The following is a 144,179-nucleotide window of genomic DNA, read 5'->3' on the forward strand; positions in this document are numbered from 1 at the left end:
TGTTCTTTGAGGCCGCAAGTAAGCCCAATAAATAGCTCGCATCATTCGCCCCTACCTAGTTGCCTAATGTCTCCCGCATTATCACTACCACGTGACAATATCATAGACTGCTTGTTTTGATCTTGCTTTGTAATGGAATTAATGACACTATTCAGATAAGAAATTGTCAGCTGGAATTTTTAAATAATTTATGCAGAGCACCAGCCAGAATCCATAACCATACATGGGTGTAAATGAACAACTTCCTCGCATGGTGGTGGTGGAACTATTTCCAGCGAATATAGAGGAGCGACCCGAAGTCGCCCCCCGCTTAAACGGCGGCCGCTATTTTTTGGGCAGCCAGCTGGAGGACCTTGATCTGTGTCCCTTGTTCGGGGCTGAGCAATAGAGCCTGCCAATGGTCAGAGTGGGTAATGAATCGACCCGTGCGTAGCGACTGCGGGCAGCTCCAGATCATATGATTTAGATCGGCTTTCGCATCACAATTTTTGCATTTGTCTGAGTATAGTCGTTCCGAATAGAAGCTACAAAATTGGGGATTTGGATAGGTGTTAGTTAGAAGTATACGCCAGGCTTTCGCCTGTTGCTTGGGGAGCGTTTTATCTGCTGGGGGGAATGTGAGTCTTGCAAGCCTGTAGTGCTTCAAGATTTCTCTGTAAGAAAACAACCTGTCCTTGCCGGAGTATAGGGCGGGTAGGCTGCACGACCCAGCTCGGTGGGACAGTTCTCGAGCTAGGTTATGAGTCGCCTTATTACCAGCAAGGGAGGCATGAGCAGGCGTCCATATTAGGCAAATGCGCCGCGTGGGCTGATAATTTAGCAGAATCCGTGCTGCTTGTGGGGAGATTCCTACAAACGTTTAGTTACGTATCACCAATTTTGAGTCGCTCACAATGAATTATGCCGAGGATCCCGCAATGGCTAGAGCAATGGCTGTTTCTTCTCCAACACGTGTGTGCTGAGTGCGTATAGTGCCCCCAGTTATGAGTGTACCACGTTCCGTGGTGACCACCGCTACCATCTTCTCAGCCGAAGAATCTGCTGCATCAACATATACCACAGAGGTATCATTAAGAAAGCGTTTTCCTAATGATTTGGTTCTCTCTGCATGACGTTCTGCGTGGAAGTCTGGGTGCATGTTCCGAGGCAATGGAGGAATGACCAGAAGCTGGCGTATATGTTTGGGAAGGTCAGTTGTTGGTACGCCTTGTCGTTCGTATGTTATGCCTGGTGTGGACAAAATGTGTCTGCCAGTTGGTGTGGCCGATAGTCGTTCGTACTGCTAGACGGTTACCGCTTCAATAATCTCACTTAGGGTGTTATAAAGACCGACACCTCACACTTTCTCTGTCGCTGTGTGCATAAGAAGCCGAATTGCCTGTTTGACGCATTTTCTGATTATGGCCCCAACTTTCTCTTTTTCAGCTGACTTTAGATGTAGGTAAGGGCATCCGTAACCTATGCGGCTGATCACAAAGGCTTATACTAAACGGAGAGTATTGCTTTCCCTCAAGCCCGAGTGGCGGGTACGAATGCGGCGAATGAGTCGCATAATTTTCTGCGAGATTCCCTGAAGCTTCTGAGTTACATCACCATTGAAGCCGTGTTCTTGTGGAATTAGGCCCAAGATTTCAATTTTGAGTACTCGAGGAATGGGGACTCCGCGAATACTGAGTTCGATGGCCGGGGGGGGGGGGGGGGGTTGCGCAAGGGATCTGATTTTGCGGAATATGAGAACTTCAGATTTGGATGGAGAGCACCGCAGCCTCCTGGAGTCTACATAGTTCCCCACAATATCGATGGCACGCTGGAGCTTGTCCTCGATTTAGCCGTTACTGCCCTCGGCGGTCCACCAGGTGATATCGTCAGCATAGAGGCTGTGGTGGAGTTGCAGGATCTGCGCTAATTGGTGTGGAAGTTTCAACATTGCAACGTTGAAGAAAAAGGGTGACAGGACAGATCCCTGCGGGGTGCCCTTGTTGCCGAGGGGGAAGTCACGCGAGTGGAGACCTCCTAGCTGAAAATGTGCCTTTCTACCTGAGAGAAAGTCGTGGATATAGTTGAAGGTGCGGGCTCCCAGCCCGAGTTCATGAAGGTTCTCCAAGATCGCATCATGTCTGACATTGTCAAAGGCTTTTTCCAGGTCGAGTCCAAGAATTATTCTAGTGTCCCGCGTGTTTGCCTCAATAATCTGATATTTGAGTGGAAGCATTACATCCTGCGTAGAAAGTTTTGTTTGAAATCCAATCATGGTTGTGGGGTACAGCTCGTTCTCCTCCATAAACCGCGTGAAACCTTGGCGGAATCTTCTGAAGATTGCATGCTACTCAACTTCAAGCAACTCACCACACTGGTGGCCACCCCTTCCGCGGCACGAGTGGAACGCTACTTAAGCATCCAGGAGCTCACCTACGGCGAGAACAAGATCGCCATCAACTCGTATGTCGCCACGCCGCACGGCAGTGGTAAAAGAGTGATCCAAGGCGTTCCCAAACAACTATCGGACGCTGCCACCCCAGCGAACCTTCAGCACCCCAGAAATCCTCCAATATGTGGTCCCCGGCGCATGGGTGCGCAGTCGCGGACGGTTCTCATTCTCTTCAAAGGTGAGCGAGTTCCCCGTTGGATCAGCTTCGGCGGTGGCATGATTCGTTGCTGCCTCTACAAAAAAAATACTAAGTGTGTTCTTTGTGCGGACAACTCGGACATCGCAGAGACGTTTGCCCGGATCCGAAAAACGCTCGCTGCCGCGGATGCGGCATGGCCAACCCTCCCGAGACACATACATGTGAGCCTAAGTGTGCCTTATGCGGTAAGGGCCATGAAGTGGGCAGCAACAAATGCCACGAGAACTACCGCACTCCATACATTGTGAGCAAACGCCGCTGGGGACAGGAACGCGAACTTCTGACCCAGCATAGCCAAGAGACGCCGCAGCCTAAAGAGTAACGCAGCCCCTCCAAAAGCGGGGGGCGGATGAACTATAGACATCGATCTTGCTCCTTTCCACGACTGGAACCGAGAGGCCGGCCCTCCTCCAAATCCACGACCCCTTCACACCAGCTACGGAAGTCCGGTTGGAACCAGGACGCCGTCGGTATGTAAAAGGTAGGCTGGGCAGATAAAGCCTCCCAGAAATCTAACTCCAACACCTCTAAGCTAGCAGACCTGAAATTGTTGGCAGGTAAATTACTTCTTGAGGGTTGAGGAACTAAAGAAAGAAAATGCCGCTCTAAAACAGCAACAAATGCAGACTGGGTCACCGCCTACGACCGGTGGCGACAATAACCTTCCCCCCTCAACCTCCGCCGGAGCGGACATGCATGTTGAATCAACGCGGGCACCCCCGCCTAAGCGAAAAGCAGGTGGTTCCCTCTCCGAAGACCAAAAACTAGGCGACAGCATTCACAAAATTGTAGAAGCGCAAACGCAGACTAACAACACCCTCATTCAAATGCAGCTTACAATGACTTCCGTCATGGAAGAATTATGCACTTACCGGCAGGAATTACTTAACTTAGGCAGCTGACAGCAGGAAGCAGAGAGCGGGCTCTTTCCCCTCAAAATTCGCAAGTCCGCTTCTTCTGAAGCGGTATCAGACTAGCATCAATATGGCGCCACAACCAAACTACACCATCTGGCAGTGCAAGTGCCGAGGAGTTAGCCGCAAACGAGCTGTACTCCAACAATTCTTCCAAAATAGGGACGGACCGGACTTAATCGCACTACAAGAGACACAAACCAATAGCAAGCTAGCTGGATATCAATCCTTTTCATCGGGGGGTGAAACGCTTGGAGTCACGACTCTCTTAAAACGAAATATTACGGTTGTCCAGCACGATACCCCAGTCAGTCAAAAATGTCGCACACGTGCTAGTCGAATTAATTCCACCTGGGAAACCCGACCACAGTCTGTTTGTGCTGAATGTCTATAGCAGCCTAAAGTTACGAAAAGCAAGCTTTGGCCCGCTCTTGCAGGCGACCCTGAAACTTGCAGGCCATCACCCCGTCATTTTCACGGGAGACTTTAATGCCCCACACGCGGCTCGGGGGTACCCACAGGAGGACATTAAAGGTCGAAAATTGTGGCCCACCGCACAACAGTGGGGGTTGACTCCTCTTACAGACCCAGTAGTCTCCACCCGCTCGGTGACAGTGTTTCCAGGGATGCGACTCCCGATTTGACTTTTGCTAAAAATTCGGGCACTCCAACATGGATAAACACTCAACAAAATTTCGGCAGCGATCACTACATAAATAGTGGCCTCAACTGGCCCCAAACATCGTAGCGCTCGAGCTCCCACCCTTGTCGATTGGGACACGTTCCGCGCTAAAAGAGCCGCCCGAGAAGCTGATACCCCCAATATACTAGACATAGATGTCTGGGCACAGGATCTTTGTAAAGATGCCAAGTCAGCCACCTTATGTTAGAGCAAGCTGACCACCTGGAGATTGCTGACAGCCGGCTTCTTCACCTATGGGAGGCAAAGAGAGGACTCGAGAACCGACTCAAACGACAGCGGTGGAACCGCAATCTGCGCAGAACAATAGCTAGGCTAAACAATGAGATCGAGTATCATGCAGCCAAACTTACTCAGGAAAACTGGGAGGACATATTCAACTGCATGGATCGAAATATGGGAATCTCTAAGACTTGGAACTTGCTCCGTCATCTACTTGACCCTACAGGTAGCAGAACGACCCGGAGGCAGAACCTGCAAAAGCTTGTGCATGCATACGGGGGCACACCAGAGGACCTTTTCCTTGAACTTAAAGACAGATATATTGGCTATGCTTCTATCCAAGCTTTCCCAGATTATGCTGGTCCGGAAAACACGCAGCTCGACTTCCCAATTACTGTGGATGAGGTTAGGGCAGAGATTGCAAGGCTCAACTGCAAATCCACCCCTGGCCCAGATGCAGTATTCAATTCAATTCAATTCAATTCAAATTTATTTACTAGAATACTGGACGGTCTCCAAGGCTAAAAGTTGCAGCCAGCAACTTGACTGGGCCCTGGAGCCGTTTACAAGGGCAACAACAGACGTCGGTTCCGAGCAGCACAACAAAATATTCACAACGCTATGAACAAAAATGTACGAGGAAATAGAGACATGCTAGAATATTTGTCATTGCAATCATACTCTCATTTACTAATGTGAAAAGTGCATTCGTAGTTGCTTTGGCGATTTGAAGGTTACTTGTTTGAGTTTATTTAGCAAGACCGGTAGGCTGTGTTTTAATGATTGCAGTTTGTACTGAGTGCGAAAAAATGGAACGAACCAGGGTTGGGAAATTCGAGTTAAAGAAGTAGCTCTAGGCTGCAGCAGCGCTAGAGAAAGAAGGAAACTTTGAGTGCCATGTTGAGAAAAATAGAAAACATGCAACAAGCGATGTTCATAGTGATGGTCAAAGCTAACAATATTATATTCTGCAAATAACTGTCTTGTTGTAGACTGACGGTCAATATTAGCTATGTTACGACTGTACCTTTTTTGAAGAACTATTATTTTGTCAGTATTTGCTATTGTCGTGCTTGCCCGCAATAAACTACAGTAGCTCATGTGCGGGGCAAATAATGCATTATATAGTTGAAGTTTAACGTTTTGAGGCAAGAAAGCACAACATCAAGATACAGCTCCAGTCACTGAAGAAATGTTGGTTGCAACATAGTGTATATGAGTGTCCCAACTCAAATGACAAGAAAAATACACACCAAGAATTTTATGAGCTTCCACAAGGTCAATACTTTTGCCACGAATCATTATGCACCTTTCAACAATCAATTTCTTATTACGGGCTCGAAATTATATAGCTTTCGTTTTCTGAGCATTTATTTTCATGCGATTTGACTGGGACCAAACAGACAATTTTTCACGTACATCATTACTATGTAGCACAAGATCATTGGGATCGTTTCCAGAAATAAGGACACTACTATCATCAGCGTATATGATGAACTGAACACTGTTGTCAATATGAATTATGTCATTTATAAACAAGTTGAACAGAAGCGGACCTAATACACTTCCTTCTGGTACTCCACAAAATATTGGATGTAAGGATGACTGTTCGTTCTTAATGCAGACAGACTGGCTTCTATTGCTGAGATACGACTTTAGTAAAGCATGAGGTTTTCCGCGGATGCCATATGAAGTGAGTTTTTCAAGAAGTATGTTATGATCAAGACAGTCGACAGCTTTGCTGAAATCAACAAAAACGCCCAGCGTGTATGCTTCATTGTCAATGCTCTGCAATATACTTTATTTTATCATGAGCAGCGCCGTTTCAGTCGATTTGCCCTTTCTGAAGCCAAATTGACAATCAGTCAAAGCATTAGTCTTGTCTAGAAATTTTATTAGGCGTAGGTAAATGATCTTTTCTAGTCCTTTGGAGAAGACAGGTAATATAGAAATCGGTCGATAGTTACTTCATTTTTGCTTCCATTTTCGTCTGTCGGGTGAAGGAAGATGCTTTCAGAGGTACTGGTACGTATCGCGTTTAATGTTGCTGAGCTGTAATTACCGTAATTTGAGACATTAGTAAAGTGACGATTAAAATGATCAGCAAGAGCTTTACCACTTAGGTCAATGCCATTAACTGTTAGGGGTTCTGGCAATGAGTCACATTTTTCTCTGCCAAGAACATTATTTATGCTTCCACCACGATCCAACAAGATCTTCCGCAACCTGGATGAAGAATCGCTACAATCACTAACTGAGTATATGCAGAAATGCTGGTCGGAGGGCTCAATCCCACAAATATGGAAAACAGCAGAGATCATTCTAATTCCAAAACCAGGGAAGGCACTCAGCCTTGAGAACCTCAGGCTAATTTCGCTCACGTCCTGTGTAGTTAAGCTCAAGGAGCACGTAGTTCATACCCGCCTCAACTTCCTCGCATGACATTTTTAACGCAAAAAAGCATGACCCAATGCATTTTACTCGTGAGCAAGTGCAATTCGTGAGCAAGTGCACGAAGTGCAATTCACGACCGTTTCACTAAGATCTTGCAGCATCCTTTGCTTGCCTTGGGAGCAAATCGGCTGGCACCTAACAGAACAGGCCGTCACAAATGCCCATTTGGGTAATGTTCATAAAGTGACCAAGGGAGCGAAAACCTCAGGATGCTTGCCAGCGTTTTGCCAAGAGGGCTTGTTTTCTTCGAAATGTCGGCAAGCACTCAGCTTTTTCCTCCCTTGTTTGCTTTGTGATTATCAAGAACCATCATGACCAACCTCTCTCTACCATGGACAATGGACTTGACTTCAGTGGGACTGCCGACCAAGATGTTGACGACTGGTTGTCATCGTATGAGCGAGTGAGCAGCTATAATAAGTGGGATGACACTATCAAGCTGAGTAACGTCATCTTTTATCTCACGGACGTGGCGAAACCATGAGGCGGACCTATCCACTTGGCCCGTATTTAAGAAGAGCTTTGCGGAAGTGTTCGGCCGCCCTGCGGTGCGCAAGCTCCGTACCGAACAGTGCTTACGGGACCGCGCTCAACACACCGACGAGACCTTCACAAGTTACATTGAGGACATCGTTGACCTCTGCAAACGTGTCAACGCCGCCATGCCAGACGCGGACAAGATCCACCATATCCTCAAAGGCATCGCTGACGACGCATTTCAGATGCTCCTCGCGAAAAATCCCACCACCGTCAGTGAGGTTATTAAGCTTTGCCAGAGCTACGACGAGCTCCGCAAGCAGCGCGCTTCTACACGGCGTGCCGGTGTCTGCGACGAAGCCCTCTCCACACTGGCCCTGGGCGGTACTACTCCTGAGGACTCCCCTCTTCTCAACCAAATCAAATCCTTCATTCGTGAAGAGGTCGCTCGCCAGCTGTCCGTCATATCCCATTTTCAAGACCCCGCCCGCCAAGTTCCTGACTCCACCCCGTCTTTGGCCCCTACCATTCGCCGTGTCGTGCAAGACCAAGTCGCTGATCTGCTACCGTCCAGCCCTGTGCCCGCGCCTGTGACAGCACCCCTGACGTACGCCCAAGCGGTGGCCAGGCCACGACATACGCCGGCACCCGATTCCTACCAGGCCGCCCCTTCTTTCCGTCCTCCGCCGCCGTCTGAGCCCCCATCCCCCCTTTGTTTCCCCTGATCGCCAAATTTACACCACTCGCCGATCGCCTTCCCCTCGACGCCGTTTCCCTTCCCCGGTGCTGCGACGTTCTAGCTCCGCGCTTGAGGGAAACTAACAGCCGCAGTTCCGGGGGCAAGAACTGCGCTTGTTTCGAACTCCTCAAGTCCTCCGTGTTGTCCCGCTAATGTAATCGTAGTGTTCGTGGAAGGTGCCAAGGTTCTCGCCCTCGTCGACACGGGCGCTGCAGTATCTGTCATAAGTGAAGCTCTCTGCCTCCGACTCCGCAAAGTGACTACCCCACTTTCTGACTTTTCGCTTCGCACCGCCTCATCACAGCGCATTCATCCCTCAGCCGCATGTACGGCCCGTGTCCTCATTCAAGATGTTTTGTACACCATCGAATTTATTGTGCTGTCTCACTGCTCACACGACATCATCCTGGGATGTGACTTCCTTTCGACTCATCGTGCCGTTATTGACTGCGCTCGAGCTGAAATCGCCTTTTCTCCGCTGTGTAACGCTCCCTTTTGCGACGTCCCTACGCAGTCTGCCAAACTTGTGGTCGCGACTGATACCGACATTCTTCCGTTTTCTGCTGCCCTCGTGCCGCTCTCCTGTGTCGGCGTCCCTCATTCAACTGTTTTCTTCACGCCTTCCGAAACCGCTTCCCGCCACCCCTTCCTCCTGCTTCCCTTTGCTGTTCTGACGATCGACCATGGACAAAGTGCAATTTACGTCTCGAACCCATCTTCGTACCCGTCAGCAGTGCTCCGAGGTGAATGCCTCGGACGTGTTGAAGAACTTGATTCCTGCCTTCCCTACCCTATTCTTGATACCACCGCTTCCTTCGATGTCGATGTGCTCAGCTCTCGTGATGTTAAGAATGATCCACCGCCCTCCGACGTCTTCCACCGTGCCATTGACGCCGACCTTCCACCCGCGCTACGTGATCAACTCGTCGCCCTCCTCCAGCGCTTCAGTTCTTTTTTCGATCTTCCTCAGACTGCCTTGGGCCGTACGTCTGTCGTTGCGCACACCATCGACACCGGTACACACGCCCCTCTTCACCAGCGCCCCTATCGTGTCTCGCCTTCTGAGCGCCGCGTCATTTCTGATCACGTGGACGACATGCTCCGTCGGGGTGTCATACAGCCCTCCCACAGTCCCTGTGCGTCTCCTGTTGTGTTGGTAAAAAAGAAAGATGGTTCCATCAGGTTCTGTGTTGATTACCGCCGGCTCAACAACATCACACGCAAGGACGTCTATCCCCTGCCACGAATCGATGACGCCCTGGACTGCTTGCAGGGAGCTGAGTATTTCTCCTCGCTGGATTTGAGGTCAGGCTACTGGCAGGTGCCCATGGCTGACGCTGATCGCTCAAAAACTGCCTTCATAACACCTGACGGCTTATATGAGTTCAACGTCATGCCGTTTGGCCTTTGCAACGCCCCGGAAACTTTCGAACGCCTGATGGACACTATCCTTAGTGGACTCAAGTGGGAGAGTTGTCTTTGCTATCTCGATGACATCGTCATCTTTTCTGCGGACTTTTCTTCTCATCTCATCCGAAGCCCACCTCACTGAAACAGCTCCGTAGCTTCGTTGGCCTTTGCTCTTACTTCCGTCGCTTCATCTTGAATTTCGCCGCGATCATCGCTCCTCTGACCCAGCTACTCGCAGGCAGCTCCAACCTCTCCGCATGGACGCCTGCTTGCGATGACGCCTTCGACACCTTGCGCCGCCTTTTGGTTTCGCCTCCCATCCTGCGCCACTTTGACCCGACTGCGCCTACTGAGATCCACACTGACGCCAGCGGTATTGGACTGGGTGCCGTTCTCACTCAACGCAAACCTGGCTTCCGTGAATATGTGGTCGCCTACGCCAGTCGGACCTTTAGCAAAGCGGAGGCCAACTATTCTGTTACCGAACGAGAATGTTTGGCCATCATTTGGGCCATTGGAAAATTTCGTCCCTATGTCTACGGCCGCCCGTTCTGTATAGTAACCGACCACCATGCCCTGTGCTGGCTGGCCTCTCTCAAAGGCCGGTCAGGCCGCCTAGCTCGCTGAGCTCTGCGATTGCAGGAGTATGACATTCATGTCATTTACCGCTCTGGCCTCAAGCATAATGACGCGGACGCTCTTTCCCGCTCGCCGCTACCTAGTGCTTCATCGCCTGCTCCTGTGTCTGCTTACGACTTGTCCTCGATTGCCACTGCCGACATGTCCACCGAGCAGCGGAAAGACCCTTGGATCGCCACTCTTATTAACTTCCTTTCGAGTCCTACGACTGATAATTCGTCCCGTTCCCTCTTACGTCAAGCCCGTCACTTTTCTATTCGGGACGGTCTCCTTTATCGTCACAATTACCTGTTCGACGGACGCAAATGGCTCCTAGTGATCCCCCGCCATCTACGCACCGACATTTGCGCCGCTTTCCATGCGGACCCCCAGTGTGCCCACGGCGGCGTGTTGAAAACCTATACGCGTCTGCGTCTCCGATTCTACTGGCGTGGCATGTACCGTTTTGTTCGCCACTTTGTGCGATCTTGCCCATCCTGTCAACGGCGTAAATGTCCGCCTCACACCTCGCCTGCTCCACTGCAGCCGTTACCCTGCCCTGCCCGCCCGTTTGACCGCATTGGCATAGACCTCTACGGCCCCGTCCCTCCCACTCCCGCTGGTCACCGCTGGTTTATCGTGGCCGTGGATCATCTCACACGTTATGCTGAAACGTCTCCATTACCATCTGCCTCCGCCTGCGACGTGGCTTCCTTTCTTCTAAAGAACCTGATTCTTCGCCATGGTGCTCCTCAAGAACTGCTCAGCGACCGTGGACGCGTATTCCTGTCTTGCGCTCTTGAGGCCCTCCTCAAGGAATGCCGCATTATCCATCGAACCACTTCGTCTTACCACCCTCAGACCAACGGCCTGACCGAGCGTTTCAACCGAACCCTCAGTGACATGCTGTCCATGTACGTCGACGCCAACCACTCCAACTGGGACCAAGTTCTTCCCTTCGTCACCTACGCATATAACACTGCGACACAAACCACCACTGGATTCTCTCCCTTCTTTCCTCTGTACGGCCGCGAGCCCCCCTGCACGATGGATACTCTTCTTCGCTACCGACCCGACATTTCCGAGTCCACGCCACTGTCCGACGCTGCCAGGTACGCCGAAGAATGCCGCCAGCTTGCTCGCTCGTTTGCCACGCAGACCCAGTGGCAGCAAAAACATGACCGCGACACTTCCGCGGCCTCTACCTCCTACCCTGCGGACTCCCTTGTGTGGCTCTGGGTGCCTCCCACAACTCCCGGCCTTTCGCGGAAACTGCTGCATCGGTATCATGGTCCCTACCGGGTTCTCAAGCAAACATCTCCGGTGAATTATATTGTTGAGCCTGTTGCACCCGCTGCGGACTTGCGTCGCCGTGGCCGCGAAACCGTCCACGTTGACCGACTGAAGCCGTACTACGACCCCTATGTTCTTCCTTCCCCTTAAGACGCCAGGATGGCTGCTTTTCACCCGGGGGAAACTGTAGTGTGCCAACTGTGACAGGTTCCGCTACCGCCATGCGCCGACACTGCGCTGCGCCTGACGACGACGAAGTTATGCGCCGACACTACGCTCCGCCTGACGACGACGAAGTTGCCCCGCTCTCTTGGTGCTGGCTACGCCCGTCTACGCTGCCAGATCCTGCACGGCGGTTCGGTCTCTTGAGGACGCCTAATAAACGCACCCCTACAATATGGCTAATATATAAACTGGGCCAAGAGTCACCAGTAGAAAGGAAAGCATAGTGTAATTCTAGAGCTTTGTTTTTTTTAATTTCTGAGGTCGATCAATAGAAAACTAGGTGTCCGATCATTTTATGCCGGACAAATAATTTATTACACAATATAAAAAGTAGTGAGGCCCCCATTTGCTTCGCCAAACTAAGTGCGGCGTTGTTGCTGTAGCAGAATACCTGAATGCACGGACCCTTCCCTGCGCATTTCTTTATCGTCTGAGTGATAGTGTGAATTAGTGGATAGTATTATTATCGAGAAATTTGGAGAACATAACCAACCCCTATATATAGCATTCATTGATGTCGAAAAAGCATTTGACTCAGTGGACACCTTAGCACTCATGCTAAGGTGTTAAGGTGTAGAAGAGTCTGATGTGAAAATACTGGAAGATATCTACAACTACTGCACAGCTGCTGTAATCCTTCATAAAGTCCATCATTGGGAGACACGATCTCGCAATTTACCTGTTTACAGGAGGTGTTCCGAGGCCTGGATTGGGAACAGTTGGGGATAAGAGTTAATGAAGAACACCTAAGCAATATGCGATTCCCTGATGACATTGTCTTGCTAAGTCACTCAGGAGATGGGCTGAAAAGCACGATCAACGAATTAGACAGGCACAGCAGAACGGTACGTCTTAAAATTAACGTGCAGGAAATTAAAGTAATGTTGAACCATGTCGCAAGGGAGCAGCAGTTCACAATTGGTATCTAGTTGCTGTAAGTGGTAAGGGAATACATCTTCTTAGGGTAGGTAGTGACTCCTGATCCGGATCATGAGAGAGAAATGAACTAGAAGAATAAGAATGAAATTGAGCGCATATGGGACCTATGGAACAGAAACGTGGAGACTAACGAAAAGTGATCAGCTTATGGACAACGTAGTGAGCTATGGAAAGAAAAATGGTGGTCATTAGGTTTAAAGACCGGAAGCGGACAGAGTGGGCGTGGGAACAAACGCGGATTGATGACATTCTAGTCGATATCGAGAGTAAGAAATAGGTTTAGGCGATATGTGTAGGCCTGTACACATACATAGACATCACTGTTAAACCATTATCTGTATACTAACTTTGATTTATTTTTTTGTTCCACTGCTAAGCTTGGATCTATGTTTACTGAGGATGAATAACTGATTTTACTTATCCTTGGATTTCATTTTCGGACCACTCTGTTTTACTTCTGTTCTGCACTGATCAAGTGTTCTCGTTTTCTTTTGTTTGACTGTATGAATTGATTGCTGTTGACCAAACGCTGCTCATTAAGTGGGGCGACGGACTCGTCAAGCCGCCTATTGACGGCTTTTTTCCGTCGTCCTCCATCTGTGTACTGTACATGGTGGAAGTAAAGTTTTCTCTTCTCTTCTCTAATGTCAAGGCGGGATAACCGTGAGTCCTCAAGGGTAACGGAGTGAGTTTTAGAGAAGGGAATCGTAATAGGGGGTAACAGAAAGTTATGTGGGCGGATGAGATTAAGATGTTTGCAGGAATACATTGGCTGCAGTTGGGAAAGGACAGGGTTAACTGGAGGGACATGGGGGAGGCACTTGCCATACAATAGTCAGGCTTATGATGATGATGGATCTTTCGCACAGGTTACTTATTACAGTTCTACATACAATGTAAGCGACAGGTGGGGCGACGTAGCTTCTGCTTTTTCACTCGGGTGCAGCGATCGCGGTCTGAATTTACATTTCCGCTGGGCTACAGCATGTGCGCCACCGTCAGTTCCACTTGGCTGCATCTGGCGTGTGCGAGTTTAGTGCTTTCCACGGGGCTGCAGCTACCGCGATACCGGTTTTCCTGCTTTGCGGTCTTTTCTCTAGTATATAGCGAGTGGTAGTGCAGGAAAAGGAAAGGATGATTTGCTCCCCATATTGAGGCGAAAGCTTTTAATGCCTCATACTGTCGTGACCAAGGCTTGTTAGGAAATGTGTCTGCGTTTCGGATGGATGCCTTATGTGGGCATGTGCCAATCAATTGCCAATCGATACTTAATCGGGTGCAATCGAAATACATCAGAACATAATAAATAGGGATTTCAAAATTATATCATTGTACTTAATGACTAAAAGACTAATTGGTAATTAATAGTAGTTAAGAAGTGGCATGTGGGACTGTGCACTGCACCTCTACCTTAAGTAACACTAATTAATCGGTGTACTGGTTAAGGTCACGTTAAATATGACTAACCATATATTAACTAGTATCACGAAAAGTGCTACTTGTGCTTAACTATCATTAACCAACATTAATAGTTGGACCTTTCTAGAAGTTTCATAGACATTCTAGAGAGTTCCATCACTTGACAGATGAGTGACAGGGCGTGATGCATGACATTAGAAGAATGGTAGAGACCAATTAGCCTAATGAACCTTTCTAGTCACACCACATAAATAAATAACACCGAGTAGGAAATTGGTCGAGTTGCGGAATCGAACCAGGGTCTCCAGAGTGCGAGACGAGCACGCTAACCACTCCGCCATGCCAGCTCGATGGTTTGGAATGAGCAAAGGCGCGTCTAGCTAATGCGGCGTCTTCGTTCACTCCCATCTTTCTTCCTTCCCTTACGGCGACATTAATGTGTTCACCAAGATATGTGAGAGAGGTACATTTTTTTCCCTCAAAAACCAATTTACCGTTGAGCAAGGCGTACAGCCGAACGGGCGATGGTGGTCTGTTGACTCCCTGGCAGCGTTGCAAGACGCTGTAGAGTTCCACTCTTACAGCCAAGCTTAACGTCTTAACCACACATCAGTGACACAAGCAGCAACACTGCGCTTAAGGTTTTCGCCTCACCGCACTTTAGGTCAACAAAGTGCCCCGCTCAATTTTTTTTTCTCACCCGCAATCAATCGCCTGGCACTCCTTCCCTCTACCACTTGCATATCCTCGTCCTCCGAAAAAGGAGAGGTGTGATTCCCTCTCTCCACTTTTGCCAGCCACCATGGCAGGAGGACGCCTCATTTGCAGACAGGACGGCTTTTTCGCTACTGAACAATATAGGGCTAGCGCGCTAAAAAAGAAACAGAAGCTTCCAGTGGGCTACGAACCCACGACCTCCTTACATCGCATGCGCTGCTTTACGAACTCATTTACAGGGACTGCTCTCCAGCCTATTTAAGGTGGTATGTATATTAACGGCGACCTAATCTCAGAGTGTTCGCCAGCGCCACTCTGGCCCATAGGGGCGCGCATAGAATGTCCTGTTATGTCCCGTTAACGCCGAAACAACTACGCCTGCGATATTCGCTGTGAAACCTACGATTTAGTTCTTTCTCTTTATTCGATGATTACTCTCTCTTGCTCAATTGCGCTGCCCTCCGAGTTAGAGCGCCGGTATCCTAAAAATGAATCAATAGCGGCCTGCAGATCGTAGTATATAAGATTAGCCTCTACATAAGGCTTCGGCAACTCCAGACGAATGCAACGTTTGATGAACGCTAAGTTATTGACGTCGCTATCAACTACCCGCTCTTGGCCACCGCACGTGTTCTCTTAGCGGTTAATTGATTTATATTCTTTTCATTGAAATTAGCGCTCACCTTAACTTCATGGCATAAAAAATGATTGCAAGAACATTGGGCAAAAGTGATTGCTATGCCACTAATGCTGTTAAATTGATTGAGTTCTATTATACCAAAAGAGCCGCCATGGTGGCTCAGTGGTTGTGGCACTCGGCTGCTGACTCTAAAGACGCGGGTTCGGTCCCAGTCTCGGTGATCGCATTTCGATGCAGACGAACTCCTGGAGGCTAGTTTACTGTGCGATGTGGGAGCAAGTTAGAGCAGCCCAGGTGGTCGAAATTTCCGGAGCCCTTCAATGCGGTGCCCCACATAGCCTGAGTCGCTTTGAGCCGATAATTAAACCACCATCCTACAATACGTACGATCTTTACGCTCACTTAAATAGTCAGATATTATGCGAAGCATATTGCTAGAGCTACCACTCACGCCGTCGCCGTGGGACCCCCACGTGACACCGTGACGTCACACCACGTGACCCCGTGACGTCACACCACGTGACATCGGATGAGAGAGCCGGCCTCCACCTCTCGCCGTCGCCGTTGGACCCCTAGCCGTCACGCCACGTGACACCGTGACGTCACACCACGTGACATCGGATGAGAGTGCCGGCCTCCACCTCGCGCCGTCGCCGTGGGACCCCTAGCCGTCACACCCGCGCATTCCCGCGCATTTCGAACGCGCGTTCACACTCGGTGTAGGTGAAACGCTCGCTCCACCGGGCAGGCAGACGCGGCTTCCGTGGCTATCCAGGCGCCCACCCAACGCGCGTCTCGGGGTTAGTCGGCGTTCCGCTGTAGCCATGCCCTTGTCTTCCCCCACGACGAAGCCTTCTAGTGGTTGTATTCAGATGACCAAGTATTCAACCAAGGAAAGCCATGTATTACCAAGCCTAGCCACTAATATGCTTCGGATTCCCCAGGCTTAGCCAAGCTGAGCCTCAGCAATTTTTTTCATCTCGTATCAAGTGATATTTTTACTAACACAGTCACATCGTTTGGGCCCCACCAGTTCTATTATAGCCCTTGCCTGAGCATCCGCGTATTTCCAGCAAGAAAACGCATTTGCAACACTGGTCTCTGCAGGACGGCACATTACAATGCAAGTATTGATGGACTGAAATATAGTAGTAGATAAAATTCGTATATATATTCTGTAAGTGCTTCGATTAAGGAAAGAAGCGCACACGGGAACGAAATAAGAGTTTACCTTCTCAAGATGAAGAACATCGACGCTGGGGCGCTAAATAGAAGAGACAGTTGAAACGAATGCGCTTAAATATGATTAGCGCAATGCATCAACGGCGAAATAATGTGCATTGCCCTTTAGTGCGATGTTCTCACTGCATGACCTGTGGAATTCGTAAGTGCACGATTGTCATCAGAATTGGTAATGTACGAAGAATGTATGCTTTTTGGTTTAACGTCCTGAAGCGACACATGAGCTATTCGGGAAGCTCTAGTGGATGAGTTGTGAATAAATTTGATCGCTCGAGCTTCTCTAAGATGCACGTGCATCGCACAGTATGCGAGCACTTTTGTATTGCTCCTGCATCGAAATCCCGCCGCCGCCCAGAACGAGCCCCCGACCTTCGTATCAGCAACTGAACACCAAATCCTCTAAGCCTGCGGCTGGTGTACAAAATATATTACAATCTTTCAAGCATATATCAGTGATCATGACAACAGGGCCGATCTAAGAATGTAGTTCTCATGGAATATAAAACTATGGCGATCTTTACAATTGAGATGAATAAATTTCTGCGTTTACCCCATCACCAATAAGAAGCCAAAGACATGGAGGTGAAAGATGCATGTAAGCTCAGGCAACGGAATTTTATTCAATTTGGGGTGGAAGGGGGAAATTAAACTTGAAAGGGGAGCCGAAAGTAGCTACAAGCAATTTCAATCGCATTTTCGCTGCTATGCATTTGCATATACCAAAATACGAGTAAACAAAGGCATTTTAAACCGGTGAGAGGTTTTTATTTCTCTTATTGTTCCTGTGTTGCAGATGGACACAGTGCACTAAAGCTAATTACATAAGGACAATGTCTACTACTGTCGCTTCAGTACCTTATTGTTACGAAAACAGTGCCTGCGGTGATATTCTACCACGGAATAGCGCTACTTAGTATGTTGCCCAGCAGGGGAGCCAAGCTGGGGTATAATTATATGTACGCAAACGTGAAGACAGGATGCGAAATTTTCAAGAATCGCGGTACGGATAAAAATTGATTATTCAAAGAAGTGGGAGACTAAGCCATGATTTACATTTCGAAGTTTTTTTTTCGTTCCCAACATCTCCAGCCCAACAAAGTTTTTTTTTAGATGTGTTATCTTCAAACGCAATCGTACGGGCAAATCTGCCAAAATGTTTAGTTTTCAATTCAAAGCTCTCAGTTGGATAAGTACAAGTTGCATCACGCGGATTTGGAGGATTTCTGATGTATATTATATGTTGAATACAGACTTGTTCTAAATCTACAGCAGGTTTTCCCGCCGAATTTAGTCCTAGTACCACACAAAATAATCTCAGCGGCAACTGATAAAATTGTCACACAGTGTAATTTAATCAAAATGTCAAGCATTTAACCTAAGCGCCAGTTCATTTAATGAAAACGCCTACTCAGATGAGGACACGGACAAAAATTTATTCGAAGTGCCAAAACAATTGATACAATCGCCAGTTGTTTTAATTCTGCTGCGAACACACTTAATACACATGCTAAAAACAATTGTGGCCGAGGGCGCCAAAGCAGAGAACACAAATGCCAAGAACAAAGTTGACATAATGTTGAGACCCGTAAGCGTCCCACCTGCATGAACAGTTTCGCCTTCTTCACCTAACTTCAGCAACTGAGAGCCGCGCGCAGTTATGAAAACATCATGGCACAAGAAAGAGACCGCGACTGACAGAAAACACATCACAAGGAGCCGTACTTCAACTACATTTCAAATCATAATTGCCTTCATTTATAAAATAGAGCGCATATCCGCGCTCCGAAACAAATTCACAAGCGTTTAGGCAATACGTAGGTATGTTCCTTCATAGCGGCGACGAACAACGTCTTAGATGAAGCAGCTTCACAAAATACTAGTAACGAACTAGTAAACACGTGATTGGGCAGCCTCGGAACCACCGTTACTGAGGCATTATACACAAGAAATGATGCTCCTCCTCACTTAGCAGTAGTGAAGGCGGGATGACCCAATTTTCTTCAAACTTCGCGATTTCCCCAGCGTCAACAGTTTCTCTACGTTACTGATCTTGCCAGGAAAACTACCAGGTTAGTAAGTGGCCTCTTCGGCACCGGATAATCTATGAAAAATGCGCAAGATCAACTGTGCCGAGAGTATAAGATAGGAAATGCACCATTAGGCACCAGCGACGGTTTGTTGTACGCACAGAAAAACGCGATCGACTCATCTCTCTTGCTTTGTGGACGAACCTACGCTGGCCAGAATGGTAGATGTTTGAATAAGAGGCTCAGCGAGCATAAGTACAACGTTCACGATTGCCTCTGCAAACCTAGGCATACATTTCCGTGACTATCACTAAAAGGAACAAGGGCCTTGCTTGGAGCAGACCACAGTTTTGCGCAGGTGTAGAAAAAAGACCACAAGCAAATTCGATTACGCTGGGTAATACTCGATGTTTAAAGAAAATTGCGTCAGCCCGGGTTCAGTACTGTCATGTGAGAAGCAACGTCATTTATTTTGCATGATGCCACCGTAACCGTTCTTCCAGGGCTGCCAAATCGCGTGTTTTATAGTTCGGAGTGTAGCATTGTTTTTGGATTCTTTTATGAAGTTGTGTCATGCAACAGGTTGTTCATCGAAGCTATTAAGGGCGAGTCCGAAATAATAATGCCTGTACGTTTGCGGGTTGTTTCGTGCGCGCGCTTATGCACTGTATTGTATAAGGTTTATGTGGTTTATCGTCCCAAACAGACTCAGGCTATGAGGGACGCTGTAGTGAAGGGCTCCGGAAATTTCGATCACCTGGGGTTCTTAACGTGCACTGAGATCGCACAGAACACGTGCCTCTAGAATTTCGCCTTCGTCGGAATTCAGCCGGCGCGCGAGGGATCGAACCTGCGTCAATCGGGTCAGCAGCCGAGCGCCGTAACCACTAAGCCGCCCCGGCGGGGCAGTATTAAACTGCGTCATTGTGTTTGGCTGTATAACAATATATCGACAATGTTGCCTTTCTCCCGAATGTAAAAATATTAGGTGGTTCTTATTTAAGACGAAAGACATCAAGGCTGACCCCTGATTACTTTCACTTTTCGCCGCCTTTTTTCGCTGAAAAGTGCTAGAAGACGCTGTTTACGTGTAGGTTACCGATATTCGTGAAAGCATTCAATTTTTACATGTGCTTCCTTCTCGGATTAAATTATATGGCGGGCGCATATGAGTCAGCTGTCAGGTTATTTTCGGTGGAAATACAGTTACATTCTGTGGGAAAACCTTTTATGATGAGGAAACAACGGTAGATTACATAAAATGTTGCTAGGTAAGTTCAACCATGAATGGAAAAAGAGTCTAGCATCTGACAATCTGCTATTCATATTTCCTTAATTAGTCAGCCAACATCCTCTAACGTGCTTTTCTTAATGAAATCGCTATGTCGAGAAAAACATAATGCGCTACACAGTTACCGCCAAAAATGATACACAAATATTGTTTTTCGCATATGTGAAAATTGAATGCCTTTCAGAATATCGGTAACCTATACGTAAACAGCGTCCTCTAGCACTTTTCAGAGAAAAAAGGCGGCGAAAAGTGAATGTAATCAGGGGTCAGCTTTAATGTCATTCTTCTGAAATAAGAACCACCTAATATTTCTACATTCCTGGGAAAGGTATCATTGTCCATATATTATTATGCAGCCAAAAACTAGGACGCAGTTTAATATTGCCCCGCCGCGGTGGCTCATTGGTTACGGCGCTCGGCTGCTGATCCGAAAGACGCATGTTCGATCCCGGACGCGGCGGCTGAATTTCTATGAAGGCGAAATTCTAGAGGCCCGTGTGCTGTGCGATCTCCGTGCGCGTTAAAGAACCCCAGGCGGTCGAAATTTCTGGAGTCCTTCACTACGGCGTCCCTCCTAGCCTGAGTTGCTTTGGGAGTTAAACCCCAATAAACCAAACCAGTTTAATACTTTACGATATTTAGGAGTGCCTAGGTAAAGTCAAGTCGTTTACGGAGGGAGTGGTAGCTCTGAAAAGTCATTATTTGTTTTCCCTGCATTAGGTTCAACACCACTGCAACTAATGAAAGGAAATTTATGACAGTACTTGGTGGCATACATTCGAGCAGAGGAGATAATGAAACTACTCCAGGAAACGTTCTGTCAGTGGTAACTGCTGCAGACGATGGTGGAAACCTGCGAAAAATGTCAGCACATGGGGACACCTGCCGGCTGTAGATACGTATCTAGCTACATTGTGGAGTAGCTGGCCAGGGCCATGTTGCCACCGGCCGACCTCTCCACCTTTTCCTCATTAAAATTTCCTTTCTCTCTCTGTAGGTACATTTTTTAGCTTTGCTAACTATGAGTAGGGAATAGGCAACTTTTTATTTCAGTGCATTGGTCAATACAATTTGTAATCCTAAATTCGGTTACATGAATGGGGTAAGGTGGATTGAGGAAAAATTGTTTTCAAATAAAAAAAAAGCCTACCGCACTGTACTGGCTGCCCAGACGTTTATTGAAAATCGCAGTACACTGAGTGAAAACGTCGGTTCAAATACGTTACGTGTCATAATTATTATTTAAAACTAAAAACAATCGATGGTTAGGTGTGATGGAGGAATGCAGCGGTGCGCATATCGACAGCATACATACGGAGTATATACGTACAATTTATAAAATATACATTTCTGGCACGAACGGAAATGAAGACATAACTGGAGACTCGTTTTTTTTTATAGATAGTTCTTCGGCACAGGCTCCACGTTTAATTGAAAGTCCGGGGACTTTATTTAGCGTGTCACAAAAATTAATCAACTTTCGAATGACAGGTTTTAAAGCCATGCTTTTCACCAGTGCCAAGCGAACCGTTCCGGCAAGTTAAGGGGAAAGCTGCTTTCGTATTCGGGTGGGGCACTCTATCAGTTGTAGTCGCATGCCCACACCCTGAACGAAAACTGTGCCTTGCATTTCATGCCAGTTTGTCGTTATGGGTGACGCGCTGTACAAAGACGTTGCGAAACAACTAAAAAGGCTACTCGGTAGGTGCGATATGCATTGATCCATCATCACGTGAGCACCCCTCACACTCCGTGAACATTGCAGTTCGTGCATCCTTTCTCATCATCGGAATGATTGCACGCTAGAAAAACGACGAGATAAAAATCGATACGCCTCTCACACGCGGCGCGTAGCCATCAGGTGTGAGGCCGCAGATATAAGGAGGGTTTAAAACAAAGAAGATGTGTTAGATATGCTGTGCATAAGCTCGCCGCTCTAAAACTTCTGTATGCATATCCACATTGCTCGACATATCGTAACAATTGACATTTTCCATTCGTATTTGAGTATTAAATTGACCATAAGAATCATAAGTCAAATTAAAGAATTCGTTTTCGAGGCCTCAAACGTTATCTCAATTGCCGTCGCGAATGCACACTTTTCCAGTCAACTTTTTTTAATGGCTAGTTGTTTAGAACGGCGCCTCCGTCGGCGAATAAGCGCGCGTACTAGACTGTAAATCTGTTAAGACGACAACGCATAAAATACGACACGCATACGCCCTGTGTCTGGTTGCTTATCCCTATTAACTACTACTAGTTCGAGCACCCGCGGTGGCTATGGTGCTGCAGCAGAAGCGGCGGTAGCACTTCGACGGAGGTGAAATGCTAGAGGCCTGTGTCCATATAAAAGTACCCCAAGTGGTAAAAATAACCCGCAGGCCTACAGCAGGGCGTCTCTCACAGCTTGAGTCGCCTTGGGAGGTTGAACCTTATCAACCAACGTCTCCATCGCCACAGTGCCTTGCACTATGAATTTGATCAACAAGCAGCACTTGCTAGAGATTAAAAGGTCATCTTTCTGACATTTTGAAGAGGTACTGACGCCTTTTTGCATTTCCAAATGCACGAAGCATAACGTCACTCGTCGGCATTTGAATGCACCCTAACGGATGAGGTCGGCAGCGCGGTCGGCACGCGACATTTAGAAGAAATACTGACGAGCTCTTCGGTTTCATTCGGAATAGAAGTCTTCGCCAGCGTTTTCTCGAATTATCACTAAGACGGCAGCTATGGCGGCATTCTGCCTTTATCTTCCGGCTCAGTGCAGCTGCCGTCGCGCGAAAGTTCAACCTTTCCCTTTTTTCACAAAAGATATGCTCGAACATTTCTATTTTTTCTCACAAAAGCATTTGCATGCGAATAATTCGTCGCCACCTTGATCTTTCGAAGGAATGCAGACTAGCTCTTCTTCTCTGTAGTCTAGCACGTCGGGCAGGGTATACAAGAAGCATTGCAAATCTTTACTAAGCCCTAAAGTGATAAAAGGTTTACTATAAACCTTCCGCAAGAAGAAAAACTTCCGTAAAAAACAAAGCTCCAATGTTTTAACTCTGTGTTGGAGCTGCATTTAAAATATTTCTAAAGCGTGACCCGTATCGAACACTTTTCCAGCATTTCGCCACGCGTAACATTCGGCCGGTAAAGCTCTGGCTCCGGCAAGGCCATTTTGCAGAGAAACCTATAACTGCAGAAAATAAAATTTCGTAAATTTTCTGAACAAGCCTGACCATGTGCATAATTTTTGACTTTTAATAGCGAACTGTTTTCTTGAGGGAAGAAAATAAAGAAATGCATTACTAGTGCGACCCAAGGGGTAAAATATTGTTACGTGGCCCGAAGTCTATGTCGGCACAAGGACGACCGGAGCACAGGGTCCAGATCACAGCTAGCCCCGAGCGGCAAGCGCGCACACACTGGGCACTTCCTCTGCGTCGTCTTCACGGAGATTATCCGTTGCATGGCCCCCCGGTCGGAAAAGCACCGTCTCGGTGCTCATCAGGGCAGTGAGGGGGACTGCAAGACGTAGGGCTTGAGGCGAGAGACGTGCACAACATCGGTCTGATGCTGAGAGGACGTGGCACCGGGGAAGGCCGGAGCGATCTCGTAGGTGACTGCGGTGACTTGGCGCAGGACACGGTACGGGCCGATGTAGCGGGACAGAAGTTTTTCAGAGAGCCCCACGCGGCGAGATGGCGACCAAAGCAAGACGAGGGAGCCAGGGGTGAAGGAGACCACACGGTGACGGCGGTTGTAGAATTCCTGCTGAGAGGTCTGGGAAGCGAGGAGCCGGGAGCGTGCGAGTTGGCGAGCGTGGTCAGCGCGGGTAATGGCGTCGTGGGCGTATGCAGACGGCGGAGCAGTAGAAGTGGGAAGCAGCGTGTCCAGAGGCAGCAGGGGCTCGCGGCCATACAAAAGATAAAAAGGGGAGTAACCGGCAGTGTCATGGCGGGAGGAGTTGTAGGCGAAGGTCACATAGGGGAGAGCGGTGTCCCAGTCGCGATGGTCCGGAGAAACGTACATAGCCAGCATATCGGTGAGAGTGCGATTGAAGCGTTCTGTGAGGCCGTTCGTCTGCGGGTGGTAGGCGGTGGTGAGCTTATGTTTCGTAGAGCACGATCGAAGAATGTCAGCGACAACTCTGGACAGAAAACATCGGCCTCGGTCGGTCAGAAGTTGACGGGGAGCTCCATGATGTAGGATAAGGTCGGTCAAAAGAAAGTCGGCAACATCAGTAGCCGTACTGGTGGGCAGTGCGCGTGTGATCGCGTAACGGGTAGCGTAGTCTGTGGCAACAGCTATCCATTTGTTGCCCGAGGCGGATTCCGGAAATGGTCCTAAAAGGTCTAAGCCGACGCGATGGAAAGGTTCGGGTGGGACGTCAATGGGCTGAAGCAGACCGGCTGACAGAGTGGTGGGGCGTTTCCGGCGCTGGCACTCATCGCAGGCAGCAACATAGCGGCGTACACAGCGGTAGAGGCGCGGCCAAAAGAATCGACGACGCACGCGGTCGTAAGTACGGGAGACACCCAAGTGACCAGCAGTGGGAAGATCATGCAGCTCTTGGAGGACAACAGTGCGAAGGTGCTCGGGGACAACGAGAAGGAGGTCTGGGCCATCCTGGCTAAGGCTCCTGCGGTATAAAACTCCATCACGGAGCACAAAGCGGCGCAGCGGAGGGTCGAATGGGGCGGTGTTGAGGCGGTCGATAATGGAGCGCAGCTCGGCATCGCGGCGCTGTTCTTCGGCCATGTTAGCGAGGACAGAGAGGGAGCACAGAGCATCCACGCTGTCAGTGCCAAGATTGTCACACGGGCCAACGGGGTAACGGGAAAGGCAGTCGGCATCGGCGTGCAAGCGGCCAGACTTGTAGAGTACAGAGTAATGGTACTGCTGCAGGCTCAGTGCCCAACGACCAAGCCGTCCTGTAGGGTCTTTCAAGGAAGAGAGCCAGCACAACGCATGGTGGTCAGTGACAACTGTAAAGGGGCGGCCGTATAAATATGGGCGAAATTTCCCAACAGCCCAGACAAGAGCTAAGCACTCGCGTTCGGTAATTGAGTAATTCCGCTCCGGGGCAGAGAGGAGACGGCTGGCGTACGCGATCACACGGTGCTCTCCGGATTGTCTCTGTGAGAGGATAGCGCCGATACCGTAGCCACTGGCGTCGGTGCGAACTTCAGTGGGAGCGGTCACATCGAAGTGGGCGAGAACTGGCGCGGTAGTAAGCTTCGATATCAGGTTGGAAAACGCTTGTGCCTGGTCGGGTCCCCAGATGAAGGTGGTGTCTTTCTTCAGAAGGTTGGTTAGGGGGCGGGCGATGTCGGCGAAGCCTTGAACGAATCGACGAAAGTAGGAGCAGAGCCCCAAGAAGCTTCGGACGTCGTTTGAAGAACGTGGCTGAGGAAAGTCTTTGACGGCTCGGATCTTCTCAGGGTCAGGGTGGACCCCCGTATTGTCGACGACATGACCCAAGATGGTGAGCTGGCGGCGCGCGAAACGGCATTTAGTCGAGTTGAGCTGCAGGCCGGCATGACGAAAGAGGGAAAGGATCTGGGAAAGGTCAGTGATATGAGTGGAAAACGTGGGCGAAAAGACAATGACGTCATCGAGGTAGCACAGGCAGGTGGACCACTTAAAGCCGTGCAAAAGGGCATCCATCATGCGCTCGAATGTGGCTGGCGCGTTGCATAATCCGAAAGGCATAACTTTGAATTGGTAAAGCCCATCAGGTGTCACAAAGGCGGTCTTTTCACGGTCCTGGTCGTCTACAGCAATTTGCCAGTAGCCGGAGCGAAGATCTATGGATGAGAAAAATTTGGCACCATGAAGGCAGTCAAGGGCGTCATCGATACGCGGCAAGGGGTACACGTCCTTTTTGGTGATCTTATTCAAGTGCCGATAATCAATGCAAAAACGCCAGGAGCCATCCTTTTTCTTCACAAGTACGACGGGTGAGGCCCAGGGACTGTGCGAGGGTTCGATAATGTTTTTCGCGAGCATTTTAGTAACTTCCGCATTGATAACTTGACGCTCGGCGTGAGAGACTCGATAGGGGCGGCGGCGGATGGGAGGGGCATCGCCGGTTTCAATGCGGTGCCTGACGGCGAGAGTTTGGCCTAGCGTCGTGTTGTTGACATCAAAAATATCCGAAAAAGATTCGAGAAGGGCACGAAGCTGGGCAGTGTGGTCGGGACTGAGGTCGGTTGCCATCATGGTCGTGAAGGCGTCGGGCGACTGAGGAGACTGCCGGCGCGGGGTGGCAGTGTCTTGAACAGGGGTGTTGGCCAACTGAGAGACGTGGCATGGAGCGAGAGGAGATAGTGTAGCCACGCAGATGCCGGACGGGAGCACTTGAGAAGAGACGCCGAAGTTGAGGAAAGGCAGAGAGAGGGCGTTAGCTTGTATGGTGGCGATGGTATGAGGTAGGGCAACGTTACGGGTCAGCAGGAGGTCAAGGTTGGGCGTAACGAGATAGTCGCCATCAGGAACTGGGCGAGATGGGGTCAGTGGAACGAAAGAGGCGGTTCGGGATGACAGGCGAGCATAATCGGTACTGTACAGCCGCAGGGATATATCGACGGGTTCTGAATCCAGCAGTGGAAGTTCAAGGTGTAGGACGCCATCCGAGCAGTCAATGAGGGCGGAATGGTCAGTCAGAAAATCCAAGCCAAGAATGAGGTCATGGGCACAGGTGGTAAGCACGGTGAATTGAACCGGTATACTGTGGCCGCCAATGGTAACGCGCGCGGTACACGTACCGTCGACAGCAGGCGTGCCACCATCCGCGACACGCACACGGGACATTGCAGGCGTGAGGACTTTGCGTAGGCGACGGCGGAGGGCAGCACTCATCACTGATATTTGAGCACCGGTGTCAATCAGGGCGCGCACAGGAACACGGTCGATAAGGACGTCCAGGAGATTTGGTCGAGAGGTCGAGAGAGGATTTGTGGTCCGGGTCGTTGATGCAGCGTCACCTCCGGGAGCTGCATCATTTAGTTTTCCAAATGGGAGCGGCTGGTTGAAGGCGACTGTGGGGAGCGAGAGCGGCGGCCCTGCGGCGACGGAGAGCGGGAGAATCGGCGTGGAGGGGGAACGGCTGCTTCTGATGGTTCGGACGGGGCTCGGGGCGAGAAGGTGCGGGTCGAGGTAGAACTGTAGAAGGAGGGGCCGACGTTGCGGGCTGGTGAAGACCATGGACTGCGGCAATGTCGGGCGATGTGGCCAATGCGAGAACACCGGAAGCAGATGGGGCGGTCGTCTGCCGTACGCCACTCATTTGGATTGCGATAACGCTGCGGAGAATAATAGGTGCGACGATAAGCAGAGAGAGGTGGCTGGGGGATGTCCGGGCCTCTGATGGTGCACACAGCCGGAGGAAGGTTCAGGTTAGCGAGTTCCTGACGCACGACGGCCTGAATCAGCGACACGGTGGGTAGAGAGTTATCAGGTGTGGTCGGACGGGGCAGAACAGGCGCAAGGGCTTCCAGTTCGCGGCGAACGATGCGGGTCACAGTGCCGGTAACGGGGTCATCATCGGAAGAGGCGCGGGACGGTAATCGGTGTTCCTCACAGGAAGAAGTAGCGGCAGTATTAGGGAGCCGAGAGAACTGCTGTGGAATTCGGCGGCTTTTAACTTGTTCGAAATGACGGCATTCTTTTATGATTGCGTCCACGGTGGTGCAGTCTTTGCAAACCAGTAAGTTAAAAGCATCATCCGCAATCCCTTTCAGAATATGGCTCACTTTGTCGGACTCGGTCATGGCGGCGTCGACCTTGTGGCAAAGCGCCAAGACATCTTGGATATATGCCACATAGCTTTCGGTTGACGACTGGGCGCGCGACGCGAGCTGCTTCTTCGCGGAGAGCTTCCGGTCATCGGGTCTGTCAAACAAAGTACGGAGCTTTTCTTTAAAAGTGTCCCAGCTCGTCAGCTCTTCTTCGTGGGTTTCGTACCAGACCCGGGCCGTGCCACTGAGATAGAAGATCGCATTCGCTAGCATCACGGTGGGATCCCACCGGTTATAGGCGCTCACTCGCTCATATAGGCTGAGCCAGTCGTCGACATCGGTGCCGTCGTTCCCAGAAAAGGTACCAGGATCACGAGGAGGAGCCATGACCACGAAGGGAGCCGAGGGAGCAGAGGGAGCAGAGGGATTGGTTCGTGACTCGCCGGGTGGAGCCATGATGGTAGTAGCCCCGGCCTGACGACCGCTTCGGAGCTGCGTGGCGTGGAGATCGTTTACCCGGCACGTCCACCAAAGATGTTACGTGGCCCGAAGTCTATGTCGGCACAAGGACGACCGGAGCACAGGGTCCAGATCACAGCTAGCCCCGAGCGGCAAGCGCGCACACACTGGGCACTTCCTCTGCGTCGTCTTCACGGAGATTATCCGTTGCAATATCACCGAGGTTCAAATCAAATGTAGGGTGAAAAAACCCGTATAGATTTGGTCTATACGCAAAAAACGCTGTGCGTAGTCATTCGTCGGCGTGGACGTAGATAAGATGCATGCAAACAATTCGAAAAAGAGGTTCGAATGAAATGGCACAGGGAAAAAAAAGAGCTAGCCCATGAAATTCCTACCAATAGCAAGCTGATAGTAACCACCATATTGAAAGCGGGCAGGCAGCAAGCAGGGGACAAAGCGGCGGGGTGGGGCAAGCGGGGGAGGCGCAAGAAAAGCAGCCCTCTACTGCCGGCCCAATAGGAAGCGAGTTCGGTTGCACGCGCATGAGTTTCACGAAAGAAGCATTTGGTACTTCAGAAAATACTCCGGGCGGGGCGCGTTGAACAATATTGTTACGGAAAATAGGGCGACAGGTCGCTAACCGGCAGAATACAGCAAGCAGCCAGCCAGCCAGCGCGAGACACTTGAACGTGTTCGAAGACACTTCAGCGCCACCTGAGAACACCAGGTGGCATTACTCCCCCTCCCAAAAAAAGAAAAACGTAAAAGCGGGGTTGCAGTACGGGCAGTGGAAAGAGAAAAAAAAACAGCACAAGCACATAAAAATGTACAAGGGAGGTGGGCGAAGGTGTCCCACGCGAAAACTAGCGGAACACTGAGCGTACTATCCATTACCGCGTGAAGTAGGGTTTCATGCGGACAACGTGCACAACCTCAGAGCGGGGTGGACGACGCTGAGGCTGCACAGTCCCGTCAGGAAGAACTTCGTAGGTCACTTCGGTGACGCGGCGCAAAACTCGGTACGGTCCGAAGTAACGGCACATCAGTTTTTCAGACAAGCCTGGGCGGCGTACCGGAGTCCACACCCAAACTTGGTCACCCGGATGGTATTCGACGTGCCGATGACGGAGGTTGTAGCGGCGCGCATCCGTGCTCTGCTGCCGCTGAATGTGAATACGGGCAAGTTGACGTGCTTCCTCGGCGCGCTGAGCGAACTGCTCGGCGTCTGGAGTGAGTGGGTGGTCATCAGTGCAGCATGGAAGCATTGCATCCAGCATCGTCTGAACGTCACGTCCGTAGACCAGACGAAATGGTGTAAATCGGGTCGTCTCCTGGGTGGCCGTGTTGTAAGCGTATGTGACGTACGGGAGAATCTCGTCCCAGGTTTTGTGCTGCGAGTCTATGTACATTGCGATCATGTCGGCGATCGTTCTGTTGAGTCTCTCTGTGAGCCCGTTCGTCTGTGGGTGATAGGCAGTGTTTTGCGATGGTTCGTGTGACTGAGCTCGAACACGTCGCGCGTGAGCTGTGCCGTAAACGCCGTACCTCGATCAGTTATTACGTGGGACGGTGCGCCATGACGCAGCACGATTTGTTGCATAAAAAACTGGGCGATCTCAGATGACGTACCGCGCTGCACCGCCTTAGTTTCCGCATACCTTGTTAAATAGTCGGTCGCGACTATGATCCATTTATGACCGGCCGATGACACAGGGAATGGGCCCAGAAGATCGATGCCGACTTGATCAAAAGGCGTCCGAGACGGTTCAATAGGTTGGAGGAAGCCCGCTGACTTGAGAGGAGGCGCCTTACGACGTTGGCAATCGCGGCAGCCTCTGACGTAACGCTGGACGGCGTGAGAAAGTTTGGGCCAATAATACGCCTGGCGCACGCGTGCAAGTGTGCGGGCAAATCCCAAGTGGCCGGAGGTCGGCTCATCATGACAAGCAAGAAGGATATCGGCGCGGAGATCTGCCGGAACGACGAGGAGGTGCGCTCGGTCAATAGTGCTGGAGTTTTTCTTAAGAAAAATGCCGTTCCGGAGACAGAAGGCCGGCAGGTTTCTACAAAATTGTCGGGGTACGACAGAAGCTCGGCCATCCAGATAATCAATGATAGGTGGCAGGTCTGGGTCAGCTCGCTGTCGGGTCACTAAGTCTAAGTCGCTGACAACTTCAATAAAACCACTCTCGTCCTCTGTGCTATCATCCGCTAACCCAGAGAGAGTGCGCGAGAGAGTGCGTCAGCGTCTTCGTGCGTCTGGCCAGATTTGTGCACAATGGTGTAGTCGAATTCTTGGAGGCGGAGGCTCCATCGGGCTAGGCGCCCCGATGGGTCGCGAAGATTGGCAAGCCAGCACAACGAATGGTGGTCGGTAACTACTTTGAACGGGCGGCCGTAGAGGTACGGACGAAATTTCATGGTTGCCCACACAACCGCAAGGCATTCTTTTTCTGTGGTCGAATAGTTTGTTTCAGCGTGAGAAAGCGTGCGGTTTGCATACGCGATGACCCTTTCAACGCCACCTTGGTGTTGGACGAGTACGGCGCCGAGGCCAACGTTGCTCGCGTCGGTGTGGACTTAGGTTTCAGCCTCTTCATCAAAGTGCGCAAGAACAGGGGTTGTTAGCAGTCGTCTGCGCAGCTCGGCAAAAGCCTCCTGCTGCTCGGCAGCCCACACGAACTGTGTATCATTGCGCGTGAGGTGGTACAGGGGTGCGGCAATCTTTGAAAAGTCGGCGATGAAGCGGCGGTAATATGCGCACAGACCCCCCCCCCCCCCCCTCTCTCTGCTTCGTCCCCGTTTGCGCTGTTTTTTAGCCTGAGATCATGCACCAACCAGCCCAAATTTCCACCCAAAAAACGTTGCACACTTTTCTTTGTTGCCGAAACAGGAAAGTTGGCGACGGCAGCAGTTTTCTCGGGGTCGGGCTTAACGCCATCGGCACTCACGAGGTGACCGAGAAACTTCAACTCTTTGTACCCAAAGTGGCACTTCTCTGGCTTTAGCGTTAAGTCGGCCGATCGGAGGGCATCTAATACTGTCCTCAGGCGTTCAAGGTGTTCGGCAAAGGTTTCGGAAAATACGACGACATCATCGAGATAAACCAAACAAGTTTGCCATTTTAGTCCAGCGAGAACGGTATCCATCATCCGCTGGAAAGTTGCCGGCGCTGAACATAGCCCAAAAGGTAGCACTTTAAATTCCTACAGACCGTCGGGTGTAACGAACGCCGTTTTTTCGCGGTCCCGCTCGTCGACTTCTATCTGCCAGTACCCACTCTTTAAATCAATGGAGGAGAAGTACTGGGCGCGACGAAGTCTGTCGAGCGAGTCGTCGATACGAGGCAGCGGGCAGACGTCTTTTTTAGTGATGTTGTTCAGTTTTCGATAATCCACGCAGAAGCGGAGTGTCCCATCCTTTTTCTTCACCAGCACGACAGGTGAAGACCAGGGGCTGCTGGAAGGTTGAATGATTCCATCTGAAAGCTTCTCCTTAACCTGCGTTTGGATCGCCTCACGCTCCTTCGGTGAGATACGGTACGGCTGCTGATGGATGGGGCGGGCATCGTCGGGCGTAATGAAGCGGTGCTTGAGAAGAGCCGTTTGCCGGACTTTCGACGAAGAAGCGAAACAGGTAGGGTATTCGAGTAGGAGGGCACGTAGTTCTCGCTGTTGAGTCACCGAAAGGTCCGGGCTGATGTCAAGGGATGGGCGCACAGGTCTAACAGCTTCGAACGCGAAACATTCAGAAACCTCCGCTAAGGGGTCGGCGAATGCGATGGCAGTAGCACGAAAAAGGTGCCGGGGCTCGTTAGAGAAGTTAGTCACCAGGAGCTCAGAGCAGCCGTCGCGGAGATGGATGAGACTTCGTGCTGAGCAGATGCCGTAGGTGAGCAAAAGGGACAGGTTGCCCTCTGCGACCGCTGTCCCTTCACGTAGTCCGTCGCAGTGAACACTCACAAAAACACTGGCGCGTGGCGGAATCCAAACGCTCTCGGCGGATATTCGAAGGGCGGCGCGGCTTGGACAGTCCTCGGAGTAAACATCAGCTTTCTCGGTAGAAAAGTGACAGTGCGCTTTCGGAGGTCAATAATAGCTCCATACTCTCGGATAAAATCAACGCCAAGGATACAGTCACGGGAGCATCAGGTAGAACTAGGCAGCTGACAACAAATGTGGAGCTGCGAATTTGGACTCTTGCTGTGCATAGGCCAAGCGGAGTTACGACATGTCCGCCAGCCGTGAGAATCTGCGTGCCGGACCATGGCGTCATTACTTTTTTAAGAAGCGCTGCTAGCTTTCCGCTTAAAATCGAGAAATCAGCGCCAGTGTCCACCAAAGCACTAACCTTATAGTAATCGAGAAGCACGGGTATATCCAATGAGAATCGATCTCTGAGTTCAGGTACTGCAGTCGTTGCCTTTAAATCACGGTCGGTCGCTGTTCGCGTTGTCGGGGGGTCTTGTTCGCATCGATTGCCAGCGGCCTCGCCCCCTGAGGTCGCTCTCTTTAGTTTTGTTGAAGATTTTGCGGGGTCGCAGCGGAGCACCAGACAGAGACGACCAGCGTGGCAGGCTTCTAGTTCCGGACTGCCCGTGCCGGGCGTGCGCCACGAGCACGCGCTGTCCGTCTTTATTTTCCTCTAGCGCGCGCTGTAACGCCGATCTCAGCGCCGGCGCTTTATAGCGTCGCCGGGCGCTACAGGGCCCCCCGCCTAGACGGAACGGCGAAATGTACGCGCCGACGGGGTACGGATGGAGGTCACGCGATGGAGGGAGGGTCCGGTAAGTTCATGTCAGGGTCCGGGAAGAGCCGTCGGGTGGAGGGCGCGGATTCAGGTGGACGAGCCTGGCTGCTGCGCAATGGGCGAATGATGCAGGGTGCCGAGCTGACAAAGCATATTAGGGCAATGGAGGCCATGGTGGGGCCGTCACCGACTGTAGTGCTGCCCGCTGGCACAAGTGTCATTGGTGCTGGACCGTTGCAGCTGATGTCGGCGGGAAGCTGGCACACAGAGTACGCCGTCACAAGGAAGGGAGCGGTCGAAACGGCTCCGTGGACAGATGGGGTCTTTAGCGTGGTGTCGTGTCGCTGCTGTAGCGCCAGCTTCAAGTCGTCCAAATAGGTGGAAATGGCTGGCGTACATGGCTCAGGTGCCCCTGATGTAGGGCGCGAGCAGTGCGGTCCGGCCACTAGGGTTGGCACAGGTGTGACCGACGAGACAACGGTGACAGCTGTGGTGATGACGGAGGAAGTTGCTGGGTTCAATTCCAGGTGCTGGGGTAAAGCGGGAGTGGCCGTCCGGAGCGACTGGCCAGTGCTGATGCGCGTGAGGGCATGGTCGGGCGTGAGAGCAAGCGCTGACACTGGGTCAGGAACTGTTTCAGGCAAAGTGGGGCTGGAGGCGATCGCCGTGCTTGTTACTGCTGTCATAGGGTTGGGTTTCTCATCCTGCTCCTGATGACTAGTAGTGCTCTGCGGACCTTCTGAGGGGCTGGGAGTGTGACAAGCAGGCTTGGTCGTTGTCGAGGGCTCTTTAGCATCAGCGGGCGACGGCTTCAACCTCACAGAAGAGGCCTGCAGAGCTGTTGGCGGTAGTGACGAGGTAGATGGAGATGCCGGAAGCCTCGGCACGGCTGCTGCCGCAGAGTCGTCCTTGGCTGCAGGAGGCTCTGGCGACAACGCCACTGAAGCGCAAGGAGGCAGAGCCAGAGACGCGGGTCGGATAGTAGTGGGAGCAGGACGCGAGGCGGAGCTCGTGCGGATCCCACCTGGTGTGGCGTCGAGAGAGACAGCCGGGCTGGAGACGCTGGACGGGAGTGGCGGCGAGGCGGCGAGGGGCTGCTGAGGCGGGCCGGGTTCTGATGAAGGCTGCGTGGGCGTGAGCGAGGCCGGTGCAGGGCCAGAGGCTGGCGGCGGCGAAAACGGGTCCGCTGCGTCGTAGAGCGGCGGCGGAACGTAGTAGGCGCCGAAGTACGCCAAGACGGCCGCACGCAGCTCATCGTATGGCCGGCCGCCGAAAGCAGAGTAGGTGAGCCGACGCAGGAGGTCGGCCGGGAGGTTGTCACAAAGGACTTCGTGTTTGAACGGCTGGATGGTGATGCCGTTCAGGTACATCGCAGCCTCCAGTTGGGCGAACCACCCGACGACGCCTGCAGGCCGGAACGCCGGGAGCGGCGGGTCGAAACTTGGGTGCTGCCAGTACGCCATGCTGGAACGCCGCTGAGATGGAAGGCACGGTTCGCCAGGTCACCACTGTTGAGGTATTTGCTGGGTCGGTCATGTCTTAGGCCGGAGTCACCACTGTTGAAGATTTTGCGGGGTCGCAGCGGAGCACCAGAGAGAGACGACCAGCGTGGCAGGCTTCTAGTTCCGGACTGCCCGTGCCGGGCGTGCGCCACGAGCACGCGCTGTCCGTCTTTATTTTCCTCTAGCGCGCGCTGTAACGCCGATCTCAGCGCCGGCGCTTTATAGCGTCGCCGGGCGCTACAGTTTTCCCGGCGGGGACTTGGCGGCCGCCTCTGCGCCATCCAGGAGGAGCTTTGGGGCTGTGGCGAAGGTCGGCGTGGTGGTGGAGACCGCGACTGCCGCTGGGGAATTGTCGCCATGCGCTGCTGGGCTACGTAGTCCTCGATCTCCCGGGGTCGTTGACCTCATGGTGGACGGGGATGTCGATAGGGCACCCCTGCAGCCCAAGCTGTCGATACGGGCACTGGCGATACAGATGACCGGGTTCCCCGCAGGGAAAGCAGAGACGCCGCCGATCTGGAGCACGCCACAGGTCCGTCTTCCGCTGGGGTGATCGTCGATTGTCGATGTAGTACGTGTCGGGGTGTGCGGAAAACAGCGAGCCTTGATTGGACGGAGGAAACTGCGCCGAAGAGGGCGCAGGACGTTGCAAGGCTTCAGCATACGGTGGACGACTGCACTCCGTGGGTAAAGGCGGCGGGTCAACGGACGGGAACGAAGGCCTCAAGGCTTGAACATCTTCGCGGACGAGCCTAGCGAGAGAGCCGGCCGTCGGCAGGGGAGCCCCGAAAAGAGCCTGGAGCTCTTCGCGCACAACGGAACGGATCAGGTCGCGGAGAAGACCAGGGTTAGCCCCGAAGGTAGGAAGCGGCTCTGTAAGTGGAACGGCGAGTACCGGCCGGTCGTTGGTGGTAGACCGCCGCAAGAGCATCTTCTCCATCGTGACCGCTTCCGTGAGAAACTCAGCAAGAGTCCCAGGTGGACTGCGCACGAGGCCAGCGAAAAGTTGCTTCTTAACGCCGCGCATGAGTTGGCGCACCTTTTTATCTTCGGGCATGGCCGGGTCAGCTCGCCGGAAGAGCCGAGTCATATCCTCCACGTACATGCTTATAGTCTCATTCGGCATCTGAATGCGAGACTGCAAAGCCCGTTCAGCACGTTCTCGACGATCCGTGCTGGTGTAGGTCTCCAGCAGGCGTCGGCGGAACTCGTGCCATGATGTTAGGGCGTCTTCTCGGTTTTCGTACAAGGTACGCGCAGCATCCTCGAGACTAAAGAAGACGTTTCGAAGCTTGGCGGCGTCGTCCCACTGGTTGAATGAGGCCACGCGTTCAAACTCGAGAAGCCAGTCTTCTACGTCTTCGAGCTGACTGCCGTGCAATGGTTTGGGCAGTCGCGGATTCTGCACGATGTAGTAGGCTGCAGCTGGCGTGGCAGGTCGATGGGTGGTGCTCTGGCATACTCCAAAAGCCCGTGTTCGGGAGGTAGGCCTTGGTTTCTCCGGCTAGCACGGTGCACGGGGGTGTCCACTAGCGAAGGACTGGAGCCCAGGGTATCCGAAGGAGTATGAGACATATACGGGGATCTTTATCCAGCACCTCCACCAAAATATGTAACGGAAAATAGGGCGACAGGTCGCTAACCGGCAGAATACAGCAAGCAGCCAGCCAGCCAGCGCGAGACAGTTCAACGTCTTCGAAGACACTTCAGCGCCACCTGAGAACACCAGGTGGCAATATAAATGCCTGTTTACGAAAAGGTAATGCTACCAGGAAATTGCTACAAGTGAAAGCAACACTACAAATCTACAGAACATTCCGTATGGTTCCCTCAACGTGCGATCAACCCTTTTTTTCGGAACCTAAACTTACATTAACGCCATGACAGCCATTGAATGAAAAGGTATATAGATCGTTATTTCAAAATAACGCAATCTATGCCACCCTGTAATTCGAAAAAGGCCGGCCTCAAAACAACGCTCTCTAAACCACGCAGTGGACCCCAGTAGTGAGAGCTATTTAGGGCCCTCGCGTTTCCACCGACCATTAGAGACGTCGTCTACGCGTGCTGCATACTGCGTTGATTATTCCGCCGCCAAGCATCGCTACCATCCTTACAGGGATACTGAGGCGGTTTTCGAATCAGCTAATTTTTTAGGGTTTTGAAGTAGTGTCATTGCTGATCACGTCTATGAAATAATTTTTCGATGTTGGCTAGAACAGTGGCGCAATCACCAATTAAAAACGCTATGTTTAAATCTCCCGCGCCCCGCGCGAGTGCTGGGGCGGAGAACAGCGGAAAGGGAAACCTCGTGCATGTCGGCCAACGTGACGTCACGTTGAGGAGCCGGGGATACTTCGGCGCACCCGAGCGAGCTTTCAGCGCGCGTTGTTTCTTGTGCTGCATGCGTTGTTCCTCGTACTGCGTGCGTTGTGACGTACAAAGCGTGTCAGTCGACCTTGAAAACCAGATTCAACACGAGGCACTACTCTGCAGTCGTGTCCACGAACAACTACGGCCTCGACTGTGTCGTTTTCCACTGTTTTCCGCAAGATAATAAGCTCGCAGCGCAAGCGCTCGCTGCTGCGACAAATGAATTCAAGCCGACCCAAGCAAGCCTACTCTGCTCGAAGCACTTTTGTAAGAGCGGCTACATGCATAGCTTGTCCCTAATGTGATCTCTGGAGATTTCTGTCGAAAAGGCGCGGCTGAACTATGACACAGTTACTTTGATTTTCTCGCGCATGAGAGGCGTGTCACCATTCCCAAGAAGCACCTCTTCTAAAAGTAGAAACATGCTCACTTAGCCCCTGCAGAAACCTTATAAGGCTCAAGCATGTGTCGCTCTCCTCAGCTTATGTGCGGCCAGACCACCTTAGGCGTGCTCAGCAAGGCTTGGTTAGTGATTTTATACTCGGTTCGACGTGTTCAAGCAAGCGAGCAAGCAAGCAATGAAAAGCACAATAAAGCAAAGCAAGCAAGCATCGAAGTTTTTCATATGCGGCATCTCGTTTAATCGTAGCTAAGCGATTAAAATGAAAGCGTTCTACGTTCTGATTTCTGATGCAAATTTAAGAGAGAAATGAATGCCAACCAAGTTTTGGCTAAAAAAAAAACATGTTTCGCAATCTTATTCGGTACCGTCATCAAGTTATGGCAGCGGGCGAGATGCAGCTAGCCTGGCTTTTAAACACACATTTAGTTGGCCACTACTTCACTGAACCTAATCTGCAAATCTAGGAAGGGCGAACGTTTCCGAAGCAGCGATTAATATTTTCTGGCATCTGCTGAACGCGCCACGAGTGAAGCAGCAGCCTTGTGCGCGTATTTGGCTTGGTTTCCAGCGCACAATGATTGCGTCACTATCCTCAGGTCACATTCCTCGCTGCACTTGGCCACTGCGCGTCGCTAATTTCGACATCAACTTTGTGCTGCTTCATCGTTTCCTCGAAATACTTTCTTGCCCCAACCTACTACGCTGGGTACTGAGAACAGGATTTTTTGTACACAGTGCTTTGGGTCTTTCTTTAGGATGACGCTCTTTCGGGCGAGCCAGGAGGCGTCCGGTGGTGGTAATTGACTTGAGTATTGTTCGCACCTCTTTCTTTCCGAGAATACGAGACGAGGGCGGGCACCTACATTAAAATAGCAAAAGTGCGACGAACCACATTTCCTACCCAATACAATCTAATATCGAGGTAATGCTGAATTTTTGTCATGACGCCCTTAAATACCGTCCATTTGGGACAACAGTAGAGAAAATGGCGTCGTACCTTGTTGTTGGCAGTAGGCACAAAATATTTTCGAGGAATCGCACTCAGCCACTCCTTGAGGAGCTCTTCATCTTTTGATAACGGAAACATTTGAACCTCGGTCCCCGTCTTGTAGCCGCTTGAGCACATGGGCACAAAACACTTGTTAGCCATGGCGAGGCCTGCATGATGCAGAACGAGCGCGAGAAAATAGCCCTGAAGCGACTGGCTCTACGAACTGGCTGCGTGCACAAAGAAGAGAAAAATGTCCTGGGAGGCGGCGGGATGGACAGGCCGGTACGGCGAACTGGAGGCAGCGGCAGGGGTAGGTCAATGGCCAGGTGGGATGGCGGGTACTGACGTTATGACACAGGGCGCAGGTCTTGAAATTTTGAGAGGTGTTAGCAGAACCTTCTCGACTGAGGTTTTTCTTAATATATTCTGCCCGGCTGTGCATTACCACCGGGCATGAAAGTAAAATACATTACCTGCAAAATCATGAGGCGATGCATAGAGTTTTTTTTTTCTGTTAAGCACATCTATGGGTCATTGTTTGTTTTCCACAGGCCACATTAATATATATTTCTTATCGCAGAATATGTCCACACACTGCAGCGCTTCTTTACAAAGGCCTTGTTCACTAAAAGCTTAAAAAATTTATTTGAAGTGCTTTGAACATTATCTTTGAAGTCTCAACGTGGGCATCCTCTTCGGTTACGTTTTCAATACAGAACATGGACACCAATGTTATTCTATTGGGTTCTGCGCCTTTGTGCATTGCTAAAGATGTTTTCAAGCTGAGAACTCTGTACCTACAAGCTACCTGTCTCTTCTGAAATCCGGCGAGCTGAAATGGCTTTCTTGTATTGAGAGCAGTACCCAAAGAGGAGAGATATTGAAGTTAGTTAAGCAAACACTCATTAACATCCAGCTGAGCGCAGCAATACACCAGCTGAGGAAAGCTATGAAGCTTCATAAAAAAATTGCAGTTCTGAAAATTTCTTTCTATAAGGTGATTATGTGAACTTTCTATATCAAGGCTTAAATACAACACCAGTGCGTGTCCTGGACCATTGTTTTAAAGTATTCTACGCAAAAAAGCCAATATGAGACTTACTTTTAGCCCTTTTGGAGAAGCCCAATCCAGTACATAGAAGTGAAATTGGTGACAGCGCTGTGCTCTGGGTGAAATAAATGAAGCCAAAGTCGATTTCAAGCAAGAAGATAATTATTGCTTAGTATCCATATAAGCGCAGGCATGCTGTACATCAAGTTCCAGGTCTAGGAGAAACTTTATTCAACTTAAAAGCTATTGAGAAGGATAAATACCTCTTTTATAAGTCATTTCCCAGTTTTGAGGAGAAGGTTAATGAATAATTACTCGTTTTATTGACTTGGTTCTTACATCCCCGAAATAGAAAGACAGCTGCCGCTGACGCGTCACCATAAAGCATTACGTGCTCGTCTTTTTGAGGCCAAAACTATTTCCACAAAAAAACTCAAGCACGCACTCAAGACAAAGTACGTGCGGTAATACGATAGCTTTTGTGCCTGCATTATGGCGCCTTCTGCCGTGGCAATGTCGTACATTGCAAAGAGAGGGGGCGGGGGGTCAGCGGTTGATGCATAATGTCGCTACGACAAGCCAAGGAAGGGGTATTTTTATTGAAAACGTAATTTTCCACTCGGTTAATTGCGGCCTCTGTAACTGATACCCTCATAATTTCTCATGTATGCTTCTAAGACAATTCTGCATTCACTAGATGCGCCTTATTCAGCTGAAAACGTCGAAGTGTACATAGAATTTCGCTTCAAAGTAACAAGTGCCATGTTTGAAAACAAAAACCGTCATGGCGCAGTTGAATCGTCACGGTCTATATTTATTAATTCACAATTCGTGCCTTTTTGGATTATAGATTGGATTATGGGTAGAATTCCGGTATATGGTTTTACTTATTGAAATATATATTAGAGTACGGATTGGCTTTTTGGATGTTTATGGATTAGATTGTGGATTAACTATTAATTGGTGAATGCCTGACACATCGTGTTCACGAGACTCATGAGCCAAAAAAGGGAAGGGTTTCGCCTTAATGTAAGATGGCAAAAGAGCTTCACCAAACGAGGGATGCACACAAATGCTTAGCATAGTCTGTGTTCTCGCTCATTTCTTCCTCTTCTTTTCTTCGTAGGCATCGCTTATGACATTCTAAATACGGCTATAATCTTGGGTGTCAGCGCCATTTTAAGGGAATGCAGCGATCGAAAGAAATATTTGTCTTAGCTTTTCTTTTTTGACAGTCACACGCACGCCATATTTACAGAAAATGCTGCCGCGTGCCCTATCAAATAAAGCAGTCGTAAGCATTACGAAAAAAAGAAAGGCCCACAGTGCATGCTAATGCACAGTCTTACCCTTAATATATTTGAATAATGCACCTTGTATTTTACGCCTGTACAAAGAAAATCGCGCACACCATTTCTTCGAGTTTGCAGAGCTCGCCACGAATGGGAATACTTTTCGTTCGGGCAAAAACATCACTGCGAAGAAAATTTAATCCCCAATGCGTCACTCCTTATATGTCATGTTCTACTACTGCGCGTTCAATCGCAGCTAAAGCATCAAGGTTCATGCATGTTATGCGACGACAAGATGTAAAAAAGCAGGCTTCGACCAAAACGCACCGCGTGAAACCTGTCACTAAACGCCTTTCTAGTAGAAAGACGCTGCGTCACTTGGGTTGTTGGAATTTCGCCCACTAGAATCCACATGTTTTTGGCAGCTGAAGAAGAGAGATGCTACGTGCAGTTACGCGCCTCTGACACCCTCGTTTGAAGGACTACAAAAATCAACACTATGCCTTCATAAGCGACGTTTCATTTCCGTCAGCGCGGTGCTAGAGGGACGTTGTTAATAACGACGAAGTACTTCCGTCCTCTTTACCATCAGATGCATAGCCTCTAATTCTTGCAGTCAGGAACAAAATCACGTGACCAGTTTTCTTTCTTATTTCTGCTATTACTGTACTTTACTATTCCTACGGTGACACAGCAGACAAATACTGTGTGAAGAATTAAGGGCAAGTAGTAAAAAATCCCAAAGTACTTCTCAGCTTTACTACTTATAACATTTACGTGTACTTGATTTGCTGGTATGAAACGCTTCCGTATGAAACAAAGTGAACAGTGCTGAATGGGGAACCTCAACCCATTAGTCAAAGTTTGGACTAATGGGCCTGTTTTTGTCTGTGCAATGGTTTCATTGTTGACAGGGGAAAATAACGCCTTCGCCTCGAGGAGGAAGAGAGGGAAGAGCAAGAATGACGCGATGCGAGACGGTTGGCGGTCAGCTGCGAGAGGTGGAATTCCGAAGATGATTAGTTCTGTTAGCATAAAAAAAGTGCAAGGAAGAAACACGCCAGCATGGCACAAAAACGCTAAGGAAGTGGACAAAAGCCGAACATGAACTTTAAAAAACTGTTTCTTCAGGCAAGACGTCTGCAACAGATAGGACAGCAAGAAAAAGTCTTGTTGCCCTGAAAAAAAAACGCTGATAAAAAGACCGAGCAGCACAGCAGAAATAAACACGGAGCATTAAAAGAAAACAAGGCCACGAACAACACAACCTGAGAGGAGCAACGCCATAAAAAGACTGCCTAATGCTAGAGAGTTCCAGAAGGAGAATGAAGGACGGAAACAAAAAAGACGATAAAGAAGAAAACAAAATAAAATTCCAAAGGATATCAGCCGGAAGGTACGGGAGCCATGTGCACTGAGAAATGCTTACAGGAGAATCAAAGCTAAAGGCAAGAGAAGATAGAAGAAAAAGAAAAAAATATTTAGTACAAATATTCCCGTATCCAATGACGAGTTTTGCAAACCGCAAGGGCGAGTATGCGCGGTTTCTGGTGTAGTTTTGTGAAATACACGATGCATTTTCCACAACTGGTGTGCATAGAAAGGCAGCACATAAGCATTCACTGTGGACATCCCTTTCTCGGTAATTCTAGCGACAATATCATTTTATACGGCGTGTGGAAGCGTTTTCTGCGATCATGATGTGCGCGTGACTGCCACCGACTAAAAAGTAACATCAAGTTCGGTTTTCAGCGGTCATTGCCCAACCTTAAAATGGTGCTGACCCTGCAGCGTTAAGCAATGATTAAAGCATGTACCTTGGTTCATAGCATGGTTGAAGAAGAAAAAAACCACAGGGAAGGCGCCGAGTATGCTGAGCATTTTCATGTTTACCTGCTGAGCTTATGACCTTTTGGCATCTTATTTATTTTTATTTGAAAATACTGCAGCCCCATTCTAGGTCCTATAGCAGGAGTGGGTACAAAATGTGGAAGAATTCCACGCATACAAGGGTACATTACAACCATTAGAAATATAAACGCTGAGAGCAACAATATACAATGTGCTATGACTCAGTCGCCGACGCAAAATATTTTTTTTAATTTACCACTCGTAGGAATACATTAGGCGTTAAAATTATCAGCACACAACGCATTAAGGTAATGCTTCGAGATGTGGTCTCTTTTTATCTCAGAGGAGCTGGAACCAAGCCTATGAAGCGATTAATTACGGATTATCCTTCAATTGAAAGGAGTTAGCAGGTTAAAAGCAGAGGTAAATCATGTTCTAATCAATATCCACGCCACGTTCAATAACTTTATCCAGTTACCTGGGCATCTGACGCAGCCGCATGCATGCGTTGAGGTCCTTACAAGGAATAATTACTGCGTTGTTTGAAATCGACTTAGGGATATCTGATTCAGCGACAGTACTGTGCGCTCTCAGCTTTTCTACTCGTAGGTACTGGATTTGGCTTCGCTCAGACAAAGAACAGTTCGTCAACTCCTGGCTTTTTCTGCATAGACGCATTCTTACAGTTGCCCACGTCACACACAGGTCCCTTTGAGCTTCGATGTAGGAAGAAGCTTTATATAAAGTGGTCCAGCTTCTGTAGCTGTATAGCTGCCTTCAGGTGGCTGCTTTGGAGCGTTCAATCTATTAATTGAAAAAAACCTTACTTTGGGCAACTCCCCTGAATACATTCTGATGTGCTGATGTGGCATTCAAGCCACATCAGCGCTTTGGATTTCAGAAGATCAGGAGTGTTTAGATTCAGTTCTAAGCTAAAGAGCGGTAGTATTACTGTCCAGTGATGCATTGGAAGAACATAGGTATCCGTGGTCAGTGTAACAATCCAAAATATTGCATACTAACAGCTACACCCACGTGCGAGTTTCAATAGTGTCGTTTGTAGCACTGCATTGAAGTATGAGTAGCTGTATGTTAACAAGCTCCTTGTCACATGGATACTTTGTTGTGTTTCGTGAAAGCAAACGGTGTCTCGAAGCTGAGTTATGCCTTATGGATTGAGAATAATCCATGGGCCTCTGGTTTTTCCGGGAACACTTCGTTGTCTTATCCTGGTTAGTAATTTCTGGGTGGTAGTTTTTTAACAGGAGAAGTGTTCTAGGAAGTTTACACGAATAATAGACATAGCATAGTGGCATAAATGGCTCAATAATCACGTCCACTTCGGTTTTCCCCAATGGTTAATGATATTTAGGTTTGATTGTAAAACATTTTATTCGCCGGGAAGAGCTTGGCAAGAGGTCGCGTTAAGTGGTCGAGAGTACATAGCCCTCGACGACTTTGTCAGCCCACTCCACCGCCAAAACTTGCGTTCTGGGGTCAGAGCTAGCCAGCACTGTCTCCCACCGCTCGAGAGAAGGAGCTGTAACTAGATCACCCGGAGGTGGCTCTATTTTGCAGTCCCACAGGATGTGATCGTAGGTAGCACGTTGGCCACAGTGTTTGCAGTTTGGGTTGTAAAGATCTGGATAAATGTGCGCGAGGAGTGATGGGGTGCGTATCGATCTCGTCTGTAGACGACGCCACGTAACCTCTTGTTCTTTAGTAAGTCTTTTGTCTGGAGGGGGGAAAATTCTCCTCTCGAATTTAAAATGATTGGTGAGATCATGATATGTGATCATTTGGTCCTTCGTGAAATTCAGGGAGCCAGACTCATCCACTGCCCGGTCGACGAAACCTCGGGCTTTATTGTGGGCTGCCTCGTTCCCCGGATTCCCTGAATGGGCTGGGACCCATATCAATTCGGAATAATTTGGTGAGAATTTGGTTGCGTTAAGGATTCTAAGGGATGTGTTTGTAATTCGCCCTTTAGCGAAATTATTGATACCCATTTTGGAATCGCTGAGGATGATGCTCCCTTGGGTATGTGCTAGGGCGAGGGCTATAGCCGCCTCTTCTGCCGTTTCAGAGGATTTCGTTTTGATTGTCGCCGAGACGATGTGGTCACCATTCTCGTTCACAACCACAATTGCAAAGGCATTGGTATTTTTGTATTCTGCCGCATCTACATAAAGTGTTGCAGCGCACTGTCTGTATTTCTTATGTAAGGCTTTGGCTCGTGCTTGTCTTCTACCCTCATGGTGTAAGGGGTGCATGTTTTTGGGGAGTGGTTTGATTAGTAGGGCCGTCCTATAGTCGCGGGGTAAGTCTACTTTAGCATCGTTATTCGTAGGTTTAAAGTTAATTCCGAGCCTGGTAAGAATACTCCTGCCAGTTCTGGAATTGACTAATCGCGCTGTTTGAGCCATTAAATGGGCTTCTTTCAGTTCATTGTAGGTGTTATGTATTCCTAACCTCATAAGCCTTTCGGTTGAGGCATTTAGTGGGAGTCCTAACGCAGCCTCATAGGCCTGCCGTATCATGCTATCCATTTGTCCTTTTCTGCTTTCGAAAATTTGAGATAAGGGGTGGCATAGAGTATCCTGCTTAGCGCAAAGGCCTGCACTAGGCGGCATAAATCTCTTTCCCTCACCCCTTGTCTGCGGTTAGCTATGCGGCGGATTAATCGCGCCGTCGCTTCTACCGTGCGTTTTAGCTTAGTGAGTGTGTCAGTATTCTTTCCATTTGTTTGTAAATACAACCCCAGTATTCTCATGGTCTGTACCTCTTTGACAGCTCGTCCATTAACATAGACGTTTATTTGCGGGGGGGATGTCGTGGTACGCCTACCTCTTTGTTTACGACGGATCACGAAGAGTTCAGATTTTTGCTCAGAACAAGTGAGGCCGGATTCCCATGCGCATGCCTCAATGATGTCCACTGCTGCTTGGAGTGTGTCTTCTATGTAGCCTTCGCATCCTTTGGTTACCCAAAGTGTGATGTCATCTGCATAGAACGTGTGATGTAGGTCTGGTATTTGTGCCAGTTTGGGGGGAATTTTGATGAGGGAGAGGTTAAAAAGGAAAGGGGACAGGACGGAGCCCTGTGGCGTTCCTTTACTTCCTAGTGTGATTGGGGCAGACTCTATTGTTCCGACCGTTATCACTGCTGTTAGTGAGGAAGGATCGGATGTAGTTGTCGTCCTTTCTCCGTGGTTGATTTCTGACAAGCTTGTCAAAATGGCTTTGTGGGTGACGTTGTCGAAAGCTTTAACAAGGTCTAAACCCAATATTGCTTTAGTTCCTGTTCCCTCGTCAGCTTCAATTATGTCCTTGTTAAGCTGCAAGAGTATGTCCTGGGTAGATAGTTGGGCCCTGAATCCTAACATTGTTTCAGGTAGGAGGTTCATGTCCTCTGCATAGTTTTGGAGCCTATTGAGGATGACATGCTCCATGAGTGTGCCTAGGCATGATGTTAATGAAATTGGGCGTAGATTCTCAGTGCTGAGTTTCTTACCCGCTCTAGGAATAAAAGTGATTTTCGCGTGTGTCCACTCTGGTGGTATGTTGCCTGCATGCCAGTATTTGTTCATAAGGTCTGTAACCGCCGCGATCGACGTTGCGTCTAAGTTCCTGAGAGTCTTATTTGTTACTTTGTCTGGTCCTGCCGCAGATGTTGTCCGCAGTTTTCCAATTGCGTACCAGACCTCTTCGTCTGTGATGTCTGCGTCTAAATTTGGATTAGGAGTCCCCCGGTAGTCTGGTTGTGTGGTACCATCATCCGTGTTTAGATAACGTTCTGCTAGCTCTTTGATTAGGTCTTCAGTTGTACCCTCATATTTATGTATGAGTCTGTACAGTTGACTTTGTTGCACGGGACGTGTTTGTTCTGGGTCGCGCAGGTGTCTTAGAAGATGCCATGTTTTCTTATTTATGAGCTGTCCATTGACGCTTTCACATATTTGGTTCCATTGTTGTGTTTGGAGAGTAAGTGTATGTTCCTCGATTCGCCTCTCGATTTCAGCGATCTTTTTGCGTAGTCGCTTGTTGTGTTTTTGCTTCTTCCAGCGTTTTTGGAGGCCTTTTTGTGCCTGCCACAGGTGTAACAGCTTTGAGTCTGCAATCTGCTCCTCCTTCTCAACTGGCACCACAACGCTAGTGGAGCTGACATCCTCATTCAGGGAGATAACCCAGTCGCTAAGGTTAGAGATCTCCTTTGGAGCTGTTTTGTCGCGAAGTTGCCTGAACTTGTCCCAATCCGTGGTTCGTACTTCTTTTGCTTTGTTTTTAAGTTTTGTCATGGGGAAGGTGATGCTAACGATGAAGTGATCACTACCAAGGTTTTGCCCGGTGTTCACCCACTTTGCGTCCTTGACGTTTTTAGAGAGGGATAAGTCTGGAGATGTGTCTACACATACACTGTTACCCATGCGTGTGTGGTCACTCGGGTTGTTTAGCGTTGTGAGCCCTAGTGACTGTATGATTTGCCAGAGCAGGTTCCCTTTCGGAGTTGCTTTGGTATATCCCCATGCTGGGTGTTGAGCGTTGAAGTCTCCCACAATTATTAGTTGAGCCCCAGCAGCCAGCTTTACTGTGTTTATCAACAAGTGTGGGAGTCCATTGCCTTTGTTTCTGGGCGGGTTGTATACATTAAGGATGAAGAGATTTGAGTCTCCTTTTTGCCTTGGTACTATTTCAAGTAGGGTGTAATCTTCTTCCGAATCATTTATAAAATGTTGAATTGCGGTGATATTTCTATGCACCAGAGTGGCTGTGAAGGAGCCGGCTGCGTTACTAGTATCATAATGAGGTGGCAGATATGCTTTATAGCCTGGCAGTGTAGCCCTGCCGCTAGCTTCTTGCAATGCAATCACGTCTGGGGTTGGAACAGACGGTGCTTGTTGGATGTGGAGCTGCAAGTGGGCCCGCTTGCGGCGGAAGCCTCTGCAGTTCCATTGCCAAATTTCAAATTTTTGGCGTGGCGCCATGTTGGGTTATAGATGGTTGTGGCGTCGTGGACAGATCCAAGATGGGGGGTAGGCGGGCCTCGATAGTTGTAAGCCTATCCATTATTTGCTGCATGCAGGTGGCTATTTGGTATACCTGTCCCTCTAGTGTTGCAAAGCGAATATCTATCTCTGCAAATTTGGTAGTAACGAGGCCTTGGAAGGTTGCTTGTTCTGTTGATATAGCGCTAGTTCTCTCTGACAGAGTATTGATGTCTGCCCTGAGTTCGGTAGGCGCTTTCGACGGCTGCGGGGTGTCGGCTTCCGAAGCCTCGGCCTTTCTTTTGGATTCCGCGCCTTCTTTTGTAGGAAGCGGTCTTTTAGTTGCTATTCTGGCGTCTGTGTCCGTCGCGTTATGGGCCGAAGACTGGGACGCGGTGGAGGGCGTGTGGCAAATAGCGTCTGTTTCCATCGCATTATTGGTCGAAGCCTGGGACGCGGTGGGTGGCGTTCTAGCCGCAGTGGCATTCTGTACCTGATGCGCTTGTAAAAGGCGTTTAATGTCAGCCAACTCTTTTTTAAGGCTGGCAATTTCTCTGTCTCGGGATTGTAGTTGGATCTGAAACTCCTTCTCTCGAGCATCAATAGATTGGGAGGCCTCTGCTGGCCAGCTCACCTTTTTGTTGGAGCGGCTATCGCTGCGTCCGCGGCTCGAGCTTCGCTTGTCGTTCCCTGCAGGGTTCCCCAGGGGCGGGAAGGAGCTGGAGTTGTTCCGGCTGTGGCTTCCTCCTTTTCCGGTAGCACCGTGTTATTTCTTCCTGGACCTAGACTGGTGTCCGTGTAGTGATGAGTCGTTGTCCCCTTGCTTGGGTGCCTGGTTGCCATGGGGCGTTCCTTGTTTGTTCTTGTTGATAAGCCGGAACTTGCAGTTCCGGCTGCCTGTGTTGTGGCCCCCGTTGCAGACGATGCAGACGGGTTGGCAGGTTGGCTGTTCTCCCTCAGGTGGAGGCGAGTGATTTTCTCCGCAGCGGAGGCAAAGGTTCATTGTAGGTTTGTAGCAGACATCGGCCCGGTGTCCTACCCTCCTGCAGTTGTAGCATACTTCATGTTGCTCCCTGAAGGGGTGGACCCGAAAGCCGCCGCACTGATAGATTACTTGGCTGGGTAGTTTCTTTCCAAAAAAGGTGATTTGTATTGTTCTGGATTTCCCGATCCTTCGGACATCCACAACTTCTATTCCTTCGTTTCTATTTCTGAAGCGTTGGCGAACCGCGATATTTAGGTATTGTTATTTTAAAAATCTTCGTAAGCAGCGCATCTGCAGCGGGCTTTCAAAGCGTCTTCGTTTCATACCTACTTCTTGCGCTGCGTCGATATACGCCCACGCGATATCATTAGTACCTTCAAAATTCTCGCATGGAGGTCGCAATTTATTTGAATAGGGAATCATAATATCTTAGAAGACCTCAAATGCGATGTGCAGAAATTGACGAAGGCAGCGAAGCAGCATAAGGAAACTCCTTTTTAAGGTATTGATGAACTGAAATGCACTCAACCGAGCGCGAAATTTTCTCACAAGTCTTGTGAGAGCCGATTAATTTAAATGCTTTTTTATCATTAACGCTACTGCTGCGCCACGTCCACCGTCCAAGTCCAATAAACACCGGCGTGCATTGCAGCAACACAGAAAATTTTAAAGTGAGTGTATGTTTTCATTTCCTCATTTTCAAAGTATCAGAGCTGTAAAGTACATAAAATATGCATATATCATAGGTCACGGCTTCAAGTGATGACAGTCAGAAACAACAAAATTATTTGACACCGCAAACAGAGTTTTGCGTCAAACACGGCATATGAGGTAGTGGCTGAAAAACAATCATCGTAAACTGCAATTTTTGTGTGCGTGTGTGTGGATCCGTACCGCCCTTCTAAAGAACACAGATTTCGAATTGTTTGTTTGTCGTCGTAGATAATAATTACCATCTCGACTGCCCATTGCAGGGCCATCGTATTTTCTGGCCGTTTAACCGGCGTCAGCGACGAGGAGCTTCCCGACGGCAAAGCTCTCTCGCGGCGGTATCGTCACCGCTTTGCACTGACAGTCGCAGATCCGATGAGAACATTAACGATAGAGTGAACGCAAGCATGATGTGGTTGTCCGAAAGCATGAAGGTTCCAAATTCCACCTTATAGCTAATGTGAGGCGCTTTTCATAACTGGGTTGTAGGGCATGAAACCGAAACCAAATCCGTATGTTTGCCAGGAACCGGATTTTGTCGAACTCAGTGTTTTCCATCTTGGAAGAAAGAGAGCCGGAAGTTGAGCGAATTGGCTATACTGTTCCAAGCTTTGCTTTAACATAGTTTCCTTCAATTTTGCACGCAACAAGCGAAGTACTCATTTTTTGTAGGAAAAAAATCATCTTTTAAGCGCAGGATAGGCCACTGCGAGTTGTGTCAGTGAGCGTAAAAGTGGCACTGAAACTGTGAGAAGAAAAACAAGGGTAAAGTTGTGTCTGTGCAGCGAGGTTCGCGCTTCTGCGGAGTGGTTTCGGTAATTTCAAAATGTTTTCCACCTGAGCCGAAAAAAGTATTGCTTTCATTAAAGTCTGGCCCTTCAATTCGTTGCGGACGAATTGTTATACTAATTCTTAGAACTGCGGTATTGCGTAAAGCATCGAGTGAAAACTGCTGGCCAATTTTTGTGCTAACAATAGTCCATGCGTAAAACATGTGCATATGACAGAACTGTGCTGCGCAACATTTCCCTTCAAATGTACTCGTTGTCTTAGGATGAACCCGCAAAATCATGGTACTACAAATTGCAGCAGTTTAAATTCATACACGATACATGCTTTTCCAGGTGATTAGATAGGCAAGTAAAGTCCTAAACTATTGACAGCAGTAGAGGAAATGAGATCAAAAGGCTTGCCGCGTGCCGCGGAGCGGGGAGACCAGTTAGGTGCGCCCGGCTTGGTCACGTGGGAGCGTCTGTGTCGCCACCCCTTGGCTCCTACTAAAATTACATGCCAGCGGCGGCGGCGGTGCCGCGCGTGCTCCTGCAGGGCCACGGACCTCGCCCGGTTTGGCATGGGGGCAGCTTTGCGCGGTGGCGCTTACCCGCATTCTCTTTGCCGCCGAATGTGGACGTCCCTGTCGCGGCGGGAGTGGCGCCGCCAGCGGCATGCCGCGCGTTTTGCCCCTAGTGTGTTCGTACCTTTGGAGAAGCCGAATTGTGTACATAGAAGTAAAATTGTTGAGAGCGCTGTGCTCTGGGTGAAATCAATAAAGCCAAAGTGGATTTCAAGTAAGAAAATAATTATTGCTTAGTGTCCACCTTAGTGCAAGCATGCTGTACGTCAGGTTCCAAGTCCATGAGAAATTTTATTCAAATTAAAAGCTATTGAGAAGAATGAATACCTCTTTTTGATGCCATTTGCCAGTTTTCAAGAGACGGTTAAGGAATAATTACTCGCTTCATTGACTTGGTTCTTATATCTCCGAAATAAACCGAGAGCTGCCGCTGACGCGTTAGAATAAAGCATTGTTGCTCATACTTTTCTGGCCAAATGTATTTCCATGAAAATAATTCAAACAGGCACTAGAGGCATAATTTCTCGACGACAAGCCAAGCAAGAGGTACATTTACCAGAAATGTATAATTGCACTCGGTAAATTGCGGCATCTGTACCTTATACCCTGTTAATTACTCATGTACGCTTCTAACGCAATTCTGCATTCACTAGATGTGCTTTATTCAGCTGCAAACGTCGAAGTGTACATAGAAATTTGCTTCAGTGCAATTCAATGCTTAATGCAATGCAATGTTTAAAAACGAAAACCATCGTGGCCCAGTGGAATTGTCCCCGTGTATTTTTCTTCATTTACTATTCGTGCCTTTGTGGATTATCGATTGGATTATGGGTTCAAGTTCGGTCTATGATTTGACTTATTGAATTATATATTGGAGTAGGGTTCGGCTTGTTGGACGGCTATGAATTAGATTGTGGATTAGCTATTAATTGGTGAATGCCTGACACATCGTGTTTACGAGACTCATGTGCCATAAAAGGCAAGGCTTTCGCCTTAATATAAGATGGCAAAAGAGCTTCACCAAAACAGGGATGCACACAAATGCTTAGCATAGTCTGTGTTTTTGCTTACTTTTTCATCTTGAGCCTTCGTAGGCATCGCGTAACGACAAGTTCTAAATACGGCAATGATCTTGGGTGTCAGCGCCTTTTTAAGGGATTGCAGCGATCGCAAGAAATATTTGCCTTTGCTTCTCATTTTTGGCAGTCACACGCACGCCATATTTCCAGAAAATGCTGCCGCGCACCCTATCAAATAAAGCAGTCGTAAGCATTACGAAAAAAAGAAAGGCCCACAGTGAATGCTAATCCACAGTCTTACCCTTAATATATTTCAATGATGCACCGTGTATTTTGCACCTGTACTAAGGAAATCGCGCACACCATTTCTTCGAGTTTGCAGAGCTCGTCGCGAATGGGAATACTTCTCGTTCGGGCAAAAACATCACTGCGAAGAATATTTTAGCCCCAATGCGTTACTCCTTATATGTCATGTTCTACTACTGCTCGTTCAATTGCTGCTAAAGCATCAAGTTTCATGCATGTTATGAGACGGTAAGATGTAAAAAAGGAGGCTTTGACCAAAACGCGCCTTGTGAAACCTGTCATGAAACGCCTTTCTAGTAGAAAGACGCTGCGTCACTTCGGTTGTTGGAGTTTCGTTAGCATGAAAAAAAGTTCGAGGAAGAAACACGGCAGCTTGGCACAAAAACGCTAAGGAAGTGGACAAAAGCCGAACATGAACTTTAAAAAATTGTGTCTTCAGGCATGACGTCTGCAACAGATAGAACCGCAAGAAAAAGTAGTGTTGACCTGAAAAAAAAACGCTGAAAAAAATACCGAGCAGAACAGCAGAAATAAAAGCGTAGAAGTGAAAAAAAGGAAGGCAAAGAACAACAAAACCAGAGAGGAGCAACGCCATCAAAAGATTGCTTAATGCTGGAGAATTCCAGAAGGAGAATGAAAGACGGAACGAACAAAGGTGATAAAGAAGGAAACAAAAGAAAATTCCAAAGGATACTGCAGGCGGGGGCTCCGAGAGCCATGTGTCACTGAGAAATGCTTGCAGGAGGGGCAAAGCAGAAGGCAAGAGAAGATAGAACAAAAAGAAAAAATATCCACTAAAATTATTCCCGTATGCAGTGACGAGTTTCGCTAACTAGAAGAGCGAGCGTGTGCGGTTTCTGGTCTACTTTTGCGAAATACGCGATGAATTTTTCACAACTGGTGTGCATAGAAAGGGACCACATTAGCATTCACTAAGGAGATCCCTTGCCCGGCAATGCTAGCGACCGTTTTATTCGATACGGCGTGTGGAATGGTTTTCTGCGATCATGATGTGCGTGTGACCGCCGCCGCCTTAGAGTAACATCAAGTTCGGATTTCAGCGGTCATTGCCCTCCCTTAAAATGGTGCTGACCCTAAAGCGTTCAGCAATGATTAAAGCATGTACCTTGGCTCATAGCATGGTTGAAGAAGAAAAAAACCACACTGAAGGCGCCGAGTATGCTCAGCATTTTCATGTTCACCCGCTGGGCTTATTATCTTTTGGCATCTTATTTATTTTTATTTGAAAATACTGCAGCCCCATTCTAGAGGCTATAGCAGGAGTGGGTACAAAAATGTGGAACAATTCCACGCATACAAGGGTACATTACAAGCATTACAAATATCAACGCTGAGAACAACAATATACAATGTGTTACAACGCAATTTCTGACTCAAAATATTTTTTAATTTACCACTCGTAGGAATACATTAGGCTTTAAAATTATAAGCACACAACGCTTTAGGCTAATGCGTCGAGAGGTGGTCTCTTTTTATCTCAGAGGTGCTGGAACCAAGCCTATGAAGCGAGTAATTACGGATTATCCTTCACTTGAAAGGAGTTAACAGGTTAAAAGCAGAGGTAAATCATGTTCTAATCAATATCCACGGCACGTTCAATAAATTCATCCAGTTACCTGGGCATCTGACGCAGCCGCATGCATGCGTTGAGGTCCTTACAAGGAATAATTACTGCGTTCTTTGAAATCGGCTTAGGGATATCTGATTCAGCGACAGCACTGTGCGCTCTCAGCTTTACTACTTGTAGCTACTGGATTTGGCTTCGCTCAGACAAGGAACAGTTCGTCAACTGATGGGTTTTTCTGCATAGACACATTCTAAGAGTTGCCCACGTCACACACCCTTACCTTGGGCCACTTCCCTGAATGCATTCTGAGGTGCTGATGTGGCATTCAATCCACATCAGCGCCTGGGATTTCAGAAGATCAGGAGCTTTTAGATTGAGTTCTAAGCTAAAAAACGGTAGTATTACTGTGCAGTGATGCATTGGAAGAACATAGGTATCCGTGGTGAGTGTAACAATCCAAAATATTGGATACTAACAGCGACACCCACGTGCAAGCTTCAATGGTGTCGTTCGTAGCACTGCAATGAAGTATGATTAGCTGTAAGTTAACAAGATCCTTGTCACATGGATACTTTGTTGTGTTGCGTGAAAGCAAATGGTGTCTCGAAGCCGAGTTATGCCTAATGGATTGAGAATAATCCATGGGCCTCTGGTTTTGCCGCGAACACCTCGTTGTCTTATCCTGGTTAGTAATTGCTGGGTGGTAGTTTCTTAACAGGGGAAGTGTTCGAGGAAGTTTACACGAATAATAGATATAGCATAGTGGCATAAATACCTGAATAATCACGTCCACTTCGGTTTTCCCGGATGGTTAATGATATTTGGGTATTGTTACTTTAAAAATCTTCTTAAGCAGCGCATCTGCGGCGGGCTTTCCAAGCATCTTCGTTTCATACCTACTTCTTGCGCTGCGTCGACGTACGCCCACGCGACATCATTAGAACCTTCAAAATTCTCGTATGGAGGTCGCAATTTAATTGAATAGCGAATCATAATATCTTAGAAGACCTCAAATGCGATGTGCAGAAATTGGCGAAGGCAGCGAAGCAGCACAAGGAAACTCCTTGTTAATGTATTGATGAACTGAAATGCACTCAACCGACCGCGAACTTTTCTCACAAGTCTTGTGAGAGCCGATTAATTTAAATGCTTTTTTTATCATTAACGCTACTGCTGCGCCACATCCACCGTCCAAGTACAATAAACACCGGCATGCATTGCAGCAACACAGAAAATTTTAAAGTGAGTGTATGTTTTCATTTCCTCTTTTTGAAAGTGTCAGAGCTGTAAAGTACATAAAATATGCATATATCATAGGTCACGGCTTCAAGTGACGACAGTCAGAAACAACAAAATTATTTGACACCGCAAACAGAGTTTTGCGTCAAACAGGGCATATCAGGTAGTGCTTGAAAAACAATCATCGTAAACTGCAATTTGTGTGTGTGTGTGTGTGTGTGTGGATCCGTACCGCCCTTCTAAAGAACACAGATTTCGAATTGTTTGTTTGTCGTCGTAGATAATAATTAGCATCTCGACTGCCCATTGCTGGGGCACCGTGTTTTCGGGCCGTTTAACCGGCGTCAGCGACGAGGAGCTTCCCGACGGCAAAGCTCTCTCGCGGCGGTATCGTCACCGCTTTGCACTGACAGTCGCAGATCTGATGAGAACATTAACGATGGAGTGAACGCAAGCATGATGGGGTTGTCCGAAAGCATCAAGGTTCCAAATTCCACCTTATAGCTAATGTGAGGCGCTTTTCATATCTGGGTAGTAGGGCATCAAACCGAAACCAAATCCTTATGTTTGCTAGGAACAGGAATTTGTCGAACTCAGTATTTTCGATCTGGGAAGAAAGAGAGCCGGAAGTTGAGCGAATTGGATATACCGTTCCAAGCCTTGGTTTAACATAGTTTCGTTCAAGTTTGCACGTAACAAGCCAAGTACTCATTTTTTGTTGGAAAAAAGTTATGTTTTAAGCGCAGGTTAGGCCACTGCGAGTTGTGTCAGTGAGCGTAAAAGTGGCACTTAAACTGTGAGAAGAAAAACAAGGGTAAAGTTGTGTCTGTGCAGCGAGGTTCGCGTTTCTGCGGAGTGGTTTCGGTAATTTCAAAATGTTTTCCACCTGAGCCGAAAAAAATACTGCTTTCATTAAAGTCTGGCCCTTCAATTCGTTACGGACGAATTGTTATACTAATTCTTACAACTGCAGTATTGCGTAAAGCATCGAGTGAAAACTGCTCGCCAATTTTTGTGCTAAGAATAGTCCATGCGTAAAACATGTGCATATGACACAACTGTGCTGTGCAACATTTTCCTTCAAATGTACTCGTTGTCTTAGGCTGAACCCGCAAAAGCAAGGTGCTACAAATTGCAGCAGTTTAAATTCATACACGATACATGCTTTTCCAGGTGATTAGATTGGCATGTAAAGTCCCAAGCTATTGACAGCAGTAGAGGAAATGAGATCAAAGGGCTTGCCGCGTGCCGCGCAGCGGGGAGACCAATTAGGTGCGCCCGGCTTTGTCACGTGGGGATCGTCTCTGTCGCCACCCCTTGGCTCCTACTAAAATTACATGCCAGCGGCGGCGGCGGTTCTGCGCGCGCTCCTGCAGGGCCACGGACCTCGACCGGTTTGGCATGGGGGCAGCCTTGCGCGGCGGCGCTTACCCGCATTCTCTTTGCCGCCGAATGTGGCCGTCCCTTTCGCGGCGGGAGTGGCGCCGCCAGTGGCATGCCGCGCGTTTTGCCCCTAGTGTGTTCGTACCTTTGGAGAAGCCGAATTCAGTACATCGAAGTAAAATTGTTGAGAGCGCAGTGCTCTGGGTAAAATCAATAAAGCCAAAGTCGATTTCAAGTAAGAAAATAATTATTGCTTAGTGTCCACCTTAGTGCAGTCATGCTGTATATCAGGTTTCAAGTCCATGAGAAATTTTATTGAAATTAAAAGCTATTGAGAAGAATGAATACCTCTCTTTTTATGCGTTTGCCAGTTTTCAAGACACGGTTAAGGAACAATTACTCGTTTCATTGACTTGGTTCTTACATCTCCGAAATAAACAGAGAGCTGCCGCTGACGCGTCAGAATAAAGCATTGTTGCTCATATTTTTCAGACCAAATGTAATTCCATGAAAATAATTCAAGCAGGCACTCAAGGCATAATTTCTCGACGACAAGCCAAGCAAGAGGTACATTTACCGGAAATGTACAATTCCACTCGGTAAATTGCGGCACTGTAACTTATACGCTGTTAATTACTCATGTACGCTTCTAACGCAATTCTGCATTCACTAGATGTGCTTTATTCAGGTGCAAACGTCGAAGTGTACTTAGAAATTTGCTTCAGTGCAATTCAATGCTTAATGCAATGCAATGTTTAAAAACGAAAACCATCGTGACCCAGTGGAATTGTCCCCGTCTATTTTTCTTCGTTTACAATTTGTGCCTTTGTGGATTATAGATTAGATTATGGGTTGAAGTTCGGTCTATGATTTGACTTATTGAATTATATATTGGAGTAGGGTTCGGCTTGTTGGATGGCTATGAATTAGACTGTGGATTAGCTATTAATTGGTGAATGCCTGACACATCGTGTTTACGAGACTCATGTGCCATAAAAGGCAAGGCTTTCGCCTTAATATAAGATGGAAAAACACCTTCACCAAAACAGGGATGCACACAAATGCTTAGCATAGTCTGTGTTTTTGCTTATTTTTTCATCTTCAGCCTTCGTAGGCATCGCGTATCGACATGTTGTAAATACGGCGGTGATCTTGGGTGCCAGCGCCATTTTAAGGGAATGCAGCGATCGCAAGAAATATTTGCCTTTGATTTTCCTCTTTGACAATCACACGCACGCCATATTTGCAGAAAATGCTGCCGCGCACCCTATCAAATAAAGCGTTCGTAAGCGTTACCAAGAAAGGAAGGCGCTCAGTGAATGCTAATGCACAGTTTTACCCTTAATATATTTAATAATGCAGAGTGTATTTTGCGCCTGTACAAAGGAAATCGCGCACAGCATTTCTTCGAGTTTGCAGAGCTCGTCGCGAATGGGAATACTTCTCGTTCGGGCAAAAACAGCTATGCGAAGAAAATTTTAGCCCCAATGCGTCACTTCTTATATGTCATGTTCTACTACTATTTCTCGTTCAATCGCAGCTAAAGCATCAAGGTTCATGCATGTTATGCGAAGGTAAGATGTAAAAAAGGAGGCTTTGACCAAAACGCGCCGTGTGAAACCTCTCACGAAACGCCTTTCTGGTTGAAAGACCCCGCGACATTTGGGTTGTTGGAATTTCGCCCACTAGAATCCACATGTTTTTAGCAGCTGAAGAAGAGAGATGCTACGCGCAGTTAGGCGCCCCTGACACCCTCCTTTGAAGGACTACAAAAATCAACACGATGCCTTCATAAGCGACGTTTCATTTCCGTCACCGCGGTGCTAGAGGGACGTTGTGAATAACGACGTACTACTTCCGTCCTCTTTACCATCAGATGCATAGCCTCTAATTCTTGCAGTCAGGAGCAAAGTCACGTCATCAGTTTATTTCTTATTTCTGCTATTACTGTACTTTACTATTCCTACGGCGACACAACAGACAAATACTGTGTGAACAATTAAGGGCAAGTAGTAAAAAATCCCAAAGTACTCGTCAGCTTTACTACTTATAACATTTACGTGTACTTGATTTGCTGGTATGAAACGCTTCGGTATGAAACAAAGTGAACAGTGCTGGATGGGGAACCTCAACCCATAAGTCAAAGTTTGGACAAATGGGCCTGTTTTCGTCTGGGCAATGGTTTCATTGTTGACAGGGGAAAATAACGCCTTCGCCTCGAGGAGGAAGAGAGGGAAGAGCAAGAATGACGCGATGCGAGACGGTGGGCGGTCAGCTGCGAGAGGTGGAATTCCGAAGATGATTAGTTCTGTTAGCATGAAAAAAAGTGCAAGGAAGAAACACGCCAGTATGGCACGAAAACGCCAAGTACAGAGAAGCCGTACATGAACTTTAAAAGAACTGTTTCTTCAGGCTAGACGTCTGCCACAGATGGAACAGCAAGAAGAAGTCGTGTTGATCTGAAAAAAAAACTGATAAAAATAACGAGCAGCACAGCAGAAATAAACACGGAGAAGTAAAAGAAAGGAAAAAAGAACGACAACACCGGAGAGGAGCAATGCCATAGGAAGGTTGCTTAATGCAAGAGAATTCCAAAAGGAGAATGAAAGACGGAAAGAAAAATGGCGATAAAGAAGGGGAAGAAAAATTGCAACGTGTACTGCGGGCTGCGGGTCCGGGAGTCAAGCGTCACTGAGAAATGATTGCAAGAGGGGCAAGGCAGTAAGCAAAACAATATATAACAAAAAAGGAAAAATATTCAGTACAAATTTTTCCAGATGCCATGACGAGTTCTACAAACTACAGGGGAGAGCATACGCCGTTCCCGGTGTACTTTTGCGAAATACGTGATGCGTTTCTCACATTTGGTGTTCAGATAAAGGCAGCACATTAGCATTCACTATGTACATCCTTTGCTCGTCAATGGTAGCGACCGTTTTTATTTGATACGGCGCGCGGGAGCCTTTTCTGCGATCATGATGTGTATGTGACTGCCAACGACGTAAAGTAACACCAAGTTCGATTTTCAGTGGTCATTGCCCTCCTTTATAATGGTGCTGACCCTGCTGCGTTAAGAAATGACTAAAGCATGTACCTTGGTTCATAGCTTGGTTGAAGAAGAAAAAAACCACATGGAAGCCGCCGAGAATGCTCAGCATTTTCATGTTTACCCGCTGGGCTTATTATCGTTTGGCATCTTATACCACTCGTAGGCGTTACAATTATCAGCACATAACGCTTTAGGCTAATTCGTCTAGAGGTGGTCTCTTTTTATCTCAGAGGTGCTGGAACCAAGCCTATGAAGCGATTAATTACGGATAATCCTTCAATTGAAAGGAGTTAAATGGTTAAAAGCAGAGGTAAATCATGTTCTAATCAGTATCCACGCCACGTTCAATAACTTTGTTTAGTTACCTGGGCATCTGACGCCGCCGCATGCATGCGTTGAGGTCCTTACAAGAAATAATTACTGCGTTGTTTGAAATCGACTTAGGGATATCTGATTCACCGACAGCACTGTGCGCTCTCAGCTTTTCTACGTGTAGGAACTGGCTTTGGCTTCGCTCAGACAAAGAACAGTTCGTCAACTGCTGGCTTTTTCTGCATAGACACATTCTAACAGTTGCCCATGTCACACACAGGCGCCTTTGAGCTTCGATGTAGGAAGAAGCTTCCTATAAAGTGGCCGAGCTTTCCTCTGTAGCTGTATAGCTGCCCTCACGTGGCTGCTTTGGAGCGTTCAATCTATTAATTGAAAAAAAAAACCTTACTTTGGGCCACTCCCCTGAATAAATTCTGATGTGCTGATGTGGCATTCAAGCCACATCAGCGCCTTGGATTTCAGAAGATCAGGAGTGTTTAGATTCAGTTCTAAGCTAAAGACGGTAGTATTACTGTGCAGTGATGCATTGGAAGAACATAGGTATCTGTGGTCAGTGTAACAATCCAAAAATTGGATACTAACAGCTACACCCACGTGCAAGCTTCAGTGGTGTCGTTTGTAGCACTGCAATGAAGCATGATTAGCTGTAACTTAATAAGCTCCTTGTCACATGGATACGTTGTTTTTTTGCGTGAAATGAAACGGTGTCTCGAAGGCGAATTATGCCTAATGGATTGAGAATAATCCATGAGTTTGCGGTCTTGCCGCGAACACCTCGTTGTCTTATCCTGGTTAGTAATTGCTGGGTGGTAGTTTCTTAACAGGGGAAGTGTTCGAGGAAGTTTACACGAATAATAGATATAGCTTAGTGGCATAAATTGCTGAATAATCACGTCCACTTCGGTTTTCCCCGATGGTTAACGATATTTGGGTATTGTTATTATAAATATCTTCTTAAGGAGCGCAACTGCGGCGAGCTTTCAAAGCGTCTTCGTCTCATACCTACTTCTTGCGCTGCGTCGATATACGCCCACGCGACATTACTAAAACCGTCAAAATTTTCGTATGGAGGTTACAATTTAATTGAATAGGGGAATCATGATATCTTAGAAGACCTCAAATGCGATGTGCAGAAATTGGCGAAGGCTGCGAAGCATCATAAGGAAACTCCTTTTTAATGTATTGATGAACTGAAATGCAGTCAATGCAGTCAAATGCAGTCTGGGCTCGACAGAGATTCAAAACTAGGTGGCCAAAATATATTCCTTTTTGCGGACATTGAGCCTATGAAATCACCTGCTCCTTCTTCCGTATTTACGCAGCAGGTTTTATGAGTTTCAAAAGATGTCTTCATATTTTTCGCTGCAAGAACTCATCTACGCATTGCAGCGCACTGTCCACAATGAGGGCACCGCTGCTGCAGTGTCCCTCATTCGCAGGGTAAATTTAGCTACACACAGAGGGCGAATTTCAGCTGGAATATATAGGCTACTTGGAGCTAGGCAAAAGTTCATCTCGTGAACGTTAATACAAATACATGTTTCAAGCCTCGGCGATCCCGTGAATGCATGCACAAAATCTAGCGGCCGTGAGTCCAACCGTGCTTCCCGTATGAGTTTAGGCATCCTTTCTGCTAAAGGTCGCTGGGTCCAGATATACTGAAGCCACGTTTTATATCATTTATTTACCTAGCTCCATGCACGACACTGTGCGCATTGAACTACAAAATACAAAAATGGCATGGAGGAGAAGGAGAAAAGTGGGAGCTTTGGCCCTCTGGGAACAGAAGTCTGGTTTAGGCAAATAAACAAAATTGGGCGGCTGCTCGGCCCGCGCCGATAGTTTCACACCTGTTCAAATGTTGGCTAGGTGGAAGCACACTGCGCTCTAAATACCAGTGCCACTGGGGCTGCGGTAGCTACACGTTTGTAAATGCTCTGAAAAAGGCAAATGTGCAATAGAATGTGCCGAATAGATTTCCGAGTTCTCATCGGCTAATTTATTTAAAAAGTGTTCCAGTCGACAAAAGTACAGGCTAGAAATTGAAAAACAGGCACCTGCACCAACGGCTGGTTTTGCAGTTAAATTGGAGTGCCATCACGAAAAATTCGCACTGACGGTCTTTACGTGTCTGAATTTACAGGCGCCAATAATTGTACCTCAGATCAAATGTTCTTGTAATAAATGCCCCTTTAGTTTACTAAAAAAATTGGCAACGTGGCCCCAGCGGCCAAAAATCGATTTTTAGACAACAAATATGTCGAGCTGGCCTTAGTCTACCGGTAAAACGTAAAATTGCTTACCACAAACAGTTTTCACAAAACAAAGTCAAACAATGTTTGACCAACACAGTTCTTTCCCGTGTATTTCCATAAGAAATGTTCCCCATATCATTACTAACATTTTCCATCGCCGAAACGATTAAGTGTTATACCTGCAGAAGGTTTTACTTGTCACAGAGTGTGTCGGATGGCTAACAGTATCTTATGTTGCCTTCCCTACACTTTGCGGGCCACTCCTCTCTTCGGCACTCTACATTTAGTCTAAGTTTAAGTGTGTTTTTCTCCTTCTGCACTGTGTGACCCACTGTTAAACTGAACAAGCGGACCTACCATTTTTGCTTGAGGCTATCTACGAATGGCCTCTGCATTTGTCCGCATGTTGGTTTCCCCACTTGACACGGCAGTTGTACGCGTGCAGTGTAAAGGAACGAACACACTGGCGGCAAGCCACTTGCCGCGAAACCTGCCGCGGCGGCAAGTTGATCTGCCGCGCAGCGAATGGGTGGAGGAGTCATTGTCGGCGGCTTGCCGCGTGCTGCGGAGCGGGGAGACCAATGAGGGGCGCCCTGCTTTGTCACGTGGGGAGCGTCTGTGTCGCCACCCCTTGGCTCCTACTAAAGTTACATGGAAGCGGCGGCGGCGATGCCGCGCGCTCTCCTTCAGAATCGCGGGCCTCGACCGGTTTGTCACGAAGGAAGCTTCGCGCGGCGGCGACTCTTTGCCGCCGAGTGTGGCCTTCCCTTTCGCGGCGGGTGTGGCGCCGCCAGCGGCGTGCCGCGCGTTTTGCCGCTGGTGTGTTCGTACCTTAAGAGAGAACGACACTCTTTGAACGCTCGGCCGATGAAACTATCCGCATTGTAGAACTTCGTCATGGCCTGACAAAAGGAGGTCCTCTTCACCATAGGTGCAGTGAGATGTTACGTATTGCTTATTTCAGAGGCTCCCATTCTCTGTTCGTATATAAGGTTCGTTGAGGTTCTAACGTTCTCTGCTGGATAGAGACTAGGACCCAATAATTAACACAGCATCGTTGTTTCCGGACTTCGTGTTTGTGAAATTATATGCCCTTTCTTCCTTCTTAAGGTGGAAAGTTTACTATGTTTTCAAAAGATAGCGGCAAATGTTGCAAATAAAAACCCTCTTCCGTATTGCAGCGCTTTGTCCGAAACGTCGGCGCTCAGAGGTAGTCTCCTCGTTTACAGGCTGACTTTAAAGAGTACCTCGGAACCAATTGAATTGGTCTATACTGATATACTGCGGTTAATTTCGCCAAAAAGAGAGGTCTCCTGAATGAGAAAGGGCCAGATATTTCACCACAGAACCGGGTACCATCAAGAATATTTTTTTTTGTCTCATGGTTAGATCACGGAGAAATTCGTTTGGAAATGGGGAACACCGACTAGTTTTGGTCCTTTTGAATTAATTTTGATTCAACAAATGGTAAATTCTCATGTCTGTGAATGAATATTAGCACACCCACGTAGAGGCCAAACAAACCGATTTTTAACCAGAAAACATTTGGAGTTGGCAGCAATCTCTCAATGAGTGGCAAAGCGGCTTTCAGAAAATTTTGTAGAGCATTTTTTTCTGAACTTTACGGCTATCATGAATAAATGACAACCCAGCTGCCTTGACAAAATGCCGGTAAACAATGAATATTCACCCGATGTGCTAAGGCTATTGCTCAGAGTGCGATGCGCAGGGTTGTTTTTTTTTTGCAGAACAAATGTTTACTTCAGAATTCCTGCCACGCTTTTTTCGCACACTTGTGTAGACTGAGAACAGAAATTTCACAAAAAATCTATGCTTCACAAAAGTGAAAATAGAAGAATGCTGTGTGCTGCAGTTTTGTTTCATAAGTGCAGTTTTGTTTCATAAGTTTCATAAAGAATTCAAACAGCCGCGAATAAATTTGTTCACAAAGGCCACCGACAAACGTAAACAGTAATGACGTAAAAGAATTGAATGCTGACCGCCACATTCACTGCTCTAAGTGGCGCAAAGATTTTATTACTTGGTGTCATTTTAAATGAAGTGTTTCTCAGCACTTCTTTTCACGATCTCTCAGACACCTTTTCTGGCAGGCAAAGTTTGTGTTATAGTAGGGACCGTGAGTGGAAGGGGCCAACGATTGCACCCTGGAGAGTTTCGCTGTAGGGACCGCCAGTTCCCGCAGAACAGCCCGCATGGCCACGGCAGGCGAAATGTACAATTCAGCTGGTAGCTATTATGTAATGCGGAAAAAATTTCAATTTATCTGCACTGGGAAGTGTAGCACCGCGAACCGACAAAAAAAGTTCCCAGCTCCTCGATGGATATTCGATTTCTGCTAGGCCCTCATAGACCGACACTTTCACAGACACAGTCCCCATTTGGTAAAGTAATGTTTGCTCCGGTTCATGTTGTTTGGAATGATTAAAAAGGCCGCATATTTTATGTAGTTTCAAGCACTTATGCTACCAAACTCACAAATACAAAACGCACACTAACTGAATCTTTACCTGACCTAATGGAGATCAAGGAGATGTCAATGTTATAACGTTGAGGTTTATTTAAGGAGCTCCCACGGCGACGAATAGCGGCGAAAACAGTTGGAGGAATAGCGGCGAAAACGAACCCACTCGACGATTCCAATGCGGCTGAAGCGCATGTTCTTTGTCTTCACCACGAATTTTGACCCTTTTTTACGTGTTTAAAACACTTTTCCACTTTTTTTCGAACGCCTCCATTCATACGTGCCTACTTTATTCATTCAGGCCATCCGACATTTTAATGCGGCCACAATAATGGAAATTATGCCCTGTATTCGGGGAACTGGATGCTCATTATTCGCGACACAGGGCGAAACGCCTAGAACCCTCGCCGGGAACGCACTCCTGGAGAAGATTCTATACATACCAAGACCCAATCTATATTGGCATTGCAATCGAGGAAAGCCGGAGTAGACGGGGATATTCAGCCCAGTGTGCCGACTATGCTATACCTAGCACTCGTGCAACAACTCTTCGTCTTTTTGTTAACAAACATCAGTGCATAACTTCAGTGTGCACAACCAACGCCTCCTGGGGCCGTATTACAGAACTGTCAAATCAAAAACTTGTCAAAAACGCGTCAAAAACTCGTCAAAAAGCCCCGCCGTAGCCGCGCTCCTATTGGTCGGCCGTGGCCGGCGGCCATGTTGCTTTCTTGAGTCATGGGAGACTGGCGTTTACGTCACGGACATGACAGAAGTGGTGACGTTGCACACCTAATTATGCAGGCGCATTTTGACGTTATTTTTTGACGGCTTCGAGGCGGTCAAAATTGGACCGGTGCGTTTTTGACAGAAAATGGCGGCGGCGGCAGCGGCGCCGTATGTGGCTGAGACTGAGGCGGCTGCGGCGACGCGAGCAACGGCGAAGGAGGGCGCACGAAGACGCGTTTGACTTGCCGGACGAGCTGTTCCGACGCCTTTTTTGAATGGAGAAGCAGACTGCGGTGTGGCTGTGCGACGAACTCGCCGATGAATTGAGAGGTGTGCGTGCGAGCGCGCTGTCGATGAAGCGGCAGGTGCTGTGTGCACAGCGGTTTGTTGCGACCGGCGGCTTTCATGCAAGCTTCGGCAGCCGACGTCGCCTCTGTGCCACAGCTACACAGAAATAAAACGTGCTTATGCTGGCGAAGAACTTTATTTTCCCCTGCAAATCGCACTTCGTGGTCGTTTTCTGTTTCCCGGTCGAGGAAAAAAACAGACGACCACACATCACATACTGCAACGCTTCACTCTCTGACACTTTTGTCATCGATCGTAAGAGCCGAATAATACAGACCTTAACGAGTTGGCTTCGTCGATTTTTCCGCACTTTGACTAACCGCACAGTACCTTGATTTTCGACGCCGCGTAAGAAAACAGTATCAAGGCGTTGAACAGCTTCCGTGCAAAGCGGCTTGTTGACGTTTTACCGCCGTCTGCGCACCCCCGCGGCAGCAAAAGTTACCCATTAGCAAATTTAATAGCCTAACTTCTTGCGATTCTTATTTTCCTTGATATTTTTCAACTTCAAACATGATTTTTTCGCAAAATAAAATAATAATTATTTTTTTCGTTGTGCATTTCGTTACTCTTTTAGCAAAATTTTAGCAGACGGTCCGTCGTCGTGCAGACAAATGCTTCGGGGCGCCGCTCTGCTGTAATTGGCTGATTCCTCGTTGCGTCAATTTTACGTCAGGCGTCGACGTCACATCGTTTCGTCATTTTGACGTCACTGTCAACAACTTTTGACAAATTTTTGACAAAGTTCCGTAATACGGGCCCTGAACTGGTTTCAGGCCTGCGCGCCACTTGTCATGACGTCAGAGAGGTCACGAAGAGCCGTCGGACACCGCCGCGCCGTTTCGAATGTGTTTTCTACCCAGGAAGTCTGTATGCTGTGTCGAAAGCTTGCGCGTCGGTTAAGTAAGTCTACGTAGAAATAATTATCTTTATTAGCACTCCTCATTGGCCTGATGCAGGCACTGCTTAGTGAGGAAACACGCTTTGATTCCGGTAGAGCGTCGCCCCATACATCTGATGGCGTGAGTTTATTTACATTTGTAGAAGGACAATAAGCGCAAAAAAAGAAACGAACAATACATAAATAACAATGGAGGCTACACTTCACTTCGAAGTTAATGTCTTCAATTTTCGCGCTTCGGCGTAGGCTTTTGCAACACCAGCCGAGTCATTGCGATAGTTTCAGTAGTTGTTCAACGTTATACGAGGGGGTACCCAAAAGAAACCGGACTAAATTTTTTGGCCGGCAAAGCTTCTGTGGTACCGCGTTTTGCCACTAGGAGCGCATATAACGAACATTCCAGAGTCAGTAAGCCGAGTGCCGTCGTTGAAGGAGGTCAGACTAGTTTAGGAAGAGTTTTAGAGTGACGACTGTTTTGTGTGAACGTCGTTTTTGCAATGGCTGATTTTCGTGAACAGCATGCGCCGGTGAAATTCTGATTTTTGCTCGGAAAAAATGGAAACTCTTGAAATATTAAGAAAGACGTATAAGGACGATGCTATGGGGACAACTCAAGTGTTCCTGAATCGAATCCTGAATCAAAGCAACAATCATGCCAATGGAAAACTTCAAATTCACCTCGCCTCAAGAAAGCTCGTCAGGTGAAACCAAACCTCAAAACAATGCTGATTTGTTTTTTCGACGTGAGAGGAGTCGTCCATTGAGAATTTGTTCCGCAGGGTCAGACAGTTAGCCAGGCTTTCTACTTGGATGTTTTGAAAAGATTGGGCAACAGTGTGCGGTGGAAGGGGCCAGATTTGTGGCGGTCGAGTGACTGCTTTTTCCATCATGGCAATGCCCCTGCTCACACAGCCCTGTCTCTACGACAATTTTGGACCAAAAATGGCATGACCCCTATTCCTCAACCCTCATACTCTCCCGATCTTGCCCCGTGCTACTTTCTTTGTTTCCTAGAATGAAAAAACAGGTGAACGGAAAGCGTTTCGCTGATGTTGCTGAAGTGAAGAAAAAAACGACGGAGGCGCTGTCAAGCATCACAAAAGATGAATTTAAACAATGTTTTTAAAAATGGAATGAAAGATTCGACAAGCGTATCATTGCAAGTGGGGAATACTTTGAAGGAGATTGAAGGTCTGTGCTTAAAATGTGAACAAATAAGTTCAAACAAAAATAAGTCCGGTTTCTTTTCGGTACCCCCTCGTATTTGTCCAGCTCTTCGAAATCATATTTTCACCAAATCTGGGTCCGGCTCACTGAAGCAAGCCACAAGGTCGTCGAACTCAGGCAGCGATTCGATAACCAGTTGTCTAACAACATTCCTGTGGTTTTGCTGTTAAAGAAACAGTGTGGTATTCTCTGGTTGCAATATCTTTTTTACAGTTACCTCAGTGTGCATCACTACAGTGACAACGCATTCCCTTGGGAGTTTCAGCCGGCCTTGATGCAGGCTAGCTATCAGAGTGACCATCAGCATCATCATTTTTTGCTCTTTCGCAGTCCACAACAGGCTGCTCTCGGCAGAAACAACACTTGAGGGCTTTAGTTTGAGAATTACCACAAAAGCCGAATCCATAGCCAAACGCAGGTGCGCATGAAATCAAACTGTCCATATCTTCCGAAAACACAGCAATTTTGGAATAATGTGCAACACTTGACAAAAAAACCGTCCTGCTCGTCGTTGAGGTCATCGGCGCACGTCACAGGAAGTGTGTTTTATAGGCTAATTTTTCCTTCGCACTCGTAAAGCTGCCGTACACTAATGGGGCAGTTGCCTCCAGCTATTTCTCAGTACTGACCAAACCTGTTCTTCAGGCCGTCTGTTCGTACTTTTTCTGGTAGCACGTACTTAAAACCAAGCTCACAGATGCAATTCTTTAAGATTTCAAGCCGAGCATATGCTGAATGCCTCAAAACATTCAAAGTTTGCTTTGTGAGCGCGCCGTTGTCATGTTGTGGCGTTGTGTGGCCATTGTGTGGCGTTTTCATATTAACTACCTTCCCCCAACGAATAATTATTCTGATGAAGTTGGCAGTTTCAATCGCAGGTGAAAGTACAGGCAAATCGCAGTGCGCGTCCAAGGTCTCAGCCACAAAAGTGTAGAAAACCTGTAAGGCTAGCTTAGCATCTTGCCTTTCTAAACTGTTTGGGTTTAAGGACTTCGAAGACAGCCGATAGGAGTACTTCAATTCCTGAGAAGCTTCTTGTTTGTGAAGCTGCCTAGATCCTCGAATGATGCCCACTGTCTAATGTCAGGGTGAACGGAAATTTAGGATAAACATGGGAAGTAAAAGTTTCTTCGACAATTTTTGGGGGTAAGCCAATTAATTCGAACAACATTTAACAGATCCAATGCGTCCACGATGCAAAGCATGGGCCGCGGTGCATCAGCTGAATGCGGGTATACAATCCTCACCTGATGCGGATTCGTAAACATGCTAAAAGCCTTCCTGTTGATTGAATTATTATCTGTTTGAACAGCTAAAATTTTCAAACCAATTCTTTCCAGCCCAAGGATTAGTTTTTTCAAGACAGCATGAAGCGACTTAGGACTTAACGTTCTCACAGGGAGAATGCGCATCAACTCTCAAAAAACCATAGCCTACTTTGCGCCATGAATACATCTTCCGTAGTTGCAGCTTCATCTGAGTTCACTGCTGCCCCATCAGTTCATTGCTGCCTCTGCTTTGTAGTCCATAAATAACTGAATGTTAATGTCGTTTACCATTAAAATAACAGCACTCTTATGCGATTTCATTTTTTCAAATCTCTAGCGAATGGATCTAAGAAATTTTTGATCACCTGATTCGTTCTCAAGTGATATGTCGAAAGAAGATGAGACGTTCTTGATGGTCCTCGAATGTGGCCAAGTAAAGAAAGCAGAGCTCTTCACGCATAAGGAGCTATAGTGTGCACTATGCAAGCAAGCACCATTGTTTGAGATAAATACTGAAAGCGCTCTTTATGAAGCAACAGAACTTGTTCCTCAAAACTTTAACGGTGTCCTTTCTGCTCTCGCACACCCTTTGCTCAGTCTTCTACAAGACGTTTCCTATCAGGTTAGTAAGGCCATCAGATGAACCTTAGTCGTCAGGAATCTGCTGCAACTTTTTTAATATATCAAGCAGGACACTGATGTCACCGATTTTGTCAGGCACAACAGAATCGCCTAAATGTTTCACTAATTTGCCGTGAAAACACGCAGTGATACAACGGCGTGCGAAAACAGCAACAGAGGAGTAACAGTCCATTCAGCTGGAAAACACGACTTTTGAACGCTCCATCATTTCATGCAGTGACGAAACTTTGCAGTGGATTTGTTCTTGTCGACAGCAGACTGCGAACGCTTCAATAGCACGAACAAGATATGTTGCTTCCAGACGCATTTTTTTGGCATCCGGCACTCCCTTGCTGGTAAGACATCTTCCTTCGACATATACGAGGGGCAGCCAGGGAATTGGGATGGCACTGATCCAAGACGCAGACGTGGCATTTTCAGTGGCACATCGAGCACCTTTCCTGTCCGGAGATGGGTGTACGATGAGATATGTTCGAAATAGCATGCCTGGAAGTGTAAGGCGCGCACATACATTAAAATAGCAAAAGTGCGACGCGCCACATTTCCAACGCAATACAATCTAATATCGAGGTAAAGCTGAATTTTTGTTATGACGCCCTTAAATACTGTACATTTAGGGCAACAGTAGAGAAAATGACGTCGTACCTTGTTGTTGGCAGTAGGCACAAAAACGTTTCTAGGAATCGCACTCAGCCACTCCTTGAGGAGCTCCCTCTTTTGATAACGAAAACATTTGAGCCTTGGTCTCCGTCTTGTAGCCGCTTGAGCCCATGGGCACAAAACAGTTGTTAGGCATGGCGAGGCCTGCGTGCCGCTTGAACGAGCGCGAGAAAACAGCCCTGAAGCGACTGGCTCTACAAACTAGTTGCGTGCACAAAGAAGGGAAAAATGTCCCGGGAGGCGACGGGACGGACAGGCCGGTACGGGGAACCGGAGGCAGCGGCAGGGTAGGTCAATGGGCAGGTAGGACGGCGGGTGCTGACGTCATCAGACAGGGCGCAAGTCTTGAAATTTTGGGAGGTGTTAACAGAACCCTCCCGACTGAGTTTTTTCTTAATATATTCTGCCCGGTTGTGGATTACCACCTGGCATAAAAGTAAAATACATTACCTGCAAAATCATCAGGCGGTGCATAGAGTTTTTTTTCCGTTAAGCTCATCTCGGGGATATTGTTTGTTTTCCACAGATCACATTGAAATATTTGTTATCGCAGAATATGTCCACACACTGCCGCGCTGCTTTACAAAGGCCTTGTTCACTAAAAGCTTAACAAATTTATTTGAAGTGCTTCCAACATTATCTTTGAAGCTTCAAACGTGGGCATCGTCCTCGGTTGCGTTTTCAATACAGGATATGGACGCCAATGTTCTTCTATTGGGTCTTTGTGCCTTTGTGCATTGCTTAAGATGTTTTCAAGCTGCGAACTCTGTACCTACAAGCTACCTGTCTCTTATGAAACCCCGTGAGCTGAAATAGCTTGCTTGTATTAAGAGCAAAGCGGAGAGATATTGAAGTTAGTCAAGCAAACACTCATTAATATCCAGCTGAGCGCAGCTATACACCTGCTGAGGAAAGCTATGAAGCTTCATAAAAAAATTGCAATTCTTTAAATTTCTTTCTATAAGGTTATTATGGGAACTTTTTATATCAAGGCTTAAATACAACACCAGTGTGTGTCCTGAACCACTGTTTTAAATTATTGTACGCAAAAAAAGCCAATATGAAACGAACTTTTAGCTCTCTTAGAGAAGCCCAATCCCGTACATAGAAGTGAAATTGTTGACAGCGCTGTGCTCTGGGTGAAATCAATAAAGCCAAAGTCGATTTCAAGTAAGAAAATAATTATTGCTTAGTATCCGTATAAGCGCAGGCATGCTGTACATCAGGTTCCAGGTCCAGGAGAAATTTCATTCAACTTAAAAGCTCCTGAGAAGGATAAATACCTCTTTTATCAGCCATTTGCCAGTTCTTATGAGAAGGTTAATAAATAATTACGAGTTACATTGACTTGGTTCTTACATCTCCGAAATAGAAAGATAGCTGCCGCTGACGCGTAAGCATAAAGCATTACGTGCTCGTATTTTTGGAAGCCAAAAGTATTTCCACAAAAAAAAAATTCAAGCAGGAACTCAAGACAAATTACGTGCAGTAATTCGAGAGCATTTGTGCCTGCATTATGGCGCCATCTGCCGTGGCAGTGTCGTACATTGCAAAGAGGCGGGGGGGGGGGGTTCAGCGGGTGATGCAAGATGTCGCTACGACAAGCCAAGTAAGAGGTACATTTACTGGAAACGTACTTTTCCACTCGGTAAATTGCGGCATGTGTAACTGATACCCTCATAATTACTCATGTACGCTTCTAAGACGATTCCGCATTCACCACATGCGCTTTATTCAGCTTCAAACGTCGAAGTGTACATAGAATTTCGCTTCAATGTAACAAATGTCATGTTTAAAAACGAAAACCGTCATGGCGCAGTTGAATAGTCCCCGTCTATTTTTATTAATTTACAATTCGTGCCTTTTTGGATTATAGATTGGATTATGGGTTGAATTGCGGCATATATTTTTACTTATTGAAATATAGATTGGAGTACGGATTGCCTTGTTGGATGGTTATGGATTAGATTGTAGATTAGCTATTCTTTGGTGAAAGCGTGACACATCGTGTTTACACCACTCATGAGACATAGAAGGGAAGGGTTTCGCATTAATATAAGATGGCAAAAGAGCTTCAGCGAAACAGGGATGCACACAAATGCTTAGCATAGTCTGTGTTTTCGCTCATTTTTTCTTCTTCAGCGTTCGTAGGCATCGCTTATGACATTATAAATACGGCGATGATCTTGGGTGTCAGCGCCATTTTAAGGGAAGGCAGCGATCGCAAGAAATATTTGCTTTTGATTTTCCTCTTTGACAGGCACACGCAGGCCATATTTGCAGAAAATGCTGCCGTGCGCCCTACCAAATAAAGAAGTCGTAAGCATTACCAACAAAGGAAGGTCCAAAGTAAATGCTAATGCACTGCCTTACCCTTAACATATTTGAATAATGCACCGTGTATTCTGCGTGTGTAGAAAGGAAATCCCGCATACCATTTCTTCGAGTTTGCAGAGCTCGTCGCGAATGGGAATACTTCTCGTTCGGGAAAAAACATCAATGCGAAGAATATTTTAGCCCCATTGCTTCGCTCCTTATACGTCACGTTCGACTACTGCTCATTGAATCGGAGCTAAAGCAGAATGGTTGATGCATGTTATGCAACAACAAGACGTAAAAAAGGAGGCTTTGACCAAAACGCGCCTAGTGAAACCTCATAAAACACCCTTCTAGTAGAAAGACGCAGCCGCTTGGGTTGTAGTTTCGCCCACTAGAATACGCATGTTTGTATTAGCCGAAGAATAGAGATGTTAGGTGCAATTAGGTGCATCTGAGATCCTCTTTTGAAGCAGCCAAAAAATAAACACTATGCCTTCATAAGCGGCGTTTTATTTCCGTCACCGTGTTGCAAAACGGACGTTGTTAATAACGACGAAGTACTTCCGTCCTCTTTGCCATCAGATGCATAGCCTCCAATTCTGGCAGTTAGGAGCAAAGTCACGTCAACAGTTTTCTTTCTTATTTCCGCTATTATTGTACTTTAATATCCCTACGGGGCCACAACAGACAAACATTGTCTGAAGAATAAAGGGCAAGAAGTAAAAATTCCAAAGTACTTTTCAGCTTAACTACTTTTTATAACAGTTAGGTGTACTTGATTTGTTAGCATGAAACAAAGTGAACAGTGTTCGAGGGGTGACTCAGCCCATTAATCAAAGTTTCAACAAATTGCCTGTCTTCGTCTGGGCAATGGTTTCATTGTTGACAGGGTAAAATAAGGCCTCCGCCTCAAGGAGGAAGAGAGGGAAGAGCAAGAATGGCGCGATGCGAGACGGTTGGCGGTGAGCTGGAGACATCGAATACCGAAGATGATTAGTTCGGTTAGCATGAAAAAAAAAGTCCAAGGAAGAAATACGCCAGCGTGGCACAAATAGGCTAAGGAAGTGGAGAGAAGCCGAACATGAACTTCAAAAAACTGTTCCTTCAGGCATGACGTCTGCAACAGATAGAACAGCGAGAAAAAGTCGTGTTGACCTGAAAAAAAAAAACGCTGCTAAAAAGACCGAGCAGCACAGCAGAAATAAAAGCGTAGAAGTGAACAAAATGAAGGCAAAAAACAACAAAACCAGAGAGGAGCAACGCCATCAAAAGATTGCTTAATGCTGGAGAATTCCAGAAGGAGAATGAAAGACGGAAAGACAAAAGGTGATAAAGAAGGAAACAAAATAAAATTCCAAACGATACTGTAGGCGGAGGGTCCGAGAGCCATGTGTCACTGAGAAATGCTTGCAGGAGGGGCAAAGCAGAAGGCAAGAGAAGATAGAACAAAAAGAAAAAATATCCAGTAAAAATATTCCTGTATGCAATGACGAGTTTCGCAAACTACAGGGGCGAGCATGCGCGGTTTCTAGTCAACCTTTGCGAAATACGCGATGCATTTTTCGCAACTGGTGTGCATAGAAAGGCAGAACAATTGCATTCACTATGGAGATCCCTTGCCCGGCAATGCTAGCGACCGTTTTATTCGATACGGCGTGTGGAATGGTTTTCTGCGATCATGATGTGCGTGTGACTGCCGCCGCCTTAGAGTAACATCAAGTTCGGATTTCAGCGGTCATTACCCTCCCTTAAAATGGTGCTGACCCTGCAGCGTTAAGCAATGACTAAAGCATGTACCTTGGCTCATAGCATGGTTGAAGAAGAACAAAAAATATAGGGAAGGCGTTGAGTATGCTCAGCATTTTCATGCTTACCCGCTGGGCTTATGATCGTTTTGCATCTTATCCCACTCGTAGGAATACATTAGGCGTTAAAATTATTAGCACACAACGCTTTAGGCTAATGCGTCGAGAGCTGGTCTCTTTTTATCTCAGAGGTGCTGGAACCAAGGCTATGAAGCGAGTAATTACGGATTATCCTTCAATTGAAAGGAGTTAAAAGGTTAAAAGCAGAGTTAAATCATGTTCTAATCAATATCCACGCCACTTTAAATAAATTTATCCAGTTACCTTGGCATCTGACGCAGCCGCATGCATGCGTTGAGGTCCGTACAAGGAATAATTACTGCGTTGTTTGAAATTGATTTAGGGATATCTGATTCACCGACAGCACTGTGCGCTCTCAGCTTTTCTACTTGTAGGTACTGTAGTTGGCTTCGCTCAGACAAAGAACAGTTCGTCAACTGCTGGCTTTTTCTCATAGACACATTCTAACAGTTGCCCACGTCACACACAGGTCCCTTTGAGCTTCGATGTAGGAAGAAGCTTCATATAAAGTGGCCTAGCTTTCCTCTGTAGCTGTATAACTGCCCTCAGGTGGCTGCTTTGGAGTGTTCACTCCATTAATTGAAATATACCTTACCTTGGGCCACTCCCCTTAATACATTCCGATGTGCTGATGTGGCATTCAAGCCACATCAGCGCCTGGGATTTCAGAACATCAGGAGCTTTTAGATTCAGTTCTAAGCTAAATCACGGTAGTATTACTCTGCAGTGATGCATTGGAAGAACATAGGTATCCGTGGTCAGCGTAACAACCCAAAAAATTGGATACTAACAGCGACACCCACGTGCAAGCTTCAATGGTGACGTTCGTAGCACTGCAATGAAGTATGATTAGCTGTAAGTTAACAAGCTCCTTGTCACATGGATACTTTGTTGTGTTGCGTGAAAGCAAACGGTGTCTCGAAGGCGAGTTATGCCTAATGGATTGAGAATAATCCATGGGCCTATGGTTTTGCCGCGAACACCTCGTTGTCTTATCCTGGTTAGTAATTGCTGGGTAGTAGTTTCTTAACAGTGGAAGCGTTCGAGGAAGCTTACACGAATAATAGATATAGCATAGTGGCATCTTCTTAAGCAGCGCATCTGCGGCGGGCTTTCAAAGCGTCTTCGTCTCATACCTACTTCTTGCGCTGCGTCGATATACGTCCACGCGACATAATTGAAACCTTCAAAATTCTCGTACGGAGGTCACAATTTCATTGAATAGGCAAATCATATTATCTTAGAAGACCTCGAATGCGATGTGCAGAAATTGGCGAAGGCAGCGAAGAAGCATAAGGAAACTCCTTTTTAATGTATTGATAAACTGAAATGCAGTCAACCGCCCGCGAAATTTTCTCACAAGTCTTGGGAGAGTCGATTGATTTAAATGCTTTTTTATAATTAACGCTACTGCTGCGCCACGTCCACCGTCCAAATCCAATAAACAGTTGCCTGCATTGCAGCAGCACAGAAAATTTTAAAGTGAGTGTATGTTTTCATTTGCTCATTTTCAAAGTATCAGAGCTGTAAAGTACATAAGATATGCATATATCAGAGGTCAAGGCTTCAAATGACGCCAGTGAGAAAGATCAAAATTATTTGACAGCGCAAACAGAGTTTTGCGTCTAACAGGGCATATGAGGTAGTGGCTGAAAAACAATCATAGTAAGCTGCAATTTTTTTTTGTGTGTATGTGGATCCGTACCGCTCTTCTAAGGAACACAGATTTCGAATTGTTTGTTTGTCGTCGTAGATAATAATTACTATCTCGACTGCCCATTGCACGGTCACCGTGTTTTCGGGCCGTTTAAGCGGCGTCAGCGACGAGGAGCTTCCCGACGACGAAGCTCTCTCGCGGCGGTATCATCACCACTTTGCACTGACAGTCGCAGATCCGATGCAAACATTAACGATGCACTGAACGCAAGCATGATGTGGTTGTCCGAAAGCATGAAGGTTCCAAATTCCATCTTATAGCTAATGTGAGGCGCTTTTCATAGCTGGGTAGTAGGGCATCAAACGGAAAACCAAATCCGTATGTTTGCCAGGAACCAGAATTTGTCGAACTCAGTGTTTTCGATCTGGGAAGAAAGACAGCCCGAAGTTGAGCGAATTGGCTATAACGTTCCAAGCCTTGCTTTAACATAGTTTCTTTCAACTTTGCACGCAACAAACCAAGTACTCATGTTTTGTAGGGAAAAAAATGTTTTAAGCGCAGGATAGGCCACTGCAAGTTGTGTCAGTGAGCGTAAAAGTGGCACTTTAACTGTGAGAAGAAAAACAAGGGTAATGTTGTGTCTGTGCAGTGAGGTTCGCGCTTCTGCGGAGTGGTTTCGGTAATTTCAGAATGTTTTCCACCTAAGCCGAAAAAAATACTGCTTTCATTAAAGTCTGGCCCTTCAATTCGTTGCGGACGAATTGTTATACTAATTCTTAGAACTGCGGTATTGCGTAAAGCATCGAGTGAAAACTGCTCGCCAATTTTTTTCCTAAAAATAGTCAATGCGTAAAACATGTGCATATGACACAACTGTGCTGTGCAACATTTGCCTTCAAATGTACTCGTTGTCTTAGGCTGAACCCGCCAAATCAAGGTGCTACAAATTGCAGCAGTTTAAATTCATACACAATACATGCTTTTCCAGGTGATTAGATAGGCATGTAAAGTCCTAAACTATTGACAGCAGTATAGGAAATCAGATCAAAAGGCTTGCCGCGTGCCGCGGAGCGGGGAGACGAATTAGGTGCGCCCGGCTTGGTCACGTGGGGAACGTCTGTGTCGCCACCCCTTGGCTCCTACTAAAATTACATGCCAGCGGCGGCGGCGGTGCCGCGCTCTCCTGCAGGGCCACGGACCTCGACCGGTTTGGCATTGGGGCAGCTTTGCGCCGCGGCGCTTACCCTCATACTCTTTGCCGCCGAGTGTGGCCGTCCCTTTCGCGGCGGGAGTGGCGCCGCCAGCGGCATGCCGCGCGTTTGGCCGCAAGTGTGTTCGTAGCTTTGGAGAAGCCGAATTCTGTACATAGAAGTAAACTTTTGAGAGCGCTGTGCTGTGGGTGAAATCAATAAAGCCAAAGTGGATTTCAAGTAAGAAAATAATTATTGCTTACTGTCCACCTTAGTGCAGGCAAGCTGTACATTAGGTTCCAAGTCAATGAGAAATTTTATTCAAATTAAAAGCTATTGATAAGAATGAATACCTCTTTTTTATGCCATTTGCCAGTTTTCAAGAGACGGTTAAGGAATAATTACTCGTTTCATTGACTTGGTTCTTATATCTCCGAAATAAACCGAGAGCTGCCGCTGACGCGTCAGAATAAAGCATTGTCGCTCATATTTTTCTGGTCAAATGTAATTCTATGAAAATAATTCAAGCAGGCACTCAAGGCATAATTTCTCGACGACAAGCGAAGCAAGATGTACATTTACCGGAAATGTATAATTGCACTCGGTAAAATGCGGCATCTGTAAATTATACCCTGTTAATTACTCATGTACGCTTCTAACGCAATTCTGCATTCACTAGATGTGCTATATTCAGCTGCAAACGTCGAAGTGTGCATAGAAATTTTCTTCAGTGCAATTCAATGTTTAATGCAATGCAATGTATAAAAACGAAAACCATCGTGGCCCAGTGGAATTGTCCCCGTCTATTTTTCTTCGTTTACAATTTGTGCCTTTGTGGATTATAGATAGGATTATGGGTTGAATTTCGGTCTATGATTTGACTTATTGAATTATATATTGGAGTATGGATCGGCTTGTTGGATGGCTATTGAATTAGATTGTGGATTAACTATTAATTGGTGAATACCTGACACATCGTGGTTACGAGACTCATGTGCCATAAAAGTCAAGGCTTTCGCCTTAATATAAGATGGAAAAACAGCTTCACCAAAACAGGGATGCACACAAAATTTAGCATAGTATGTGTTTTTGCTTATTTTTTCATCTTCAGCCTTCGTAGGGATCGCGTAACGACATGTTGTAGATACGGCGGTGATATTGGGTGTCTGCGCCATTTTAAGGGAATGCAGCGATCACAAGAAATATTTGCCTTTGATTTTCCTCTTTGACACTCACACGCACGCCATATTTGCAGAAAATGCTGCCGCACGCCATATCAAATAAAGCGTTCGTAAGCATTACCAAGAAAGGAAGGCCCACAGTGAATGCTAATGCACACTCTTACTCTTAATATATTTGAATAAATCACCGTGTATTTTGCGCCTGTACAAAGGAAATCGCGCATACCATTTCTTCGAGTTTGCAGACCTCGTCGCGAATGGGGATACTTCTCGTTCGGGAAAAAACATCACTGCGAAGACAATTTTAGCCCCAATGCCACACTCCTTATATGTCATGTCCTACTACTGCTCGTTCAATCGCAGCTAAAGCATCAAGGTTCATGCATGTTATGCGACGGCAAGATGTAAAAAAGGAGGCTTTGACCAAAACGCGCCGTGTGAAACCTGTCACGAAACGCCTTTCTAGTAGAAAGACGCTGCGTCACTTCGGTTGTTGGAATTTCGCCCACTAGAATCCACATGTTTTTAGCAGCTGAAGAAGAGAGATGCTATGTGCAGTTAGGCGCCCCTGACACCCTCCTCTGAAGGACTAGAAAAATCAACACTATGCCTTCATAAGCGACGTTTCATTTCCGTCACCGCGGTGCTAGAGGGACGTTTTTAACAACGACGAAGTACTTCCGTCCTCTTTACCATCAGATGCATGGCCTCTAATTCTTGCAGTCAGGAGCAAAGTCACGTCATCAGTTTTCTTTCTTATTTCCGCTATTACTGTACTTTACTATTCCTACGGCGACACAACAGACAAATACTGTGTGAAGAATTAAGGGCAAGTAGTAAAAAATCCCAAACTACTGCTCAGCTTTACTATTTATAACATTTACGTGTACTTGATTTGCTGGTAAGAAACGCTTCGGTCTGAAACAAAGTGAACAGTGTTGGAGGGGGAACCTAAACCCATTAGTCAAAGTTTAGACAAATGGGCCTGTTTTCGTCTGGGCAATGGTTTCATTGTTGACAAGGGAAAATAAGGCCTTTGCCTCGAGGAGGAAGAGAGGAAAGAGCAAGAATGACGCGATGCGAGACGGTGGGCGGTCAGCTGCGAGAGGTGGAATTTCCGAAGATGATTAGTTCTGTTAGCATGAAAAAAAGTGCAAGGAAGAAACACGCCAGTATGGCACGAAAACGCCAAGTACAGAGAAGCCGTACATGAACTTTAAAAGAACTGTTTCTTCAGGCATGACGTCTGCCACAGATGGAACTGCAAGAAGAAGTCGTGTTGATCTGAAAAAAAAAACTGATAAAAATAACGAGCAGCACAGCAGAAATAAACACGGAGAAGTAAAAGAAAGGAAAAAAGAACGACAACACCGGAGAGGAGCAATGCCATAGGAAGGTTGCTTAATGCAAGAGAATTACAAAAGGAGAATGAAAGACGGAAAGAAAAATGGCGGTAAAGAAGGGGAAGAAAAATTGCAACGTGTACTGCGGGCTGCGGGTCCGGGAGTCAAGCGTCACTGAGAAATGATTGCAAGAGGGGCAAGGGCAGTAAGCAAAAGAATATATAACAAAAAAGGAAAAATATTCAGTACAAATATTTCCAGATGCCATCACGAATTCTACAAACTACAGGGGAGAGCATACGCGGTTCCCGGTGTACTTTTGCGAAATACGTGATGCGTTTCTCACATTTGGTGTTCAGATAAAGTCAGCACATTAGCATTCACTATGTACATCCTTGGCTCGTAAATGATAGCGACCGTTTTTATTTGATACGGCGCGCGGGAGCCTTTTCTGCGATCATGATGTGTATGTGACTGCCAACGACGTAAAGTAACACCAAGTTCGATTTTCAGTGGTCATTGCCCTCCTTTAAAATGGTGCTGACCCTGCTGCGTTAAGCAATGACTAAAGCATGTACCTTGGTTCATAGCATGGTTGAAGAAGAAAAATACCACAGGGAAGGCGCCGACAATGCTCAGCATTTTCATGTTTATCCGCTGGGCTTATGATCTTTTGGCATCTTATACCACTCGTAGGCGTTACAATTATCAGCACATAACGCTTTAGGCTAATGCGTCTAGAGGTGGTCTCTTTTTATCTCAGAGGTGCTGGAACCAAGCCTATGAAGCGATTAATTACGGATTATCCTTCAACTGAAAGGAGTTAAATGGTTAAAAGCACAGGTAAATCATGTTCTAATCAGTATCCACGCCGTGTTCAATAAATTTATCCTGTTACCTGGGCATCTGACGCAGCCGCATGCATGCGTTGAGGTCCTTACAAAGAATAATTACTGCGTTGTTTGAAATTGACTTAGGGATATCTGATTCACCGACAGCACTGTGCGCTCTCAGCTTTTCTACTTGTAGGTACTGGATTTGGCTTCGCTCAGACAAAGAACAGTTCGTCAACTCCTGGCTTTTTCTGCATAGACAAATTCTAACAGTTTCCCACGTCACACACAGGTCCCTTTGAGCTTCGATGTAGGAAGAAGCTTCATATAAGGTTGCCTAGCTTTCCTCTGTAGCTGTATAGCAGCCCTCAGGTGGCTGCTTTGGAGCGTTCACTCTATTAATTGAAATAAACCTTACCTTGGGCCACTCCCCTGAATACATTCTGATGTGCTGATGTGGCATTCAAGCCACATCAGCGCCTGGTATTTCAGAAGATCAGGAGCTTTTAGATTCAGTTCTAAGCTAAAGAACGGTAGTATTACTGTGCAGTGATGCATTGGAAGAACATAGGTATCCGTGGTCATTGTAGCAGTCCAAAAAAATTGGATACTAACAGCGACACCAACGTGCAAGCTTCAATGGTGTCGTTCGTAGCACTGCAATGAAGTATGATTAGCTGTAAGCTAACAAGCTCCTTGTCACATGGATACTTTGTTGTGTTGCGTGAGAGCGAACGGTGTCTCGAAGCCGAGTTATGCCTAATGGATTGAGAATAATCCATGGGCCTCTGGTTTTGCCGCTGACACCTGGTTGTCTTATACTTTTTTAGTAATTGCTGGATGGTAGTTTCTAAACAGGGGAAGTGTTCGAGGAAGTTTACACGAATAATAGATATAGGATAGTGACATCAAAGGCTGAATAACCACGTCAACTTCGGTTTTCCTCGATGGTTAGTGATATTTGGGTATTGTTATTTTAAAAATCTTCTGAAGCAGCGTATCTACGGCGGGCTTTCAAAGCGTCTTCGTTTCATACCTACTTCTTGCGCTACGTCGGGATACGCCCACGCGACATCATTAAAACCTTCAAAATTCTCGTATGGAGGTCACAATTTCATTGAATAGGCAAATCATATTATCTTAGAAGACCTCAAATGCGGTGTGCAGAAATTGGCGAAGGCAGCGAAGCAGCATAAGAAAATTCATTTTTAATGTATTGATGAACTGAAATGCAGTCAACCGACCGCGAAATTTTCTCACAAGTCTTGTGAGAGCCGATTGATTTAAATGTTTTTTTTTTATCATTAACGCACTGATGCGCCACGTCCAGCGTCCAAGTCCAATAAACAGCTGCCTGCATTGCAGCAACACAGAAAATTTTAAAGTGAGTGTATGTTTTCATTTGCTCATTTTCAAAGTATCAGAGCTGTAAAGTACATAAAATATGTATATATCAGAGGTCACGGCTTCAAATGACGACAGTCAGAAAGAACAAAATTATTTGACACCGCAAAGAGAGTTTTGCGTCAAACAGGGCGTATGAGGTAGTGGCTGAAAAACAATCATCGTAAGCTGCAATTTTTTTTGTGTGTGTGGGTGGATCCATGCCACCCTTCTAAGGAACACAGGTTTCGAATTGTTTGTATGTCGTCGTAGATAATAATTACCATCTCGACTGCCCATTGCAGGGTCAGCGTGTTTTCGGGCCGTTTAACCGGCGTCAGCGACGAGGAGCTTCCCGACGACGAAGCTCTCTCGCTGCTGCATCGTCACCGCTTTGCACTGGCTGTCGCAGATCTGATGCAAACATTAACGATGCACTGAACGCAAGCATGATGTGGTTGTCCGAAAGCATGAAGGTTCCAAATTCTACCTTCTAGCTAATGTGAGGCGCTTTTCATAGCTGGGTAGTAGGGCATCAAATGGAAACCAAATCCGTATGTCTGCCAGGAACCGGAATTTGTCCAACTCAGTGTTTTCGATCTGGGAGGAAAGAGAGCCCGAAATTGAGCGAATTGGCTATACCGTTCCAAGCCTTGCTTTAACATAGTTTCGTTCAGCTTTGCACGCAACAAGCCAAGTGCTCATTTTTTGTAGGAACAAATTTATGTTTTAAGCGCAGGATAGGCCACTGCGAGTTGTGTCAGTGAGCGTGAAAGTGGCACTCAAACTGTGAGAAGAAAAACAAGGGTAAACTTGTGTCTGTGCATCGAGGTTCGCGCTTCTGCGGAGTGGTTTGGGTAATTTCAAAATGTTTTCCACCTGAGCCGAAAAAAATACTGTTTTCTATAAAGTCTGGCCCTTCAATTCGTTGCGGACGAATTGTTATACTAATTCTTAGAACTGCGGTATTGCTGTAAGCATCGAGTGAAAACTGCTCGCCAATTTTTGTCCTAAGAATAGTCCATGCGTAAAACATGTGCATATGACACAACTGTGCTGTGCAACATTTGCCTTCAAATGTACTCGTTGTCTTAGGCTGAACCCGCAAAATAAAGCTGCTACAAAATGCAGCAGTTTAAATTCATACACGATACATGCTTTTCCACGTGATTAGATAGGCATGTAAATTCCTAAACTATTGACAGCAGTAGTGGAAATGAGATCAAAAGCATAAACGCCTCTTCACTTGTGTTATATGCCCCAAGACGCCGCGGGAAGCACGCAGTGTTTTAATTTACCTTCCTTAAACTTCGCGCTACAAAGCGTGACTCCACCTGTCGTTTTAGGTTGAAGTGTGTCTGATACCCACAACGAACCTGATCTAAATGGCGGACCTAACGTGGCTCCTTCAGACAGTTATATACCAATAGCCTCCGTGTTGCATCCTCACATAGAACACATCTTGTTGGTGACCTGGTTTTCTGTGTGCAAGGTAAGAGATAGCGACACTTCGCTATCGGGACCAGCAAGTGCTCGCCGAACCTTGACAACACTACGATTGTGTACAAGAATGACAACGTGTTGTGTAGGGAAATTTACGAGGCATATAGTATCGCCAAGGCTCATAACACGTGCGTGGCCAAACCGTCCGTTACTATACGGGAAAAAGAGGTAGCTTATCTGGACAAGTGCTTTGCGTCTTGATAGCAGGAGCTGGCGGTGACTGTTGAGTTTAGTTTTCTTCTTTTGGTTTTTGACCAACGATTTTATCGCACTTTCTTCCTTTATAATTCTACGTGTTTTCGAATAAACTTCCAGTTGTTAGTCAGCGCTCGTGTCGTCTACTCTTTCAGTCCTTGTGTGTCGCGCTAAATTTTTCAAGGTGTATGTTAACCAACTCGCCCAATCTGCAGTATTGTTAAATAGCGACACTGTTTTAAAGGCCACATGCTGAAGGCATTCGCATTGTAGAACTTCATCCATAACAGCAGTGGCTCCTAGGCTACGGAAGTACCGTTCGGAAGTGGGCTCGGAACGGAACGGGCTCGGTACGGAAGTGGGCTCGGCAGCACAACTGCGATGCGGTCGTCTTACACCGGCAATCTTCTCACCTTTCAGGTGCTTTTTCTGGCCCTATCGCCAGCACCGAGCGATACCGGCGGTTTCGGTGTTGCTGCTTCTGCGCCATGGTCTGATCGGTGCGCTGCCCGTGCGGAAGTTCCTGCCTCGTCATGCTGTCCGTCATTCGAACCCTCCAGCGGACAGAGTTCCTTGCATCGCTGCGCCGTGGCGCTCTTGGACACATCGACGCCGAGCTTGTCGCCATCCGCCTGTCACAACCCGGCCTCTGCATCGAGAGCGACATCACCCAGACCCTTTAAAAACGCCCCCCATTCCATCGCGCCCTTCAGTGGGCTCGGCAGCACAACTGCGATGCGGTCGTCTTACACCGGCAATCTTCTCACCTTTCAGGTAATTAACCATTATTCTCTGTACGCACGGCGTACCCGCTATTCTGCTTTGTTAGTGCTGCCGAGCCCCTGTTGTTGCATTGATATTGTTCGCGACTGTGCACATGTATTGTTCGAATTGCTAGCACTAGCTGGCGACGTAGAACTGAATCCCGGCCCTAACACGCGTACATCCTCAAATGAAGCGTCTGATGACATAATGGCGGCATTCAATCAAATCCGAGAAGGGCAAACCTCTATACTAAAGGAAATGAAATCGATGAAAACTAAACTCGTCCGGAACGATGAAGTACTTGACGAAATCAGGCAGAGGCTATCCAAAATTGAAAGCGAGTTTTCTTCAATACCAGCACTAAAATCTCAAGTTGAAAACATCCAGGCGCTCGTTGAGGAGAACGTGCATGAAATAACATCCATAACAAGCAGGCTTGACGATCAGGAGGACAGGGCACGTCGTTCTAACCTTTTGTTCTTTGGACTAACCGATGAAGAACGAGAAACGTGGTCGGAGTCTGAGGACTCAGTCGTAAATTTCTGTAGTACTAAACTGAACATTGAAATTACACCTACGGACATCGAACGGGTGCACCGGCTGGGAAAATTTGATTCTAACAAAACTAGGCCTATTGTAGTAAAATTAGCACGCTTCAAGATTAAAGAACAGATACTTTCTAACGCAAGCAATCTGAAGAACATGGACTACCGCATAAGCCAGGACTACTCACTGAAAACCCGTACCGCACGGAAACACCTTGTCGAGTATGGAAAGGCACAACCGAAAACATTTAAGCTGCGTCATAACAAACTCATTGTCAACAACAAAGCGTACATATTTAATCATAATATGCAAAAAGTCGTCCCAATAACCCCGTAGCTAGACTGCAACACCAGCACGATTCATAATACGAATGCCGTATCATTTCTGTACTCTAACATGAGAAGTTTACTACCCAAGCTTGACACACTTCGTAGCCTAATCGGCACGACGGAAAGCAAGCTTATCATATTAACTGAAACATGGTTAAACTCAACCATCCACGACACAGAAATTCTTTCATTTCTTCCTGAATTCAATATCTTCCGGCGTGATCGCGAAAATCGGCGCGGAGGTGGTGTACTCACAGCTACCCACCACTCCCTCCACTGCACTCTAATCAACATCACTTCTTTAGAAGCCGTATTTCTAATATGCAACATCTCATACCCACCCATTATTACCGGAACCTTCTATCGAGCCCCAGACGCAGATCCCTCGTTTCCTGAACACTTCTACAACGCCGTTCATTTTTTAACATCGTCATACTGCCAAGCCTCCATTTTCCTGTTTGGTGATTTTAACTTTCCTGCCATCACATGGTCTGACGTCACATTAATAACAGCTAAAAATAACGCCGAAAGCGATTTCGTCAATGCATGCCTTACATTCGGGTTATCCCAACTTGTTTCCATCCCTACTAGAGAAGATAACCATTCCGCGAACATACTAGACTTAGTGCTCACTTCCCACCCCGACAACATATCTTCCCTTACGTATCTACGTGGCATTAGTGCTCACAAAATAATACAAGCCTCGATCTACTGCCAGCTACCTCATACCAAAAAAGCTAAGAAGAAACTAACACTTTATCGTAAAGGGGATTTACGCAAAATTAAATGATAAGTTATCTGAGTTTAGCACGTCGTATCTAGCAGATTTCACCACTCATTCCATTGAAACCAACTGGTCACTTTTCAAGCACAAAATGCACGAACTCATCGATGCACATGTTCCCACTATAACCGTAACCGAAAGATCAATGTCCCCCTGGTTCAACACTACATTAAAGCGCCTAAGCAACAAAAAGAAAAGACAATATCGAACAGCTAAACGCTTAAACACCCCTTCCTCTTGGGAAAAATACTACACCACTGACAAAACACTTCAATCACTGATCACTAGAACTAAGCGCGGCTTCTATTCAAATACATTGCCTAATATGCTACTCACAAATCCTAGACAATTCTGGAAAATTATTAACCCAACCCAATCCAATCCCTTATCTCTTCTCGACGAACACAACAATCCTATTCCTCATCCGGCAGTGCCTCAAGCTCTAAATTCCGTATTTTCATCCGTATTTACTAATGAGCCTCATGATAACCTCCCAGATTTCCCGCAATACAATCACCCAGTCATGCCTGCCGTTACCTTTGACGCTATTGGCATCGAGAATTTAATAGACAACCTTAAGGTCTCATCCTCAGCCGGTGTCGACGGGATCAACTCCAAACTACTCAAGAACACAAAAAATATTACAAGCCTAATACTCTCGTACATATTTCAGCAATCATTATCATCTGGAGTGGTGCAGCAGGACTGGAAGGTAGGCAAGGTGATTCCAGTACCAAAAAAAGGTTTGCCATCTTTATGCAAGAGCTATCGTCCTATATCCCTCACAAGCATTTGTTCGAAGTTAATGGAACATGTAATTTACTCTCACATCGTCAATTTCCTTATATCAGTAAATTTCTTTCATCCGTGTCAGCACGGTTTCCGAAAAGGTATGTCATGTGACACTCAACTAGCTCTCTTCATTAATGACGTTAGTACTAACCTAGACCTTAACATACCAGTGGATGCATTATTTTTGGATTTTGAGAAAGCTTTCGACAAAGTTCCCTATAGACGGCTTTTTCTTAAACTTTCACGACTGAACCTTAACCCTCTCATTCTTGATTGGATACGAAGCTTCCTCACTAACCGTCAACAGTTCGTACATGCTAATGGACACTCCTCCCCCATGCACCCCGTTATTTCTGGTGTGCCACAAGGCACAGTACTCGGCCCTTTGCTTTTCTTAATCTACATTAATGACTTGCCTATTGGTATCACTTCTAACATGCGATTGTTTGCCGATGACTTCGTAATCTACCGGCCTATCACTAACAGCAGCGATCCCGAAATATTGCAAGCAGACCTGGACTACATCGAATCTTCGTGCAGCAAATGGCGGCTCATGTCTTTAAACACTAATAAAACATCGTTAATTACATTTCATCGCAGGCAGTCCTTTGTTTCACCAAATTACTATATCTCTGGCTCCGTAATTTCCGCTGTTGAATCTTGTAAAAACCTTGGTGTCACCATTTCTAATTCCCTGAACGGGGCGTCCCACATTTCTAACATTACTAAAGACGCCAACCGCGTGCTCGGTTTTTTACGTCGTAACCTGCGTCTAGCACTTCCTTCTATAAAACAGCTTACCTACATAACACTCGTCCGTCCCAAATTGGAGTACGCATGTGCAGTTTGGGACCCTCATCAGTCAAATCTTTCTCTCCCCCTCGAATCTATTCAAAATCGTGCAGCAAGATTCATTCATTCGAACTACTCCTATCATTCAAGTGTCACTAATATGAAGTTGCAATCTCATCTTCCATCCCTCGATTCGCGACGTAAAATAGCCCCACTATGCCTTTTTCACAAGTTTTACCACTCATCACTTGGAAGCTGTGTCATCGTCCCTGCACATCGAGCCTCTCACCGCCTTAACCACGGCAAAGCAGTCTACCCGCCATCAGCACATGCCACTGCGCATCTGAACGTTTTTTTCGTTCAGACAGCAAAGGACTGGAATCACCTTCCTGCCGAAGCAGTTCGCCACATTCATCCAGACCGCTTCAAGTCATTCATCGAAAGAATAACATAACGCCTGTAATAAGCCCACCCCTCATGTAATACCCCAACTGGGGCATTTGAGGTATAATAAATAAATAAATAAATAAATAAATAAATATGAAACCCCTCTTCCTGACCTCATAGTGTGCACAGTGACAGACCCTTACAATGTTCAAGTATGTTTTGATTCGTAGATGTTTAAGCGCTCTGGGCTCCACAGAGATTCAAAACTAGATGGCCAAAATATATCCATATTTGCGGACATTGAGCCTATGAAATCACCTGCTCCTTCTTCCGTATTTACGCAGCAGGTTTTATGAGTTTCAAAAGATGTCTTCATATTTTTCGCTACAAGAACTCATCTCTGCATTGCAGTATACTGTCCACAATGAGGGCACCGCTGGTGCAGTGTCCCTCATTCGCAGGGTAAATTTAGCTACACACAGAGGGTCAATTTCAGCTGACCTATATAGGCTCCTTGGAGCTAGGCAAAAGTTCATCTCGTGAACGTTAATACAAATACATGTTTCAAGCCTCGCCGATCCCGTGAATGCATGCACAAAATCTGGCGGCCGTGAGTCCAACCGTGCTTCCCGTATGAGTTTAGGCATCCTTTCTGCTAAGGGTCGCTGGGCCTAGATATACTGCAGCCACGTTTTATATCATTTATTTACCTAGCTCCATGCACGACACAGTGTGCATTGAACTACAAAATACAAAAATCGCATGGAGGAGCAGGAGAAAAGTGGGACCTGTTGGCCCTCTGGGAACAGAAGTCTGGTTTAGGCAAATCAACAAAATTGGGCGGCTGTTCGGCCCGCGCCGACAGTTTCACATTTCTTCAAATGTTGGCCAGGTGCAAGCACATTAACTGCGCTCTAAATACCAATGTCACTTGGGCTGCGGTAGATGCACGTTTTTAAATGCTCCGAAAAAGGCAAATGTGCAATAGAATGTGCCGATAGATTTCCGAGTTCTCATCGGCTAATTTCTTTAAAAAGTGTTCCAGTCTACAAAAGTACAGGCTAGAAATTGAAAAACAGGCACCTGCATCAACGGCTGGTATTGCAGTTAAATTGGAGTGCCATCACGAGAAATTTGTGCCGACGCTCTTTACGTGTCTGAATTTACAGGCGCCAAGACTTTTACCTCAAATCAAATGTTCTTGTAGTAAATGCCTTTTTAGTTTACTAAAAAATTGTCAACGTGGCCCCAGGGGCCAAAAATCGATTTTTAGGCAACAAATATGTCGAGCTGGCCTTAGTCTGCTGGTAAAACGTAAAGTGGCTTACCGCAAGCAGTTTTCATAAAACGAAGTCAAACAATGTTTGACCGACACAGTTCTTTCCCGTCTATTTCGATAAGAAATGTTCCTCATATCAATACTAACTTTTCTCCATCGCTGAGGGGCACCACGCAGGGCCGGGACAAGGTCACCGTCAAACGTTTGGCGAACCTTCCTGATTCAGCGTACCAATGCCTTCTAGAATACATCAATGCGATATGGACGGGGGAAACCCCGCTCCCTATTGACTGGAAAACGGCCCTTGTCACCTTCATCCCGAAGGCCGGGAAACCGATCGACACGGACAACCTCCGCCCCATCTCTATCACCTCGTGTGTGGGCAAATTGATGGAGACGATGGTGCGGGATCGGCTGTCCGAGTACCTCGAACAACACACCTTCGCAGACACAATGTTCGGATTTCGCCCACATAGATCCGCACAGGATGTCCTGCTCCAACTCGATCGCGAAATCTTGAACCCCATTACACACCCCAAAAACGATAAAATAGTCCTTGCGCTCGATCTGAAAGGAGCGTTCGATAATGTAACTCACGAGATCATACTCACACATTTGAGTCAAACTCACTGCGGCACCAATACCTTCAATTACCTTAAACAATTTCTCACGGACAGACTGTCCTACATCAGAATACAGGACGAAGAGCACGGACCTTTCGTGCTCGGCACGAGGGGGACTCCACAAGGCGCAGTGCTGTCCCCTCCGATATTCAACATTGCCATGATGCGCCTACCCGCCCTACTGGGTGCGCTCGAAGGGGTCCAGCACGCGCTGTACGCCGACGACACCACCATCTGGGCTACGCAAGGACGCCTGGGGGATATGGAGATCAGCCTGCAAACGGACGCCAGCATAGTGGACCGCTATGCTCAAGACTGTGGTCTGCAATGCTCCCCGCAGAAATCGGAATTTGTGCATTTGCGTCCCTTGCGCACATGCTCGACCCAAATCAATCTCTCGTTGCAAAGCGGTCCCATTCGCGAATCCAAGGAAATCAGAGTCCTCGGACTTTTCATATACAACCAGCGACGCTGCGACACAACACTCGCCAAGCTCCGGCAGGTGGGGGACCAGGTGGGCCGCATGGTCCGCCGGGTTTCCAACAAGCGCGGTGGGTTACGATGCAAAGACGCCTTGCGGCTGGCGAATGCATTCGTGACCAGTCGAATCTTGCATTCGACTCCCTACCTCCACCTGCGGAAACAGGAGGAGGATGCCCACGAGGTCATCCTCCGCAAAATCATGAAACGAGCGCTGGACCTCCCGGTCTCTCCCTCTACCAGCCGCCTTTTGGCACTGGGGATGGTGAACACTTTTAGGGAGCTTCGGGAGGCCCACCTCAACAACCAATACACTCGTCTCACAAAGACAGGGTCGGGTCGCCGCCTTTTAGCCCGACTTCACATCCAGCACACTCAATTCACAGAGGAGAGATGCCGCCTTCCCGTACACTGGAGACGCGCCCTCCACGTGCGGCCTCTCCCCACCAATATGTCCAAAGAGGATCATAATGGCAGGCGCCTGGCGCGGGCGGAAGCCTTGGACCGCCATTTTCGGAGCAAACCAGGAGTCTACTACGTGGACGCGTCCGGCCCGGACCCCAGGGGATGGTACACGGCCGCGGTCGTCCACGAGGGTAAAACAGTAGACGCTCTTACTTTCAAGGCCCAGTCAGCAATTCACGCAGAAGAGGTTGCCATAGCTTTGGCAGCCTCTCACACCTCCTCCGAATACATAATCACCGACTCGCGAGGGGCTTTCCGTAACGTCACGCAAGGATGGGTTACTCCCCTAGCTTATCGCATTTACCAAAATTGTAGCCGAGACTCGGATCCCGCGCACCGATCTCTAGTTTGGGCTCCAGGTCACCAAGGCGTCCACGGAAATGAGGCAGCCGACGCCGCCGCCCGCGCGCTCTCTCTCCGGGCATTTCCCACGGTACCCGACGCCGACCAGGACACTGATTTCAATCCGATTTATACTTTTAAATAAATATGCGAGTATTACAAACCCACGCACCAAACTCTTCCCAGGTAGTTAAGAAGAACTTCTTGTTGGGCGAGTTGGTGCATACTGTTGTAGGTACGAATTGCGCACAAAAGACACACACAGGAAAACACACGAGAGAGACTGAAAGAGCGGCACTCTCGCTCTGTCTGTAATCGGCGAAAACGCAGCCCCGTAGCTGCTCAGGAGGTCGCATGCAGTAATTCTTCCCATGAGGCTGAAGTCTTGCACATTCTGTACGTGGGTAGCCCCCGTCGGGCCGGTGTTCTTGTTGATGTTTCTGTTGCTCAGACATCTTTGAAGCTGCTCCTTGACTCTGGCTCATCTTTGTCTATCTTAGCCGACAGTATTTTTTTCAGTCTCTCTCGTGTGTTTTCCTGTGTGTGTCTTTTGCGCGCAATTCGTACCTACAAACTCTTCCCACCCCGTGCAAAGGGCTGGGGAAGGTCAACGAGCGGGTACTCCTGCGCCTACTCACCAACACGATGTTGCGCACGGCAACTCTACATTTCGATCCTCAATTCGACGGGCGGTGCTCACACTGTGGGGAGGTGTCTGACACTTACCACATGGTGTGGGCCTGCCAGCAGAACGCATCCCTACCCCCTATCCCAAACCCCACCCGAGAGGACTGGGAGGCGACCCTGTGCGGTTGCTGCACCCTCGAGGCCCAACGGGCCTTAACGCAGCGCGCCCGGGCTGCGGAAAACGCCAATGGGGTACCTGACTAGGCATCCCACCTAGTGGTTGTAAGGGCGTGACCCTTCAAGTCACGACCCCCAACACCTCTCCCTATGATTTAATAAATGTTTTCACCACCACCACCACCCATTACGAGAGCTCGCAGCGCTTTGTTCTTTTGTTGATGTGGAGGATTCACTGCGTGATCAATTCTTGGAAGGCGTCGCCTCACAACACATCCGCGAACGCCTTCTCGAAATTTCCCCACTCTCTTTCTCTCGCGCCGTGCAGCTCGCGCTTCAGATTGAACAAGCCGCGCAATAGCTACACGAGTTCTCTTCTGCAAACGTTAGTAGAGTGACATTACGCGGAGCTCGGGACTCCGTAATGTCGACCCGTTCCAATACCCAGCCCGAACGACGCGGCTCGGTTTCCTCACGTGCCTCCCATTCCGACGGCCAGGCCCATCCTGATCGCCCCCCAAAAGGTTCTCAAGTTTTGCGTGGCTCCACGTAGTTTTGTTTTCGCTGTAGTTCTTTGCAGCATCTGGCTTCGTACCCGCGCTGCCCCGCAAAAGACCACCGTTTCCATTGCGGCCGCCTGGGGCACTCTCGCTATGTCTGTAATCGGCGAAAACGCAGCCCCGTAGCTGCTCAGGAGGTCGCATGCAGTAATTCTTCCCATGAGGCTGAAGTCTTGCACATTCTTTACGTGGGTAGCCCCCGTCGGGCCGGTGTTCTTGTTGATGTTTCTGTTGCTCAGACACCTTTGAAGCTGCTCGTTGACTCTGGCTCATCTTTGTCTATCTTAGCCGACAGTATTTTTTAACATTTCGAACTAACGTCACTCTCCTAAGGTGAAGTTGCTCGATTATTCGCAACAGCCCATTCCAGTGCGTGGTTGCTTTTACTCAGAAGTCAAATACAAAGACCGTTCCGCCTCTATTATTTTCTAGGTTGTATTACAAGGCACGTCTCTCCTTGGTGTTGACGCCATAAAAGCTTTGGACCTGCACATTGACGGTTCCTCTCTGAGTTGTCTTCAGACTTCAACAACTTCTGCCATCGGAGGAAATGAGCAGAATAAACACCTTCCGGAATGTCTGTCTGCAGAGTTCGGAACCATTTTTGACAAAGGCCTTGGCATGGCCAAAGGATTCATTCTTCACGTCAAAGTTAGATCCAACATTTCACCTGTAACATCGAAGCTCCGTCGACTTCCGTTCACATTTAGACCTCAGGTAACGGAGGAACTGCGCCGTTTGGAAAAACTTGACGTTATCGAGCGTATCAACGCTTCTGAGTGGGTATCTCCCATTGTCGTGGTACGAAAAAAAGACGGTACCATCCGATTATGTGTGGATCTTAGAGAACCTAACAAAGCCGTCGTCACGGACATCTTTCCCCTTCTCCACACAGAAGAGCTCCTGCACAGACTCGTAGGAGCAACCCACTTCTCGAAGTTGGACTTGGCATCAGCCTACCATCACGCTTCACCCCGACAGCCGTGATTTAACCGTCTTCATAAGCCATGAAGGGCTTTTCCGATTCAAACGAATCTGCTGTGGATTGGCGGCGGCCCCTGCCGCTTTTCAGCAAATGATGTCGCGAATTCTTCAGGGGTGTTCAGGTGTTCTTTTCGAGTAGTAGTAGTAGTAGTAGTAGTAGTAGTAGTAGTAGTAGTAGTAGTAGTAAAAGACTTTTATTCGACCATAATTTATAGGCCGAGCATGTCGACCGCCTGGGCGACCAGAAGCCGCTGTTCTTCTTCCCCTTCAGCGCCAAGCCAGTCGAGCCAGGTGGTGATGGATAGAGAGGGTGGGGGGAAGGAACCCTACTGCTGAGCAGCCGGGCAATAGAAGAGGCAATGGGCCAGGTCCGCATAGATACAGGGGCAGTTGGGACAGGAAGGGTCCGATCGATAGCGATAGAGGAAGAGGCGGGACGGGGTGATAACTGCATTCACCTGAATGTGCCAAAGAAGGTGAGACTCCGGCACCGTGAGTGATGGATGAGGGGGAGGGTAAAGGCGTTTGTCGAGGCGGAGCTCAAGGTAGACCTCTTTTATGGTGCGGCGAAGGGTGAGTCTCCCACCGTCCTCCGAGGGCTTGGGCCAGGGGATCAACGGTGCCCGGAAAAGTGTGTCGCGGGCGAGCTGATGGGCCAGCTCATTGCCGTCAATCCCTGAATGCCCAGGCACCCAGCGGAGGAAAACGATGGAAGGCTGCAGTGCGGAGACCGCTCGTTCGACCTCCTGTTGGAGAGAAGGGGTCAGGATGCGTAACATCGTATGTGGTGTATAGCATCGTAACGTATGTGGTGTATAGCGGCTTGTGAGTCTGAATAGTCTGTGTACTCTTGGAGAGAGGGAAGGAGGGAAAATGACTGGAGGGCATGCGCAATGGCGAGAACTTCGAGGGACAATGCGTCTGGAGGGTGTAGATACGGCCCGCTGGTGTGGGTTTCAGGAGCAGGGAGGTGTGGATGGTACAGGGCGTAGCCGCAGGAACCTCGAGGAGCCACGAAAGAGGCATCCGTGTAAGCTATACCCTGGGTATCAAAGAGAGGGAAATGGTGCTGTGCGGCCGCATGACGACGTCCGGCGTGCAGGACGGGGGACATGTTGGTCGGGAGGGGAAGGTTACGAAGATTGGGAGCGGGGGTGGGAATAGGAGAGGTAAACGGGGAGATTGGAATGGGCGAGATACCCGCTTGAGTCAATAACCACTGACCCTGACGGGTAAGGGAAAGTCGGGCAAGCTGCGAGTCACGATAGAGACTGAGAAGAGAACGAAGAGGATGGAAGAGGCCTGTGGCAAAGAGCTTAGTGCTAGAGGTAGTGATAGGGAGGTTGAGAGCTGCCTTGTAGAGGCCCACAATGGCAGTCTCGAGAGCGTTAAGTTGAGTCTGAGTGAAGGAAGCGTAGGGTGCAAAGTACAAGACCTTGTTGAGGGCCAGCGCGTGGGCAACTAGGCACGCGTGAGCCTCGTGGAGACCTGAGCGTCGAGCGACCACGCGCCGCAGGAGGTGAGTTACAGAGTGGCAGGTGGTGACAGCGCGGTGGAGGTCTTGCACATTCTTAGCCGCATGCAAAGGGAAGCCAACAACTTTGCACTGTGTCACGACAGGAATGGGAGAGCCAGAAAGGTGGAGAGAGACGAAGTGGTTGTGTGAGCGCTGGTAGGAGGAATGGTTGAGAAGGAGAAGCTCGGATTTCTCAGGAGCAGGAGAGAGGCCAGCGGTGGTGAGAAAGGAGTCGATGAGATCTAGGCCACGTTGCAGGGTGTCCTGTACGTGACCGGGAGAGCCAGATGAACACCAGAGTGTGATGTCATCGGCGTAAAATATATGATGCAGGTCGGGAATTTCAGCTAGCTGGGAAGCGAGAGGGGCCATAGCGAAATTGAAAAGGGTAGGAGAGAGAACAGCACCTTGAGGAGTGCCACGGGTGAGGTCGTGTGGGTTGGACAAGTGGGTATCTACTCGAAAGCGAGCCACACGTTTAGAGAGGAATGAGCGGATATAGCCACAATCCAAAGAGGCGAGTTGAGAAAGGATGTGATCGTGGCAAACACCGTCAAAGGCCTTGCGAACATCGACGGTCACAAGTGCGTAAATTTGAGTGGGTGTAGGGGACAGAAACGTTTCCTGTGTAGGACGGGGGTTTATTAAAGGTACTGGGACCTTATTAAAGGAGCAGGGCGGCAACAGTCTGCGGTCAGCCAAAGCGAGCCCAAAGCACGCGCAGCGATGGCACTGCCGCCATTGCACAGAATGTTCGTCTTCGTCTTTACAATTGCCCCCGGGGAGAAAAGGAGCCAACCTGGCGACTCAGGGCGCAGGCAGGACGGCTGGGTCGTAGAATGGCTTGAGGCGCTGGACGTGAACAGTCTCGCGTCCACGGCGGCGGCGATCAGAAGATGGGTTGAGAGGTTCGACAGTGTAATTAACTGGAGATGTGCGCTCCAGTACGCGGTATGGGCCATGATACTTGGCAAGAAATTTTGATGACAAACCCGGAGTATTCGTAGGAATCCAGAGCCACACAAGGGAGCCGTTGGCGAAGTGTGGTGTTGTTTGGCTGAGGTCGTGGCGGGATTTCTCTCTGCACTGGGTGTCAGTCGTGAGAGCACGGGCGATGCGGCGACAGTCTTCGGCGTGCTGGGCGGCTTCAGATAGAGGCGTATACTCGGAAGCATCGGGTTGGTACAGGAGAATGGTGTCGATGGTAGCAGAAGGGTGACGGCCGTAAAGGAGAAAGAAAGGAGAAAATCCGGTAGTGGACTGCGTTGCGGTATTGTACGCGTAGGTTACGTACGGAAGGACAAGATCCCAGTTTGACTGATCTGAAGAGACATACATAGACAACATGTCACCGAGAGTACGATTAAAGCGCTCGGTGAGACCGTTGGTTTGCGGATGATATGCGGAGGTGGTTCGATGAATTATATTGCGCTTGGTGAGCAGTGCTTTCACAACATCCGACAGAAAGGCGCGGCCTCTGTCGCTCAGCAGCTCGCGAGGGGCGCCGTGACGAAGGATGAATCGGTTTAAAATAAACGAGGCCACCTCTGAGGCTGTGGCGGCAGTAAAGGGCTGCGGTTTCGGCATACCTTGTCAAATGGTCAACCGCGACGATAGCCCAACGGTTGCCGGCCGAAGTGTACGGGAGGGGACCGTATAAGTCGATGCCGACGCGGTCAAATGGGCGTGGCGGGCAAGGTAGCGGCTGCAATTCTCCAGCAGAACGATGAGGAGGTGGCTTGCGACGTTGACAGGTAAGGCATGACCGCACGTATTTGCGGATGAATGTGTACATGCCACGCCAATAATATCGTAGTCGGATGCGATCGTAGGTCTTGAACACTCCGACATGACCACACTCCGGGTCAGCATGAAAATGGGCGCAGATTTCCGAGCGAAGGTGACGGGGAATAACTAGCAACCACTTGCGGCCGTCTGAGGTGTAGTTGCGCCGATAAAGGAGGTTATCACGTATTGAGAAATGGGAAGCATGGCGGCGAAGAGCGCGCGAAGGCGAACCAGCCGTAGGGTTGGTGAGGAAGTCAATAAGAGAAGAGATCCATGGGTCGGCACGCTGCGCCGAAGGCATGGCGCTGATGTGAAGCAGCGGTGAGGAGGCGTTGAAGGCGGAAAGGCTGGAAATATTGGCTGGAAGTGGGCAGCGGGATAGAGCATCGGCGTCTTGATGTTTGCGGCCAGTACGATACACGATGCGGATATCGTACTCCTGGAGGCGAAGGGCCCACCTCGCGAGGCGACCGGATGGATCTTTCAGAGAGGAAAGCCAGCATAGCGCATGGTGGTCGGTCACGACTTCAAACGGGCGTCCGTAGAGGTAAGGGCGGAACTTGGTAAGGGCCCAAACTATCGCCAGACACTCTTTTTCAGTGACCGAGTAGTTAGATTCAGCCTTTGTTATCGTGCGGCTGGCATAGGCAACGACGTATTCGATGAAGCCAGATTTGCGTTGTGCAGTACGGCGCCGATGCCTACCCCACTGGCGTCAGTATGGACCTCGGTAGGTGCGTTTGGGTCGAAATGGCGAGTATCGGCGGTGCGGTGAGGATACGGCGCAAAGAATCGAAAGCTTCGTCACAAACTTGGGACCACTGAGAAAGATCGGAACTGCCCGACAGAAGTTGTGTCAAAGGTGCAGCAATTGAGGCAAAGTTGCGTACAAACCTACGGAAGTAGGAGCACAGACCCAGGAAGCTGCGCAGATCTTTGATAGAAGTAGGTCGAGGAAACGCAGCCACAGCACGAAGTTTAGCCGGGTCCGGACGGACACCGTCCTTAGAGACAACATGGCCTAAAATGGTAAGTTGGCGGGCGGCAAAATGACACTTCTTTAAGTTGAGTTGAAGGCCGGCGTCAGAGAGGCAGGTCAAAACGTGCTTCAGTCGGGAGAGGTGAGTGTCAAAGTCAGGCGAAAACACGACGATGTCGTCGAGGTAACAGAGGCAGGTCTTCCACTTCAGCCCACGCAGAATGGTATCCATCATCCGCTCAAAGGTGGCAGGAGCATTACAAAGGCCGAAAGGCATCACAGTAAATTCATAATGGCCGTCAGGGGTTACAAAGGCTGTTTTGGGGCGATCGGCCTCTTCCATGGGTACCTGCCAGTACCCGGAGCGTAGATCCAAAGAAGAAAATATTTCGGCACCTTGCAAGCAGTCTAGCGCATCATCGATGCGTGGCAGGGGATATACGTCCTTGCGCGTGATCTTGTTAAGGCGGCGGTAGTCTACACAGAAACGGATGGAGCCGTCTTTCTTTTTGACAAGCACAACTGGCGAAGCCCAAGGACTGCTTGAGGGCTGAATGACGCCGCTCTTGAGCATTTGGTCGACTTGATCTTCAATGACTTGGCGCTCGGTTGTCGACACACGATAGGGGCGCTGCCGTAGAGGAGCGTGGGCACCTGTGTCGATGCGATGTGTGACAGTCGAGGTTTGGCCAAGGGAGCTGTGATGGCAGTCGAAGGAGGCGCTGAACTGGTGGAGCAAGTGGAGAAGCTGCTTGCGCTGCGGCGGAGGAAGATCTGCTTCGATGGAGAGGAGAAACAGTTTTGTAGAGGAAGGAGTGGGCGTAGAAGATGGTGGGCTGAGCGCTGTGAGATTGATGTGCGATGTTTCGTCAATCTCCTCACGGGTTATAATAGACGCGATGGGTTGGACACTGCCGACACATTCGCCACGGCGCAAAGCACTAGGGCAGGAGAACGGGTTACAGACCCACAGCACGGATAGGCCAGCAGAGATAGTCAGAACGGCGTAAGGCAGGGGAAGACACTTTCGGCGGAGAAAAGTATGAGCGGGCGTGAAAAGTACAGTGTCATCACGGAGAGGGTCACAACAGAGGCGCACAAGGACGGAAGAGCACGGAGGCAGGTCGATGTCTTCGGCGACGAGGGCTTTAATACATGGCGACGAGAGAGCAGCGTCCGGCAGCGATTGGGGCAAGGCAGAGAATCCGACTTCAGCGCGAGCGCAATCTATGACCGCAGCATGACGAGACAGGAAATCCCAGCCCAAAATAACATCGTGGGAACAAAACGGCAGGACGACGAACTCGATTGTATATAGGACGTCCTGAATCAAAACTCGTGCTGTGCAAGCTGCTGACGGCTTGATGTACTGAGCGCTGGCCGTGCGCAGCGAGAGACCGGCAATTGGCGTCTTAACTTTCTTCAAGCGGCGACAAAGTTGTGCGTCTATTACTGAAATTGCGGCGCCAGTGTCGACAAGGGCCATGACAGAAATTCCCTCGACAGAAACGTCAATCAGGTTCGCAGGTGACAGCTGAGGTCTTTGGTAGTTCGATGGGGACGCAGTTCTTGCCTCAGGAACTGCGGCATCTAGTTTTCCTCCTCTTGAGAACTATTAGGTCGGCGACGCATCGGAGAGATGGATCGGCGTCGCGGCGAAGGGGAACGGCGATCGGCAAGTTGTGAGCGTTCGGGGGAGAACGGACGAGTCGACGGACGGGGCTCAGCAGACGCAGAGTACTGACGCGCTGGAGGCCAGTACCCGGCCGGCGGTGTCGAGACTGGGAGACGGCGACGACAATAGCGGGCTACGTGTCCAGGCAATCCGCAGGTGTAGCAAATAGGCCGGTTATCCGTCGTGCGCCAGGGATCTCGGCCTCGTGGATAGGGTCGCATATAAGGTGCCGGCGCTGGTACGGGCACTGACACCGTAGGGTACATAGTCCGCTGAGTTTGAGCAACGACCTCGGCGTAAGTCAGTGGACGGGCGGCAGGTCTTGGGACGACGTTGGCATAACTCAGAGGCGTGGCGACAGGTCTGGGAGCGGCGTCAGCGTACGTCAGTGGAGCAGCGACACGTGATGGTGAATGGGCGGACGGAAGCGCCTCAGCAACCTGCTCGCGAATAGCATGTTGGAGAGCCGGGGCCAAGTATGGTGGCGACCCCTGAGGGCTAGGCAAAAGAGAAAGCTGACGGGCCACCTCCTCACGCACAAAGTCTTTGACTTGCTGCAGCAGAGAGGAGTTATCAGCTGCGGGTGTCAGTCCAGCAAGTGACTCTACATGAGCTGAATGCTGACGAGTCAGGACCCGCTGCTTCCGCAGCTCCTCGAAGCTCTGGCACTGCGTGATGACTTCTGAAACGGTGCGCAAGTCCCGCGCTAGCAGCATTTGAAAGGCGTCATCATCAATACCTTTCAGGATCTGCTTTATCTTGTCAGCTTCAGGCATGCTGACGTTCACTCGGTTGCAGAGGGCGATTACGTCTTCTATGTAGCTAGTGAAGCTTTCGCCGACCTGCTGCGACCGTTCACGCAAGCGCTGTTCGGCGCGGAGTTTTCTGACGGCTGGGCGACCAAACACTTCGGGGAACTTCGTCTTGAGGGCCGACCAAGTTCCAACGTCGCCTTCATGGTTGCGGTACCATAAATTGGCGACACCGGTAAGATAAAAAATGACATTGTTTAGCTTAGTCTCGTCGTCCCATTTGTTATAGAGACTCACACGTTCGTAAGACGCGATCCAATCTTCCACGTCCTGCTCATCTGTTCCGCTGAAGACAGCCGGGTCCCGCTGGCGAAGGGAGCCGGCACAGATGACAGTCGGCGGGCCTGCTTGCACGGCTTGATTTTGGGTGTCCACAGGCATAGCAGGTGGTGGAAGAGTGCGGTTACGGAGCTCCAGAGCCGATATCGTTACCCGGCGACTCCACCAAATGTAGGACGGGGGTTTATTAAAGGTACTGGGAGCTTATTAAAGGAGCAGGGCGGCAACAGTCTGCGGTCAGCCAAAGCGAGCCCAAAGCACGCGCAGCGATGGCACTGCCGCCGCTGCACAGAATGTTCGTCTTCGTCTTTACACCTGGAGAATCAGAAACATGTCCTGTGCACAGACGCGGCGTCGGAAGCCAATGAGAGAATGGGGGAAGAACTCCCGTGCCTCAAGAAAATCAGAGAGGCGAGTCAGAGCCATTCGCTCAAATGTCTTACCAACGCACGACGTCAGGGAGATTGGGCGGAGGTTAGAGAGAGAGGGAGGTTTGCCCGGCTTTGGAATCATAGAAATAAGGGAGGATGTCCAGGAGCTCGGCAAGTAGCCGCTCTCCCAGGCCTCATTGTAGGTTTGAAGGAGGAATTCTTTGGCGCAGTCAGGAAGGTTACGAAGTGTGGTGTATGTAATGGCATCCTCACCGGGAGCCGAGCGTGTAGCATTAGCAGCCAGAGCAGATTCGAGCTCCCGGAGAGTGAAGCATTGGTCCAGATCAGGGTTAGGTCCACCTGAGTACACCGGGTAGGAGGGTGCCAGAGGGGGCGGGAGGTAGAGAGAGGCGAGTTGATCAAAAACTTCGGAGGGAGTCCCCTGAGTGAGGGCTTTAGCTGAGTGGGAGCAAGGGCAGGCTTAGTGCCAAGGAGGGATTTAAAGAGAGACCATGCGGATCGCGAGTGCAATGCAGAATCAAGGCCATCACAAAGAGCACTCCAACGAGAGTGCTCGAGGGAGGCGCAGTGGGCGACGATCTCAGCCCGCAGAGCAGTGATCCGGGAGGAAAGTTGGGCATTGTGTGGTTGGGAGCGAAAGGAGCGTTGAAGACGTTTACGGCGACGCCATAAACGGAGAAGGTGAGGATCTGGGACTTGGATTGGGTAACGAGAGCGAACGCGACGGCTACTGGACGTGAGCGCTGCAGAGATGCGCGACGTCCAGTCGTCGTAGGATTGAAAGGAGTCGGAGGCGAGATTAGTGCGAAAAGCATGCCAGTCAGTGTGAATAACCGGATGACAGCGAGGGACGTGGGAAAGAGAGGTGGTGATGTGGATGAGAAAGTGGTCACTTAGAAGAGTTTCGGCTGTCACCTGCCAGTGAAAGGAAAGTGAATCCCGAGAGAAAGTGAGGTCGGGTGTCGTGGGGCGTTGTGAGGCAGTGCCCGCTCGAGTAGGAGAGCCAGGAGTATTAAGAAGTGTGAGGTGGCGTTCCTGGGACAGACAATAGAGGAGGCGGCCGGGTTTGAGGGTTTGTGGGTAGCCCCAGAGTGTGTGAGGGGCATTAAAGTCACCACCAAAGAGGAGATGGGAGGTAGAAGGAAGAGAGTGAAGGAATTTGCCCAGAGCACAGAATAAAGAGGAAGTGACAGGGGGGTTGTAAAAAGACAAAAGGACGAGTGAGATGCGGGAAGATGGGTGGTAATAAACCACACCAACTAAATATTTAGGGAGGGTGGAGGGGATGTCAATTTGCTCTACGAGCACGTCACTGCGTACATAAATAGACGCAAGTGGTGTGGCCGTAGTGGCATGGTAGGGGCGGTAGCCTGGGACACTGCGGGCCGTCCGGGTCCCCTGGAGAAGGAGAAAATGAGGCAGAGAGGGGCGGGTGAGTAGATACTGGTGGAGGGGGGTCTTATTGTGGGAAAGATTTTGGCAGTTCCACTGCACAATTTTGAGGTCCTCGGCAAACGCCATTATGAAAGTGGAGAGGAACGCCATGGTACGCGTTCCTTCTTTTTTGCCGGGGGAAGTGACTCATGGACGGATTGGAGCATAGATATGAAGGATTCCAATTGCTTTGATTGTGCTTGGAGGGTGGTAAGAATCTGGAGAACCGAAGTTTCCAGCTTAACCAAGCGAGTGTGATGTGCCTGTGTGGTGGTTTCGACAAGGTCAGCCAAAGGGGCGACCTGGGCGCTGGAGGAGGGAGTGGTGAACGCGGCAAGGTGCTCATTTAGCTTGGTAAGCTGGGAGGTAAGAGAGGAGGTGGTTGTCTGGAGGGTTTGAGTCAAGGCATGTATCTGCTGTTGTAGATCGTGGGAAATGCGCTGCTGCTCTCGCTGCTGGCGTTCCAGCATTGCCAGCCGGAGGTCGAAGGAGCGGCTCTCATCAATCAAGGATGGAGAGGGTGGTGTAGTGGAAGAGAGGGACGCTGGCACCGAGGATCCTTTAACTATGGCGGCGTAGGAGCCTGGTGGTGACGTGATCGGAGCTGATGGAGATTCATGATTAGAGGAGGAGGGAGTGGTGGGTTGAGTGGCCCGGCGCAAAGCTAGGCGTCGGAGGTATGCAGTTTTAGCACACTCGCGTTGTTTAGCAAGGAGGAAGGGGCAAGCGGGGTCGAGGGAGGGGTGGGTGTTCACCTTGCAATAAACGCACCAGGGCTGGGCACACACATGAGCGGAAGGGTCAACGGGTAGAAGAGCAGCACAGCGACGGCACTTGGCCGGAACGCTGTTCTGGGGGCATTGGTGGGCGCGGTGGCCTAGAGTGAGGCAACGGGTGCAGGTGGGAGGCTTAGGTTTATGAGGACGGCACCGGAAGGCAACGCGTTTGAAATAAACAAAGTGGGGGATGACGGTACCAGCGAATGTAATGAGCACTGATTGAGTGGATCCCATCATGCGAGCAACGAGAATATCTGTTTTGAAAGTCTCTAGATCATGCATGAGCTTATCAGGAGTGAAGTGGCCACCGACGTTATGGATGACGCGCGAGGCATGAGATGGGAGGATGGGGGGAATAAGTTTTGATGTTGACAGGCTTACCGTGAAGGTGAAGGTGCGTGATAGAAAGTAGGAGGTGGGCGGTGAGAGGAGAATGAGTTTTTAAAAACACAAGGCTTTGGGCTGGCTTGGCCTGAAGGGTGATGTCTCCACTGGTCTTGGAGGAAAGTTGTGCAGCGGAGGTGACTGCGGCGAGCACGTTGTAGAGAGGCAGCTTGGGGTATCTCGCCAATGCCGGAAAAAGTGAATTCAATAATTAACACTCCTGCTCCCACTGATGCAACTGCACTCCGCTATTTCCTTGGCTTAGTCGAATACTACGCGAAGTTTCTCCCGAGTCTCGCGGACATTGTTGAACCAATGCGAGTCCTCCTTCGCAAGAACCAGCCTTTCAGTTGGACTGCCGCTGCAGACGCCAGTTTCCGAAGTATCAAGTCCTTCCTTCAATCCAGCCGAGTACTTCATATGTTTGACGAGACTCTTCGTGTGATTGTTTCCACGGACGCATCTGACTGCGGACTTGGCGCTGTTCTCCAGCAACTGGACGGGCACAAGCTACATACAACTGCATTTGCGTCTCGTACTCTGTCTCCGGCGGAAAGGAAGTATGCGGTTGGAGAGCGCGAGGTACTTCAATGCATTTGGGCCTGCGGGCACTGGCATACGTACTTGTGGGGTCATCCTTTCACAGTCCGCACGGACCATCAAGCCTTAGTTTCCCTCCTGTCCTCTCAGGGAACGGGCAGGCGGCCTCTTCGCATTGCACGGTGGTCCGAACGCCTTCTTCGCTACAGTTACACAGTAGAGTACCGTAAGGGATCAGAGAACGGTGTTGCGGATGCCCTTTCTCGTCTTCCTGCCTCTGTTTCACATGAAGATGTTTCCGTTGAGGAGGGGATTATATTAAATCTTATTACACCCCTTTGCGTCACAAAGGAGCAGTTCAAGAAGGCTTTTAGCGAGGACCCTATTTTGAAAGACGTCAAGGCGTATGTTGAGTCGACTTGGCCTTTCCGTAAGTTCATTTCAAGCGAACTGCAGCCCTACTTCACTGTGCGCGAAGAACTTTCCGTGGTCAGCGACTTGATAATGCGTGGAGAACGAGTGGTTGTTCCCCTCTCGTTGACACCGCAGCTAATAGCTACGGCTCATGAAGCGCACCCAGGAATAGTTCGTACCAAGGCGCGACTACGGGAACGCTTCTGGTGGCCAGGCATGGACAAACAAGTCGAGCTTGCCGTCCATAACTGCAGCGTCTGTCAGGCAGCGGACAAAAGCGCCAAGACTGCGGTTTCTCCTCTTCAGCCGGTACCGCTGCCTGAGCGTCCATGGCAAAAGCTGGCCATCGACATCGTCGGCCCCATGGAAAGATCCCCGCAAGACTGTAGGTTCGCTATTACATTAGTGGACTATTTCTCAAAATGGCCGGAAGTACACTTCTGTAGCGAAGTGTCAACAAGCACGGTGACTAATTTCTTAGTGTCCATTTTCGGCCGCGAAGGCTACCCCGACGAAATTGTTAGCGACAATGGAGCTCAGTTTTCGTCGCAAGAATTCACACAGTTCTTGAACGAGCGCGCCATTCGTCTCACGCACTCGTCTCTCTATTATCCACAGGCAAATGGGCCAGTCGAGCGGTTTAACCGCGTCTTCAAGAAATTCGTTCAGCTAGCTTTGCTCGAACATCGTTCTATTCGTCAAGCAGCCATTGACTACCTCGGCATCTACCGGTGCACGCCTCATGCTACTACAGGGATAGCTCCCGCTCTGCTACTGCACGGAAGATTGCCTAGAACACGGCTTGACATTCTAGGACGTCCATCACCGTCCTTCTTTACTGACCCGGCTACAGAACTTCGTCGGATGCGCCAACGCGTGGTGGAGATGCAACAAAACAGCAAGAAATACGCGGATGCTCGCCGGGCGGCAAGACAGACAACGGTGACAGTAGATGACTTCGTCCGTGTGAAGAAGCCCGAACACTGCAGGTAACACTGTCCTATATTAAACATTTCAGTTGCGAGACAGCGCCGTAGTTTTCCTCTAGTGTTTTGGTCCGTATTTTTTTTTGTTTGAGGGGGGGGGGGGGAGCTGTTTTTCTTTCAATATGAATCTATTCCAACTATCCCAGTTTTCCGTCCAAAATAATTTGGTGGCTTGAATATTTTTTGCTTTAACGCAAACATTTTTCATTGCTTTTCTAAGCCAGACATCAGCTGTATGCGAGTGACGGACGCACTTTAAACGGAATATTTTTCGGCGCACCAAAAAAATGGAACATTACTTCAACACTTTTACTACAGCCCATTACAATATTCCACAGTTGCTTCAGAATTAAAATTGATGTCCAAGACTTCTGGAGTGGGATGGCACGAGGAGAGCCTAGAGGTTGCCTTTCATGTCACCGACATCACCTCTACTCGCATTCAGATTCTGTTTCTTTCCATGTACTTCAACGTTCGCCACATGTCTTGGTAAGTTCACGTTCGCACCCCGTGGTGTTTTCAATGGCTGTGGGGATGTAATATATGGTTCGGTTAGATTTAACATCCCCGCACAGGACTTCCGTTATGAGGGATGCGCAATAATTTACACCACTTAGGTTTTTTTTCAAGCGCACTGGCACGGCCTTTGTTTTTTAAAGCACGTGGGGTTTGCTGCATGTCCGCTGCATGGAAAAGCTACCGACGTGGTTGGCATTTGATCCCGCACTATTCTGCTTAGCAGCTAAATGCCACAGCCATTGAGCTGCTGCGCCTGGTAGTGAAACGGACGCAACTGTTGATGTTAAGCGTTGGAGTCGCATTAAATTACTCAAATTATGGCGCTCTAGGAATAAACCAATGGTGGCTTCTCGTCGGTGGCAATTGGTTTCTGCCCCCAAAAGAGACAGTTTGATTCCAATATTGGCAGCAGCTTCGCAGATGCCGTACCAATCAAAATTCTGGATGCATTGCTAGGATCCTCAGGCGGTGGTCTTAACTGTTGTGGATAGTTATACTATGGCGAGCGTTAGAGATAAGAGCGTTTTTATTGTGTTTAAAAATCGCTAGTGAATCCAGCTCAAAAAGCGCTCGCAGCACCCTTCGGAATCGATGTAGCAGTAATCTTATAATGTGAAGCATAGCGTCGAATTCAATCTACATTTCAGGCTATTGAACTCTTCCTAAAGTTTCAGTTTTCATTAATGTCGCGTACGCTCGTGATGTACTTTTCTCTTTTCAAGGACAAAGCGCAGAGACATGCTTGTTTTACTCAAAAGAACATCACATTTATTTCTTCACACTGAGTACTAATAATGCCTTCTGCTGGCCTCGAAAGGAATAATTCGGAAAAAAATACTCACCGCATTGATGCCCATAAGATAGAGAAAACTAATATCGCAGAAAACAAAAAAAATTGAAATGTTGCAGTAGTACCAAGCTGTGCTAGGCGAAAACAAGTCGTTGGCATTTCATTATAAGCTATACAAGCTATGTATGATAATGCAGTGTCCCGCCATTGTGGTATGTTTAGAAGACATCATTTTAATTTTTCCCGCTTCAAATGTCAGCATCTAATTTACTCTTACTAGTGCCAGCAACCCTCGTGTTTACAGATTCCATCACGCCTAACCTGTTTTTGATGCATTCAGTTCCGCTGCGAATGGCCTTTGTTGATTTCAGGAATTGGTTTGGGCTCAACAGGAGAAAAAGTTTTTTATGGGAATAAAATTTTGTTTCTGTCGGCGTTTAAGCTCTGAGGGACGCCGTCTGCGCTCTTAAGCATGACGAAAGAAAGGGACTAATGGTGGTTGAGATTCAAGCAGCGGAGGCAGCGAGACGGCATGAGCGCGCTACACGACTCAATGTAAAGAAGGCAGCAAAGCAAGCGCAATGTTTAAGCACTCAGGACCTCAGCTCAGGCTCATTGAGAATGCGGGGTTGTAGTAGTTGCGGTCGATCCTAATGGCGTGGCCCTGATTTCTTGAAACATGATTATTTTTTTACGTGCGCCCGCTTTGGACGCTGTGGGCGATTCATCTGCGCGGGGACGCGCAGGCAGTGACTCGAGGCAGGTCTTTGTATGAAAAGGTTTAATCTCACATCAGGGGGGGCCGGTCGTCGTCGTGGGGCAGCGGAGTCAGGTGGTCCTCTGGCAGGGCTGGTCCAAGAGAGAGAGAGAGCGCCAGCCTTCGCTGTCGCGCCTTAAGAAGGCTTCCTCCTAGCCTCGCTCCCCCCCGCCCCGCCACTCGGGAAGAAGGGGTCCAAGGCTACCACTGCAAAGACGCCATTTTATTTCGGGATGTGTTGTAGAGAACGCCACAGAAAGATTTTCGAAAATTCCTACAGTGTGCGCTACCTTGTTTCCCAACCTGAATGTAAACCCTATGATATGATTCTTCTGATTAGACATCTTATTGTTTGGAAAACGCGCATACAAGACCTCAACACTGAGCCTGTTGCTTCACCCAGAATTCATTTTAGCTGAATGTTGCTGCAGGTAACTGACATTTACGAAGAATTCGACTTTTTACCGGATTGGTTTCCTCTCTTGATGTGCATTATATCCTTGCCGGCCACTTAGTTCTGTTCTCTTTTCTATCATGTTTGTGCCACGCAGCGCCTACGTATGTGCTCAGTAAATAATATTTTTTGTGGTCAGTGGCCGACAGAAAGGATATTATATATATATATATATATATATATATATATATATATATATATATATATATATATATATATATATATATATATATATATATATATATATTGTCACGGGTCGTTCAAACGACGCGGGTCGTGGGGACACTGGAGACCACAGGAGAGCAGGCAGGCGCCAGGTACAGTCCAAGCGGTCGCGGCCGGGCTCACGAGCGATTTTCCACCGAGCCTCTTCCTCTTTACCGGCGATCGGCTCCCCGCTCGTTGAAGATGATGTTAAGTGGAAAATAACACACATGACATTGCTCTCCTCCCGAAAGGCGCATCGTCCCGATGCGCAGAGAAGCAAAATTAGCGCTGAAAAACGCGTAAGGCGCGAAGAGTTAGGCCACGTGCTCCGAGCGGTCACAGTACGGTTTGAGGCGTGCGACGTGAACAACCTCGGAGGCAGGCGGGCGGCGGGACGCACGCGTTACTATCGGCAACACTTCGTAATTTAACTCGCCTATACGGCGAATCACTTCGTACGGGCCAAAGTATCTTTTGAGCAGCTTTTCGCTAAGGCCACGGCGTCGAATTGGAGTCCACACCCACACGCGATCACCAGGATTGAATTGAAGATCCCGATGGCCTTGGTTGTATTGCCGAGCATCGACTTGCTGGCGGGCTTGGATGCGGAGGCGGGCCAGCTGTCGGGCTTCTTCCGCATGTTGGGCGACGAGTTGAGCATCGGCGTGAGTGTAGACGTCAGGCTGGTGGGGCAGCATAGCGTCGAGCATGGTAGTGACTTCCCTGCCGTGCACCAGGCGAAATGGTGAAAATCCGGTAGTTTCTTGAACTGCGGTGTTATACGCAAAAGTGACGTAAGGTAACACTTCGTCCCAGGTTCGGTGCTCGATGTCTACATACATTGAGAGCATGTCAGCCAAGGTCTTGTTAAGGCGCTCGGTCAGCCCGTTTGTTTGCGGGTGGTATGCGGTAGTTTTGCGGTGAGCGGTATGGCTTAAGCTCAGTATCTGGGAAAGAAGTTCGGACACAAACGCGGCACCACGATCAGTGATAAGGACCTCTGGGGCACCGTGCCGAAGAACAACGGACTCGACGAAAAACTTTGCCACATCCGAAGCCGTTGATGACGGCAGAGCACGTGATTCGGCATACCTCGTAAGGTAGTCCGTCGCAACTGCGATCCAGCGGTTCCCCGATCGCGACTGAGGAAAAGGTCCGAGTAGGTCCATACCAATTTGCTGGAACGGACTGAGCGGTGGCGTGATGGGGTGAAGGAGTCCCGCAGGCTTCATGGGTGGGGTCTTGCGCCGTTGACACTCGCGGCAGGTTCTTGTGTAATGGCGAACTGTCTTGTCAAGTTGTGGCCAATAATACTTCGACCGTATTCGCGCGAGCGTTCGACTGAACCCCAAATGTCCTGAGGAGGGGTCATCATGACACGCTTCCATAATTTCGTCGCGTAGATTAGTGGGCACAACCAAAAGCCATGACCTCGGGCTCTCGGCAAAGTTCTTCTTATAAAGAATGTTGTCTCGGAGGCATAAATGAGGCAGTACGCGCACAAAAGGACGTGGAACTACGCCTCCTTGACCCTCCAAATGTGAGATCACGGCGCGAAGGTCGGGGTCGAGTCGCTGCCGCGCAGCCATATCTACAGGACCTAGAGTACCTAGGAAGATGTCAAAGTCGTCCGTATCAGTAGGCGCAGATTCGACGGGAGCGCGGGACAGGCAGTCAGCATCAGTGTGTCGGCGACCAGATTTGTAGACGATCGTAACGTCGAATTCTTGCAGTCTGAGAGCCCACCGCGCAAGTCGGCCTGCAGGGTCCCTTAGATTGGTCAACCAACACAGGGAGTGATGGTCTGTGACCACCTGGAATGGGCGTCCGTACAGATAGGGTCGGAACTTTGTGATCGCCCAAATTACTGCGAGGCATTCTTTTTCGGTTGTCGAGTAATTGATTTCTGCCTTCGATAAAACACGACTGGCGTATGCGATGACACGCTCGGCGCCATTCTGATGCTGGATCAAGACGGCCCCGAGACCCGTGTTACTAGCGTCAGTGTGGACCTCAGTCGCGGCGTCCTGATCAAAATGGCCTAGTACAGGGGAAGCCTGCAGGCGCCGTTTCAGATGGTCAAATGCAATCTGCTCTTCATCAGACCACTGGAAGTGGACGGACTCTTTCGTGAGGCGAGTAAGCGGCGCGGCGATATCTGAAAAGTTGGGAACAAAGCGTCTGTAGTAAGCGCAGAGGCCCAGGAATCTCCGCACGGCGTTCTTGTCTGACGGCGTCGGGAAGGAAGCGACGGCCACTGTTTTATCTGGATCAGGACGGACGCCCTCGTGACTGACGACGTGACCGAGAAACTTCAGTTCGTCATAGCCAAACTGGCACTTCGTACGCTTCAGGGTGAGGCCGGCGTTTCTGATAGCTTGAAGGACGGCTTTTAGGCGAACCAGATGTTCATGAAACGTGCTTGAAAAAATTACGACGTCATCAAGGTAGACAAGGCATGTTTGCCATTTGAGGCCGGTGAGCACGGTGTCCATAACGCGCTGGAAGGTCGCTGGAGCTGTACAGAGTCCGAAGGGCATCACCTTGAACTCATAAAGTCCATCTGGAGTGACGAAAGCAGTTTTCTCTCTGTCGCGCTCATCCACTTCTATTTGCCAATACCCGCTCTTAAGGTCGATGGACGAAAAGTAACGGGCATGGCGCAGGCGATCAAGAGCGTCATCGATGCGTGGAAGTGGATATACGTCCTTCTTCGTGACTCTGTTGAGGCGCCGGTAGTCAACACAGAAGCGAAGGGTGCCGTCTTTTTTCTTCACTAGCACCACCGGAGCAGCCCACGGGCTGTGAGATGGTTGGATAATGTCATCAGCCAACATTTCGCGCACTTGATGTTGTATGGTTTCACGTTCTTTCAACGAAACTCGGTAAGGTGACTGACGAACAGGATGGACAGCGTCGTCGGTAATTATTCTGTGCTTGGCTATTGGCGTCTGGCGAACCCCAGGTGACGTAGAAAAGCAGTCGTGGAACTCACCCAGCAGAGCGACGAGCTCGTCTCTCTCCTGAGCAGAGAGCTGCGGTGCAATGCTGACACCTAAAGGCGGCACCGAGTGTTGGGGAGAGGGCGGACAGGAAGGAGCCGCAGACAGGGTCGCAGCGTCGACAGGGGCGCTGAGGCGCTCGATAAGGCCGATTACTGTGCCCTTGGTGAGGTGTTGCGGAGCGCTGCGAAAGTTCGTGACGAGGACTTGGGTGCAACCAGAGTGAAGACGCGTGACACCTCTAGCAACACCAACACCCCTGTCAAGAAGCAGCTGCACACTACCCTCAAGAACTTCGCCAGAGGCAACCGGTGCGGACTCGACCAGCAGAAACACGCTCGAGTCAGGCGGCAAAGTCACGTGGTCCGCTAAGATGCGCGCCTCGGAGAACGTCGGCTCGGAGCTCGGCGGGTCAAGGAAAGGTCGTTGAAGGGTGAGGCGGCAGTCAGCGAGGTCGATAACAGCGCCGAACTCGGTCAGAAAATACATACCGAGAATAATATCTCTCGAGCAGCGCTGCAAGACGACGAAGGTAACGGGGCACGTGAGACCGTTAATCTCAACGCGAGAAGTGCAGCGGCCTACCGGGGTGACGAGGTGGCCTCCGGCGGTTCGGATTTGTGGGCCATCCCACTGCGTTAGTACCTTGCGAAGGCGGCGGGTCAGCTCCCCACTCACAACGGAGTAGTCGGCGCCGGTGTCGACGAGGGCGGTCGTGGCGTGGCCGTCGATAAGGACGTCAAGATTATTGTACACTGGGCGATCAGAGGCGGCTATAGGATCGGCGGAAAGGTCGTCGGTCGGTGAGGGGGAGCGGGACGTCGTACGTGGAGGCTCTTTTACAGATTCTCGGTCGGCAACGCCACCTCCAGCAGGTGGCGGGGAATGGCGCAGAAATTCCTCAATTTCCCGAGGCTGTTCGCCGTACCGGGGGCGGGGCGCATCTCGTCGGAATCCGCGAAGACCGAGCTCCCGATAAGGGCAGCGGCGATAGACGTGACCGGCTTCCCCGCAGTGGAAGCATAGCGGACGGTCATTGGGGGTCCTCCACGCGTCGGCCTTGCTTGGTCCACGCTGTGGGAGACGAGTGGATGACATAGGCGCAGGAGGTGACAATGGCTGCAGAGGGGGGGACGGGTGGTCGAGCGGTGGCGGCGACGAGCGACGGACGACGGAGGCGTACGTCACGGCGGGCTGTGCCGGAGGAGGGGTGACGGTGCAGCGAGGAGAAAGTGCACGTTGCACTTCTTCTCGGACGACCTCCGTGAAGGGGGACGAAGAGGAGGAAGCGGTGGGTGGCAGACACTTCTGGAGTTCCTCCCTAACAACTGCGCGGATGACCTCGCGTAGGTTCATGGCGTCGACGGGTAAGCCACCCGGGTGGTCAGCGCAAAGACTGGAAGCGGTAGAAACTCCAGCAAGCCGACGATAATGATCTGCTCTGGCTGCCAGGGCGCGCTCGATGTTAGTCGCCTCGGATATAAAGCCGGCCACGGTTGTGGGAGGGTCCCGAATGAGACCGCCGAAAATGTCTGACTTCACTCCTCGCATAAGAATGCGCACCTTCTTATCCTCCGTGGCGCGGGGATCGGCTCGGGCACTAAGGCGCAACACGTCTTCGACGAAGCTTGTGACGGTTTCATCGGGTCCCTGGAACCTGGTTTGCAGGAGGTCCTCTGCGCGTTGGCGGCGATGCTGGTTAGCAAAAGTGAGTCGCAGTTGTGCCTTGCAAGTATCCCACGACGTAAGGGTGTGCTCGTGGTTCTCAAACCAGTGACGGGCAGTGCCCTCAAGGCAAAAGTACAAGTTTTGCAGGCAATGGTCCGCAGACCAGCCGTTGTAGCGGGCCACGCGTTCATAGTGCTGAAGCCAATCGTCGATGTCTTCAGAGGCTTCACCACGGAACGGGAGAGCTGAACGAGGAGCGACAGGGACGTAAACCACGGCAGGCACGGGCGAAGAATCCGTCTGCTGGCCTTGGCTCACGGTAGACCGAGCCATGTGCACTGCCGGAACGGACCTTGTTGTAAGGTGCGGCAAGAGGCCGAATTCGGGGCCGAGTCCTTGAATTCGCCTGCTGGCACGTATCTCGGCCTCCTCAGCGGAGGGGCGGCGGCCCGGGCTGGGAATGGGACTCTGCGAAGCGGGAGGTAGGGGATGGCGTCGCATAAGACAGCGCCTCCACCAGAATGTCACGGGTCGTTCAAACGACGCGGGTCGTGGGGACACTGGAGACCACAGGAGAGCAGGCAGGCGCCAGGTACAGTCCAAGCGGTCGCGGCCGGGCTCACGAGCGATTTTCCACCGAGCCTCTTCCTCTTTACCGGCGATCGGCTCCCCGCTCGTTGAAGATGATGTTAAGTGGAAAATAACACACATGACAATATATATATATATATAATGTAAGATGGGTACTGGGATGGTTAGAGGTGCTGGGCGCCGGCGGTAGACACAGAGACACTGGCCTCGTAGACACAGAGCTCGAGCACCGACAGCACATGCACAAAGCGATGGCAATGCCGCTCACCACAACAGTCAGAAGTTCGTCCTCCTCTTCGGCTGAACAGGAACTTCGTCGTTACAACTGCCCCCCGGGGAGGAGAGGAGCCATCCTGGCGACTTACGGCGTAGGTGAGATGGCCGGGTCATAATACGGCTTTAGGCGCTGCGCGTGAACAATCTCGCGTCCGCGCCGGCGAAGATCAAGAGACGGCATCAGCGGTTCCACCACGTAATTAACAGGCGAGGTGCGTTCCACAACTCGGTAGCGGCCGTGAAACTTTGCAAGAAGTTTCGAGGAGAGGCCCGGAGTACTGGATGGAATCCATAACCACACGAGGCTACCAGAGAAAAGTGCGGGGACGTGTGATGGCTGTCGTGGCGGGATTTCCGACGGGATTGGGCCTCATTTTTGAGAGAACGGGCGATTTGGCGACACTCTTCGGCGTGTCGTGCAGCTTGCGAAATAGGAGCACACTACGATGCGTCAGGCTGGTATGGGAGAATGGTATCGAGTGGAGCAGAAGGGTGACGGCCGTAAAGAAGATAGAACGGGGAGAATCCGGTAGTCAGCTGCGTTGCTGTGTTGTAGGCGTACGTCACATACGGAAGGACGAGATCCCAATTGGAATGGTCTGATGAGACGTATATAGAGAGCATGTCGGCGAGGGTACGGTTAAATCTTTCTGTAAGGCCGTTAGTTTGCGGGTGATAGGCAGAGCTTGTTCGGTGAATGATGTTGCACTTGCGGAGCAAGGCTTTGACAACTTCCGATAACAAAACGCGTCCTCTGTCACTCAGCAGTTCGCGCGGTGCGCCGTGGCGAAGAATGAACCGTCGCAAAATGAAGGAGGCTACGTCAGACGCTGAGGCGGATGGAAGGGCGGCGGTTTCTGCATACCTCGTCAAGTGGCCAACTGAGACGATAGCCCAACGATTACCGGCTGCAGTGTAGGGAAGAGGTTCATACAAATCAATGCCTACGCGGTCGAATGGGTGCGGTGGGGAAGGTAGCGGCTGCAACTCGCCTGCAGAACGGTGAGCAGGGGGCTTGCGACGTTGGCAGGGCAGGCATGAGCGGATGCGCTTAAGGATGAAGTTATACATTCCGCGCCAGTAGTAACGCAGCCGGATCCGATTGTATGTTTTCAAGACTCCTGCGTGTCCGCATTGTGGGTCAGCGTGGAAATAATCACAGACTTTCGAGCGGAGATGGCGAGGAACAACTAATAACCACTTGCGACCATCTGCGCTGTAGTTGCGGCGGTAAAGGAGATTGTCACGAATGGCGAAGTAAGGAACTTGCCGACGGAGAGCGTGATGAAGAAGCCGCCGTATTGTTAGAGAGGAAATCAAGCAGCGACGCAATCCAAGGGTCCATGCGCTGCGCTGATGTCATGTCGTTGATGTGAAGCAACGGAGGGGAGTCTTCGAGTGTTGAGAGGCCGGCGAGCTCAACCGGAAGGGTGCAGCGAGAAAGGGCGTCGGCATCTTGGTGCTTGCATCCGGTGCGATAAACTACGCGGGCGCCGTATTCCTGCATACGAAGAGCCCATCTTGCGAGGCGGGCGGCGGGGCCTTTCAGGGAGGATAACCAGCAAAGCCCATGGTGGTCCGTCACGACGTCAAAGGGACGACCATAGAGATAAGGGCGGAATTTGGTAAGAGCCCAAACGATAGCCAAACACTCTTTTTCCGTTACTGAGTAACTGGGCTCTACATTCGTCATGGTGCGGCTTGCATAGGCGACAACGTACTCAGCAAAGCCAGGTTTGCGCTGCGCGAGTACAGCTCCGAGACCAACACCACTGGCGTCGGTGTGGACCTCGGTAGGGCCCGTTGGGTCGAAATGGCGCAGGATAGGTGGTGCGGTCAGGATGCGACGTAAGGTATAAAACGCGTTGTCGCATGCGGGTGACCAATGTGAAAAGTCGGAGCTGCTGGATAGGAGTTGTGTTAAAGGGGCAGCAATCAATGGAAAGTTTCGAATAAACCTACGAAAGTAGAAACACAGGAAAAGTTAGCTGCGCAGTTCTTTCACAGATGTAGGCTTGGGAAAAGCAGCGACCGCACAAAGTTTGGCTGGGTCTGGAGAAACGCCTTCCTTGGAGACAACGAACCCTAAGATAGTGAGTTTACGAACGGCAAAACGGCATTTCTTCAAGCTTAGCTGCAAACCGGCGTCAGAAAGGCAGTTCAAGCCGTGCCTCAGGCGATGGAGGTGGGTGTCAAAATCCGCAGAAAAGACGACAATGTCGTTGAGGTAGCAGAGGCATACCTTCCATTTTAATCCCCACAAAATGGTGTCCATCATCCTCTCAAATGTTGCAGACGCATTACAAAGGCCGAATGGCATAACTGTAAATTCGTATAACCCGTCGGGGGTTACAAAAGCGGTTTTGGGGCGATCGGCCGCTTCCATGGTGTCCTGCCAATATCCGGAACGAAGGTCGAGGGAGGAAAATAGTTCGGCCCCTTGCAAACAGTCCAAAGCGTCATCGATGCGCGGAAGAGGGTAGACATCCTTCCACGTAATCGTATTAAGGCGGCGGTAGTCGACACAAAATCGGATGGAGCCGTCTTTCTTCTTGACCAGCTCAACAGGCGAAGCCCAAGGGCTACTGGAGGGCTGGATCACGCCGTCTTGGAGCATTTTATCAACTTGCTCTTCGATAGCATGGCGATCGGTGGCAGATACACGATAGGGGCGCTGCCGCACGGGTGCGTGGTTGCCGGTGTCGACACGATGGGTGACCGTGGAAGTTTGGCCCAAGGAACGCCGATGACAATCGAAGGAGGAGCGGAACTGGTGAAGGAGGTTAAGAAGCTGCGTCCGTTGCAAGGAAGGAAGATCGGTGTCTATAGAGCGAAGGAAGAGGTCTGTAGCGGAGGAATGAGGCGCAGAAGATGGAGGGCTGAGCGCAGTCATGGCTAGATGAGGCGAATCGGCAGGGTCCTCACAGGTGAGAATGGACGCAATTGACTGTATACTGCCGAGACATTCGCCATGGCGCAAAGCAGTAGAGAAGGAAAACGGGTTTGAGACCCATAGCAGGGAAAGGCCAGCATAAATAGTGAACACCGCGTAGGGCAGCGGGAGGGACTTGCGGCGCAGGAAAGTGCCGGCCGGAGTGAAGAGAACAACGTCATCACAAACAGAGTCACAAGAGATACTTACAAGCGCAGTGGAGCTGGGAGGAAGGACGATGTCTTCAGTGACGATGGCTTTAGCGCAGGGAACAGAATGAGCAGCGCCTGGCGAGACATTAGGCAAAGCGGAGAACCCAATTTGTGTGCGAGCGCAGTCGATGACAGCTTCGTGACGCGACAGGAAATTCCACCCTAAAATTAAAGAATGTGAGCAAGAAGGCAGCACGACGAACTCGATGGAGTATAGTGTGTCCTGGATTCGAACTCGAGCGGTGCATGCTGCTAACGGCGTAATCAGCTGTGCGCTGGCCGTGCGCAGCGTGAGTCCCGAAACTGGCGTCTTAACTTTCTTTAAGAAGTACATAACTTTTCGTCCATTACCGAAATCGCTGCACCGGTGTCTATCAGAGCCATCTCAGACACTCCCTCAACAAAAACATCAATAAGGTTCGCAGGTGATCGATGAGGTCTTTGAAATTTCGACGGGGGCGCAGTTCTTGCCTCCGGAACTGCGGCGCCTAGTTTTCCTGCTGAGGAGAAATAGGGCGACGTCGCATGGGGTCTGAGATAGAGCGGCATCGTGGCGAAGGGGAGCGGCGGCTGGAGAGGGCTAACGATCAGGGGAGAAATGACGACTTGGCGTTTGGTCGACAGGCTCAGAATATTGACGGGTTGGAGGCCAGTACCCCGAAGATTGCGCACGTGGTGCTGGTGCTTGGAGATGGCGACGGCAGTAGCGCGCGACGTGGCCAGGCACTCCTCAAGTGTGGCATACAGGACGGTTGTCACTCGTGCGCCACGGATTGCTTGCTCTTCGAGCTGGTCGCAGAGCAGGTGCCGACACTTGCACAGGCATGTACATTGTAGGATGGGACGACGGCGGGGGCTGTACTAGAACATCGGCGTAAGTCCGAGGACCGGCTACAGGGCTTGGGGCGACGTTGGCGCAAGGCATGGGACTGGTGACCGACCTTGGAGCAGCATCGGTGTAAATCAAGGGTGTGGCGACAGGTGGCGGAGGATGGAAGGATGGAAGCGCCTCAGTAACCTGGTCTTGTATAGCCTGTCGAAGAGCCGGGGCCAAGTAAGGCGGCGCCTGTTGAGGGCTAGGCAGAAGAGAAAGTTGCCGAGCTACCTCTTCATGGACGAAAGCTTTGATTTGCTGCAGCATAGAGGGGTTGTCAGCTGCAGGCGCCAGTCCAGAAAGCGATTCAACCTGGGCTTGGTGTTGCCGAGTCAATAACCGCTGTTTGCGCAGCTCCTCGAAGCTCTGGCAGAGCGTGAACACTTCCTTGACGGTGCGCAAGTCGCGGGCTAATAGCATCTGAAATGCATCATCGTCGATACCTTTCAAGATGTGTTTTATCTTTTTCGGCTTCGGACATGTTCGCATTGACACGTTTGCATAAGTCAATGACTTCTTCTATATAAGATGGTGAAGCTTTCGCCGACGTGCTCCGAGCGTTCACGCAAACGCTGTTCAGCCCGAAGTTTCCGGACAGTGGGGCGACCAAAGACTTCAGCAAGCTTCGTTTTGAAGGCTGTCCATGTTCGGATGTCTCCCTCATGGTTCCGATACCAGAGGTTAGCGACCCCCGTTAGATAAAACATTGCGTTGTTTAGCTTCGTATCGTCGTCCCATCAATTGTACAGGCTCACCCTTTCGTATGACGCGACAAGTCTTCCACGTCATTCTCATCGACACCGCTGAAGATTGTCGGATCTCGCTGGCGAAGGGAGCCGGAGCAGATGAGAGCTGGTCCCGTTTGCACAGATTGATTTTGGGCGTCTTCTGGCATTTCAAGCGTGGGAAGAGTGCGGCTACGCAGCTCCACGATGGAGATTTCTACCCGGCGACTCCACGAAATGTAAGATGGGTACTGGGATGGTTAGAGGTGCTGGGCGCCGGTGGTAGACACAGACACAGGCCTCGCAGACACAGAGGTCGAGAACCGACAGCACAGCACACAAAGCGATGGCAATGCCGCTCAACACAACGGTCAGAAGTTCGTCGTCGTCTTCGCCTGAACAGGAGCTTCTTGGTCGTTACATTATATATGTATATACGTAGAAGGGGTCACAACTTTGCAATTATCTTCATTGAATACCGACAGTTTCGAATGGAGGACCGCCCTTCCTCAGGGTGTGTGTATATATATATATATATATATATATTCAGTAGTGGTTCCAATGGCCCAGTTTACTAGTTTAGGTACAGTATTACGACAAACGCGACTGTTCTTTTAACGTTTATTTTGCCAACAGTTTCGGGAATGGTATTCCCTTCATCAGGGCAGGAAGGGATGAAGGGAATACCATTCCCGAAACTGTTGGCAAAATAAACGTTAAAAGAACAGTCGCGTTTGTCGTAATACTGTACCTATATATATATATATATATATATATATATATATATATATATATATATATATATATTTATTTATTTTTTTATTTAAAATACCTTACAGGCCCCATAGGGGCATTGTGTAAGGGGGGTTAGAGTAAGCGGCAAAACATGAAACAGGAACAACTGTAGTAATGAAAGGCCACAAAGGTACACTTAAGGAAATAACATGAGTAAAACTTAACGTAAGGCATTAATACTACAAAGTAAAAAAAAGAAAAAAAGAAAAACGCAAAAAACACAAAAAATGACCATATCAGGGAGTACAATTCGTGAAGTGATATTCAGGGAAAAAGACGCAAAAAAGCAATAATATATACAAGGCATACAAGTGAACACACGACGCAGCATAAAATAGCAATTCACAAGAGCGAGGTAGCAATGAAAAAAGAAAATCACAAGAAGTTCAAAGCAGATTGCCAAGTGTAAGAGACAAGATAAAGTGATCTGTAAGTGCTATTGTGAAAAATGCTCGTGTAGGAGATGACGAAATTTTTCTTGATCTGACTCGGAAGCAATGTGATCAGGCAGATTGTTCCACAAGCGAATGGCGGTAGGGAGTGCGGAAAAGTTAAAAGCATGTGTTGTACCGTACATGCGCGCAAAACTTAAGTGGTTATTTAATCGACGAGACGTGTTCGAGGCGGTCTGGGTATGAAGTGTGGATTGTGTGGCATTATAAACATATTTATGAAACAAGGATAACAGAGCGATATAACGGCGAAGAACTAAAGGCTGTATGGAATGATCGAGTTTCATTTGCGTTACGCTGGAGTGATGGCTATAATTACGTGAAATGAAACGGGCAGCTCGGTTCTGGACTGATTCAAGCATGTCGGTTAAGTATGTAGGATGTCGGGACCAAATGGATGATTCATATTCGAGCTGTGGATGAACAAATGTCTGATAGGCCAATTTTCGGATGTTGGAAGGTGAATTACCCAGATTACGACGTAGGTAACCTAATGTCCTTGAAGCTTTTGCGCAAACGGCTGCAATATGGTCTGTCCAGGAGAGGTTTTCGGTTAGTTGAACACCCAAATATTTATACGATACTGTATGTAACAATTCTTTATTATTGACGTTGTATAAAAAATGTGAGTTATCACGCTTACGACTAAAAGAAATTACCTGACATTTTGACACATTTAAAGCCATTAACCAGGTGTTACATCAACTATGAATTAGGCTAAGGTCATTTTGAAGGGCCAGGTGGTCGTCAGTACTGTTAATTGATCTGTAAATAATGCAGTCATCAGCGAAAATACGTAAGCGAGAAGAAACATTAAGTGGCAAATCATTTATGTAAATTAGGAAGAGTAAAGGGCCCAAAACGCTGCCGTGAGGCACACCAGAAGTAACGTAAGTAGGAGACGAAGCAATATTATTAACTACTGTGAACTGTTGACGATTCGAAAGAAAATTTCGAAGCCATGTTAGGGTGAAGGAGTCAAATCGAAGTGCAGTTAATTTAGCAATAAGGCGACAATGAGCTACACGATCAAAGGCTTTGGAAAAGTCAAGGAAAATGCAATCGGTCTGCTGGTTATTATTCATGTTAAGGTGCAGGTCAGTCGTGAATTCGAGTAACTGTGTCTCACATGATAATCCTTTCCTGAAACCATGTTGATGGCGAAAAAAGAAATTATTGGACTCGAGGCGATTATAAATATGAGAAGCAATTATATGTTCCAGCATCTTGCAGCAAATGCAGGTCAATGAAATTGGACGGTAATTTTCCGGGGAGTGTTCATTCCCAGTTTTAAATATGGGTATGATTTTTGCCATTTTCCAGTCATTAGGCAGCTGTCCCGATGACAAAGACTGCTTGAATATATGGTACAGAATATATGGTACAGAATATATATATATTGTAAGACAGGCCTTCGGCTTCCGAATCCTCGGCGTCTGGCCTAAGAAAGAAGAGGACGAAGACAACTTTGAAAGCCATATTGACGGGCAACTTTCAAGTCGAGTAGACTGAAAACAAACCTAAAGGTATCGTGTGATTGCCTTCGTTCTGTCCAAGATTCGTGGAAAGCGGGCTTCCGAAGTTTCTGCCAAAATACAAAGCCTGAAGTATAAGTCCATTATGCGTGTCAGTTTACTGGAACTAAATACTATTACGGTGAATTTCAACCTCTCCGGCACAGTCAAATGTTCCACGCCGATACATTGCCACTAGCCAGCAGCTAGCTTGCGTATGCGATCTAACTAATCGCGATAAAAGTGCTTACAGTATTAAGTGGCAGTTCGGCCTCCTCGTAGACCGTGCCCCTGTTGGGCTAAACACAATCTGCTGCAATGGCAGATGTGACTCAAAAATGTGGGGCACAATAATCTCAGTGAAAGTTTTGCTTTCACACGCATCGCGCTTTTATACGGTTCAGTAACGGGCGTTAAGAACAGCGGCAGTATCTGCATTCGTGGAACTAACCACATAGACATCTAAAGAGCTCATTGGAAGCCATTGAATGGAAGCCATTGAAGTAGGACCAATGCACCATCCTCTTTACGACTCGACGAACGCGTCGCTGCAACCTCACAGAACACGCTGCAGCGCTGGCCGGCAGCTGAATACTAATTAAGTCAAGTTCGTAGCGCTCACAACCTATCTCTTTTATTAGTACAAGCGTGAGAACAGGCTTGAGCATGTCACCGACTCGAATTTCGTTTTATAGGGATCGTACCAGGCAGCGGTAAGGGAGCATTTAGCATAAATTCTTCGTAGTTTTGTTGCCTTCAGGAACCTGGAATTGTACTTAATCTATACACTAATCCTATTTTGAATATAGTGTGCCTTCAGCCAGCTCCTAATCACCAATTGAAAGGTCCTCGAATCAGTTTTTACACTTTTTGGCTTTTACCTTATGCTTCTTGCTGTAATCCAGAAAAGAGGATTCGCTTAAATCAACGCCCACACGGGGCGGCGAAGGTGCTACCCAACTCCCTTATGCGGAAAAAAGCGAGTACAGTGTAGGCCACTTGTAAGGGCTACCGATATATTGAAAGGTCCCTTATTAAGCACGAGTGCGGCGCTTCCGTCGAAATATGCATCAGAGGAGTGGAAATTTGTCTTGAATAGAATGAACAACTGTGGCCGCATCAAATTGTTGAAGCGAACGAGGGTCATAAACTCGCCGCCACTCCCCTACAGGAGGGGAGGGGAAAGAGGCTAGGCATAATGAAACGGTTGGCAGGTGTTGAGAGAAAAACATCCTCCTAAACACAACCTGCTGCGATTGGTAGGCGGAGGTTTCACACAGACGTCGGCGCTGAAGCCTACGCCACGGAAGCCGACAACAAAGCACCGCCTCCGGGCAATTTTGCCCAATTTTGCCCTTTTGCCCTAATGCTATCTCATAAAAGAATAATGTCCATGTGATTTGTATCGTTTGCACCAGATGGCGCCACCCATCCGCGGGGCAAATTTTTAGTTCGTGACCCATTCCTACTGAGCCTGGAGCAGACGACGTATTACGAGCATTCTGTGTTATTCTCCGAAGCCACAGTTTGGAAAAATGAAGCAAGGTTCACCATGAACATTAGGCAAATTGAATCTGCGCCGCCTTTCCCATGCACCAAGCATAGGCGTCGACTTTCTGCCGGGGAAGGGGGGAACAGTTTGCGCCCTTTCTCTTTTTCGTTCGCTCTTCCCCCTCCTCCGCGAATGCTCCTTGGCAAGAGATATCTATTTATTTTACTCTCAGGATAGAGTAGATTATAAAGGGGAACGGCAATTCACAGCAATGTCGAAGATAAAAAAGAGATGGGGGGTACTGATTCTTGAGGGACCCCAGAACCAAGGGATGCAGTAAAGGAATCAGCGTTATTAATGCTGACAAATTTAACATGAGAAGGAAATCCACGGATCCAGTTAAGAAATGCAGGGTCAATGTTCACCACACTTAGGTTATGTAATAGCAGTGAGTTATTATCTTTACCGAATGATTTAACTAAGTCAAGAAATATACAGTGACATGAGAAAGCGGAGTCCAAATAGCAGTGCGAGTCGTAAGTGAAGGAAAGCAGTTGAATGTAACAAGAGAAAAACTGATGGAAGCCATGCTTTGTTAGAAGAAATTGTTGATTGAAGAAAATGAAGAAGACATCTCAAAGTTATTGTTCAATGGCTAGGTAGAGTGTTTATGTCCTGCTTTTTGTACTGGTGTCACAGCAGCAGTCCTCCAGTCCTCAGTAGTACACCACGGTGATAGGATTGTGAGAATATGCCTTTCACGACAATAGAACTCTACTGTTGAGCATTCCGGATAAATTTGCCGTTTATACCGTCAATTCCGTTAGAAGATGTTAGTTTAAAATCGATAATCGTTATGGTGCCTAGTCGTTGAACAAAGGAGATCTATCACGAAATGATCGCAGCGTTGGAGATCGGGACGTTGGATAACATTGGATGAAGAAGGCAACTACTTAACGAAAGTTCATTCAGTAGTGTAGCACAGAGGTGTGTCGGGAGCAGGTTCACCAGTGGGTGTAGCAAAGGCACTTGATTGGAGCTTTCAGGTTTTATTATGTCGCAGAAGCGTTTTGGATTGCTCTTCAGAATGCTCAGGAGGGTTACTTTAAAGAAGGTGAATCAATTCGCCTTCCGTGCTAGTAACACGCTAAAGCATCTGTCTTCTATATTGTCCAACGGACCGGTTTTAATCAATACTTACCAGTTTGAGAAAGTCGTTCCTTTTGTTAGAAAATCGTTTTAAATATCCGTTATACCCTAGAGCATGGCTATTGGAGTATTTAGGAGAACAGAAATTTAGGCTAGTTGGTTTATATGCTGCAGGCTGAAAAAATTGCGCTGAAAAACCGGGACTAAGCCAAGACAAACACAAGGACGAGTTCGTCTTCGGTAGTGTTTTCGGCAATGTTTTGCACTTACAAATTACCAGCATTACCTTCCGGCAATTTTGCCACACTTGTGTAAGAACGGTAATAAGAAGATGCAATGTAAACCGCTCTTCGACGAAACGACAATCCCGTTCCGCCACAGAGATCAAGTTGTGCGTTAGCTCGTGCAAGCCTTTCATATACGTATCAGTGGAGATAAATGCATCAGTCAGACTTCCGTCCGCTTGTCTGATAACAAGTTTCGGTTTTGGGCCAACTGACTCGGGTATACAGGGGGTGCCACATGATGTTCTTAATGATAGGCTGCTCTGGTCTTGTGTTGTTTTTCCTTTTACATGTGCATGTTTTTGGAATAAAACTTCAGTTGTGAGTAGCTCGGGTCCATGTGATTGTCTCTGCTTAGTGCTCGTTTTTCTGTGCATTTTTTTCAGTATGCTATTCTAGTACACGCGCTGAAAACTGAAAAGGGATAAGACGATGAATCAGTTGAGACACTTTTGTTGCGGAAGCAATACTACGCTAGGTGTGAGCGATTTCGCGGAGCCCCGGAGAGCCCCAACTGCATATTCGCGAGGAGCGAGTGTGAGACAGTTACTGCGTAATTATCTTTCCTTAAATACCATTTCCATTTTCTTCATTAAGGTCCCTCTTTCTCTTTCTTCTTTCACTCCGACTTCCCCCCTTCCTCTTTGGTGCGGTTCAGGTGTCCACCGATATGACAGAGAATTACTGCGCAATTTCCTTTCTTAAAAAAGCGTTGCGTTCAAAGAGCAAGGCATCGCGCCGAACGGGTGGTGGCGTTCCGTGCGTGGAAGGAAGGATGGAAACAACTTTCTTACACACACACACACACACACACACGCGCACACACACACACAAAAAAATCTTCCAGGGTGGTCCCCTACTGGTCCAGGGGTCCACGGGCTAGTGCTTCACGTAAAGCCCGATCCACTAGCCATTTCTGGCCGGCGGGCTGAGCGGTCCGTAAAGCAGCCTCCCAGGAAGAATGAGTGGGATTGGGGATGGGGGATACTGCCTTTGGGGAAGGACATTCATAATGGTAATGGAAAAGTGTGGATTTGGACCCGCCACAGGTGTTACAATCAGGAGGAAAGGCGGGATGAAAGCATGAGAGGCGGTGGGGTGAAGAAAGCAGCCTGTTTGTAATTGCCGCCTTGTGGCGCTGGATAAGGGCGACAAGGTACTGTGGGGTGGTGGCAGTGTCATGCGGCTGAATTTGTAAAATGTGGTAATTTGGTGATATGTAGAGAGGACCGAAGGGGCTTCTTGCGCAGGGTTGGGTGCCTGATCCTCCGGGGTCCGGGAGGAGAGTTCTCGGGCCAGCGCATGAACGCGCTCATTACCGGGGATCGAGGCATGCCCAGGGACCCACGACAGAGTAACCGTTCGGTCGAGAGAGGGGGCCGTGGTAAGAATACAGTGTGTTGCCGGAGTCGCCACGCCCTTTAGGCAGTGGCGGTACGCGGCCTGTGAATCTGTGCAAATTTCGGTTACGTTTTTGTCAATGATGGAGTGGGCCAGAGCAAGTGCGATGGCGGCTCGTTCCGCCTCTGCAGGCGAATTAGTTCGAATAGTGACGGCGGCCCCCACTGTGCCGTCTTCATAGGCTGCGACTGCCGTGAAATATCCTGGTTTAGAATTTTGTGCCGCGTCGACATAAAGGATATCGGAGCGGTTGCTGTATGTTTTGGTGTAATAGCTCGCTCGTGCCTGCCGCCTACCGTGATGGAGACTAGCACTCATATTGCGCGGTAGGGACTTCTGATATATGTGATCCTGCGTGCGCAGAGAAATCATGTAAGGTGTAGGACTTGTTGGGGTGGGAATTGGTGGATTGAGACGTAGCTGTCGCAGTATGCATTGTTCTGTTTCCGTGCGACTCAGGCGGACTAATTGGTTGGTGCGTTGAGCCTCTATTAATTCGATCACTGTATTGTGAGTACCAGTGGCCAGGAGAAGTTTCGTGCTAACCGTCCGTGGAAGACGTAAGGCAGAGGTGACAGCCGTGCGTATTAGGATGTCTGCCTGTTGTCTTTGGGGCTGAGTGAGTATGTGGTATGGAAGGTGGTATGTAATGCGGCTAATGATTAGTGCATTTGTCGTATTGAGGGTCTCGCGTTCAGACAGCCCATGATTGCGTGCTGCCACCCGCCTGATAAGTGCAGCGACCTGTTTGGTCTGTCTCTGCAAGTGCTGAAGGGTGGCGGTTGCATCGAGTGTGTTGTTAATTAGAAGGCCGAGAATCTTCACCTGAGGCACAATGGGCACTGGATTGCCGTACATGTGCAGTTCAATCGGGGGGTCACTGGGGAGGGGTTTCAGCTGCAGGAGTTTCGATTTATTTGGAGAGCAACGGAGGCCTGTGTTTGCTAAATGAGTGGTGGTGATGTCTATGGCAGATTGCAGGATATCCTGGGTTGTTCCAAGGGATCCTCCCGTTGTCCGGAGGGTCATATCATCTGCGTATATGGCTGTGTGGAGCCCTGGGACAGCAGCAAGGGCCTTTGCCAGTGGCGCTAGGGCAATGTTAAAGAGTAAAAGTGATAGAACCGCCCCTTGTGGGGTTCCCCGGTTAGGCAGGGGGAAAGGCTGGGAGGCAATATCCCGAAGGTGGAGGTCTGCCGTGCGCCCCTGAAGGAAGGCCTGAAAATATTGCCATATGCGGGTGCCACACCCCGTGGTGGCTAATGTCGTGAGGATATGGTCACGGCTTATTGTGTCGAAAGCCTTATGGATATCCAGGGCCAGTATGGCTCGCGTAAAGGCTGTACGACGCTTAGTGCAAAAGAGGGACTCTTTAAGCGCGAGAAGTACGTCTTGCGCCGAGGTGTTTGGGCGGAAGCCGAATGAACGCTTGAGAGAAAGCCTGTTGTTTCTAGGAATGGTTGCAGGCGATTGAGAACAACATGCTCGAAGAGCTTGCCGACACAGCTCGTTAAGGAGATGGGGCGCAAATTTTGAAGAGTGAGGGCTTTGCCCGGTTTGGGTATAAATCGCATGCTGGCATGGGTCCAGGCTGATGAGAGCGTCCCAGCTTGCCAGTGGTTATTAAAAAGCTCTGTGAGTTCCTGGAGAGAGACATCGTCCAGATTGAGTAGTGCCTTGTAGGTTATGCCATCCGGCCCCGGCGCCGTAGCGCGGCGAATACTAAAGAGTACTCGGCGGACTTCGTTTAAGGTGATGTCGGCATCAAGTTCTGGGTTAGGTGGAGGTAGATTGGGTGGATCTGCCGACTGAAGAGATGTGGGTATATAAGTTTCCCGTAGTTGGCCAATTACGTCGGTGCCCTTTTGGAGCTCTAGTTGTATTAGAGGTTGTGTGTTTACTTGTGTCTGAGATTTAGTGGTTGTTGCATCCAAGAGAGCGCGTGGGACGTACCACGTGCGTTTAGTGCTTAATGCACCCTTGAGGTCGTTACAAAAGGTTGCCCAGTTTCCGCGGGCTAGCGTGTTCGCGTATTCTTCTGCCTCGCGAGTGAGAGCGCTATGCGGAGTCGCAATTTACGATTGTGTCGCTGGTGACGCCAGCGCTTGAGAAGTCCCTGTCTGGCCTCCCATACATGAGCCAGATGCGGATCAACCTGCCGTGCCTTAGGGGTATTTTAATGCTTTTGCTGTTCGCCTGGATGGCCTTCACCAGACGGTCTGTCCAGTCAGTGACAGTACGGGGTTCTGTCGAATCAGTTGCCAAATATGAGTGCAATTTATCCCAGTCAGTGAGAAGGTGCGAACAAGGGTTGAAAATCTTGGAATCATAAGATATAATAGTGGAGACTGGAAAGTGGTCACTTCCAAGGCTATCCTCGAGCACCGTGTGAGATTTAACGATTATGTTCAGTGTGGCCCATGTGAGATCGGGTGTGGTGTCGCGGGTGACGCTTGTGCCAATGCGACTGGGTACGGTGGGGTTTGTGATCAGGCTAAGGTTGTAATCAGCCATTGCGGTAGAAATCAGGTTACCTTTGGGGGTATCCGAGTTGTATCCCCAGTGCGTGTGACGTGCATTAAAATCACCCACCACAAGAAGGTTTGAGGAACGGAAGGAGCCCAGGATACCCGGAATAACTGCCTTTATCTTTAGGATTGCTGTATATGTTAATAATAGTGAGGCCATATGTGTGTCCTGGTGAGCTGAGCTCTATCGCGGTATATTGAGTGCCCTTGCTGTCGGGCGTGTTTGTCGGTGTGCGGTCTAGTACCGGCATGGATGCGAGTGTCAGGATTGCCGTACGTGGTGTAAGGGCTGCTGTGTGATAACCGCGGATATGAATGCGATTTGTTTCCGTCTCTTGCAGAGCGATGACATGGGGGGGATTAGGAGAGTTTGCTATATATGCGGCTAGTTGTGCTTGTTTTCGGCGTATGCTGCGACAGTTCCATTGCCATATAATTGTTTCTGCTGGTGTGTTGGACTGGTGTCGCCGCCGACGTTTTCGCGTGTTATTGTTCTGCGCCATGTTGCAGGTCTGGATACAGTGGATGAGGACAGGCAGCGGGTTCAACTGCGCGCTGCTTGCGAGGCAATTCCTGATGCGGTACAAGTTCGAAAAGCTTGTTGATGCCGGCTTCATGTTTTTCCTAGCGTGTGTTAATCGTAGCTTCTATCCTGTCAGCCATGGACTGTATCAACTGTGTCTGGGCTAGTATGAGCTGTTGCTGCATCGCTCCGAGGTGTTCAGCAACTATAGTATTTATTATGGTAGTGATTTGTGAGCGAAATTCAGCGGAACGTATGTACTGTTTAACCGCCTCTTGAGGTGTAATAGGGGAGTCACGGTTTCGAAAAGAGATGGGAGTGGAGGCTGCTTGGACGGACAACTCACTGCTTCTAGCAGAGCCGGCTTCTTTCTCGGGTGTAGCGTTCCGGAGTGACTGCGTCTCCTTGGTCTCCTGGATGTGGGATGCGCAATCACTGGCTTTCGAGGTACAGGCCCGTGGCTCGGTGGCGTCTGTCTCGGTACGACTGGGCACCCGATGGGGTTGAAGTTGTGCGAAATCGCGTTGTGAAGTCGCGTTGTGAAATCGCGTTGTGAACACTACGCTTTTCCGTGTGGTCTTTGCTATCTTGGTTGTCCGACGGTTCTGAAGTCTCGGTCTCCATGGTCTGCTCCAAAGGTGTCTGGGCACCCGTGGTGGCCACTGGGTTTCCCTTCCTCAGTGGTGGGAGGGGTGGCCATTGTTCTGTGCTTTGGTTCCAAGCTTTCTTTGGATGGATGGCGAGTGCCTTGCTTGGACCGTTTTACCGATTCCCTTTCGTGGGAAGTGTTGTCCTGTTGCTATATCCATGAAGTTCTCCCGGCCGGTCGGCTTGGGTTTGGTTAAATTTGGGCCGATGCTCAGTCTCGTGCTCCTGCTGAGTCTGGTTCTTCTGCGCATTCTTTTCCTTCTGCTGAGGCTTTTGGTTCTTCTGCATTTGCCTCTGTGCAGCAATGTCTTTATAATTATGACGTCTGATTACGGCTTCATCAGCTTTGCTGGTCTTTTTCCCTCTTGTGGTGTAGTTCTTCTGTCTTGCCGGGCAGTTCGTGTCAATGGTGGAGTGGTACGATGTGTCACAGACGATGCAGTACTTTTGCAATCGACATGTCCTGGTGGAGGATTGCGTACTCCGCAATTGTAGCATCTTTTCTCCTGCGGAGTGGGACAAATGTCAGCACGGTGCCCTATTTTCAGGCAGCATCCGCAAACCTGCATCACTGGTCGGAATGGTTTGCACCTGTATTCGATGCCGCTGAGGTAGAGAAACCGTGGCACTGCTTTGCCATCAAAGGTATATAGACATGCCCCCTTGGTGCCGAAAGGCCTCTCTTGAATGATGTTGATTTGTTGGGGATATGTTTCCGTGCAGTTTAGTAATTCCTCTTCTGGAGGTATTCGGTAAGGCGCCGGTAATGGTGCCTTTACATGAGTTATCTGGTGAGGCTGCATAAGCGCTCATTGAATATTCCTTTCCTCCTAGATTGATTGCTTGGATGTTGCATATCTGTTCAGTGAGGTTCGGATGTGGGGTGCTCAGAATAGCGATGTTTTGCTCTGGCTTGATCCTGACTCTGGCCTCGTGGGTCAATTGGCGGCTGAGCTTGAATTGCAAAGCAGCAAGAAGTGACCTACTGGAGTTGTTATGCAGCGTCACCCCTCCACGCAGACGTATTACCACCTTGTAGTCATCATGCGGCAGCCTCGGTAATTTGATGGGGCGTGCGGGTCGTGATCTTTCGGCAGGTGTGTGTGCTTCTCCCTCCGTTACAGGTTTGGATCGTTTTTTGCGGGCGTCGATCATCCTGAACCATGGCGTCGCCTTCGGGTAGGCTTCAGTCCTGTCTCGTTGCGTCCCGTGCGGTAGGCCCCCCTGCGTTGTGTCGGTGGTAGAAATTCCGGGCATGGCGTCCTGGGTATCCATGTCGGCAAGTTCGTGGACTCCCTCCGTTGCCGTGGACAGCGAGCACGACCCGCTGTGGCTGGATGGGAAGGCAGCGGCGTCGGCCATATGAAGCGTTGACGTGGAACGCCGCTCCGCCGCGCGCCGAGGCGGCGTTAACGTGGAACGCGCTCCGCCGTGCGCCGCCAAGAGGGGTTAGGCTTAGTGCGGCGACTCCGCTTCGGAGATCTTCGTAAGGTGCTTGTGCAAAATACAGCGTACTCACGGACAAAGGAGTCCTCGTAAAGGTCCCTTGGGTGTTCACGAAAGCCTGAGGTAGGAATTTAGGGCGCTATGATGGGTAAGTGGGAAAATAAAGGCGAAAGTTCACAGCGCCCATGTGAAGCGCGTCCGCTTCGCTCGGCTCCCCCTGGTGGCCTTCCTCCGTGGACTCCCTGGCAGCGTTACAGCACCCTGTCGAATTCCACTCCTAAAGGAGAAGGTTAAGCGTTATCAATTCGCAGTTAAATAGTATTTAGTCATTAATCAGTAATTTGCCTTTAGTTAGTGGTTTGACATTACTTAGTAATTAGCACTTAACTATGTGTGACGTCACCAGTGCCACAGCGGCCTTCAAAGTGGGGAGGAAAACGCTTTCGCATGTACGCACTTTAGACAGTGACAGTGCTCCTTCAGATGCCACCGCAGCTGCGTTTGCCGCGTCGTTGCTTCCGCTATTCTACTAGGGACTGCCATTGGTCAAATTACAGCCAAATTATTTCTGTGCATGCACCAGTTTGTTTCTACTGAACGCTCGAGATAACCTGGTAGGAAAATATCTGAAAAGGTTTCGAGTTATTAAGGGCTATAAATGTGCTTTGTTATAGTCGCTAAAGGTCTTGGAGCATTTGGGCTTGGAAAGTCGCTCCTGTGAATGCGTGAGTCCGTAGCAGAAGATATGCTGCCCCTGAACCCCATCGCTCAGTCGCCGAAAAGGGCTAAGCCCCGCCACACCACTTCGGAGGGGTGCGATCGATTTTTTGCCCTCCCTCCCCTATAAAAAAATCCAACAGTCTCTCCTTGTTGGCCCTTGAATGGCAAACAGGAATTGCTGTTGGCACTCTGTTTGTCAAACAAGCCAGTAAGCCAACACCAACAGATTCCTTATTGGGCCGTGTTGGCGGAACGCGAAATTATGCCAACACCAACAGAGTGGCTTGAATTGGAAAGAAAATCCTGACTGGTACAGCTATTGGTCAAAGACGCCAGTAAGCCAACACCAATAAGTGGCTTGAATCGGCAGGAAACTTGTTGGGTGAACACGCCATGTAGCCAATAGCAACGTGCAAACAGGTAAATTTGTATGCGCAGCAAAATATTGACACTGTATGCCATGAAGACAACCCGTACGGTTATATCAGTCAGCATGCTTTGCTTCGGATGGTCTCCTTCCGTGTCATAGGTAATTTTCTGTGCACTAATAGAAAAGAATCGCGGCTCGATTTTCAACATATCAACGCGATCCAGTCTCCATGCATGTGCGGTGTGTTCGTTAAAATGGGCAGTCAAGCTCGAATCAGTTTGTCAAAGTAGATACCACACTGATCAATGCATACATCGCCGATTAGCTCTATGCATCGCCGAGCTCAGTCACGCATATATTGCCTTCACGTCTACGCAATTATTCGACGGCTGCTGGATGTGTTTTGCAAGAGTGCGAATAGCACTGGATGTTATCGTAGCGCGGAGATCTAACGCAGATCTAACGCATATATCGCCATGCTTCCTTGCAGTGGGTCGATGAATATGCAAGCCGACAATGTGCTGTTAAGGCTCGCCGCGCAGCTATATGCGTTCCTTCCTACGTATCAACATTTGTGAAATGTGCATTGCATATGAACGCGTAACAAACAGCGACCGTGACCCAGCCGGTTGGTGGCATCGAACAGTCAAAACCAATCCCGCGATTGCATTTCTTTAACAAATATTGGCAAGATTATATCTGACGCCAAGTTTCGGTTCGCGGCCGACTGACAAGCGCTCAGCAATCATACGAATGCGATATGCTTTTCTTCGTCGACGCGATCCTTTCGTACAGCGTATCCAGACCGCGTAATTCGTGCCAACGAGGTCATTTCGCATATGCGACAACTAAATTACATGTCTGGACTAGTTTGAAGCGTAGCGTACGCTGGCTACATACATAGAGGAACGTACAGCTCACGTCGACGCGCACGTTACGCGCAGTTGCCGGCTCGTTTGATTTTCCGGTTTTGCGGACCAGTACCATCTGGCGGGATAAGAAAATAAAATATTATAATGTGCCCGCCCGTGCTGTGAAGTATATGTGTGTACAGTTGTACAAGTCTGAGAACAGAACATTTAAGAACCATCCATCTTCTTCGCACATCAATGCAGCTAATTCTCGTGCCTGCAACTAGCAGCGCACTGCCAAAGCCAAAAGTAAAGTACCACTCATAGTTCCTTAATTTAAAGGATGCATATCAGCATGAATCTGCACGCTTTTTTCTTACTAATAAAGAAAAAAGGAAGGGAAGCATATTTGTACCCTCACCTCAAGATGTAGTTCATACATGTGCACATTATTTAGAATAAATATTGTTGTTGATTGATTCAATGTGAATTAAGACAAAACAGGACACACTGTCTTCTACATTTCAAGTTGTGTCCATAACTCCAAGTACACATTACTCGGACTAGCTCAGTACATTGTGGCAAATTAAACCTCCAATCAGCAGTTTGTTTTTCCTGCAATAAAGTAAAAAGCAGATTATTCTTTACTGCTTCTTGAACAGCATACTCTCATTTTCCGCATAATAGTAAATTTATTGCATTGCTTATTCTAAGATTTAGAAAAAGAGTGATATAATTTGTGATTGATTATTTAATCTGATTAAATGTAAGTGCCGCCAAAGATATAATGTTTTAAGGAAAATTTAGCCTTATAATGGCTAGCAACGCCAGATTAAGCCCCCCGTGCAATGCAAAACTAGCTATGAAATGCAACTAACAAATACTGCCATTTTCATTGCCTGCGCAAGAATGTCATCTGAAGTGACAGGTTCCGTGCACAGGAGCACATCGGGCTCAGTGATCTTCATCAGTACCATCAACCTGACTACACCCACTGCAAGACAAAGGCCTCTTCTATGTTTCTCTAATTAACCCGGTCCTTTGCCAGTTGCGGCCACCACATCCCTGCAAACTTCTTGATCTCATTCGCCCACCTAACTTTCTGCCGCCCCCTGCTATGCTTGCCTTCTCTTGGAATCCACTCCGTTACCCTCATGGACCACCGGTTATCTTGCCTTCGCATTACATGCCCTGCCCAAGCCCATTTCTTTCTCTTGATTTCGCCTAGGACATCATTAACACCCGCATAATCTCTCACCCACTCTGCCCGCTTCCAGTCTGTTAACGTTACACCTGTCATTTTTTTTTCGATAGCTCGCTACATTGTCCTTAAGCTGAACCCTTTTCGTTAGCCTCCACGCTTCTGCCCCGTAAGTGGGTGCTGGTAAGATACAGCTGTTGCATACTTTCCTCTTCAGGGATATTGGTAAGCTACCATTCATGATCTGAGAGAACCTGCCATATGCGTTCCACCCCATTCTTATTCTTTTAGTGATTTCCCTCTCATGATCCGGATCAGCAGCCACTACCTGCCCTAAGTAGACGCATTTCCTTACCAGTTCCAGCGCCTCACTAGCAATTGTGAACTGCTCTTCTTCCCTTGCGAGACTGCTCTACATTACTTTGGTTTTCTGCATGTTCAGGTCTACCGTTCTGCTTGTATAACTCATTGATCATGCTTTGCAGCTCATCTCCTGAGTGACTTAGCAAGACAGTGTCATTGGCGAAACACTGGATTGCATTATCAGCTCAAGAACACAGCAACTTTTCTCCATCAAAGGACCCCCTTCCAGCCGTTGGCTTTCTCCGATTTTCATGACCCTGCTAGAGTGACAATGCGGAAAGGGGACTACCCTTGACCTTGGAAGGGGGGAATAATCCCCTTCCACGTCCCACTCCCTGCATTGTCATGCTAGCAGGGCCATGAGAATCTGCAGACAGCATTGCCTGAAAGGGGGTCCTTTGACGAGGAAAAAGCTGCGTTATTGACTTGAATCCTACTACAGGGGCCCTTAGGGGAAAATTAGCAATGATGCTTCTCATGAGAGATATGTGTGGTATATACAAACAGCCTTTGTCAAATTTTGGAACCCTGAGAGGTTTGCTTCAAAACCATGGGGCTCTTGTAGCATACATGGAAGTCCCAACTTTTGGAAGGGGAGGAAGTTCCTCTTAGCAACTAGAGATTTGGAAGGCCAGGGATACTTAACGACCCACACGGCGCAGCCCAAAACAGCCAACAAGGAACCTCCCTGTACTGATGTGGCCCCAAAACAAGAAAACAACACAAGTTTGCCACAACTATGCACTGTTCACTTCAGGATTGGAAGTTTGATGAAAATTTTCATTCTGTAAGATGCCTTAACTTGCTTGCACACAAGACCGGCGCTGCAAAATGCATTTTGCTGCAGAAGGCTTATATGTATCAAAAAGATACCAGATCGCTTAGCCCCTCTTTTGCTTGAAAAATGAAATCGGGAATTGTTCATCATTCAGATAGCCAAGAAAAAAAAGGATGCACAGCAAATAAAAAAATGAACACCTTTCTGTGGGCAACACAAAAGCAGGAAAATCAAATGAGAACTGTATACTCAAGCATATTAAGGACTTACAATTTCAACCAAATCATTACAAACTATGGTTTTGCTTCAATGAAAATGTGACGTACGACATAACATGGTAGAAAGCTTGTTTATTCAGCACACAAATAATGCGAAATCCCCAAAGGCACCATATGATAGCGTTTGGTCAACGATTTGCTAAAAAGGTACACAAGACTGAAAATCACAGGATGGTAAACAGACTGAACTCTGTTGATATTGCCACGCGCCTAACGCGCCGCGCGGCCTCCGCGCTGAATCGAAGACGACGACGAAGCGGCGGTGGACTCTCGCGGCGCGCTTGTTCTGTTTGGTGTCGTGGAAGCTGGCTCTAGAATTAAAAGAAGGCTCCCGCTCCCAGTCTTGGGTTCCTGCCGACGCCTACCTTCGCGGCTCCTCTGGTCGTGACACTGGTGGAGGTGCGACCGATGCTCCCTACTCCTGAGGACGACTCGACGCGCCCGCCTCTTGTGACCACCCCCGTCCATCGTGCCAGCCGGAGGATCCGAGGCCTGTCCCCCGAGGCCCTCCCTGTTGTCAGCGCGCCTTCAACTACCATTCCACTCATGGCGACGCCACTGCCCGCCCTGCCTACAACCGTCCCTGCAGCCAGCCCCACCTATCTCACCCTTCAGACTCCACGCACGCCTAAGCCCTTTCACGGTGACCTGTTTGAAGATGCCGAAGAGTGGTTGGCTCAGTACGAACGGGTCGCGACCTTTAACTGCTGGGACGACGCTACAAAGCTGCGTAACGTGTACTTCAGCCTTGAAGACTCCGCACGAACGTGGTTCGAAAACCATGAGACTACTTTCTGTACGTGGCCGGACTTTCGACGTCAGCTCGTGAGTACGTACGCCAACAGCGACCGCCGGGAGAGCGCAGAGCGTACACTGTCCTCTCGACTGTCTGTACACTGTCTGCAGCACCTTCAAGGAACCTTTGCCCCTCGCGTCGATTCCGTCACCAGCGTCATCCGCGAGGAAGTCCGGCAGGCCCTCAGAGCACCAGACGCTGCAGTTGTGCCGGCGCCGCAACCGACTCCATACGATCCCGCGCCGTACCCGACTCCTGTCCAGCCAGTCACGTACGCGGACGTCGTGCGCCGCGCGGCCCCACCTCCTGGGCCTTCGCCTTCCACCGCACCATTGGTCGCGGTGCACTCTGCCCAGCCGACTCCTTACTGGGCGGATCGGCGCCAGGCACCGCGGAAGACTGACCTCTGGCGGACTCCGGATCAGCGCCCGCTCTGCTACCACTGTGGTGAGGCCGGCCATCTCTACCGGCGGTGCCCCTATCGCGAAATGGGACTACGCGGTTTTTCCATCGACAGCCCCCGTCCACGCCCTGGCGAGCGCCCTCAAGACATCGCTGAGTATGTCACCCGCCAGCGTAGTTCACCGTCTCCTCCGCGCCGCGAGTCGCGATCGCCCTCTCCACGCCGGTCTTCGCCCTCTGGGTCCCGTTTCGCCCCAGGACAACGTGGTTCCTCGAGCCCTCGTCGGGAAAACTAGCTCCGGCGGCCTTTGGAGGCGAGGCCGCCGAACGCCGTTCCGACGCAAAGCTTCCACCGCCGCAGCAACTGAATCGCACCGACGTCGCACGCCGCATCGCTGCACAGTTTTCCCCGACGCGCCTTTCGTATCGCCGCGATGCCGCAACCCCGATCGCCGACCCGCTTCCGCCGCCGCACCGACCCAATCGCCCCGACGCCGAACGCCGCATCACCGAAGAGTTTCCCCCAACGCACCGCTTGAATCGCCCCGACAGCGCAACCCCAGTCGCCGACCAGGTTCCGCCGCCGCACCGACTGAGTCCTCCACAACAGCCATCGACGGGCCGTGCTGAAGGCAGGGTCTCCTTGGATATCCCTGTTCTCGTCGACACAAAGGAGGTCAGTGCGTTGGTCGATACGGGCGCAGATTACTCTATCCTTAGCGGACGGCTTGCGACGGCCCTGAAAAAAGTGACGACACCCTGGGACGGCCCCGACATACGCACGGCAGGCGGACATCTTGTCGCACCACTCGGCATGTGTGCGGCCCGGGTTACGGTTCGAGGCTGCACATTCGTTGCCACTTTTCTCGTTCTCCGCGAATGTTCTCGCGATGTCATCCTTGGCATCGACTTTCTTCGCGAGCACGGTGCTATCATAGACCTGCCGAACCGCTTGGTGACGTTTTCTACTGCAATGGCCACAGAAGAACCTGCGCACCAGGGTTCTCGGTCCGCCCTGCGAGTCGCCGACGATAACGTTACGGTGCCACCACGTGCCAGCATTCTCGCTAGAGTTACCTGCGACGAGCCACATAGGGGACTCCGGGTTGTCGAGACTAATGTCTCCCTCGTGCTCACTAAGGGGGTTGCGGTGGCACGGGGCCTTGGATCCCTTCATGACGGTTGTACAGAGGTCCTTGTCACCAACTTCTGCAATGAGCATCGACATCTGTTCCGTGGCACAGCCATCGCTTACGTCGAACATGTTCAGGAAGTGGCCGAATGCTTTGCTTGTGCGGAGGACACACCTGGAGCTGACGCCGAAGCGGTCACCAGCGTAGACATAAATCCTGGCCTTCCACCCACTGAAAAGAGGCAACTCCAGGACCTCTTGCGGGAGTTTGGTGCGTGTTTCACGTCGTCGTCTAAAGTGCGCCAAACGTCGATAGTTAAACACCGCATTATCACGCATGAAGGAGCCCGCCCCATCCATCAGCAGCCCTATCGTGTGTCCCCTCGTGAGCGAGATGCTATTCAAACACAGGTCGAAGAGATGCTCACAGACGGCGTCATCCAACCGTCAAGCAGTCCGTGGTCGTCTCCTGTCGTCGTCGTGAAAAAGAAAGACGGGACACTATGGTTCTGCGTCGACTACAGGAAGCTGAACAGTGTGACCAAGAAAGACGTGTACCCGCTCCCGCGTATCGACGACTCCCTCGACCGACTTCGTCAAGCCAAGTACTTCTCTTCGCTCGACCTCAGAAGTGGTTATTGGCAGATAGAAGTTGATGAGAGGGACCGTGAGAAAACCGCCTTCATTACACCGGACGGGCTGTATGAATTTCGCGTCCTCCCTTTCGGGCTCTGCTGTGCTCCTGCCACGTTCCAAAGAATGATGGACACCGTTCTCACCGGTTTGAAGTGGCAGACCTGTCTTGTTTATCTTGACGATGTCATCATTTTTTCGGCAACGTTCACGGAACATCTGCACCGCCTCAGGACTGTCCTCAAAGCCGTTCGATCCGCCAACCTCTCCCTCAAACCAGAAAAATGCCACTTTGGGTTCACCGAATTGAAGTTCCTCGGGCACGTCATTAGTGCTGACGGAATCCGCGCTGACCCAGAGAAGCTTGCTGCCGTTGCTGCCTTTCCGGTCCCCTGCCACAAAAAAGCAGTCCGACGTTTTCTGGGCCTGTGCTCCTATTATCGCCGCTTCATTAGAAACTTCGCCCAGCTCGCCAGCCCTCTGACGCTCCTAACCCGTGATGACACGTCATTTTCCTGGGGCAACGAACAACAGACTGCCTTCGACGAGTTACGGCGCCTACTCCAATCACCGCCCATCCTGGCACATTTCGACGAAGATGCCGACACGGAGGTGCACACGGATGCGAGCAACGTCGGTCTTGGCGGCGTTCTAGTTCAGCGGCAAAACGGTGTCGACAAAGTAATTGCCTACGCCAGCCGCGCACTGTCGCGTGCTGAGTTGAACTACTCTACCACGGAAAAAGAATGTTTAGCGGTAGTCTGGGCCGCCGCCAAGTTCCGCCCATACCTCTATGGCAGACCGTTTTGTATCGTCACCGACCACCACTCGCTGTGCTGGCTGAAAAATTTAAAGGACCCTTGCGGCCGCCTAACACGTTGGGCATTACGCCTGCAGGAATTCGATTTCACCGTCACCTACAAGTCAGGCCGGAAACACACCGACGCTGATACCTTGTCACGCGCTCCCGTCGAACCTCCTCCGCAAGACACCACCGACGATGATAGCTTCCTTGGAGCGGTCAGCACATCTGAGCTCGTTTCCAGACAGCGTGCCGACACTGAGCTCCGTCTGCTCATCGAACATCTCGAAGGTGGTTGCCCTGAAATACCACGATACCTAGCTCGTGGACTATCGTCGTTTTGCCTGCGGAGAGGGGTGCTTTATAAAAAGAACTCTACTTCAAGCCCGACAACTTACCTGCTCGTCATACCGTCTGATCTGCGGGATGAAGTCCTCCTTGCCTGCCATGATGAACCGACTTCCGGCCACCTTGGAGTTACCCGCACCTTATCCCGAATCCGGCAGAACTATTACTGGCCCAACCTAACTTCAAGTGTCAAGCATTATGTCCGGACATGCCGGCAATGCCAGCGGCGAAAAAAACCCGCGCTCAAGCCTCCTGGACTGCTTCAGTGCATCGAGCCGCCACAAATACCATTCGACAAAGTCGGCATGGACCTTCTGGGGCCATTTCCTCTCTCGTCTACCGGCCACAAGTGGATCGTAGTCGCCACAGACTACTTGACCCGCTACGCTGAAACGAAGGCCCTTGCGCGAGGTACTGCCGCCGAAGTTGCCCACTTCTTTATGCACGACATCGTGCTTAGACACGGCGCCCCATCGGCCATCATTACTGACCGAGGCAAGGCGTTTACAGCCCGACTACTACGTGACATCTTAGCGCTTAGCCATACTGCTCATCGACCAACAACAGCGTATCATCCCCAAACCAATGGTCTAACGGAACGGCTCAACAAAACATTGGCGGACATGATCTCGATGTACGTCGACGTTGAACACAAAACCTGGGATGAGGTCTTGCCGTACGTCACCTTCGCATATAATACCGCGATGCAGGAAACCACCCAGTTCACCCCGTTTCGTCTCGTGTATGGCAGAGAGGTCCGCATGATGCTAGACGCCATGCTGCCGTACGGCGACACAGAGCTTCCCCCTGAAGCTGGCCACTTCGTGGAGCAAGCAGAGCAGGCCCGTCAGCTGGCCCGCTTGCACATCAAGGACCAGCAATCCGCCGATGCCCGACACTATAACCTTCGGCACAGGGACGTGCACTACGAGCCCGGCGACCACGTGTGGGTGTGGACACCCGTGCGCCGCAAGGGATTGTGCGAAAAGTTTATAAATAGGTACTTTGGCCCGTACAGAGTCCTGCGCCGTTTGAACAGCGTCAACTACGAAGTTGTACCCCATGGAACTGTGATCGTCGGCCCTCAGCGTCAACGGCCTGAAATTGTGCATGTAGTGCGCTTAAAGCCGTACTTTTCGCGTGACTGAGCGCTGCGTTCACGCTGTGTTTCTTACCTTTTTCCCCTTACCCCACGTGTGACCTTGACTCTCGCCGCATTTCATTTAGCGCAAGTTGTATAGTTCACCTCACCCTATTCTTCTTGTTTTTGCTCCTCCTCCTCTCACTGTACATACCCCATTCCACATCGAGACGATGTTTCCTTTCGCGGGGGGGGGGGGGGAATAATGCCACGCGCTGTTGTGCCATAGAGGTGGTCCCGTTGCGCTCGCCACCCGTTTCGTGACTGAGCGTTGCCAGCTCTCTTAGCGGTAGCGAAGACTCCGAGTCAGGCGTCGGTGAGACTAAGAAAACGCTTTATACACTATGTACAGGACATAATATAGTTCAACATCGGCACGGGGGCCGAGAGCTACACAGCGCGACTGTTCTCGCACAGCGACGATCAGCGAGACACCAGCACGTCACACCATCCGACTCCACTCGTGAGCAGCACTCGACTCACGGTGGGTCGGTCACTCGGTCACTCCGTCACACCGTCACACACCTCCAAGCCGCAGCGTTGGGGCTTTTATAGCCTGAGGAACGGTGGCCCCTCAGAACTGGCCAATCCAAAGGCAGCACTCGACGGCAGTCCGAAAGGACCAATCAGCGATCGCGCGGGCCAACCGCTTCAAATTTTGCCGCGCGCGGTGGCGTCCGGGAGAGAAGGAATCTGGCGCCTCGCTGTCTGGCCTCTTGCGACAGGTCCAGGCGTGTTGCTTGCAGATGCTTCTCCTAGGACTCCGCTGCCGTACGGCGCAGCATCGTGGCTTGTCAGGGAGCGTTAGGGCGCGCGCCTTGCGGCGCAGCACCAGGGCTTGTCAAAAGGGACGCTCGCAGGAGAAAGTTAGCGGCCGGCAGAATTAGAATCCGGGCGGGTTTCCCGGCATGACAGCATCCCCGCCATCAGATAAGGCGCCGGGAAGACGAGCTGCTTCCACGTGGCTCGGATGCCAGGCGCGCATCTTCGTCAGGCTCTTCCAAGTTCACGTCCAGTCCAGGTAACTTCACGAGCACCAGGTCCCACTCGCAGGCCAGGAGCTCTGTTGACCTCGTTGTCGCCAAGGCACCTCGACCAGCTTCGCTGAGGTCGTTCCGATCCCCTTGCTTCTCGCCACTGGTCATGGTTGGTCGTTCTGCAGACTACAAAACCGACCGGCAAAAGGCAACACCCAACACAAGCAAGTGCCCTCTGTCTCCCATCAAACACCAGACGAAGCCATAATCCAAATTAACCTAACTAAATTGATGTCCCCATTTATTCCCGCTGCAACAAGAGGCATGTGTACGATCTGGTACACAAGGTTCAAACAACCATTTTGCAAAGTATCAACACATCAAAATAGCAGGAGCACTTAATAATCAACAATAATAATGAAAATAAGATTGGTCCCCTTGAAATCATTTGGACCGAAAACACTACTGAGGAAGCAAATGAGGTCATTCATTTTTGCCCCTTTCTTCCTTCGAACATGATAGTTTGCTGCAAAGCGAGAGAAGGTAAGTAACGAGGAGGTCACTGAAAGAAGCGAGGCCTAGAATGCACAACTTAGAGCATCGGCGTTCGCGTTCAACCTTCCCTTCTTATAGCGGACAACCAGATTGTGCTGCTGGAGGGTCATGCTCCACCTCTGCAAACGGCCGCTTTTAGACGACATGTTACTTAACCAGGTTAGAGGGCAATGGTCCGTTTCCACAACAAACTTAGAACCGGAGACATAACAAGCCAGCTTCTGAACTGCCCACACAAGGCAGGCGCACTCTTTTTCAGAGGTGCTGTATGCCTCTTCCCTACAACTTAGTTTTCGACTCAAATACAAAATTGGTCGTTCATGACCACTAGCCTCTTCTTGGCATAGCACCGCTCCCATTCCGCGATCACTCGCGTCACATTGAATGATGAAACCTTTCGAAAAGTCTGGCGCCGTTAGAACCTGCTTATGGCTCAATGCTTGTTTCAACATTTGGAACGCATTTTCTTTCTTCGAGTCCCACGTCACCTTAACGGGCTCCGATTTTCGAAGCGCGTCTGTTAGCGGGCTGGCAAGGTCAGAGTAGTCTCTCACATAGTGTTGGTAATATCCAGCTAAACCTAAAAAAGCCCTTATATCCGTCTTAGTGGTTGGCCGGGGATAGTTTACAATAGCGGCTACCTTGATGTCGGAAGGTCTACGCCGGCCGCGCCCCACCACATGGCCCAAATAAGTCACCTCACCGCAACCTAGGTGACATTTAGCTGGTTTCACAGTGAGGCCTGCCTCTTTCAACCTGCACAATACAACTCGCAAGTGCTCGAGATGTTCTTCCCAAGAGTCCGAAAAGATGGCAACATCGTCGAGGTATGGCAATGCAAACTCGCCCAAACCATGAAGCACTCTGTCCATCAGGCTAGAGAAACAATACGGCGCGTTTTTAAGTCCGAAGCTCAGCATGAGTGGGCGGAAGGTTCCGAACGGGGAAACGAACGCGGCGCAACGGCTAGCCCGTTCCGTAAGGGGTACTTGCCAATAGCCTCGCACGAGGTCCAGCGTAGATATATAATTTGACTTCGACACCGTCTCCACTCTTTCTTCTAGGTTCGGTATCGGATATGTCTGATCTCGGGTGATCGCGTTCAGACGCCGATAATCGACGCATGGCCTCGGATCCTTTCCCGGAACCTGGACAAGTATCAGGGGCGATGTGTAGTCGCTCTCACTTGGCACTATAACCCCCAAGTCACGCATGCGCTGAATCTCCTCAGCCATGATTTTTTTCTGCACGGGTGAACAACGATACGGTTTACTGCGGATCGGTTGCTCAGATGTTAGCTCGATGTCGTGCTCTAAGACCGTGGTCTTTCCGGGACGGTTCGAAAAAACCTCCTTAAACTCGGAAACTATTCCCTTTAAATCCTCCTTTTGGGTGGTACTTAGACGCGCGTCTAAAGTCAGCTGTTCCAACATTAGCTCTAAACCACAATCTTTCATGTCAGCTGTCGTCAGGATTTCCGCCCCTTCCTCATCGGCAGCATTTATCGTCATGCTTACAATCGCGTGACGCTGAATGTAGGGCTTCATCAAGTTGCTGTGATAAATTTTGTTGGGCCGTCTCCCTAATTTCACTTCGTAGTTGGTATCGGAAAGCTTCGATACAACCTTCGCGGGTCCTTCCCAGTGAACCTCGAGCTTGTTTTTCTTCGACGGACGCAGCAACATCACTTGACTACCCACTTCGAAGGTGCGTTTTTTTGCTGACTTGTCGTAATATCCCTTTGACAAGATTTGCGCCGCCTTCATGTGCCTCTCTACAATATCTTTTGTTTTCCCGAGCCTCTGAAGAAGGTCGAGGACGTAGGAGACTACATTTGGGTCGTCATCACTGCCTTCCCAAGACTCTCGCAACATGCGCAGGGGAGTTCTAAGGCTTCGGCCATACACGAGCTCCGCGGGGCTAAAGCCTGTGCTCTCATGGGGAGCAGACCTCCAGGCGAACATAGCGGCGGGAATGCAGGCCTCCCAGTCACAGTGACGCTCAAAGCACAGGGCTCTCAATATGCGCTTCAGCACCGAATGCATTCGCTCTACTGGATTAGATTGCGGGTGATGGATAGAACTGTGCACCACTTTAATGCCGCATCTTTCCAAAAAGGTAGAAGTTAGGCAGCTGGTGAAGACGCTGCCATTGTCGCACTGGATCTCAGAAGGGAACCCGACGCGTGCGAACATTGAGAGCAGAGCATCCACGACCTGGGAAGAATTTAGCTCCTTAAGTGGTACCGCCTCCGGGAACTTGGTCGCGACGCACAGGGCTGTCAGAACATACCTACACCCGTTCGTTGATTCTGGCAGAGGACCTACAATATCAATTACCAGTCGCCGAAAAGGTTCTGTTATGACTGG

At 49.1% G+C, this 144,179-nt stretch overlaps 1 protein-coding gene across 1 annotated transcript; it reads right to left on the bottom strand.

The window, feature by feature from the left end:
• Window positions 1–4,683: 4,683 nt before the first annotated feature.
• On the bottom strand, window positions 4,684–113,298 carry LOC149346443 (uncharacterized). Its single transcript, XM_089541331.1, has 2 exons — window positions 110,947–113,298; window positions 4,684–4,715 (listed from the first exon to the last, which is right to left on the bottom strand). The coding sequence occupies exons 1-2, from the start codon at window positions 113,120–113,122 to the stop codon at window positions 4,684–4,686; spliced, it is 2,208 nt and encodes a 735-aa protein (XP_089397457.1). The 5' UTR covers window positions 113,123–113,298.
• Window positions 113,299–144,179: the final 30,881 nt, after the last annotated feature.

Source organism: Amblyomma mixtum, chromosome 4, assembly GCF_055824585.1.
Source record: "Amblyomma mixtum isolate Tamu chromosome 4, ASM5582458v1, whole genome shotgun sequence".
In the NCBI taxonomy this organism is placed as follows: Eukaryota; Metazoa; Arthropoda; class Arachnida; order Ixodida; family Ixodidae; genus Amblyomma; species Amblyomma mixtum.

Coding starts and splice junctions, on each gene's coding strand:
- LOC149346443 (XM_089541331.1), bottom strand. CDS start 113,122: ATGCGACGCCATCCCCTACCTCCCGCTTCGCAGAGTCCCATTCCCAGC. Junction 4,716..110,946: donor CGAGCTCGTCGCTCTGCTGG/GTGAGTTCCACG, acceptor AAGCTTTTGCAG/GTTCTGCCTCCGGGTCGTTC.